Source organism: Calonectris borealis, chromosome 2 (assembly GCF_964195595.1).
Source record: "Calonectris borealis chromosome 2, bCalBor7.hap1.2, whole genome shotgun sequence".
In the NCBI taxonomy this organism is placed as follows: domain Eukaryota; kingdom Metazoa; phylum Chordata; class Aves; order Procellariiformes; family Procellariidae; genus Calonectris; species Calonectris borealis.
The window spans coordinates 13,702,995-13,818,870 of NC_134313.1; the positions used below are offsets into that span (position 1 = coordinate 13,702,995).

General features: G+C 42.6%; 4 protein-coding genes across 18 annotated transcripts; 3 read left to right on the plus strand and 1 right to left on the minus strand.

Annotated features, from left to right (window-relative positions):
* Nucleotides 1–6,179: 6,179 nt before the first annotated feature.
* NTAQ1 (N-terminal glutamine amidase 1) lies at nucleotides 6,180–26,897 on the minus strand. 4 transcript variants are annotated; one of them, XM_075141216.1, is made up of 7 exons: nucleotides 26,724–26,897; nucleotides 26,325–26,424; nucleotides 25,748–25,798; nucleotides 23,569–23,717; nucleotides 23,108–23,232; nucleotides 13,762–13,930; nucleotides 6,180–8,446 (listed from the first exon to the last, which is right to left on the minus strand). In XM_075141216.1, exons 1-6 carry the CDS (start codon nucleotides 26,795–26,797, stop codon nucleotides 13,797–13,799), a joined length of 633 nt encoding a protein of 210 aa, XP_074997317.1. In that variant the 5' UTR covers nucleotides 26,798–26,897; the 3' UTR covers nucleotides 6,180–8,446; nucleotides 13,762–13,796. The 4 variants fall into 4 exon arrangements, with proteins under 4 accessions (XP_074997317.1, XP_074997316.1, XP_074997315.1 ...); XM_075141215.1 differs by having other exon boundaries at nucleotides 13,758–13,930; XM_075141217.1 differs by lacking the exon at nucleotides 6,180–8,446 and adding an exon at nucleotides 22,610–22,745 and having other exon boundaries at nucleotides 13,845–13,930.
* Nucleotides 26,898–27,148: 251 nt separating this feature from the next.
* ATAD2 (ATPase family AAA domain containing 2) lies at nucleotides 27,149–65,632 on the plus strand. 3 transcript variants are annotated; one of them, XM_075141201.1, is made up of 28 exons: nucleotides 27,149–27,677; nucleotides 33,123–33,265; nucleotides 33,793–33,842; nucleotides 35,135–35,288; nucleotides 36,692–36,788; nucleotides 37,783–37,867; nucleotides 40,819–40,929; nucleotides 41,399–41,507; nucleotides 42,507–42,623; nucleotides 43,547–43,655; nucleotides 43,870–43,985; nucleotides 45,251–45,425; nucleotides 46,054–46,142; nucleotides 46,487–46,646; nucleotides 48,227–48,317; nucleotides 48,744–49,058; nucleotides 50,382–50,508; nucleotides 51,890–52,073; nucleotides 53,638–53,823; nucleotides 55,087–55,219; nucleotides 55,357–55,553; nucleotides 56,788–56,947; nucleotides 57,304–57,426; nucleotides 57,523–57,672; nucleotides 58,842–59,246; nucleotides 59,945–60,069; nucleotides 62,470–62,598; nucleotides 64,352–65,632. In XM_075141201.1, the coding sequence occupies exons 1-28, from the start codon at nucleotides 27,456–27,458 to the stop codon at nucleotides 64,391–64,393; spliced, it is 4,104 nt and encodes a 1,367-aa protein (XP_074997302.1). In that variant the 5' UTR covers nucleotides 27,149–27,455; the 3' UTR covers nucleotides 64,394–65,632. The 3 variants fall into 3 exon arrangements, with proteins under 3 accessions (XP_074997302.1, XP_074997304.1, XP_074997303.1); XM_075141202.1 differs by lacking the exon at nucleotides 27,149–27,677 and adding an exon at nucleotides 27,804–27,945; XM_075141203.1 differs by lacking the exons at nucleotides 58,842–59,246; nucleotides 59,945–60,069; nucleotides 62,470–62,598; nucleotides 64,352–65,632 and adding an exon at nucleotides 58,174–58,278.
* A 1,234-nt stretch (nucleotides 65,633–66,866) lies between these two features.
* On the plus strand, nucleotides 66,867–94,560 carry ZHX1 (zinc fingers and homeoboxes 1). 6 transcript variants are annotated; one of them, XR_012672265.1, is made up of 4 exons: nucleotides 66,867–67,155; nucleotides 68,087–68,197; nucleotides 83,998–90,800; nucleotides 93,682–94,560. XR_012672265.1 is itself a non-coding variant. In XM_075141204.1 (3 exons), the coding sequence occupies exon 3, from the start codon at nucleotides 84,215–84,217 to the stop codon at nucleotides 86,837–86,839; it is 2,625 nt and encodes an 874-aa protein (XP_074997305.1). In that variant the 5' UTR covers nucleotides 66,867–67,155; nucleotides 68,087–68,197; nucleotides 83,998–84,214; the 3' UTR covers nucleotides 86,840–94,560. The 6 variants fall into 6 exon arrangements, 3 of the variants coding, with proteins under 3 accessions (XP_074997305.1, XP_074997307.1, XP_074997306.1); XR_012672267.1 differs by having other exon boundaries at nucleotides 83,998–87,400; XR_012672266.1 differs by having other exon boundaries at nucleotides 83,998–87,371.
* Nucleotides 94,561–102,261: 7,701 nt separating this feature from the next.
* On the plus strand, nucleotides 102,262–115,217 carry C2H8orf76 (chromosome 2 C8orf76 homolog). Of its 5 annotated transcripts, XM_075141210.1 has the most exons (7): nucleotides 102,264–102,402; nucleotides 102,512–102,607; nucleotides 104,945–105,088; nucleotides 105,872–106,389; nucleotides 108,673–108,805; nucleotides 112,772–112,884; nucleotides 114,860–115,217. In XM_075141210.1, exons 1-6 carry the CDS (start codon nucleotides 102,289–102,291, stop codon nucleotides 112,865–112,867), a joined length of 1,101 nt encoding a protein of 366 aa, XP_074997311.1. In that variant the 5' UTR covers nucleotides 102,264–102,288; the 3' UTR covers nucleotides 112,868–112,884; nucleotides 114,860–115,217. The 5 variants fall into 5 exon arrangements, with proteins under 5 accessions (XP_074997309.1, XP_074997311.1, XP_074997310.1 ...); XM_075141208.1 differs by having other exon boundaries at nucleotides 102,262–102,402; nucleotides 109,962–115,217; XM_075141209.1 differs by having other exon boundaries at nucleotides 112,772–115,217.
* Nucleotides 115,218–115,876: the final 659 nt, after the last annotated feature.

The following is a 115,876-nucleotide window of genomic DNA, read 5'->3' on the forward strand; positions in this document are numbered from 1 at the left end:
TCATGAAAGCTATGCCAGATATGAAAATAAGCACAAAATGCAGATGCTTTGTTTTTTTTCATTGGCACTATGTCAAGTAAGGTATGTTTAAGTTGTTTCATAAGTCCTTTTGTAGTTGTGCTGTGCTTCAGGAGTATGGTTAGAGGGCTGCACCCCCAGATGCAAGTCTCTGGAAACATGGGACTGTCTACAAGATCACTAGAGCCTTTTTGACAAGAGGATAAGCAAGCTGCTGTCAAGATACATTTCGTACTTAAACTTTCTTGAAAGTACTCAGTTCTACTTACTGTAATAGACTAAATCCTTTAAGGGGAGTACTTGATCTCTTTGGGAGTGTGTTGGGTGAGGTCTGTCTATAATCCTCCCCATTTTTATGTTACTGCTACTAACACCTCCACCCTTCTAGGAGCACTCGGGGATGGATGGTGAGGCAGCCTGCAGCATGGATGAGATCCTGCCTTGATCAATGATAAGTCACCCTCTGTAATTCCTTGAAGTGCCCTCACTGTCTGTCTTAGAACCTAATAAAGAAGTTGAGTTTAGGAAAAAAGCATTTTGAAAACTACTTGCACAATAAAAACTAAGGTTATGATTCAGCTTTGCCCCAACTTTCCCTAATCCTCAGTTCTGCTTCTCTGCTTTACAAGGGATGGGGGGTGAACCCCAGTCAATCATGCAGGGGGTTGCTTTATTTGTGACAAAACCTCAGCTGCTCCTGTCATCAAAATTGCAGAAATGGGAGAGTGCTGTTTTCTAAAAGGCTCTATAAATAACTCATGTGGGTTCAAAGGCCTTCCCTAAGCTGGAAAGACACCAGTTCACCCCTTGCCATTCTTGATGCGTAGTATACTGTGCTTTTTAGTAGAAAACAAACAAACTAATGTCTTTTTAATATGTTTTCCTTGGATTGTTTTGGTCCCGGCCTGAACAGGCCCTGAGCGCGGGAGGCAGCACCCGCAGGGTTTGCGGCCGAGGCGGCAGGTCCGGCCCGGCCCCCCCGCGGGTGCTGCTGCTTTCATGGGACTGCTGAAAGCGGGTGCGGGACAGGAAAGACGCCCACTCCCAGCTTCACAGGATAAACAAACAAACAACCCTGCGGGGTTTGCATTTATAGATGGAGAAACGCAGTCAGTGCAGGAAACGCGAGTTCCTCCTCTTCACAGCACACCATGAATTTTGACTTATTTGAACAGGGCTTTTGAGCACCGAGTTAAAAATATATGCCTACAAGAATAAGCTTATTCGTGAAGTACATAAAAAATGACGTCTCTATAGGTAATCTTTGACGGGAACGGTGTGTGTGACAAACTGTCAGCGAGGGCCTAGATGCCTCCTCGCTCCCTGCTTGTGCCTAGCGCTGAGCCGGGGCGGGCTGCAGTTTTGTTTTCTCCTTGCCTTTCCTCCACAGGCAAAACTCGCACTTTTGTGAGGGGTTTAGCTCATGCTATGGGCCAGAAATCTCTTCCTCTCCTTCCTCCCGCTCCGGTGCGGCAGCCCAGGCTGCGGGAAGAGCGTCAGCAGAGGCGATGCACCCACGAGGACACTGCCAGGCTTAACCTACACCAACGTCCAGCCCAACCGTGATCCAGCTGAGGAGAGTCCTGTCAGGTCTGGTCAGGACTGAACAATGGTTGGGACCCAATGCACTGTGGCTTTGCCATCCCATCATGAGGTGCCTCTTGGTACCACAGCGATCGCTTTTCCCCTTGGGGTTTGGGGCACCCTCCTCAGCTGGGCCTGGGGGACATTTTGTCCATGGGTCTCCCACCAGAACCTGACCATGGTTTTCAACATGGGTTATCTCTTAAATGACTTTTTCCTGGTCTTTTTATAGCTCACTCGCTGAAGTGGAATTTATTCTTTCTTTTTTGGATATAGCTGGAGGTGTAAATCCAGACAAATATAACTCCTGAAGGGGGATCAACCTGTCTGTACCACGGCTCAGCAGCGCCTGTGTTGCTGCTGGTGTATATAAAGCAACCAGGCTGCTTTTTAAACCTCTGAAACTGAAGTAATTTTATTTGGTTTTTTTCTTGCTTATAGACAATTAAATGGTTCTCCTTTAAAAGAGCTGGCTCCTGGCAGTAGGTAGAAACCTACAATCTTTCTCTTACCACACACTTTTATATTTAAAGCCTCTATTTTTAACCCAATGGTGGGATTCAAGGTTAATGCTCGTTAGATCTGTGTCTAGACAGTTGTGAAAAACAGGAAATGAATTACATTATAGTATGAAAGGAGAATTTAACCTTTTCTCTTCTTGTGGTTTAACCCCAGCCGGCAACTCAGCCCCACACAGCCGCTCGCTCACTCCCCCAGTGGGATGGGGGAGAGAATCAGAAAAAACTCGTGGGCTGAGATAAAGACAGTTTAATAGGGAAAGCGAAAGCTGCGCATGCAAGCAAAGCAAAACAAGGAATTCCTTCACTCCTTCCCATCGGCAGGCAGGTGTTCAGCCATCTCCACGAAAGCAGGGCTCCATCACGAGTAACGGTGACTTGGGAAGACAAACGCCATCACTCTGAACGTGTCCCCCCCCTTCCTTCTTCTTCCCCCAGCTTTATGTGCCGAGCATGACGTCATATGGTATGGAATACCCCTTTGGTCAGTTGGGGTCAGGTGTCCCAGCTGTGTCCCCTCCCAGCTTCTTGTGCACCCCCAGCCTCCTCGCTGGTGGGGTGGGGTGAGAGGCAGAAAAGGCCTTGGCTCTGTGTAAGCCCTGCTCAGCAGTAACGGAAACATCCCTGTGTTATCAACGCTGTTTTCAGCACAAATCCAAAACATAGCCCCATACTAGCTACTGTGAAGAAAATTAACTCTGTCCCAGCCAAAACCAGCACTCTCTTCTTGCTAACACATGTGACTGGGGAAAATATGTTACAGCAGAGTATTTTGAAAAGTTTAAAAAACTAGAAAAATGAGAAGAAGAAGGAGGAGGAAAAAAAAAAAAAAAGCTGTGTTTCTACAAGGTCTTGTGGGAATTATTTCACAGAAAATAATGAGCCAGACTCTGCCCTCAGCTACACCCAGGCAGTAATTCGTTTCCTTTGGTCTCTGTGGAAAACTTGCATTTTATTATTCCCTGCTTCTTCTGAATGTTCAGAAGCAAACAAAAAAGCCAAGTTAACCGGCTTCACACACATGCACATGCACGTGCGATAGCTGCAAGAGGGAAGCCACCACACGCCAGCCGCTCTCCAGCACATGGAGCCAGGCAGAACAGGTTTGTAACACCCCGGGGTGTAACAGCACCTTACACTCCTTTTCCTCAGGCTGCCTAAGGCCTCAAGGTCTTTATTCAATATTTACAAAGGTATTTATTCTTTATTTGAATTAGAGACTGCAAAAATGCAAAATTCCCTCACTTGGCCCTTTAAGAAAGTAAGAGCCCAAAGGCTTGCTTACCACAGGCAGCACAGCAACACCGCTCTGTCCGCCGACATACAGAGTAAGAGCCGAGTTTCAAACGCCTGTCGCAATGAACCCAGCGCGCAAATTAAGCCTGAACCAGCGCGAACAGCTGGTCTGCTCAGAAAGAGATGGAAAGTGGAGGCCTGGGTGCTCTTTACCCACTTATCCACCCCGGCCCCCTGCAAAATGGCTGCTGTTTGGATGCAAAACACACCACGATCAAAAGCGGTACTGCAAGCGTCTCCAGTACTGCTTCTGAGCTCTTTCCTAGGACCCCTAACATACCCCAGTGGTGTATTTTCAAGCCTTTCTCAACCACCCCAGGGCTCCGGGATGAGCCAGCAGCTGGGAGCCCCAGCAGAGGCACCAGGCGAGCATCCTGCCCCGCCGTAAAACCACTGTCCTCCCACCGACGGCTGCATCTCCGTCTGCCTGTGTCCGCCTCTCCCTGAGGGTGCTGCGGGCCCTCGCATCCAATCCCGCTCGCATCCGCAGCCCTGTGCTGGAAACAGCCCTCGCCCAGCTGGGCGCTATCGCAAGGACCCTGTTTATCTCGTGCACAACTTGCCTCCCTCGTCTGCGACTCTTTGCTGGAGCCAAATGTTTATGCTCGCCACACATGCTGTCAGCTGGCCAGAAACGTTAATATCCCCATGGCAGAGCAACAAAGCCTTCCCAAGGATCCTCTGCGCCACCCAGCCCGGGCTCTGCCGCTCCTGCCCTCCCGGGACCCCCGCTGGCTTCGGTGGCTGCTGGGAGCACGGAGGAAAGGGATTAGGTCCTCCTCAGGACTGTTTATTTGCTTCATTTTATCATGATCGCTTTTAATTTTGAAGGCGCATGAATATGAAGTGTACAAATCACTGGAATAATACTGTAGCTAATTTTATGGCGCCTTTAGCACCATCCAAAAAGAAAAAAAACAGCCAACAAACAACTGACTCCCCCCACAATGGAGCAGTCTAAATAAAGTTTTTTAAGCAATACAATATTTGCCTGTATAGTTGTCAGTGTTTCCACTGCCAGTTTGTCTTCCTAAAGGAATCAAGCTTTGGCACGGCTCAGATCAGAAAAAAATAACATCTTTAAATGTTTGCAAGGGGGTATGGGATGGGGCGGGGTGATGGGAGTTAAAATCACTAGGAGTGCTGTAAAATGTTGGCCTAAGAGCCTCGGAAGGGAAAGGGCCTCCATTTATCCGGATTTACTTGCCCGTGCCGTTGCCAGCGAGGGAGGGAGTGGAGCAGCAGCCCTTGCAGCCCTTACACCCGGCCAGGCAGCCAAGGTGTGGGTCCTCCTCAGGAAGAGCCAACTGCCACGGGAGCGGAGAGGATATAATTTAACACCGCTCATTGTTAATGCTGAGATGAGCTTAGCAAGCATGGGAGCCGATACTCACTGCAAAACACGCTGCCGTGAAAGAAGTCGTCTGTATACGTATGCCTAGAGAGGCACACAGACACACGTGTGCAGACATACAGACACACAATTAATAAAAGCTGTCTTTCAGAAGCCAGGCTTTGTAGTCTAAGGAAGGTCAATAATTTTCTTGTCAGCAGCAGCTTTGCTTGAAGGAGACGCTTTAGGACATGGCTCATCCTGTGGTGGGGAAGGAATGTGTCTGCTTTAATCACGAACCTCTTTTTTTTTTTCCCCGTGAATATATTCTGCCTGATGTAAGTATAGCCTGCTTGACAGTCTTAACGCAGCCAGAAATGGTGTTTGATTTATGGAGGAGGTGGAAATCCGAATAGAAAAGGATACAGATATTCCAAGGGTCCTCATTTTGGTCCCTCTCCATGAGCACACGTGTTAACCCTGAAGGCTCTTGGTGTTGGAAACTGATGGAGGAACCCCAAAGCTCCTCTTGCTGGCCAGTGTGTTTGGCTGTAATATCCTCTCAGGTACCTCAGGAAGCCAATTTACCTCCAGCCCATCCTCAGGTTACCAGATGGCGGATCTTGCATTCCACTTAATATTTAACCAACCTCTGCCCTCATTTTCTTAAGTTGGCGGTGAAACCCTAGCTAGCCTGTGTGCCACAGCACAGTGGGATTTTATTACAGAAAGCTTGAAACAAAGCTTCCACTTGCTAATCCAGCTGTGCTAATGGCCGTACCGCTGCAGCTCCGTGGATCATTCTCCAGATGGCATTAAGCAGCAGTGAGAAGTAGTTATAACGTTATTTGGGAGCAGGCTCTACTGCACTATGCAGGCAGGGCAGAGGACCTTACTGCGAGATGAAACGATGCCATCTCAGACAAGACCAAGTGACGATGAAGATGGCAACGCCTCTTTTGGAGTCCACATGTGTGCTTCTGTCATGTGTAGGGCCTCAGATGTCCTCAAGGCTGGCCAAGCTCCACATGTGGGTTTTTGTCATGGACTCCACTTGCTAAGCCAGGGCATTTGCTCATTGAATGTGCACAAATAATCCCCATTTCTGAGGATCTCTGTAAACCCAGCAAGCACCCCGAGTGGGGTGGTAATGTCCTGCCAGTTCCACCCCTTACATTGCTTCTGCACGGAGCCAGCGACAGGGACACGGCAAGGGCTGGGGACCTGCGCCGCGCGGCCAGGGCTGGGCTGAGCCGTTGCACAGCCGCGGGATTCCGCAGCGGTTCAAAGCAGCGAGGCCGCAGAGCGTCGGCAGGAAGGTTTCACTCGGCTCTGCAGCTGTTGGGGAGGGCGACTGCTTCGCCCCTGCTCGTGCGGCCTTCGGCAGCGGCTCGGGGGAGGCTGGGGCTTTGCCTCCGTGCGCGGATCCGACCTCCGTGCACGGTGTGAGCTTGGAGAGGCTGGCGAGCAGCGGCTGCTGGGACTGCGTGTGGCTCTCCTCTGCTGGGAACCAAGTCCCTCACTTGGCCTTTCAGATATCAAAAATACCCAACCTGGGTTTTTTTATTTAATAATTACCAAATAAGTTAAATGAGAACGAGGATTAAGGAAACAATCTTCCCGGTAAAACACCTCTGACAAATACAGCAGGTAGGGCACTGCAAATCCCCTCCAAGTCCCTTCTTCCCAACCTACTGCTGGGAACAAGGCGGGGGGAGCGCCGTGCCAGTGCCCCCCAGCCAGGAGAGAGGCTGGACCCCCGAAGCCCTTCCCAGCACTGGTTATTTTGCATCTCAGGCCTTGGCTGGTCCAGCACCGCTTACTTTGTAGCAACTCCATGGAACCATGCATTTGAAAACAACTTCTGGCCACACACATACCTTAGAATATTAAAAGGTATTTTTAGTACCTCTGGCAGAGCGGATCAAACTCTGCTTTCAGCTGTACTAAGACAACTCTATGGACTTTGCTGGCAGTGCCGCCTATTCATACCGAGGTAGCAGCTGGTAGAAGCTACCTGACTAAATAGTCGCATTTACTCCACGCAAGACAAAAACACAAGCGCAGATAAAAGCCGGTGGGATTCCTGACTTACAGCGGGCTGTATTTTCTTCCCAGGAGCGTGATTTTGCCTGATAAAAGTCTGAATTGTCGAAGAAACAGCATCACGTAGCAAGGAAAAAATACTCTGAATGTCGCCTCCTCAATTTGTGATGGCTTTGTTTTTGCAGTGGTATAAATATAACTGTGACCATTTCATACAGCAAAGTGCTCTGTGATGAGTACAGTATAAATAGCCAAACTGATTACACTGGCTATAAACAAGGACTGGAAACCCTTGCTTCACCCCAGCAGTTAGAAACGGTGGCAGCGGAGGGAGCTTTACAGCTAAATGGTTAAAAGCCGCAGCAGAACATTTTCTCGGGATGGCTCCAAGCGTGGAGCTGGTGCGCTGCCATTTCAGCAGCCAAGCTGAGACGGTGGGAAGCACGCCGCCACAATTGCATACTAAAAAGAAGGGCAGGCTGAGATAACTACCATCTTCTTACTGTGTAGGTCGTTTAAAAAAAATAACATATAATGATTCCTGTCTTATTGCAGTGTTTGGGTTCCAGATATAGCCTTGCCTGGGAAGGCCGGTATAACACTGAAGGCCAAATGAGCATTTCCCACTTTTAAGTAATATAATGTCAGGAATCCAGCTCGTCGGAAACACCCTGCTCATCTCCCTCTACACCAGCGCCAGACACTCGAAATGAGCTTCAGGTGAATAATGCCGCTTCATTCAGACTTTGTGAGTGACAGTTCACAGCTCAGGTCCTTTGAATGCTTATTTTTATTGCTATAAAACGAAGCTTGGTATGCCTCATGCCTAGGAAGTGGCTTAGCTCACTCAGAAACTCTGGGACTTGCCAGAGGCCTTAGATAACTAAGTAAGATTTGTTTTAGCTGCCCTCAGTATCCAAGGTATTTCCTACTGTAAGTATAAGGAAACATTGAGGATACTTAAGCAACCATATTTGTTTATCTTAGGTCAAACTGGAGACATTTTCCAGAACCACTACTGCAGCTGCCCTTAACTTGTTGAAAAGCTGCATTTGTATAGAGTGCTTCGCTTCTGACTCCATGATGACAAACGAAAACCTTCACTGAGAGCCGAGCTCCACAGGGAAGGGTGCAAGCAGCTGCTGAGCAAACCTGAGCAGATGTCTCCAGACACTCACTCTCTGGGTGTGCTTCATTAACCTTGGCCTCAACTGGGCCAACTCCTGCATAAGGAGGAAGCCAGAAGGGAGAAGGCAATCACCAGCATTCTCTCCCTCAAATTTCTGAGTAGGTAATTACTTGAAGAGAGACAGACGTCCAGATAGGTTTCACCTCGAGAGGAGATGATATTCTCCACGCTTGCGAATCCAAAGTGTTGTAGGAGGGTAACCCCACCAAACCTGGAGCCATCTGCTCAGCTGGGTGATGCGTGAAGTGATGCTCTGCAGGTCCTCCCCTCTGGCAGCGTGGCTTGTGCCAGTCGCAGGGGACAGCCACCACCTGGGTCATGGACGGTGTCTTGGTAATGGTTCTGCAAGGCACCCGGTAGGCGGTAACTGCGACTAGTGCAAGGACACGGTGGGATTTTCACGCCTCCTTCCTATTTCCTGGTACAGCGTTCTCAGGTCATTCAGTCCACAACCCGTGTTTGCTGAAAAGGCAGGGGAAAAAACTAAGAAAAATGAGAAAATTTGGACCAAAGTCATTCTAACAAAAGAAAGCGGACCCCAGAGACGGCCATTTTACAGTAGATGTTTGGAGAGCAACAGTGCTTCAGAGCACGCACAAAGCTCTGGCTGGATGATGAGGGGGTGAGGAGAGGAGGCCACATAGGTCAAAATGTCCCAACCGGGGCTCTTGTCCTGGAATCTGATTCATACAAATGCACCCTGGTGCCTCCCTGCCTCCTTAATAGAGCAGATCAGATTGCAGCATCCCAGGTACCTAAATTTAGCCTCTGAAGTCCATAAATTGATAGCGAAGCAATTAGTCCGATAATCTAAGGTGTCACACACCCATTTTGGTAGAGATTGTGAATGCTGAACAGATCCCCAAAAATTGATAGGTGGTTTGACGATGCTGGCATATAGCCCTTGATGCACAGGAAGGATTTGCACTGACATTAGAGATTCAGGCAGTCAAGGGCAATACATAACCCATTAGCTGCAATCTTGCAAGATACAGATCACCTCTGCACTGCCGTCAGAATTATGTTTTTTTAACTGTAACAGCTACTGGCAGGGCCGAGTGTGCAGGAGAGTGCCTCTGGCCAAGCGTCCCAACTCGCACGTCCACCGAATGCTGACTGCTCTCTCTGCTGGCCAACTGAGAAATGGTATTTTCTCAAGACAGACCTGGTCATGTATAAGTTTGCAAAACTGCGCTGACCAAGCAAATGCGTGCCAGAAAAAACAGCATTTTTTTTCGAAAGTCCTAAACAGGCAAGTAAAAGAAGTTAGTTATCAAATAAACTATATTCTTAACTAAAAAGCAGCAGCGAAGAAGAGAAAAAGGCAAGAGAGACGTGGGTGTCCTATCTCATGCTGCAGCTTACTGCATCAATAGCCTACGGAGTGAGAGGAACTACCCGTGAGATAGGATGTCCCCCCATTATGAGTATAGGGCTATCAGGGTCTTGCCCTACAATGTCTAGAAGTAAAAGTGTTGGAGAATTTCCAGTGACCAACAGAATACAGAAGCTGGGAGAGCGTGGGATTGTGAGTAACTGTCCTGAGGGCAGGGGGGTTTCTCCTCGCTTTGTTCAGTGCCTGACTCAAGGGTGACCTAGTCCAAAAAGCCACCACCTAAGAGCTCTCAGCACATAAATACTGTAATAACTGGACAACAGAAAAACTTCACTGTGGGAAAGGACAAGGTAAAGAAGGCTGAAAGGGAATGGAAAGCTAAGCTGCACTAAGAAATCATTGTCGTGAAAGTGAATAAGCAGCACATTTTTGTGCTGGACGCATCGGGACATCCTCTGGACGCAGGGAAGATTAAAAGTCTCAAGGGCTATTGACAGGACGGAGTACAGGTGAGCACATGCTGATCCTGCTGTGCCAGTGCACCCCAGCAAATCAGCCCTACAGTAATGTCAAAGCTCTCATATGATTTCATATCTCACAGTAGCACGAGCCCAGCTTCCCTGCATCAAGCAGTGAGGCTCTCCCTAGAGCACCGCTTTGGTTGGGTGGCTCTACTGGCAGCTTGGAGCTGCACCTGAGGACCACGGAGTCGTGCTCTGCCGTATGGTGTACCCCATATGTATGTATGCCTGTGATATAAAGTCACTTGAGTCTTAGGTGTTTAAATACATCGGTGATCACAGAGCTGATAATTAGCGGTCTGGCAGTGAAGTTGCCTCCCCGCCATCAGCTTTACAGTGGCAGTTCTTTGCTTGTACTACTGACATGCGCAGCTTCTGCAGGCACTCGGCAAAGTAGCTCTCACCAAACTTTGCTTTTCTGTCTGCAGCTTACTGTGGTGCTCCGTTAGTAAAAAGGTGGCTGGTGGGGCCACCTCACGCATCAGCCTCAGGTGGCAGCAGAAAGGTTACACACAGCAAGTTCCCCAAAACAGTCAAGACGAGGGTTAATTGGAGAGAGAAAGGAGCAAAGAGGGGAGGGAATTCACTTAGTCCTTCTGATGGGACACCAGGGCTAATCAGCACTAGAAAAAGAGCTGGTCTCTGCTAATTATGGTGAAGCAAGTAGCTCCTTTTTGTATTTGGGGCCCTAAATGAGCAATCAGCGTATTGCTGAATTCTGTCTTTCTGATAGCACACCTTCTGAAATGGTGACGAAATGCCACCAGGCTTGAAGGACTACAGAGACAGCACCACAATATCAACATCCTCAGCACTGAATGAAATAATTCTCTGACTTTTACCTATGCCGCTGGAATGACAACTTTTTACAAGAGCTACAAAAAGATTGTTAATTATAGAAAAGCTATCATCACACACACCCAGCCTGCTACATGTAAAATTAAGCATCTGTTCAGAATGATTAGAGAGAAAAAGGACCCTCTTTTCACATTGATTTGTTTTTTAAATTTGTATATTCTGAATAATGGTTGTGACTGTTCTTAACAGCTTCGATCCTGAAACTGGATTAAACCAGGCAAATTCTTGTGTCTCAGCCTCACTAAAGCGAGTGTGTCACGGATTTCAGGCACCAGAAACCAGCTGAGGATGACAGCTCAGTATTTAAATCAAATGACATACTCGAGTAGGGAGGGGTGAGAACCTAATGTTCTACAACAACTTAAAGGGTCTGTTGAGCAATGCACAGGAACTCTGTGTATATGAGATTCACTTACTTGAAGGATAAAAAGTGCTTAACACACACAACCTGTTCATCTATAACGTGGATCTTTAAATTCTCCGTTTTGCTAGTGTCTAACCTGGGCAGCCCTGGGCACTGGGTTAGCATCTACATAGAGCTGAGCAGGCAAATTTCTGCTGCTGTGCACATTCACAACCAGTCTTGACATCACTCAAAAAGAGTAAGTAACAATGTCTTCACTCACTCAAAGCATGCCTGCCACATCAGCATCATGCAGAAAGGGCTGCCATTTCATCCAAACGCTGATAAAAATCAGATCTTTTACACAGGTGTATCTGGTTAAATCCAGAGCTGCCCCCTCTCGGGAAAGCTCTGAGCACCAGTTTATCAGGAATCCCGAGTTCCATCACCTCAATCTCTTCTGGTGAAGCTGGTTCACAGAGACAGAAACTACAGACCAACTCTCCCACCCCGCAGACGAGTGCCCCGACAACTGGCCTCCTATCCGTAGGCACTCAAGGAATCCGTATGGTAGCAGCCCACCTGCATAGCCAACCAGCTGTGCTGCATCTGGCAACAGAAAGTGTAAGTTTCTACATTCAGCCAGCCCTTACGACACAGAAAAAGAGATGTCTGGATGAAATGAATCAATCCCACAGTTGTTCAACGGTCTGTCTCTGCTGTTAACAAGCTGAGTAAATTCTCTGGAACTGATGGAAGATACAGTAATAGAATATGTACATAACAATACACCTAGATAACAGTAATATACATATAAGTATCTCTGAAGTTTTTATATTTTTCTGTACTTAAAAATAAAATGATCCCTTAATACCTAAAACCATTACTGTGCTTTTCCTCACCAAGACTGAAGTCCATCATAAATGTTTACTGTAGTCTCAATCCCAGTAGGTTTCCAAGGGCAGACTGGATGAAGTGCCGAGCAGCCCGGTCTGACCTGATTTGAACAGGAGACTGGACTAGAGACCACCTGACACTTCTAACCTGAATCATTCTACCAGTCTGTGATTCTATGATGTGCTAGTATGTAAAGTAGAACAGGTCCAAAACCAGAGAATTAAATACCCCATCTTAGCCTATTTCTGTAATCCCTGCATCAGAACTAGTGTGGCCAGCAGGAGCAGGGAGGTGATCGTGCCCCTGTACTCGGCACTGGTGAGGCCGCACCTCGAATCCTGTATTCAGTTTTGGGCCCCTCACTACAAGAAGGACATGGAGGTGCTGGAGCGTGTCCAGAGAAGGGCAACGAAGCTGGTGAAGGGCCTGGAGCACAAGCCTTATGAGGAGCGGCTGAGGGAACTGGGACTGTTTATCCTGGAGAAGAGGAGGCTGAGGGGAGACCTCATCGCGCTCTACAACTACCTGAAAGGAGGTTGTAGCGAGGTGGGTGTTGGTCTCTTCTGCCAAGTAACAAGTGATAGGACAAGAGGAAATGGCCTCAAGTTGCGCCAAGGGAGGTTTAGATTGGACATTAGGAAAAATTTCTCTACTGAAAGAGTGGTCAGGCCTTGGAACAGGCTGCCCAGGGAAGTGGTTGAGTCCCCATCCCTGGAAGTATTTAAAAGACGTGTAGATGAGGCGCTTAAGGACATGGTGTAGTGGGCATGGTGTGTTGGGTTGATGGTTGGACTTGATGATCTGAGAGGTCTTTTCCAACCTTAATGATTCTATGATTCTATGTTTAGGCCACTCTTCTAAGACATGGGAGACTTTGCTCCAACCCCCCCGATCAACATGATGGCTTTCCTGGGCTCCCCTGCAAGGATGCAGCTTGATATCACCTTTAAGGAAATTCAGCAGCAAGCGACCCTGTGTGGGGGAGGCTTTCTCATCCCCTTCCACCCAACCATATGTTCTTGCTGATTTCCTTATACCAGCAAGAGCAGCTGTCTGACCTCATGGCAAGCCAGTTCAAGGAGCTAAGAGGCAGGGAAAAACCCACTTTGCTTCTTTCTGTCGGTTTAGCTTCCTACCCTGGATTACCATGGGGCCAGACAAACGCCAAGTGCAAGCACACGGCGGCAGGTGAGAACGCGCAGCCACCGTAAGAAGGAAAAGCAACTGCATCTTCCAGCAACCGTCAGCACTAGAACAGTTTAACTGAAATGGCAGGCATTTAATTCTCCCCTCGTACAGCACAGAAACCTAGATACTTACCTGGTTTTACATAGTGCTTGGGAGTTCAAGACTGTACTACTAAATCTGTGTTCCCTTTGTGGGTCTGGCCTTTAGGCTTCTGCTAAATAAGCCTAATTGATAAAGTTAGTGACAAAACTGAGATGCACTGCCTATTTAGATAAGTGATAGAAATCATAACATAAAGAAAATATACTGTATCTCACTTCTAAAATGTGGTGACATTTAACAATTTGGGCTACATTGTTCAGTATTTTGTATGTTTCCAAAAGCTTTTCTTACAGCATGTAAATGCTCTTTTCAATTTGGGCACAGGAGATGGAAAAGTAATATGCTTACGGTGGGATGTCTGCCTTTGATTTGACATATTAAAAACCAAGTTCATTCTTACATAATCAAAATAAAAGTTTTTATTCAGTTCATTATATTTGATTGGGTATTCTATTTGCCCAAATACTTATTCCATGTAAAGAAATGTAAACCATAAATACAATATAAGAGCAGCAAAACAAAACACACCCACTCAAAACAGAAGCAGGGAGAACTTCTTTGTTCACTTCACTGTCCTTCCAAGGAATAGCTGTAATCAGTCTGTCTGCCAAATCGATGCACAAAGTCCGGAAGAGGGAACACTGAGCCCCATCCCACTTTGGGATTCATACTGATGAAATCATCCAAGTTCATCTTGGAGTCTAAAAAAGGACCAGAAAAGGGAAATATTTAAGTTCCTGATGCAGCTTCTGTAGCACAGGTATACATCTATCAAGAAAATGTCCCCAAACCCCTCTTTGATAGTTCAGTTCAAAATAGCGAAGAGTTCATAGCACACTTGCTGAGCAGCAGTCCGGCAAGATTCTGCAAATTGTACGGTGCTACGAAAACATCTCTTTCCAGTCTCTGAAATGTTGCTTTTGCCCCGATCCCTCTCTCTGCTTATGGCAATAATCACATTACTGGATCAGGAAGCATCCTTAGTCATTAGAAACTAGTATGCATAGGAAAGAATAAGATTTTTCCCTGCAACAGCAGCCTAGAAGGGTCGAGTAGTGTCAGAGAACTGGAGTGCAAATAACAACCAACACAGGGAACTGCAATGCAACAGGTGCCTGTAGTCTTCCTGCGTTCACACAAATCTGATTCCTCAAAAGCAGGGGAGATATTATTCCCCCATTAAGTTCTGAACCAAAGTCAACTGAGTCAGCTTTTGCACTGACTGCAGAGGAACTGGATCAGAGCAGCAGTCAGAATTGGAAGTCGCTTAGGGTCTCTCAGAAGCGATTAGCCCCTTGGCAAACCTACAATGTGTTACTCCCCAGGCTACACTGTTTGCTCTGTATTTGCTTTCCCTCCAGCCCTGAACTTTGTCCTTGCTGTACACCGGCCCACTGCAAGGCCAGAATATGCAGACCAGGGGAAATGTCTGACGTAACCCAGCCCGTAGCCTAGAGGGATGCTCAGGCAAAGAAGGGCACAAACCTAGGCTGGGGACAAACACTTTTTTTTTTGAATCCTGAACCACTGAATGAAGTCAGAGGGGGACAAGGTTAACCGCCATAGTTTCAAGAGAAAAGTAACCATGACTGCTCTTTGCCAGGAGTTCAATCTGTTCTGAGCCCTGCAGGAGAGGTAGAAACCATTCTGTCCCATTCGTGGATCCCAGAGAGCTCAATGGAAAGCGCTGGTGTGCAGTTTTGGGTTTAGATGCCTTATACATCCTTTTTCTGGAGCTGGCCTGGTACAAGCTTTGCTGACTCAGAACCACGCTGATCAACAGTTTCCGATTCCTCAGCCTATTCAGCTCCGACTACAAACATCCGTGGGCTTGTTGTTTTATGTTCTCACTGACAATCTGCGCAAATAATCTTTTTAAATGCCCATTAAAAGAAAACTGGAAGAGAATGAGTTTAAAGAACAGCGTGGGAGAGCCATTGGATTTACTGTTATAGCTTTCCCGCTGTATTTAAGTATTTATTTTAACATGGATGATTCATGTGCGCATTTAAGGATTAAGAACCAAACAAGAGTAGGCTCTAATGATGGATTACAAAATCCATAGGAGGAATTTGCTTCAGCTGCAAAAGCTTGTGTAATTAGGCTTACCATTATGGACAGCGTAAGCGAGGAAGGGAAGACGATGTTCGGGAATCCCAGACCCAGGAGTCCCAGCCATAATCCGGCCCCCGAAGCCCTCTATTTGCACCACATCTACACGATGGCACAGCTTTCTGGTTTGCCTAATCCCAGCTCTCACCAATTCTGAAGTCTGGCCCCTAACTCTTTTCTTGTTAACCTGTTTGGGCTCTGCACATGGAAAATCCTTATGTCCAGCCAAGCATGGTCCTACTGCTGAAGTGAGTCTGGCAGAACAGGGCCAATTTCTGCCTGCCTATGTGGGAATTTAAAATAGCACAAGCCCAGCAATTTGCTGTTGTAGCTCAAGAACAATTAGTAGTGGATAGCAGGTATTGCTTGCTGGTAAACTGGTAAGCCTGTTTTCCAATTCCCAACTTGTCTTTTCCTCCCAGATGCTTTTGTTTTAAAATTAATGTGATTCTTCATACAGTTTAAGATTTGAAAGATTAAAAATTCCTTGCTTTATGTGCACTGAGCATAGTAGAATAATAATTTCATAAAACTGTTCTATGAATTCTAAAGAAGCCCAAAGGAGGTTGTTCCAGTAGAGTTAAAAACACAGCTGCTGTTGTTAGCAACTTGGAAGTTGCTGTCACAATGTCTGTAGGAAGTGAAATATTCTCTTAAATTCAGAAGGATTGTGGCAGAGCATAACACAGTCCATCAGAGAAGTTTAATGAAAGGAAAAATTGTTTTAACAAAGCAAGCAAGAACAGGCCTGTGAAGAGCGGATGGTCTAAGAACCGGTCAGTAGATGGCACTGAAGCAGTATGAGAGCTATCCACAGGAAAAAACAGTGAGGCCTCTCCCGTTTTATTCAGCTGATAACCGTCTCTCTGTGCTGCTCTTCTTACTCCTGTGCTGTACCTGAATGTCATGCATGTTATGTTAGACCTTACAGCTTTAGGAAACAGCTCGACAAAAATGCACGAGACCACCACAAAGTCCTCTTCCTGAAGCAGACGAACAGTGACAAACAGCAGAATTTACAAAAGAGACATCTGGATGCTACAGTTGACAAACCAAGAGGATTTCTCCACAAAAGCAAGGAGGAGCATGCTTTATATAACATTTATACAAGGTCAAGAACAGCAGAATTAATTTTTTTTTAAGATTTACATTATGCTTGCAGTCCTCCTCAGGTGCTGTGGCTATTATACTAGCTGCATTTGTCACGCACACACACTGTCAATGAGACCTGGCGCGTTCTGGGTTTCTTGCATAATTTTATTTTTTTAATCAAGTCTGACACTTTTGCCCTGAGCAAATAAAAGGCATATCAGATGCATTATATCATGAAGGCACATCAGATGGCATTGTTAGCCATGATACTTGTGGCTTCTGCCAGCAGTAGTTAGAAAGCTATGTTTCAGCCAAGTCTCAGCTTGGCTCACAGACCTTGGACTAACTCTGCATAATGACGGCTGCCGAAGGGCTGCTGGAGGTGAGCAAAGCCTCCAAGATCAGCTCTGCTGCTGCTGCTGAACCTTGGGGGCACCTAAAATACTTAGAAAGTTGGGCTCTTCACAGACTTGCATAGGTGTCTACAGTTCTCTTCAGATCCCCCTCCCTTGCCTGAGCTGGGAGAGAAGTGTTTTTGCAGGCAGAGTCGGAACGGCTGTTATGACACTCAGCTGGAGGGTGCTGTCCCCACAGCTGAGACATAACCAACTGTGCAAACCACCTTGGTCCATCTCGGTGTAAAACAAAGCTGGTCACCTTAAATTATCTTTCACAGAAAGTGGTGTAATTTCAATAAGCCACTCACAGAATTTAAATACTTCTATCCTGAGTTGTACCTTTATTGCCTCTATCCCGACTTGATTCTTTACTTCCACAAAAGCTCATGAAGTAAGGACCTAGCTTGACAGACTGGAGTTTTATTCTCAAACAAGAGGAGCGGAAGGTTCCCATGAAGTGTATATGAGCTATTTCTATCCGTATCAGTGCTTCTTTTTTGCTTTCACTAGGATCCTACCACCACCTCAGAGAGGAGATATAGAAAGAAACTGCAGACGTCTGCCTGGCCTCTGTCTAGCAGCTTGCCTGTTACATAGATGTGTCACACACAGCGCCTCCAGAATTTCTCAGCTGTCCTACTCACACTCTTCAAAACAAAACAAAAAAAAAAGTAAAACTCCATCATTTATGACTACCAGGGATTTTAATAATAATAAAAAGAACAAAAAGCCTTTACAAATCAATCCTGCCAGTATGCTACCAAACACGTAGGGAGAACTGAAACTCAAACCAATGCTTTTCAGTGTTAGAGCTGATGCTACCAGTTGTATATAAGCAGTAAGACCATCTGTTCTGAGTAATTTTGAAATGCACTGTGCAAGCTGTATTTTTACACAGGCTTGCAGTAAGGAGGGCTGATCTCATCAGGATTCATAAACTAAGCAGAATCAGACCTCATTAATTTGTGAGAGAAGTCTTAAAAGAAAACCCCAGGCTGGGCTCACCAGCCCTAGAATGATGAATGTGTGCACCAAATCACATCTTCTTAATTTTTATTATTTGAACAAAATACCAGACTCACTCCTGTTTTCTTTCAACTGGCAATCAGGTGGGACCAGGGGAATCTGCTGCAGCTCAGGTATGCTTATTCCAGCAGAGCTGCCTCGAGGATAGGCCTGGGTGAGAAAGCCCCGTGCACCCAGTCAGGTTAGCCAGCTTCTCCTGGCACGCACAGCCGCAGAGCAGAACCGAGGCCAGAGCAACGCCAATAAGAAACATAGAGGCCTAGCTCTGGGAAAGGGCTAGACCAGAGCCAGCTGCAAAAGGATAATGCTTAGCATGTGAGTTCTGATGAGATATTGAGGAGTTTCAGGGTTTTTTGTTCAGTTGGTTTGGTTTGGGGTTGGTTGCTGTTTTGTGGTTTTTTTTTGGTTTGTTTTTTTTTTTTTTTTAATAGTGCTAAGGTTCTTTAAAAAAAAAAGTTCCAAGTTCAATTTTTTTTTTTAAGTATGGACTGGAATTTATGACTCAAGTTTATTTTGGGAGGTTTATGTTGCAGCCCCATGAGCAGAACAAATACAGTTTAAGAATTATTCCTTTTGAATTCATATCAAGAAAAAAAAATGCTGAACTGGTTACTGATGGAGATTCCTTGATTCCATTCCAAAAGGCATTTCATGGTCATTAAACATTTCCTGGTATATTTCATAAAAAAGTATCACTGGTCCCAGTATCCTGTCCCAGCTCCACACTGGGAAATTACATTATCCTACCTACAGTCCTATTTAACCTATGTTTGACTTTGATACTATAGAATTTCCTTTTCCAAAGCGCTATATTCAGGCTTAACAGCTGCCCTGCTCTGGAACAGGCAACACTTTAGTATCAAGACCAAACATTCTTGTCTTTTTACATTTATTAAAAGCTTTAAAACCCTGTGGGATAAGAGCAATGTATATAAATATAACTAATATACTTTAACACATAGCAAATTGTAGCAACACAATAGTACCAGAGCACTGATTACCTTTAAATACCAAGAGCTCATGGGCACATGAGGGCACAATGCTAATACTTTGAAAAAGAGTGATACATTTTTGTTGTACTTTTTCAGTCTTCAAGCATTTGTTTAACATCAAAGACGACATATAGCTCACAGAAGTAATATAGAAGTAATAAGAACCTTGTATGCTTTTGTATTGGGTTTGCATGGCAAGGTTTTGGTAGCGGGGGGGCTACAGGGGTGGCTTCTGTGAGAAGCTGCTAGAAGCTTCCCCCATGTCCAATACAGCCAACGCCAGCTCGCTCCAAGACGGATCTGCCGCTGGCCAAGGCCGAGCGCATCAGTGACGGTGGTAGCGCCTCTGGGATAACGTATTTAAGAAGGGGAAAAAGTTGCTGCACAACTGCAGCTGAAGAGAGGAGTGAGAATATGTGAGAGAAACAGCCCTGCAGACACCAAGGTCAGTGAAGAAGGAGGGGAGGAGGTGCTCCAGGCACCGGAGCAGAGATTCCACTGCAGCCCATGGGGAAGACCATGGTGAGGCAGTCTGTCCCCCTGCAGCCCATGGAGGTTAAAGGTGGAGCAGATATCCACCTGCAGCCTGTGGAGGTTAACGATGGAGCAGATATCCACCTGCAGCCCCTGAGGGACCCCACACCAGAGCAGGTGGATGCCCAACGGAGGCTGGGACCCTGTGGGAAGCCTGCACTGGAGCAGGCTCCGGGCAGGACCCGTGGAGAGAGGAGCCCAGGCTGGAGCAGGTTTGCTGGCAGGACTTGTGACCCTGTGGGGGACCCACGCTGGAGCAGTCTGCTCCTGAAGGACTGCACCCCGTGGAAGGGACCCGCGCTGGAGCAGTTCGTGAAGAACTGCAGCCCGTGGGAAGGACCCATGTTGGAGAAATTTGTGGAGGACTGTCTCCTGTGGGAAGGACCCCATGCTGGAGCAGGGGAAGAGTGTGAGGAGTCCTAAGGAGTGGCAGAGACAACGTGTGATGAACTGACCACAACCCCCATTCCCCATCCCCCTGCGCTGCTCGGGGGGAGGAGGTAGAGAAAATCGGGAGTGAAGTTAAGCCCCAGAAGAAGGGAAGGGTGGGGGGGACGGTGTTTTAAGATTTAGTTTTTATTTCTCATTATCCTACTCTGATTTGATTGGTAATAAATTAAATTAATTTTCCGCAAGTTGAGTCGTTTTTGCCCGTGACAGTAATTGCTGAGGGATCTCCCTGTCCTTATCTCAACACATGAGCCTTTTGTTATATTTTTCTCTCCCCTGTCCTGCCAAGGAGGGGAGTGACAGAGCAGCTTTGGTGGGCACTTGGCATCCAGCCAGGGTCAACCCACCACAGCTTTTGTAATTATCTTTTCAAGAGCTTAGGAATTTGCCTACTCTAAACAACAGCAAAATAATAATAATATAAATGAATATAATGCTACGATCTAAATATGCCTCACAAATAAATTGATAGTAAAAAAATATGTGGTCAATTCTGTCAGCCATTAAATTGCAGTCACCTCTAACATGAATATGTAAGCAATTTAATCTTGTGCAAACACAAATTAACATAGAAAGGAGAGTACTCTATCTAAGTGAAACAACAGGGAGAAAACAGTTATCTGCAATGGAATTTGGCATGGACATGAACATTAATACCCCAGGCTCTTTTATGATAACAAAAGGTCTGCCACCCAGTTTTCCATCAAGTTTAAAATAAGGTGCTTTTATGCCTGATAAAACTGTGCTGAGACATTACTTTACCAGTCTCTAAAAGAAGAGAATTACCAGTTCCACTTGGTGACAGCAATGTTTTCTAAACCTGTATGTTGGCCTGCAGGACACGTGCTCATCTATGGAGCTGCATCACTGAAGCACAGGACTTAGATTCAGCTAGAAGTTAAAGCACATGCTTGTTCCACAACAGTTAAAGCCAGACTCCTCTCTGACTTACAGCATGGTGCACATCGAAGCACACGTCATTATAAGATATCTCAAGTGAATACAGGGAAGACAAAAAACAAAGCTGGAGAAACTGGTACCGAATGAAAGACAACTTGAACTAAACATCCTAGATCTGATACAATCTATTCCTGTTCTGACCCAGATCTTGAAGCTACCTAGCGAATGACCATCCACCTTCAGTGGGTGCAGGGTAACCAGTTTCCTTCATCCGTGACGTTCAGCCAACTGACCAGGAGACCAGAGCGCATCAGCACAGAGCTGGAATACTGTGTCCAGTTTAGGGTTCCTCAGTACAACAAAAAAACCCACAACATTGACATGCTGGAGTGAGCCCAGAAGAGGAACATCAAGTTGTGTGGGGCAGGACAACATGATATTCAAGGAGAGGCTGAGAGAACTGCGCCTGTTCAGTCTTAAACAGAGAAGATGAAGAGGAGACCTTTCTGCTGTCTACATCTACCTGATCAGAGGACACAGAGAAGATAGGGCCAGAGCCTTCTTGGAGGAGCCTGGCAATAGGACAAGAAGCAAAGACCAGAAGGTGGAACATGGGAAATTCTGATTATATATGAGGAATTTTTTTTTTTTTTTACCATGACAGTGGTCAAATATTGGAATAGATTGCCCAGAGAGATGGTTAATCTCCATCCCTGGAAGTGTTCAAGGCGAAACTGGACAGAGCCCTAAGGAACCCATTTTGAGCAGGGGTTGGACTGGATGACCTATGGATGTTCCTTTCAGCATGGCAAGGTACAGAGCAAAGAAATAAAGCATGGGAGAAACTGAAGATCTATGTCTCTCTCACTATCTATTAACATCACAGAGACAATCTGGAGGTTGGCTGAGACAATGCGGCTGCTGCGCGTCAGTGAGGTAAAGCTCAGTCAAGCAAGACAGATAAGGGGAAAGTTACCGAGTGTGCAGCTAGGGAGTCATTCACTACAGCTGGAGGTACACGTACACATCTGCGACTGTTTGAGTCATTCTGTAACTCACTATCCGCAAGTAATGTTTTCTACTATTTTGATTTGAGTAGAACTTTTCACCTTACTGGTCTGGCCTGATCTATATTCCTCACACTTTCATTAGCTCTCAACTATCACAAGAATAAGGTTTCCACAGGCAAAAAGTCCTCAGCACCTAGGAGGCTCCAGCTAACAGTGAACCGTCCACTGCAGTCCAGGGATTCTCCACTTGCTACACTACCTCTGTATAAACCTTTACGGGAGATAAGGACCAAGACATGGAATTTAAGGTGCTTCATAACCTGGATTGTCTAGAAAACACCTAAAGCTTCACAATGAAGACTACATCTGTGCTCCTGCCCACATTCATAGTTCATTTCTACTCTACTGTGAAACACCAAGCTTCCTTAGAAGCCAAAGCAAAGATTGAGAATTAATTTCCCAGCTACTTAAAATCACGATAAACTTGGACCTAAACACAAAACACGTTTCTTTGACCCTGCCTTCTCTAACATAAATACATAGCAGCACGGCATTATTAAAAAAGCAACAAAACCAAACATGCAGAGCAATAACATGAAAACTCTTTCAAAGCAAAACTTCACCACACTTTTCTCCATCTGGAAGAAAATGGGAGAACAAACAAACACATGGCGAATGTTAGCCAGCTTGCCAAACACAGCTTGATTAGAATAAGCTGAAATGCTGTGCGATAAGAATGGTTTAAGCAGCTCTATAGAATAGAGCGATGGCAAGTCTTTACTTCTCTCTCTGCTTGGCCCAGAGGCTATTAGCTAGATTATCACTTAAAAGAGGCTTAATGCTTGGGGAAAAATTTGCTGACTTGCCAGTTTGCCTTAAAGTGTCCTCAGGTCCATTCACCTGGTAGAGAAACCTCAAACGTGTTCTGCAGGCAAACGTAGCACGCTGAGCGGAGCTGAAAACTTCCTACTGTCAAAATAACCTCCTCTGGCAGGATGGGACCTGCCAGTTAAAGTGTGCTATAACCAGTGTGTTAAAAATTCACTTTGTGACCCCTAAGCAAGTTATTTGGCCTCTTTGCTTCAGTTCCCTGCTGTAACGAGAGAACAGTATTATTTGCCTCTCATTCTCTGCTCAGTTTATGAAGATCAGTAATTAATGTTTAATAATGGTAAATGCCAGGAGACATGTAAACTTTCCATGTTCAGAAAAGGAAGTGCCAAATGCTTCATAGCCCTATTTTTTTCCATATGAAATAATAAGCTAGCTGGACACATGTCATGGAAGCATATTTATTTCTTGTGTACATCTTGGACTATGTCATTCAACACTGTAAGCAGGAAAAAGGAGCTCTGGCCGCTTACCTGCAGTTTCGATGCAAGGGTATGAAGGAGGAGGTTTCTGCCATCTCCCATTTGCATCTTTCATATGAGATCTGTCTGAAGCAAATGTCTTCAAGTACAAATCTGCTCGAATCATTCTGATTTTCCTAAATAATAATGCAAAATTCTATCAAAAGATGAATGTATACAACACTGCATTAGTCACTCAGAACAAGAGCCCTTTCCTTCCATCAAGGAGCATTAATTTCATTAAATGCATAAATTAGCAATATTGTGCCAAGCAGTTAACTAGTTAACAAGAAACTACAGTAGGAAAGAAAAGGGCTTTTGAGGATTAAGGTAAAGAGCTTTAGAAAAATAACACAGCGCATTTATTTTACTGGACTATAGCAAAAAGCCTCTGTCACTATGTATCCACAAAGAGAACTTCAACTTTGATTTCATGAAAGAACATTCATGGTCTTTATATTTTATGTCATCACCTGTGAAATTCTGGATGAAGGCTGTCATCCAACTTAAAGGCCTCCACACTGTACAGGTCAAAAGGACACGGAAACGGCAACACTGTGTCAAGATCATAAATGAAGTTCTGCTCCCCGCTGGGAACATGAAGTAGAATAACGTGGTAGTCCTGGGAAGAAGGGTAATTGCCATTAGTTAAACAGCTGTTAACGAGAAACTGGCAAAGGGAGTGAAAAAAAAAAATGCTTCCTAAAAGCAGAAGCTACAGATCCTTTTTTTAAATCCTGCTTTCTGCCCTTGAAGTATTAAGTCTGTAACATTTCTGGCACCAGGAGAGAGATTTCCTAATGCCTGTCTCGCCCATCGTGCCTTTCAAGAAACCTTGGTATTCCCCCCATTCCTTTGCAGCCTTCTTTGATTTAAGCCTGGACAGCTAAACTAAAGTCTACGCTACTCCTAAGAAAATAGCAAATCTCTTTCGTGGCCCGCACCAAAACACAAAAATTGAGTGGGATAAGCATTTTTGTCTTAGACCCAGTCCTAAATAAAAAGCTCACAATGATATATGATGATAGCTTAACATTAAAATTATCTAGTGATCTCTTCTAATAAGAGATGTTGTACCTGTTGCAGTAACACAGTCTGTGAATTTGAGTGCCGAGTGTTTAGCTGCCAGAAGCAGCTGAAAAAACAGCAAAGGGCTCAGATCAAGAGGAACGTAGGAGTAAGACGAATTTGTCTAGTAGCTCTTGAAGCTGGGAAAAAACACCTATGGGTACTATACCACACTTTTTCAAGGTAACTATTTTGTCTTGATACTTGGGTTCTGAGGTGCAGTTTTATTTCTTAACTTGTAAGAAACATAGGTGTGGTGGAGGTTTGGAGAAATTGGAGTTACTTATGTTAGGTGTCAGGTGCGTACACTGTTGTTTTCCAAAATTAAATTGAAGGTAGCTGTTAACAGCTTACTAAAGCTTACACTAAATCCACTCACAAAAAGAGTTTGAGGCACTGTCTTCTGACACTTTCAATATTAAACAATCCTAACCACAAAGGGATTGGAATGAAAAAGATCTTAGGCAAGCTATTTTGCCAGACCAATATACACATACAACTGTATGCAACAATATTTAGAAGAATCCATTACAGAGTGTAAGAAAAATTAAGCTTTATGTATCCTACGATCCACTGAAACATCAAAGTTAAAACACCTTTTGATCCAGAAGTTTTTATCAGAAATCCACATTCTGCGGTGGCCTTTCCCGACTCTCCTATTCCTTCTTAGATCATCTTCATAACACTTGGATCTCTTCTTAAACTAAACCTTTTTTGTACTATAAATATACTGACATTTTGGGAGAGAATGAATGATTCAGAAATCACAGAACTTCAGAAGTTTGCAGATTATTTTGCAGAATTTCAGAAACAGAAATTGCCACAAGAAATAAGAGTTTTTTCCATGCCAAATAACTGAAAGAATTCTGTAATGATACATATTTGAAAGGAATTCTGTAGTGGCAATTACTGAATTACATTCATTGATCAAATGACACTCCAAAGCCACCATTTATGGATCAGTTTAATTGCTGACACCTGAATACACATAATGCTTATATTTTTCTATCCTCTGTACGGCCTACATGGGTATTTTCACACATCTACTTCTTACAAGACATCTGCTTAAAATTCAACAAAGCTTGTAGACTCAACAATATCCAGACAATAATTTTCACAAATCTGTTATGTACTCTTACCAATGTTAAGGTTTGTCATGTGTAGATTTTAGTGGCTGTCTCGCTGTTAATTTACTACAAATAGTAAAAAGGACCACCAGATTTAGGCTCTTTATAAATCTGTTGTAAAAGAATAATAAATATTAATACAAAACTACAGAATGGTTGAGGTTGCAGGGGACCTCTGGAGGTCATTTGGTCCAGCCCCTCTGCTCAAGCAGGGAGCCAGCTGACGGGGACCATGTCCAGACAGCTTCTAAGTATCTCCAAGGATGGAGACACCACAATCTCGCTGGGCACCTGCTCCAGTGCACCATCTCCCTCACAGCAAAAAAGTGTTTCCTGATGTTCAGATGGAACAGTTTGCTACAATAACGATGGCTGACACTGCCCATGTCTGATTCTGCAGATAACAACTACAGAAGCACGCACTTGAAATTATGAGAGCGAGAACAGAATGCCTTACCCAGACAACAGGCTCATCGCCATGTCCTGATTTCTGCTTCCAGAGTGGAATCTGAAAGTTATAAGTGAATAAATCTGAAGTTAATAAAACCTTTCAGATTAACACAGATTAATTTCGGGTTAATTTGTTAGTTCTTTGCTAACCTATCCACTTCATCAGCTTACAACTGTGCTGCAGTCAAAAAATTTTCTCTAGTTTCTATCTTTCAGGAGCATGAAGTTGGAGATACTATTCTGGACCACATAATATAATCATTCTCCTAAACTGACAGATTACAGGGAACAATTCCCCCACAGCCCACAGGGACATCGTGCCTCTTCCCATGGTCCTGAATGCATCAGATAACTAAAAGATCTTCCATGGTATGGTTTGCACGTCTCTGAGCCAAAATGAGCTACAAGAGGGTTTTAGACCACATCTCACTTATAGGTTGGGCTGCGGTCTAAAGGTCTGGGCCCACGTCTCGCCTACCCTGGGCTGTGGTTAAAATGCCCGGGCTGTCTCACCTACGCTGGGCTGCGGTCTGAAGGCCTGAATCTCTCCATAGCTGCATTCAGACCACATCTCATCGACTCACCATCCTCCTATCATTGGATATGAAAACAGCATAAAATTCTTCTAACGGGTATTGATCCTGACTCCTGATGTAGTCACAGAGCTTCCAAACGTTTTCTTCACTGTAAAAAAAAAAAAAAAAAAAAAAAAAAAAGATAATTTTTTTCCCCCAACTTGACTTCTAGCGAGCAGAAGCGAGCCGAGGGGCGATGCCTGCTGGGAGGCCCCCCGGTGCGGACTCCCTTTGTGGCCAGAGGCCCTCCGGGGCACGCCCCCGTGTAAGACAAGCCTCCCACCCGAGGCACAGGCGGACACCGTGCGCGGATTATCGCCCGCGACCCTCGCCGCCCCAGCGCCTCGCAGGGAGGGCTCCCGCCTGCCCCGCGCACCGCCCGCGGCCCCGGACACCGGCGGCCCTTACCAGTAGCAGCTGGTGTAGGCGCAGGCGGGGCGGGGCGGCACCGCCGCCTCGTAGGCGGCCGCCGGCCGCGCCATGGCCGGCCTCGGCGGGGGGGCGAGGGCGGCGCAGGAAGTGCTGGGCGCGGCGGGGCCGCCGGCTGCGCCTTCCCCGAGGAAACGCCGCCGCGCGGCGGGCCCGTCGCCCCGGCTGGCCTCAGGCGCTTCCCCCGCCCCCGGGCACCGCCGGAGTAGCGGCCAGGGGTGCGGGAAGAGCGGTTCCTCTCACCCGGGGGTCCCTCAGGCGGGGTGCGGAGGGACGAAGAGCCGCCACCGCCGCCGCGTGGGAGAGCGGCCCCTTTAAGCGGCGGCCCCGCCCCCCGCCGGCGGGAAGCGGCGGGAGGGGCGGGCACAGCGCGCGCCGCCGAGCCAATCCCGCGCCGGCAGAACAACCTGCTCCAACTTTTACGCGCCAAAAATATCGAAGAGCCGTATCGCGGAACGTGTCCTTCCGCCGCCCGGGCCGGGACTAGCTGCCGGAGGGAAAAGCGGCCGCGGGGAGAGCGGGGCGGAGCACGCGCCGCCGGCCTCCGCGAGGGCGGGTGGCGGCGGCGGCGGCGGGGGAGAGGGGGCGGCGGCCCCCGGAGCAGGCGGAAGGAAGGCAGGAAGGCGGCGAGGCGGAAGGATCCGGGAGGAGGGCGGTGACCAAGCGGCGCGCGGGCCGTGGTGGCAGGATCGCCCCCGCCATCGCTCCGCCATGGTGGTCCTGCGGAGCAGCGCCGCCCGCCCGCCCGGCCCGGCGGCCCGCGACAGCCGCCGCCGCCGCCGCCCCCCCTTCGACCTCATGGACTCCAGCTCCGAGTTCATCTCCTTGGAGCCCCCCTCGCTCAGCAGCCGCCGCATCTGGACGCGCTCCGGGGCCGCCTCAGCAGCCGCCAGGGCCGCGGGATCCAGGGGGACCGGGAGAGCCGACGAGGCCGTGAGTACCGGGCGGGGGTGGGGGGGAGCGCCGGCTCCTCCCAGCTCTGCCCCGGCCCCGCGGGGAGACGGGCCGAGGCCCGGCGGGCCAGGCGCTGGGCTGTGGGCCCGGGGAGGCGCCCGGTGGCTGCGCGGCGGGGGAGCCGTCGCCGGCGGGTGCCGGTGCCGGCCGGGAGCCTTGGGGAGCTGGGAAAGCCGGGTCCCCGCGCAAAAGCACCGTCCATCGGTGTCAGGTGGAGGCAAAAACGGAGGAAAAATGAGTGTTTAGGGTAAGCGCCTATAACTGCGGTCGGTTGCGTTGCCGCATGTGAAGAAGTAGCCGGAGTTGGCCTCCGCAGCCGGCCGGGTCCCCCCTGCCGCGCCACCCGTCTCCGGTCACCCTGCAGCCAAAGGGGGCTCGGCAGGACCTCTGGCCCGGGGCAGCGGTGACAGCCTGCTGAGAGACAGTCACTGGGGGCCTGCAGAACTTTCGCATCGCCTTCTGCTTTGGTGTGTTATCTGTATTTCCCCTTCCCCGTTTATTTTGATTAAATTTGTTATCTGAAAAGTTACCTTAAAAAGATCTTAGAGACCGCTTTTCTTTAATTGTGGTAACGCTCATAGAGAGAGCGCTCGCTGTTCTGATGATAAAAATGCATCAAAAACAGCGCTCGACACAAAACATATGTGACCTATAACTGCATTCTAGCTGGCCTGAAGTGCCTGTGCCTATATACACTCCTTAGTCAAGTGTATATAGGTACTACTTTGGAAGCTTTAAAAACAAAACTCTGTTTAGAAATCAGGACTAGTTTGTACTTAATTAAAGCACTTATGTGTGTAAATGGTGAAAATTTTACTTAAGCTTGTTATAATTTTAACCTACCCTAGTAGAAAAGAGACTGCTTACATGATTATAAAGGATGTTAAGTAGTCCATGCTGTCTGCATCTCAGCGTTGCTACTTTAATAACTGAACCATTTCACTTGGAGAAGTTCATTGTTTTTAATGTAGCCTTTAAAAGCTAAAACCCTTCTCTGCGTTTTCCAAGTCAGGCGTTTCTCCGCAGGGTGTCCTGGATTTCCATGACAAATCAAGGCAGACCAGATCCAACTCAGAAGTGGTCTGCTCTTCAGGGGAGCCCTGCCTTGGAGTGAAGCTTGTAGTGGACTCTCTTTCCTTCCAGCAGAACTCTTTCAGGATTTTCAGTTATATGGATTAATATTTTTTTTCATTATTTTCAAGATTACTGAACTAAGAAGGGAGAAATCCTTGGGGTATTTTTTTTTTTCTTTGCAAACAGTCATGGAATCTGCTTAAAGATCACTGCTTTGCTTTTGCAATCTACACTAGAAATGGTCAGAGGCTACGGGGAATTCAGCTGCCTGTTGCACACGGGGCAAGGCTGTGCAAAGTTAGGCAGATAAAGCACCTGGCACATGTTTTCAGTGTGGAGAACAGGAATGAGGAAGCTAAATGTAAACTTTTCACTGAAACCAAAGCAGAATCGTCATTATGAAACTGGCTGTAAGGTTGTTCTTTGTTTTGGTTTCTTTATTTTTTTTCTTTTTTTTCCTTTTTCCAGACCTTTCCCATGCTTTGAGGCATGGAGTCATTCTTATTTCATTTGTAGGATGGCCGGGCTTTGCTGGAGCTTTCTAACTGCAGAGACAATGCAGAAGTACCTGAGATGACAAAGATGATGATGCTGGCGCTAGCTGCATGTTCAAGTCCTAATGCCTCTTTCCTATCTTGTTGGTGTGCAAGGACTTGGTGGTGGCAGCTTTTGCAGTTTTTCTGATATCAGCACGCGATTTATATCTAGTTATTTAGCTTATTTCATCCATAGAGAGTAAGGAGCATATGGCAGAAGGCCTGAGGTAAACCGCCATCTGATGGGTTTCTCCTCGTCCAAGTTTCCAGTCCCAAGGAGTCCCATGGCAGATCCAAAGTGGTTACTGTCCCTTTGGAAGCTGTGTATCTGCAGGTCTGTAACTCTGGTATAGTTCCCCAGACTGAACAAGATTGTTGTCCTGTGACCTGTATTTGAGGGCAGCGTGCTCCAGAGTTCCCCTTTTGTCTGGGCACAGTGGAAACCGGCACTTTTCCAGGCTAAGGCCTTCACATTTGTCTGTATAGGGACCTCAGCGTCAGAGCTCACAGCCTTGTTGCCTAAGCACGTTTATCTGTTCTGATAGTACTTCAACATAGAGTTACTTCCTCAGAGATACCAGATAGCTAAACACAGTTTTTGTAAAAAGACTTTTTAGAAACAATTGCTAATCACTTCCTATAGCATAAGAAAAGTAACAAAATATAAAATGCTTTCAAAATTTGAAATATTTTACAAAATTCTTTCATCCAGTTGCCTTATCTTTCCAGTTTAACCATTTGCTTCTACTCAATTTCACTTCTTAAGTGTGATTTTTCAGCCTGATACGGTTGATAAGAGTTAGTTACTCTTGCTCTGCTGGCAGCTTGCTGGAGTTAACCTAAAGGTTCTTGGTGTCTGCTATCTCGCCAAACTGGGATGTCCTCCTATGAATGGAGGACGGTAAGAGTTAGCAATATACATTGTTACTGCTTTGCCTGTGTCCTAATTTGAGCCAAGATTACGGTAAAAAGATAGTACAGAGGATAACAAATATCACGAGTATTGTATTGTGAACATTGCATTAAAAATACATTTTAAAAAAGCAAACAACTGCATAAGTATACATAGAAAGATTTCCCAGGGCACTATACCTTTTTTTCTAACATCTGTGCTGACATTCTCTAAGTGTTTGTTTTTCTTTCCGTCTGGGATTTGGCCCAGAGGTTTGTGAAGTGTATTATTGCAGTCATCTTTTAACTGATATGGCAGACCTTTAAGATTTCTCCCAAGGAATATTTACTTCTAGATCAATGAAGTAGAAATATCCAAAGCGGCAGTTATAACTCATCTATCTTAAAGTTTAAGCAAGCTAAATCTTCCAAAGTTGCTCCCAACTTTGGAGTCTAATTTTACAAGTGATCATATATTAGAAATAGTGCCTCTTACTTAAAATGTTGTCCTTATTTGAAAGTGCTGTATGTTCAGAGTAGCTGAATCTGGTAGCCCGATGAAGAGTACAAATGGCCTGATCCTTCTTCCCTCTCTGGCTGATCAGGATGAAAACCTATTAGTGGGAAAATACACACAGAGATGCATGTATGTAATATGGATCCCTGTATTATTTGGTCTTGGGCACCCAGTCTGTCTGTAGCTGCCCCCCGGTGCCTGGGTCTCCCTGGGGGCTGGGGGCTGGCAGATGGGTGCGTAAGCCCCAGAGCTGCACAGCCCCCTTCCAGCTGCTGGTATTTAGACCCCTGTGTGCGCTCACACACGCACACATGTACTATGTATATCCCTCTGTAACTGCCGTTAGACACTCAGTCAAACCAGTAACTGGCCCGGGGTGGCCTGGTCTCCCATACACAGACGGGTCCCCGGCCCAGACCTATGGCCTCTCCAGTACCTGCCCCCCAGCCCAGCGCTTGGCTCACATCCCCCCGGTCTGGGTATCTGGCCCAGACTTGTGGCCTTTCCCGTACCTGGTTCCCAAAACTCTAACCCCAGCTACGCTGGCCTCGTGCCTGTTAGCGATGGCGCAGGCCATGAGGAGGTGTGGCCCCTTCTCCCGCCGCTGGCACTCAGACCTCTGTGCCCCGGGACACAGATAGAAACGCCCTTAAATAAATAAATAAGAAGCCAGGACAGTCTGGTGATCAGCGACCACAAGGAGTCGTCCTCTAGGCAGAGGCCCTCAGGCTGTCTGTTAGGTGACCCCGAGGCCTCTCCCGCCCGCACCCCCGGGGGGTCCCTCAGCCTGGAGCCAGGCCTTGGCCGGACCGATGGCCTCGCGAGGAGCGGGGCCGGGCTGCTCCCCCAGCGCTGCGTTGCCAGCGTGCCTCTGCCCGCCAGTGCTTCTCCGTGGCTTTTTGTTGATGCACATTAGCCTTTAATCACGTAACCTACCATTATAGGTAGCTCCCAGGCATGCCTATAGATTTTATAGGATGATATATAAGCCATAGCCATACCAGCTGTAGGAATACTATTGAGTACATTTGCAGGTGAGAGAACATAATTATTTCTTGGTCTAGGTTTTTTTTTTCTAGTTCTCTCAGTGATGAATGCTGAAAGTATTGATTTAAATCTTTATATACTCCTATGTGTGAGTGTGCACAAAAACCTGCCTTCTTCAAATAAACCTAGGGCTCCGTAAAATTAAAAATTAGTTGAAAGACTTCCTGTTACGATTTCTTTCTTAAACCTTTGAGGGGAAAAATGTTAAAGGTGACTGACAGATCAGACTGCCTCTCATTAAGCTTTAGGTCTTGTTATATCCATCTGTGCTGGATCCAAGAAGCAGAAAATGTCTTTAGGGGTTTCATTTCAGATGCCCAAATTCAAAAGCCAGCTATGGGAGGCATCTTGTGAGGCCTCGCTCCACCAGCCCGGAGGACTGCAGGAAGGGAGGTGCTCTTTAAAACGAGTGGCAAAGGAAAGGTGATCGAAATCCTCCTCATGCAAAAGGTCTGTCTTATTGTGAGAAGTTGTCAGGTGAACGTTCAGGACGGCTTGTTCAAGGTTGACTGAAGAGAAGACCGTCAGACAGTTACAGGATTGCCCAGCTCTGTGGCTCAGGGCTGACTCCTCAGCAGCGGGTGACTGCAGCTCCCATAGTGTGGCCCTGCAAGCGCCTTGTGCGTGCATCGCTGCCCTCCCGTAGTGACCTTCTTCATGCTTCTGTCATCATCTCCATCAACTACTAATGGAAGTACCTCTTGGTAAAGTTAGTGTCAAGAAGTAGAAGAATCTGGTCTGGTTTCTGCCCTATTCAGTGTGAGATTTAGTTTGGCTTTCCTCACGTAGTAAAAGTGATAGTACTTATCCTCCTTGCAGAAATACTAATGTGAACAAGATCAACAGCCATAAAAAAAGTGTATCTTGAGTTCTCTTTGGTTTCCCGTGGATAAATGCCATCCTCCTAAAGCAAATCTTTTAATGTCCCTCCAAATGCAGTCATAAATGGAACAAAGATAGAAAAACTCTCCTAACTAGATCTTAATCCCAGGACATGCAAGGTCAAGCTTGACTGTTCCTCTGAACCAATTTTGAAATAAAAGTTGTTTTTTTTTTTTTTTCATGAAACGCAAAGTTTATATGAAAGGCTTTGCCACAATAATTTTTTCAAAGGATATTAAGCTCAAGTTGTCCACAAGAAAAGCGTGGCGGAGGGGAGCTTTAGCTTTGGAAGCTGGGTTTTTTTTTCTGAGAGCTACTTCTTGGTCCAGAAGTGGTTCAAGGCTTACCTGCTGTTAGTTGCACCACTATCAGGTCAGGAGAGTAACAGAATAAACTTGCCTAAATGAGGGAGACTTTCCTTCTTAGCTCAATGTACATGGTTCAGATAAATACGTTCTTATTTCCTTCTTTCCCTAGGAATTTTCCTCTGGCAAAATTGAATGCTTCAATGGACACTGTTTAAGATCAATGAGAAAAAACATGCCGCCCTGTTCAGACTCTAGCTTTGACAAAAGCATGGAAATATTAAGTGAAAATGTCAATCGAAGACACTTCACGAGGTATTGTATTTCTAGATGTCCAATCTCCGTTCAATTCATAGAATTAAAAGGAAAAGTGAAAGCATGCACAATGAGTCACGTCATAATAAATCTACAGCTAAAAATCTGTGGGGGAGTACAATTACGTTCATGTCAGTGCCAGTATCTTAGAACTAGAATCGCTCTTCTTAGTAAAAGTCTTCTGCTTGTGCAAAAACCAGGCATCTTTTCCCAACTCCTTTGAGATCTCTCCTCCGCTTTGATTACTGAGATGTTATTTGCACTATTGAGACTTCAAGATTAGCAGGTTAGGAAATTTATGTCCTTATAGAACTGTCTGCATATGGTATGCAGCAGACTTGGGATCTGAATCCTCCATGTGGTCCACAGGCTTTTCTTTGCATGATGTGGAACACTGGGTTATAAACTTGGTCAGGTTCCCTAGTCTTGATGGGGAACAATACAATACGATACAATACTTCTATGCAATAATTCTAATATAGTAATTCTTTTCTCCCTTCTCTCCTCTGTCCTCTTTCTTAATGTAGGCAGTTGGCAAAGCCAAAATCAGACCAAAAAAAAGAAGAATATAAAGAAGGTAAGTAGTTGTAACTCCCTAGAATTCCTTTTTAGCCTGGTTTCCGAGAAGGATTGCGTTTGGTCACTCCGTCTATTTAACTTGGCCCCAAAAACTTCTGAACTCGTCAACCAAAATCAGCTGAAGTTGTGAGAATAGATATCTCAAAAGATAGTGAATTTCCTATGAGTTTTATGAAAAGAGGTAGGTGCAAATAGGAGGATACGCTATTAATTCCTTTCAGGCTTGGGGAGAACGCAGCGTGAATTCCAGCCTGCTCTTAGGCACTAGAGAATCTGTTCCTTAGCTCGGGTTTCTTTATGACGTGGATTTTCTGGAGTCTGCAGGACACAAATTAATTGAAAATCGATCTTGCAAATAGGAGGGAATATTGCAGTATTATAATATATGCGAGTTCAAAAGTAATTCAGTCATGAGATGCACAAACCCACTGACGTGGGGAAGGTGTCACTGAAGTTCAGCGATTTGCCGTGGAACCGAATTGCTGTGCTGAATACACAAAGCAGCCTTGGTGCCGTGAGGCCGCTTGCTGGCAGCTGGGAAAATCCGTTATTTCCAGGCAGTGTCCTGCCAGCCACAGGCTGAACGCGGGAAGGGGCCTGAAATGCACTTTGTGTGTAGTAATTCAAGTTCTAATTGTGCACTACTTTCTCACTGCCCTTTCTTAACTGTTTTAATGATAGTGCAAGTAACGAACCCGTGGCAAAGGATGCTGTGTGGTAAATACTGGGCAGATCTTTTTTTAAAGCAGGCAAGCGTTTGACTTCTTTGGTATTTGGGAGTTTATCTTGAGACATTTCTTATCTTCTAGAGCTTTTGTGTCATGGTGCAGAAAATGAAAGTGATGCATGCTTAAACAGTGTACTAAAAAACATGCATCTTAAGAAGAGACGTCCCACATAAAAAATTTTTTTGAAAAACTATTAGATACAATTTTACATGAATGGAGTAAAAACACCTTAGAGAGAGGTATTTGTTGTTTTCACTTTTCCATAAAGAAGTAACTGGAATAAACTTGCCTCCTGCATGGAACAAAAGTTGCTTTTTTGTTTTCATCAGATTGCCTTTCCAGACTATTAAAAAGCTGCTGTACAAGTCATGCTTTTAAGTAGGTAGTTTAAACATAAGTAATTTAAGTTGAATGCTGTGGTCATGACAATAACTTCTAATTCAGTATTTAAAGAAAAAATCAATCCACTGCAGATTTTTTTACATTTTACTAGAGCAATGGTGAAATAAAGGGAATAACGTATTTTCTGTCTCAAAATATTTTATATATTAATGCATTTTAGTCACTAGAACACTGAAGACCAGAGCTAATGCAAAAGCTGCAGAAAAAGTCCACGAAGAAAATGGAGATTTGGAGGTCCGCCAAAGCTGCAGACTTCGACAAAGTCGTTACAGCACTACAAATCAATCTGTTTTGTTTGACAAACTTATAACAAAGTAAGTGGGTTTTTTTTTTTATCATCTTTCAAAGCTACTAAAATGAGCCTTATTAGCAAGCCTTTGCGCTATGGCGTAATATTGGCTAGGGACTTTCTCCTTTTGACAACAGAAAAAGATATTGTTATTCCTGGCAGCAAGAGCTAAATGTATTCAGTGGTTAGGCTGAGTCTTCCCTGCATGTACCTACATATATGATACGTCCTTGTGATAACTGCTGGGCTGCAGGTGCCCTCCATAGTAGAGTCCCACCAGGGTCACACAGCTTGGAACTTGCAGGATGTTACCAACTTCTGCTAACATTCCATTGCAGTTGATCAGGTAGGGTCTTCTCCTCTTCCTCTGCCTGCGCCGGTATGTCCTGTAATTATTAGTGTATTGATTTATGTAAGGTGTGGGCCTTTGTACTTCGCAGCCAACCTGTTTAACCTGAGTTTTTTGGAAATAGGTGCTTGTGGCTGTTTAAGACTTCCAGGTCTGAGAGTGTGTGCGGGAGGATGTATTTGGAAGGTGCTTCATGTGTAAAGAATTTGGGCGCAGACAATGTTTAAATTGGCCACTGATGTCTTCGTTTTGGGATTGCCAGTTGCAGAGAGATATTCATACTAGAGCATCTTTTATGTATGGGCTGGGTGGGTTTATGTGTCTTGTGAACCAAAACTATCACTTTATATTGTGACTTTCGGTAGATTTAACTTGCCCTCTAAATCAATTTTCTTAGCATCAGAAGCGCCTTCATTTTTAATTAACTTTTCTTCCACGCTTATATAACGCTCAGTTAAGATACTGAGGAAAATTGGATACAGCCAAAGTGAAGTAGTCCTAGTGTTTCTGCCTGTCTGTCCATGGCTTAAGTCTCTTTGTGAAGCCCAAACTGACATTGTTTTCTGAAAGGTTTGTGAAATGCAACAACAGTGGGATGTTTTTTCCAGCGTATGTAGTCATGGAAAACCAACACGAAACTTAAATTACAGTTAAGGGAAGAATAAGCAACCTGTTGTCTGAGGAAGGCTGTGAACTAAAAGTGACTTAATGCTATCATGCAGAGCAACTGAAGTGCTATTAAAAACTGCCATAATTTCTTTCTGTTATCTTACTACGATCTTCAGAATTCTTTTTTTCCTACTAAAACAAGGGCTTTTTGCTGTGTTCAGCGAGAGGGGAAAATAAACCTGAAAACAGTGTATGTTTGCAAATCCTCAAATGCTTGTTCTTAAATCTCTCTATAAAAAAAGTAAACATTTGATCTAATTTTTAAGTAGTGTTTAAAAACTTGGCTGTGTCAGTGACTCTTGCTTTGTGCCACCTGTATTAAAATGTCATACAGATCATGTGTACTGTTTTAAATGAGTTTTTTTTGTACTTCCCTATCTTTGCTCTTACATGGCAACTTTTTATCTTAGTACTGCAGAAGCAGTCTTGCAAAAAATGGATGACATGGAGAAGATGCGTAGACGGCGAATAATGGAAGACCTTGGGGTGTTCCACGATGCAGAAGAAGTAGATACTAATTTATTTTACTATTTTTGTATAAGTAGTGTATTTCACATAAGGAAATTTTTTAGTTGTAATTTTAATTTAGCTGAAATGACTTCTTCCAAAGAATAGTGTAGTCTAAAATAACATCTGTTTTTGCTCTCTAATTATAATTTCACATCTTACTGTTATGGTCATGCTACAGATACGCTCTAAGGGTGGAGGAAATATCTTCTTCAGAAGACAGGAAATAGCAGTGATATGTTGAAATACATGTCTTATACTATGCTTTCTGAATTGCTGTACGATTTTTGAATGGACACTTTACAAACAGCTGTTTTGGGGCTTAGGTTTTCACTTCAAATCTTACTAAACGCTGAATTCATTGATATCTGCTTTATCTGTGTTTGTTCTTGTGCCAGCCTTGCCTGTGAGCTTAAGTAGTGCTCTGTCCCTGGAGGAACTTATGTTAAAACTATATACAGCAATCATATTTCCTCTGTCTTAGTTTTTCTCTATTAAATTAAGTTCTTCTATTGTCCTTTTGAATGACAGGCACTTCATTTTTTTAAACATCTTCATAGCCTGCTTTCATAGCTTTTTGTTTAGATCTGAATTCCTTTTTTTTTTTTTTTTTTAAATGAAACCGGAATCATCCATAGTACTTTGTATATCATCTCTCAAATGCCCATATAAATTTTTTTTTTGTCTGCTCGGAATTGCTTTTTCCTGGGTTCTGCCACACTTTTGGATTATTAACCTGTGATTAATTGATACACTTGGTTTTGTATCTGGATAGGTATTTAACTATCACACATACTAAAACCTATTTTAAAGCAGAAATTCTTGTTACTAATCATGTGTGCCAGAATGATGTTCCCATTCTCTCCTCCTGTATCTTAATTTAATCTTTTGTGTATATGGAGTGCCCTGATAATGTTACTATATAGGCACCAAATATGCCCATGTCAGGTTTTCTGCATATTTGTGACTGATCTTTCTTGTTTCTTTTAATTAGGAAAACCTTGATATGCACTCCCGAGGAAAGAAAGAAATCCAAAGAGCTGACAAAGAAATAGCTGATAATCAAGGTGGCATTGTAGGTTAGTTCTGTTTTAAATTTTCTTTACTATGCTCTAGACAAAGACAAAAGCTTTGTCTTAAACAATTGAGACGAGCTGAACTACTGGGTATTTTTCATCTACTAAAAAAAATCTGTGTTGCTATTGACATGACAAGCCATAGTCACGGACTCTAGGGCTGTACTGTCGTGAGCTCAGAACAGGTATTCAGAGAAAAAAAAAAATCGGTGCCTTTCCAAAATGCTTACAAGATAAAAGGCAACAGATGGCTGTGGACAGGTGGGAATACAAAGAAATGGATGGTATTACTCAGAAATGAGAAAGAGTGATCTTGCTACAGCAGGAGCATGACAGTTTTCACGGCTTTGAGCAGCACAGCAAGAGTTTTCAGGAAGTAAAGGAAGCTGCCAGATGTGTATGGAAAGCTCCTCCCGAGCGTGAAGATCAGCAGGGGAGAAGATAGTGGTGTTCGTTTTTGTTTTTAGCAGGTAGTCAGTGGAAGCTGCTGTCTGGGCCTGTAATTAGGAGCTGTCATCCCTTTACTCAGTGGAAAATAACATGAGGAATAAGGTTAAATTGTAAAAGGCCATATTAACTTTATGTTTGAAGTGAGGGGGAAAAGCTTTAAGGTTTTAAGGAGAATGATAGTTGTGATTAAGGCAGTCAGTCCAACGATCCTTGTAGGCGCTTTCTGGATGGAACAGAATGGGGCAAGACTGTACTTGAGGACAGAAGAGGATGCGGCGATAGTTGAGCCGATCAGTGGTAGGTTTTGTGATAGACCTCCTCTCCACAATGGAGCTCAGAGAGACAGTGGCAGGAGGGGGAGCCCAAATAATACCCTGCCGGGCTACTCCCAGGCCCATCCCGGGGCCATCAGCCCATCAAAGTCCTATCTGCCCAAGCCCAGAGGAACACAGGGGTGCACAATGGCAGGCAGGGACCCAAATCAAGGACTCAAATCAAGCTGCCTTGTCTGGGCCCCTCCCAGAGCTGTCCCAGCAGAGCCATCAGCCCCAGTGTCCAGGCGTGAAACCCATCTGGAGAATCATGGGAGCAGCTCTCCAAATCACCTTTTGGACTAGGGGGTTACTGCCTAGGGGTGGGACACTGTGGGATGCAGGGGAAAAGCCGTTCACACAGGACTTATTATGGGATCTTTAGGGCAGGAACCAAAGGCGGGACAAGGGAGAGGTTTAGCTGATTTTGGGAGGAAGAGAAGTGGGAAAATAGAGGGGCAAGGGGATAAAAAGGGCCAGTCACGTGTAAGTATTTTGCTGGTCAGTACGCTTATCTGACTGTGCCCTGTGGCTGATCACCTGTCTGGCCATCAGACCATCAGAACTTGAATGAGAGATGATTTATGCAATACCCAGTGAGGGCAGTATCTTGTACATGTTACACAGACTGTGGAAGACTTGACCACTGGCACTGGAGACCTACAAAAAGGTTCAAGCTAGATGTCCAGGTGTTAATAAGCACTGGGGTGATCTTGTTGCTAATCATGAACAGGCCAGAGAAGAGTCCATGGCCTGTTTTTAGGCCTGTTATTAGTTCAGACCTAGCCTGTGGCTCCTGCTGTGCACCTCGGTGATCAGACCTCCTTGTAGAGCAGCAAGAGAACACTTGGAGCCACAGGAGGAGTCCAGCGAGAGGCTGACCTAAGGAAACGAAGGTAGGGCAAGGCATTAACAAAAATAAACATGATCGAGTGTGCCAAGGCCATTTGACTGGTAAGGGAGGACAGCTAACTCATCATTTGGAGATCTAGTTAGGAGAATACCAACTCAAGGCCTTAATAAAAGCAGCTTTAATACAAGGCATTGGCAGTCTAGAGGGAGAAACTATATGGCTTGGTTCAAGTGTGTGGATCTCAGGGTGTTGGGTGGCAGAGACTTGTAGAAAATAATTATAAATAGTATGTTGAATGGGAAATAAGAGTATGGGGCAATTCATTTGTGATCAAAGTGAAAACTCTGAAATTTTAAATTAGGAAAAAACTAAAATATACTTTTATAATGAAAAGCATGCCAGGAAGAAGTGGGGAAAGTGTGTTAGTGTTGGTGTAAAGAAGATGAGTGGAGCAAGAGGAAGGACTAGAGGAGCAGAAAAACAGAGAAATTCATGCCTTTGTGAGGGGAGTGTTGGAGTACCAAGGACTGGGGATGGTAGTGATGCCAAAATCATTTTCCAGTTTTCCATGTGCTTGTGTAACTTACCTTGCATTCAGAAAGCAGTGTGACCTTTTGGGGGGCAGAAGAAAAAGAGTAGTGTTTTCCACGGAATAAAATTTACTTAATTTTAGTGAGCAGATAGGTGAACAGAGCATGTACATTCCTTACCTGGTGTCCAGTTATTAATGTGAGAGGGTATTATTAAGAACCTGCTAGATAATTATACTCCATGTTTTTTGCATTCTTACCACATTTCATTAAAATCTTCAAGTTACTTTACAGAAGCTAGTGGCATAACCTGTATGCATTTGACATTATTTTCTGATTGGGGAAGTTCAAACCTGTGACTTGCCCATTATTGCTCATGTAATCTGTGGCAGAGCTAGGACTTGGAGCTAGATTAGCATGCTTAGTCTTACCACTATAGAGTATTAAAAATATTTCCTTGAAACACTTTCTCAAAATTACAAGAAATGACTTTCTGAAATAGTGGTTTTCATAGGAGCTGCATCTTAGCTAAGCAAGATGACAGAATTGTTGTTACTAAGACTGATGAGAAGTCACTCAGCAATCTCAGCAAGGACAGAACAATATCTGTATGTATGCTCCTCTGTGTTTTGTAATTTCTGGAATGTGTCTTGCATAAATTGGTCTTAAGGTTTTGCAGGTTTTCAGATATATTGTGTCATTAACATGAAGGTAATAGTAAAACCTATAGGCATTTGTGTGGTGCATTTTGAATTTAATATAATTTGCAACAGTCCTTAAACAGTTTAATGTTATGTCGATGTACACTAGTTTCATCAGAAGAAAGTGAAGAGAAAGAAGATGATGATGGTGAAGATACTCGAAAGCGTTATGACTTTCGACAGAGGAAAACTGTTGAGCGCTATCAAGCTCCATTGGAAAGTAGGTTATATGCACAGTTTCTCTTAAGAGCTGATTTCTTGAATATAAGTGAGAGGTTTTTTTTTTTTAAATGAAAATATATACACACTCAACTTCTATTTGTATTTCTTACCTTCATTCTGCAAGTAAATTTTATTAAATGCATGTATCCTGTGCACATTATATTTCTTTGCTATTTGGCATATTGTTGTTTTTCAGTAAAAAAATGACCTATGTATCCCTGAAAGAATGGTAATTAAACAGACTTGATAATCCTACTCTTGTGGTTTTCAGTTCTCTCTAAAAAGCAGGTGTGTGTTTTTTCACTTGTACTGTGTACTGATTTAAAAAAAAAACACAACCCAAATCACTTGAAACTTCCCCTGAAATTAGAGATGGGTGAAACACATCACATTTTCTGCCTCTTTCACTGTCCTGCTTTCTCTTAAACTTGTTTATAATGTTATTCTGAATTCTTTGCTTTCAATAGAACCAAGACAACGTAAGATATATTTTTCGGGACGGTCTTCACCTGTCAGACAGAGGTACTCATTTAGAAGTGCTCAGTCACAAGGCTCTTGCTGCAAAAGAACGAACAGGTTGGTGTATGGTTAGTGATAGTTCTTATTTATTAATAGTGCTATCAGTCACATTACTGAATAATGCTTTCAATTATTTTTTGGATTGCTGGTAATTACAGATTAATAGTATGATTATTGCTGCGGTAGTCTGAGGGTATTAAAAAAACAAATATTGCCGGGGGGAGACTATACTTTTTAGTAGCCATTAGATTTTTTAAAAATGCAGTATTTGTGGTCACTGATAAGGTGATTATGGAGGTCATAGCTGAGATTGTGTAACTGAAATTCTTTTGTTCTGGAATTGAAGCCAGAATCTCCCTCTGAAAATCTTAGACTATTTAATCTTGAAGGATACAAATTATTTTCTTAAAACTGAAGAAAATTTGATTAGAGGGAGAGCCTGTATGGAAGTTTTAGTGGATTTTTTTTTTAATCACTCAAATACTGATTCTGGTTTCTCTTTGGAATCAGTTAATGTTTCTGAATGAAACTATCCTTAAGCAAGAAAAATGCTAAATGAAATTATATATTATAAATTGCAGTAGTAATGACAAAGGAGTTTTGGATCCTGTAAGCTGTTAGAGCATGGAGAATGCCATCTCTTGCTAGATATGAGCACTTTGTTTAGCATCCTTGAAAGCAGACAGTTATGGAAGGAAGGGGTTTTGAAGCCGAATATTTAAATAAGTTTAAAAGGTTTATGTTTCACGGAGTGGATACATAATGCTAAGTGAAACTCGATTTGTGTGTGTGTGAGACAGAGATTGGACAAAATGAGTAATTTGTTTATGAAATTTCTTTGCAAAATAGTTAAACATTTTACCTTCCTAAGAAAAATTAAATTTTGCTGTCACAAGGAAAATCATGTAATATACTTTGAAATCACATTCATAAGGAGTACAATGATCTGGAAACTTAATAGATCTCAAAGTAAATTCTGAGATAGAATTCACTTAAATTTTGATATTACTTAGTGTGTACTTTAGTTTTTGTACTTGTTTGTTTAAATGTTTGCAGACGGAGACACGCAGTCCACAACAGTGATTCCACTTCCTCTTCCTCATCATCCTCATCTGATGACGAAGAGCATTTTGAGAGGCGTAGGAAGCACAGCCGTAACAGAGATTTAAGAAGGTTAATGTAATTGGAGAATAGGGGAGGGAGGAATCTACTTGGGAGGAGTTTGCATCTGCCTAACCGTGAAGCGCTATCCTCTTCATCTTGTACAGTTTCTAAATTGGGGCAATATTTAATCCTATCTGTTGGTACTGACAACTGTAACTGGACTCTCTAAAATTGGATTTTTAGAATTGATTTTTAATAAGCATTTGATGGGAATAGATGGGAATAGGGGGAGGAACACTTCTATGTAATTTTTTAATGTAAAATTCTACTGCTCCTGTGCTTTGCAGTAGTTTATTCAGGAAGAAAACCACCATAACAGAAAATGTTATAAATAGAGGAAATGGCGGCAGTTTTGTTACGTAGCAAATGCTACTATTTTAATAACAATCTAACAAATAAGTTTTCAGCCAAATGTCTTTCAGACATGTGTGTCTTCTGGCACACACATCCCAAAGTCCTTGGGAAGGACAAACAGTGGTGGGCAGCCTTTATAATATTAATCCACACTGAAGTAAGTATCCCCGTGGGCTGTAACTTTTGAATGTAGAAGCAAAAAATCTTTGAAAGATGTCAGTGTGTTTTGGGGGGTTCTTCCATCCCACAAATCAAGGTCAGTTCACAGTCTCCACGTACGGAATAACTTGTTCTAAGCTTGCATTCATATATGTGCTCTGTTGACTGGCATGGATATTCATAAGTGCTAAGAGTTGTTAAAATAATTAACTCAGTTTAATGTCTGGAGCGACCATTTTCCTTTATTTACTCATGGACATCAAATGTAAACCAATTTGAACAAGTATTTAACTATTTGGGAAGTGTATGGTCATGTATAAGGTCTCCTGCGTTCACTTGCCATCATTATAAAAGCAAAAATCTTCTAGCTGCATCTTAAGTTAGAAAGCGCTTTTCTCTTTCTCCTTAATTCAAATCAGGTGTCTTCCACTAAACTTTCGGCAAGATGAGTTAAAGGGAATTCACAAGGATCGAATGAAAATTGGAGCAAGTCTGGCTGACGTTGATCCAATGCAAATAGATTGCTCGGTAAGTATTTTTAGTTCATTGTGTCAGTGAGGTGTTTCCAGTTTATGAAAGCTTTCAATAACGTGCTGTCGACAACTACCTTGGTTTACAGTTTTCTCTCAAGCGATTTGAAAATGGCCCAGAACATTTCCTTTGTGCTGACATATAATTTCTGATGGAACCTTATCAAGGTTGCAGCTTTCTTTAACGTGTGTTCTGTTGAATTTATCTTTAGGTACGATTCGATGGTGTGGGTGGTCTTTCTGACCACATTTCAGCTTTAAAAGAGATGGTTGTTTTTCCATTGCTTTACCCAGAAGTCTTTGAGAGATTCAAAATTCAACCTCCAAGGTAACAGACATTGTTTAAAACTATAAATTCTAATTCACCCATTTTCAGGAGAATATTCAACTGAGGTATCAATATGTTTCCATGCTTCAAAATTTTTAGCAGTGTTGATGGGGTTTTTTAGCAGTAGTAAAAAGTAAATTCTTATATGCTGGATTCTATCCATTTTTATGTAGGTTCAAAGATTTACTGTGTGGTGAGAATATACTTTAAAAGTGTCTTGCCTTTAAAAGGTGCGTTTGGGGTGGTTTTGTTTTCAGTTCTATGTACAAGTCAACTTGATTAGTTTATAAGCAGGAAGGAATTATCTACTGGTAGTCAACTGTAATTTGTTTCTTGGAAGTCCAGTTGTCTCTCCCACTGACTTTTTTTTTCCCAAGTGCTTAAGTATCAGTTTTACAATTGATAGGACTTACAAATAGAAGCTTGCAGTGTTTTTTGTGCTTGGGCTAAAATAAGAATCTTTCCACACAGCTAAATTAGTTCTGTATTATGAAATGAAATTATTAGAGATTTAATTGTTAGCTTTATATATTCTTGGTCAGCAAAACTCAATCATGGTATATTGAAATATGATTTCAAATTCTTTGCTTTCAGTAACTTTAAATGTATTAGAAATAATGAAAAGAAAATCTTTCAGTGTTTTGCTTCTTTATTCATTGAAATTATTTTTGAAACAGCAGTGTATTGGCTTTTCTAGTTGATGGCTATATTTATCTGGAAATGCAGAATACCCTCCCAGCTTTAGACTTTCTCCTCGTTTATCATCAGCAATGGATGGTCTGGGAAACCAAATCCGGTAACTTAAAGCTTTTCAAGGGAGAATGAAATGCTTTACTATCAAATCTTGCCTTTTGTGAAAACAAGAATGAATATGCAGTGTATAATTGAAGAATGAACTGGTGACTCATAAGCTAGCCCAGTCTCAGATTCTGTGCTGAAGTGTTTGGCTCCATTGTGCTGTAACCACCCCTGTTAGTTTGTCAGGAGTTTCAGAAATGTCCTGGGACACATACAAAACCTTGAGAAAAGATTGTAATCTGCATTGTCCTCTTTATTAATTTTGTTTACTGCCTTGTTGAATTGTGTAGGAACACAAAACTTCCATCTGTTTTGACTTTTTTCACACTTCAGCTGTTACTGCTATCTTACACATGAAGTGTTTTGGTTAGAAGAGAAGAGTTGTGCATTTTAGGGATGGGGGTTGTAACCGATACTTTTCCATGATGTTTTTTTCTTATGTGAATTTTTTTTTTTTTTAATTGCAGAGGCTGTCTATTCTATGGTCCACCGGGGACTGGAAAGACACTGGTTGCTCGTGCGCTTGCTAATGAATGTAGCCAAGGTGACAGGAGAATAGCCTTTTTTATGAGAAAAGGTGCTGACTGCCTGAGTAAGTGGGTGGGGGAATCTGAACGACAGCTTCGTTTGTTATTTGATCAGGTAAGGTTGAAATGTGCCGTGTGTTCTGTCTGAACTGTAATTTTCTGTGGTCAATATTTTTAAGAAGAACTCACTCCTTTTCATGTTCTGTCGGTTCCTTCCACTGAAGTGGTCTGTCAGTGTTTCCTTTTTCAGTGGGTTTTTTAGCTGAGATGTATTGGGAAAGATTAATAAAACAAACGAGAAAACCTCACGAAGCAGCCCCCCTTTCCCCCCCCCAAAAAAAAACCCCAGCCACAAAAAAGGTTGCAAGAGGCAAGAGATGGTGGCTTTAGATCAGAGGAAAACAGATGCAGGCTGAAAGCATGGTCATTTAAATTCATAACGGAAGCTTGCTTCCAGGACCTGTAATTGAATTAAGTCCCAGCTCTGCTCTCGGTGGTTGCCAAATAGCTGTAAAAACTACTGGTATGATTTGTTTCCTGTCACCCAGTCTCAGTGGGTTGACATAGGCTGCTGCCTTCTGTTACTCGTGCCACTTACTCCATTAGCTCAATTAGTAGAGATCCCTGATGCTAGTCTGAAAAATCTGGTTCCAGTGACTTTCCAACCATAACGTTTTTCATGCATTTTCTATTTAAAATAGTGCTGTTTGACTTATGTCAATATTCCTGCATTTTCATTCTAGGCCTACCAGATGCGACCTTCAATTATTTTCTTTGATGAGATAGATGGTCTTGCTCCTGTGCGGTCCAGTAAACAAGACCAAATTCATAGGTAGTACATTTTTTTGTATGTACATAGAAGCAACTTGACCTTTGTGAAAAGACCACAACGTATTTAACTTTATGTGACACGTTCATTTGTCCTGAAAACTCGTAATTCAATGCTACTAAATTTCAGATGATTTTTAAACAGTAATTGAAAACAATTCACTAAGCTTGATATCAGCACAAGGCCTGTGTTACCTTATCTATTTCTTTATGTCTTAAAACGAGTCTTTCACTAATTAGCATCTCATCAATAAAAGCTTGTCCTTTTTGAGTCATCCTTGGAGAAGGTTATGTAGAACATAACAAAATTTACTAAACCAGTGAATGAAAATTATATTTTTCTGTTAGCTCTATTGTATCAACACTTCTGGCACTTATGGATGGCTTAGACAGCAGAGGAGAGATTGTGGTAATCGGAGCCACCAACAGACTGGATTCTATAGATCCTGCTTTACGAAGACCCGGACGCTTTGATCGAGAGTTCCTCTTCAGCTTGCCAAATAAAGAGGTCAGAACTTAAACTCAACCTTAATGCTAACGTGGCAACGTCTATCTTTGTAACAAAACCACGTAACAAGGCAGTATCATGGAGCAGTTAAAGTCGAAATCAATATTGTACAACTTGGACGAGAGAGGGATATTGGAGAGACTGCGTTGTACTGTGGAGGGCAGATCTGGTACTGAATATATATGATTAAGATGATTTCAACAAATAGTTCTACAATTAGTTTTGATTTCACTGTAACCAGCCAAGAAAATGGGATGTTGCTAGTCACTGAAATGTTTAAGTAAGAATGAATGTCTGAATTAGCTATAAATTACTGCTATCTCATCTTGAAAATGAAAGAAATGGTGTCCACACAAAAATTCCTTTTTGCTAACAAAAACCTTTATCCAGGCTGGTGCTCGAGTGAATTAAAATTTTTCATTCCCAAAGTGGTTCATGTTTGCTTATTTATTTAATCCACTTAGGCACTTTCACCCTGAAGTGCTCTTGCTCTCAGTTCTTAGTTTATGAATGGTTAGTGTTGGATTGTTCCCAGGCTGGGTATCCTGGGAAATACCTATAAGTATTTTGGGATCTGACATTCTTAGTGGTATTTATTAACAGGGAATTGGACAAAGATGTGAAGTACACTGCACAGGTGTAGGGCTTGGGAAGCTTCTAGTTCAATGGCAATAGCTAAGCAATGAAAAAATAGGTATATAGCAACCAAAAAATATTGGGGGGGAAGATAGTGTGCAAAACTGGAACCCTGTTTTTGTGGTTTGTCTCTGGCTATCACTGATACTTCTTTTTCTTTTATAAGCACTTCTTGGAAAAAGGATAAAATACTTACTGGATTGAAGGCTAGTAAAAGTGCACTGAACGGTGTATTTAACACAAACATTTGCCTCCAGTTTTTATCTGCTTTCAGGAACAGGAGAGGAGGTGCCATGAAACAGATATAATACATGATTCCCCACTGTGGAAGAATTCTAGAAATCTGCCATAATTAATCTGTGTACCAGGAAATACTTAAATGAAAGTCTTGCTAAGATCAGAGATGAAGATAGGCAATGTTTGACATTTTCTGGATTGGTGACAGTAGTTTGAGTCATAATTACTGTTCTTCTTTGTAGTAATTGTAGCAATTTGAAATGTAGTGCTAGGACTGTTTTCCTTGAATGAACTGGCAGAAAAATAAATTTGATGAACTAATGAGACTGTCACCATGAAATTTTGCTAAATTTGTGAGAATATTCTTTGATGAAAAATTTCTGTTTGCAGATAAGTTTCTTACTACAATTTTTTCCTCAGGATCATTAGGTCTTATACTTGTGGAAACTTACTTTTTATGGAAGCTATAAATGCCTTTTTTTTTTCACTGCAGGTTCCCAGAAAGAGTTTAATGTAACAAATTGAGAACTATTATATTTCCTGCTTGAAAAAGCAGAGAGCGTATTAACTGAACTTTAAAATACTTAGAAGTTTAGCAGATAAGAAAAGTATTTGTATTAATGTGAGGGGTTTTTGGGTTTTGTGTTGTTCTGGGTTTTTTAAGAGAAAAATTAGGACAAACTAAAATGCAACCATTTTGTTTCCAGGCTAGAAAAGAGATTTTCAAGATTCACACCCGAGACTGGACCCCTAAGCCATTGGATGTGTTTCTTGAAGAGCTAGCTGAAAAATGTGTTGGTAAGTTTGAAAACGAAGTGAGTTACTGCATGTGACTGAGTCCTAAGAAATGTGAGCTTGTACCAGGCAGTACCCGGGCTCTTGTGCCTTGCTGCAGAGCAAGGCAGTGAGGCAGCTGGCATGTCTTGGGAGCAAACGAAGTTAGATGCTTCTTTTAATTTTCTTTCCGTCTCTCAGAACATTGAATGGGTTTGGGGCATCTTCCTCAGGAGCAAAGTTTTGATTAGGCAGCTGCTTCATAAATGCCAGATATCAGGCTGCAAGCCACGTAACAAAACTTCTCTGTAGTGCAGTAACTCTTTAAATTCTCTCTTAACCTGTTAATTTTTGGCTGAAGTCTTTCAGTGTTGTACTTTGGAAACCTTGGCCTTGACTTCTGTGTTGCCCGAGACTGACGTAACATTTGATTCTTGTTTTGCTTATTAGGATACTGTGGTGCTGATATTAAATCCTTATGTGCTGAAGCTGCCCTCTGTGCTTTGCGCCGCCGCTATCCTCAGATATACAAAAGTAGTGAGAAACTGCAGTTAGATATCGCTTCTATTAAAATAACAGCAAAGGATTTCGTCATGGCCATGCAGAAGACTGTTCCAGCTTCACAGAGGGCTGTGGCTTCACCTGGGCGAGCACTATCACCTATTTCAAAACCACTGCTTGAAAACACGCTAGCAAGAATTTTACAAGCCTTGCAGAGAGTGTTTCCCCACGCAGTGCTTGCACTAAAGAAGGACCAGCAGCAAGGTATAACAATAACATCCACTACTTTAAAATTCTGCCAAAGCAAGAACTTCTGATTTGTGCAATCAACATACACAAGCCTCTCAGCCATAATAACAATAGAATTTTATAATATGCATGTGCATGCCTTTATTTCAGGAATATCGTGCATAGTTTTTATTCTGGATTCTAAACTGAAGTGCTGGATGGGAGCTGTGAATGACTCGCAATACGCAGTAGAGAACTATGTGTTCACTACTAAAGCAGCCTGTTTCTGGCAGTAGCTAACATATTTGTCATTTGTAAAGATGGATTTAAGGTTTAATGTATGAGGCACCTCTTTCAAAATAAATACTTAAATGGAGGGGGGAAGGGCATTTTTACATGAATACTTCTAATTCCCGTCTGAAGAATGTTAGGACCACAATACAAGTATAAGTGGTTTAAGCCTAAATACTGTTTTAGTTATCATGATTTTTAACCATAGTCTCTCAGTTTAAATATTTGTGGATCACATTGTACACTTGCACGTGAGATCAGAACGTTTTAGTAGTGTATATTTTAGGGCTTGGCTTGCACAGCGTATGTGAGCTCACGCTCCTGACTGCATCAGCCTTGGTCGGGTTTAGTCTGTCAGCTGGTGAGAGCAAATAAATTGATAAACTCATTCCAATCCTGATTAATGAAGATCCATGAATAGTTAGTTATTATGTGAATCTCTTGAGACTATCCTACCAGTATTACTCCCAGTAGAGCTGGGAGATAGGTTTGCATTGGTAAAATAGAGGCAGAAATTCACTAACAAAATAAAAGCAGAGAGGCTACGGGATTGGTAGTTGCATCCCCTTTCTGTTGTCTGCCTTCCATTATCTCCTCCTTTGGTGATCTTTGAGGAGCCTTATTTAGAAGATGTGTTGGTGTGTATATTCTGACTCACCAGTCCTAGACAAATGGAACTCTGCAGCCATCACGTTCACTTAATTCCCCCACTTCCAGTGGGGAGAACCTGCTCCAGAAAGAAGTGGCCTTGTTGGGTTTTTCAGGAGTGCAGGAACTACAGAAGTTGTTCCTAATCATCTTTATTCTAAGGAAAAAACCTCCCAAGTTTTCACCAACAGAGAGACATACCTTATGCAAATCATGGGATGTAGGGCAGCTTTGTAGAGATTTGTGCGATCTCCTTAGATCTGTAGTAAGATGAACTCTTCAGAAAGTAGCATTCAGCGTGTGCCCTCAAATGAAGAAATACAAGATTAGGGGTTTCCAGCACTGATTTAGAAGCTGTATTAATGCAAGAGCGAGATATGGATTATTCAGGAAAGTTAACAAACCTCTCTTGTCTTTCAGACAGTTTAAGTCATATTTTAAGAAATAATGCAGTTGACAGTGATGAGGAATCACCATCAATCTTTGAAGATAAGCCAACACATAAAATGCCTGGTAGACAAAAGGAAAAATTTCTCAATTTTAGCAGGTAAATGTTTGTCCTCTTTATGTTTACATTTTTAAGATGGCTGGGTGTGTGAACAGTTTTGGCGTGAGGGGTGGTACATGAAGGAGTAAAATGTGTGCGTGGGGGGGGTGATCAAGAAGTAAGTGTGAAGATCCAGCTGGGTACTAATGTTCTAATGGAGTACACTACCATAACCCATCAAACTCAACAGCCCAGCCCTCTTTTCCTAAGTCAAAGTAGTCCACAGACTATTAGAATGTGTTGATTGAATCCATGGTATTCCTTGAAAGATTAAAGATCAAAGAAATGTGCTGTCTGTCCTTTTAATGAAAAAACCTGTATGGATTTGTGGAGCCATCTTTTGCCTTCTACCTTCCAAAATTGTTTAACCAGTAGCAAATTATGTAGCAGAAACAAAATTTAGAAATGGTTTGTTAAAACACTTTGAGAAAAACTTAAACAATGTCTGCATTTTGTACCTTTAACCTACTAAGTTTAAATTAATCTTTTGACATTTTAATGTGGAAGTCGTATAAGCCAACAGTTGAAAAAATAGATTGTTGTCGTCACTGTTGGGTCAGTTATTTTTCTCAATTTCTATTGCTGTGCTGTCCAGAAAATCTTCTGACCTGCTGAGCTTGGTTAGGTCTCTAGGATCTTTGACTTCAGCCAGCAAAGGTACAACAGTATTGTGGTGGAAAAAACAAATGCTCTTCACAAATGTGTTTCATGCTAGTAAAGCAAGATTACTAGGAAATTAATACACAATTCAAAGATGGAAACAATTAAAATGACTGAATAAATTAAATATAAATCTTATACATATTTAGTATACTGCTCTAATTTAACCAGTCCAATTGTGTACTTCTTCAGATACAGCTAATGTATTTCAGTGCCCACGTTAATTTTTTTTCTAGAAACGTTGTTCTGCTCCTTCCTTCGCACCACCTCCAGTAACTATGGCCAAATTTCAGCTAAACTTGAGTGATGTAGAGATCTCACAGTTACTTAAACTCAAGACCTACTGAAAATTCGTGTGTACGGGCAGCGAAGAGATCCAGATTGGTGTGTGCTGAGAGAGAGAGGGTTGTTATTTTCCCCCATACCAGCTTACTGACCAGTTGCCGTGTGTGTATTTAGCTGGACAGTCCCCCTGCTGTTACTTAACCCAGCCAAACAAATAGCAGACGTGCTGGGGATTGGCAGGATTTCTTAGGGGAGTTATGGTACAAGTTTGTAAGAAAATGGGCTTTGATAGTCTTCCTGATCACAGGCCAGCTTATTATTTGCGGGAATATGAAGAGTATTTACAAAAAAAAAAAAAGTAAAGGAAAAAACCTTTAACATCTGTGTGCCTATTTATCACTTCATTTTTAAACTGATTTTCTTTTTATTGTTCTAGAAATGCTTATTACCAGCCAACATCTTGCAGGCCACGGTTCTTATTAGTTGGAGAGCCAGGATATGGGCAAGCTTCTCATTTGGCACCTGCAGTAATACATGCCCTGGAAAAGTTTCCAGTTTATACACTAGACCTATCTGTTTTGTTTGTTAGCATCACATCACCGGAAGAAACATGTGCACAGGTATCTTCTTTTCTCTTCAATCTCATAGGATTCATGAACTGTATATAGACTAGTAAAGTAACCAAAATTCATTGTTAATGGAGGTGGCCTGGTTTGAATGTGCTGTTATATTTTCTTCTGTCTGAAAATCCACTTCTAGATCGAATGATACCGAATAAGGATGTTGTACATGGCCATATTTTCCATTCCAAATTAAACAGTGAGGATGTTGCTAGCAGCTCGGGAAGCTGGGAGGTGCTCCTAATAAATTCCTCTTTATGGCAAGAAATCCTGCCCATCTCGGTGGGATCCAGAAAGTTGTTTTCATTGCTTTTTAAGACTCTGTGCTTCCAGTAGATGGCTCTGCATCAGCCTGACTGCGTGTCATGCATTTTTTGTAGCCTTCTTTTTTTATAATATCTGTAAGGCAATCAGGGTTTTGAGGGGGAAAAAACGTGTTTCTTTTTTTACATATACAGCTTCTACTGCTGCAGTATATGCAGTAAAAGCATTAAAATTCATGGAACACTTACATTTGTACACTGGTCTGTTTTTCTTAACTAGGAAAATTAAATATGAGCAGACTTGGTGCTGTTTTCCTTTTTACTTTTAGGCAGGAAATCCATTTAATTGTTTGGCATCACTGTATTAAAGTATTTTGACCTTTTGTAGCAGCATTTGAGAGCCCTACAAGTAAGAACAGACACGTTACATGACTGGATACTCATTTGTCACATAAGAGGAACAATTCCTTTTTTGTTATGTGATGGTTGCATCTGCAGTCATATAACTACCATGTCTAGTCGCTGCCCGGATACGCCACGTGCGCTTCCCATCTTGTGACAGGAACTCCCTGAATATTGATAATCTGAAAGGGTGCACGGAGAAATTTGTCATGTGAAAGGACTGTTGCCACTTCCCTCATGCAGTAGATGCATGTCCTCTTCTATGATTGAGGTACCATCTGTAGGCAATGGCTTGTGGTCTTCCAAAGCACGTAATCTGGTCTGATGGATCCTTTGGTAATGAGAGGCTCATTGTGAGTGATTTAGCTATTCAGGCAGGCTGAAGATTGGTCACCTCTTATAAAATGTACTTGAAATTATGAATTGTAACCAGGCTGCTTCTGCAGTGTCAGCTCTCATCTTTTCACACAGGTCTGTCTTTGTTCAGACTGTGCCTCCACACTGACTTGGATATGTGCCCGCTTTGAATTGAAAATGGTGTAGTCGCAGTCGTGTAGCGATTTACCCAGACTAATACATCTTGCTGAAGGGTTAGTCTTGTTTTTTCAGGCACACCACCACACCAGCTGAGTTGTAAGGCTCTTTAGGAGTTATCTTACACCTAAGTAGTTTTGAAATCAGGCAGAGATTCAGGTCTGTTTCTGTCTGTGTTGCAATACCTGTATTTGAGTCAAAGTGAAAATTTTACCTTATTGTTAAGGAGTTGTTCTTTTGTTGGTTTATTTTGATGTTTTGGCTTCATTTACTCCTATTTCGTAAGATAGTTTGACTGATACGTAGTTATTTATTTGCCTATTCTACATGGTTTAGTTTTCTTATCCAAACTTCCATTTTACCAGTTGATGCGAGAAGCTCAAAGAACAGCACCGAGTATAATTTATATCCCACATATCCATTTGTGGTGGGAGGCTGTTGGAGCTACATTGAAAGCTACTTTTACAACACTACTGCAGAACATTCCAACATTTGCTCCAGTTTTGCTGCTTGCAACATCTGATGTGTGTCATGCAGATCTCCCAAAAGAGGTATTTCTGTTGATACTTTTCTGACTCGTTTTTTCAATTTCTTGTTAATTTATAAATCCTCTAAGCATTGGAGTACTGTGCACTCTTAAGCAAATTCATACTGTTATTACTCAGGCACCCTAACCAGGTCTCTTAAAATTTGCTTAGAGAAAACAATGCTGAAAGTATTTGTCTAAAGTGTTTTCCGAGTAAAGAGATTGACTTTGACCCAACTTTTTCCCCTTTCTCACCCACGCATGCTTATTAGACAGATGTATAAATTTACTTCAGACAATAATTTCAGTGACTTCAAGATAGTTAGGTATGTACTTAGTCAAGAATATATGGTGCTTGAAAGGTATATGGGAAAAAGATATTTTTACTGAGAAGTGAAAGATATTTTTACTGAAAAAGTACAGTGGTCATACTGTTAATGATGGAAGGTAATTTCAAATTTAAATTCTTTAATAAAAATTTCAATTTCTTTCTTCATATAGGTGAAAGCTTTACAAATTAGAAAGCCAAGTTCCAACTTCCGTTTAAGTAACTTGGAAATCAATTTTTAGTTGTATTCCTTAACAAAATTCAGTAAGAGTACATGCTTAGCTTTCTAGACATCTGAGAGTGTGCATTAAAGGAAGGTGTTCAAAATGTGAATATGCTGCTGTTTATGTTGTCTCAGTTACTGGGGGGGACTGTTACCTAGATGTGTTTATCATCAAATGCTTTGAAAGGGCTTAATTTTCTACAGAAGTTTTTATACTGTTAATAAATTCCTTCTAAAACAAGTATGGAAATTTCTTCCATACCTTTTGGTAGTAGAGACTGAAAAATGAAGTAAAACTTGGAAGTATGCAACTTCAGATTCCTCATTTAAATTAATTTAAAAAAAAAAAAACCCACACCTTACCAAAAAGCGCGCACGTGTCTCCTGAACCCTGCCTGTTCCCTCTATAGCTGCCATAAAGATTCAAACTAAAGGACAAAAGGCAGGTAAATACAAAATAAGCAGTCTTGGAGGTGGTGAATGTCACCACTTTATCAGTGTATCATATGGTCCCTTCATTGGACTTTAACTCTAGAGGTGTGCCTTAGAGAAGATAGTTTAATTTGCCATGCTAACCTATGAAAATCTAGCCTTTTAAGGCCAAAAAGATAACTTTTCACAGTTTGTTTTATCCAGATGATTATTCAGTTTAATTTAGAAAGGTACTCATCTTTTTGGAATAGAATATGAATTTGTGTGGCCTTATATCTGAAATATCTTTTCTCCTCATGCCTTAGGTAAAAGAATTGTTTATTAATGATTATGAAGAAGTTTTCAAAATCCAGTTGCCTAATAAGGAAGAAAGAAGAACGTTTTTTGAGGACTTAGTTTTAAATCAAGCTGCTAAACCTCCTGCATCAAACACCACAGGTGAGGATATTCTACTTTGCTAACTGTAAGTTAATAGCTATACAGTATTTGCTTTGGTGGTAATTTTATATCAATAATTTTTCATACGCTTGTATTTGAGTTCCATAAATTGACTAAAAGTTTCTGATTAATTTAAGCTTGGCAGACGTTGGAAGTACTGCCTGTAGCACCGCCGCCTAAACCTCGACAGCTGACAGAGGAAGAAATAAGACAGCTGGAGGAGCAGGAGGAGGATACGTTGCGTGAACTTAGGATTTTCTTAAGGGATGTGACTCATAGACTTGCCGTTGACAGACGTTTCAGAGCATTTACAAAGCCTGTTGACCCAGAAGAGGTAAATTAGTGTTGATCTGTAATACCATTTTATCTGTATGTATTCATAATTTCTCTGTGTTTGTATTTCTCAGTGTTTGTGTACTCTTTATAGGAAGGTTTATCTTTGTTTTTAGGACTGTACTATTCCGATTTTTCAAGAAGCAGGAAGTGAATTTTGCTTTTACTTTTGCTGACTCCTTGAGGCTCACTGAAAGCCCCAGGTTCCTTCTAAAACATCTTTAGAACTTTAGAATATTTCAGTTGGAAGGGACCTACAACGATCATCTAGTCCAACTGCCAGTTAGACCAAATGCCAACATACTGAAAGGCTTTAATATGTAGGCATGTTACAGCACCGAAAAGCAGAAAGATCTCTTTCTTTATAATTATAAACAGTATCTATATGACTGTTTTAATAAAGCCTAAAGCTCTTTAACTGACTGTCAATAGTTTCTGTGAGAACAGGAGTAGAAGCAGCACTTTTTAAAATAAATTCTAAGATTCTATTCTCTGTTTCATCTGGGGCTTCTTGGTATAAGATCAACCATAAGGGCTGTGTGGTTTCTTCTTCCTCTCATACACTTGTTATGTCTCTTTTTCTCATTTAATTTATTGAATAAGTCTAAGCCAGGGGCATATACTTCAAAGTCAGCTGTAGTTTTAATATAGCTTTGCATTTCAGCAAAGTCTGTTTCCCTAAGCATCCACTGAGTTGTCTTTCCCTTTACTTCTAGTTTCTGAGATGTGAATAATCTAAACAAACATAGATGTCCTCATCTAAACTAGTCGTTAGGCTCCTTTTATGGTCTGAGTAAAGAAATCGGCACCTCTGGGTCCAGTTATCTCATTCTAAAGTAGATGCCTAGGACAGATACTTCAAAGGTGCAATTTCTGCAGCCTTTTCTTGCTGCCAACAACAAAGAGAATCTCGGGTGACTTTACCAAGAAACATTTCTTTGCTGTGATTTTCTAAAGCGAAGTGAAATGAATCCCACTCTGGGTGTCTGATTCCTTCTCTGCCCCACACATGCTTCTGACCCCCCTGCTTCTTTTTTTCCCTCTTCTGGTCTGTGTCTTCAGAGCCAGTTGAAATAGCCCTTCTATTTTTAAGAAACTAGCTGGTTAATTTCCGCATCTTTGGATGTGTCATAAATATTGGAGGGTTTTAGGAAGTCCTTTATTTGACTTTATTAAAATAATTAATTTTGATAGATACTATATTAAATCCCTGAGCACGTCTATTTCATTTATAGGTACCTGATTATGACGCAGTTATTAAACAGCCCATGGACCTGTCGGCAGTTCTCTCTAAAATTGACTTGCACCAGTACCTAACTGCAGGAGATTTTCTAAAAGACATCGATCTAATCTGTAGCAATGCTTTAGAGTACAACCCAGATAAAGACCCTGGAGGTGAGGATGTGTTTTTATCCCTGATTTGGAAAAATTTAAAATGTATAAATTGATAAATGTTGTCTGTGGACAGTAGACTTGGGATTAGATAATTTTAAAGATCCACAGAGAGCATTTCTTGCCAGGTTGTAAATGTTGTAGCATTAAACTACTTGGGCATGAAATTGTGATAGAAGTGTTGATCAGTAACTAGTGCTTTTGCTTTAATAATTAACTCTTATGTTGTTATGCTGAAAATATTCACTGAGATAACCTTTCAGAACCTACTTATGAAAAGAGGAAAATCTTTCTAGGTAATCAAAAAAAGGATTTCATTGTCTGGTAGAAAGTACTCAGTTCTGACTGTAAAATTTCAGATCGCCTCATTAGGCACAGAGCTTGTACTTTGAGAGATACTGCATATGCCATAGTGAGGGAAGAAATGGATGAAGATTTTGAACAACGCTGTGAAGAAATTCAAGAATCTCGTAAGAAAAGAGGTGTGTTTTTTGACACTAAGGATTTTAAGACTTGTCTCAGTATTTGTAACCAACAATGCAAGACACAATTCTTTGCTATCTGTTCTTTATTGCAAGGTTGTAGCTCTTCAAAGTATGCTCCATCTTACTACCGTGTAATGCCAAAGCAGAACTCTGTTCCTGGGTGTAAGAAAACAGACCCAAAGTGTAATGAAAAAACGAAGATGCCAGCACCGCCTGTAGATTGCAGTACACCCCGCCCTAACGGCAAGTTGCATTTTATTCAGACTTTCTTGGAGAAGGTCTAAAGTCACTGATACATTCTCTGTTCTTGTGACATAACAGGTTTCTGTGATGCCTGCTGGTTCTTCATGCCAGAAGCATTACATTTTTTTAATTTGCTTCAAAATGTGAGATAAATCCAGAGGTCATTCATTCAATATGGTTACGAAGCTCACAAACAGTGGTGATTTACATTATAAGATACTGGCCTTGATGGCCTAAATTGCTACCTCTTGAAGTCAAAAATGTTGTACGTGGCAGTTGCTGAATATTCAACTAGTTTTTAGTTATATGAAACAGTATTTTTCCCTTCCCTGCTCAAATGCTAAAATCTATGCCACCTCTTACTGTGATTTCCAATTGAAGGGGGAAAGGGGAAAAAAATAGGGGAGCAATAATAATAGATATGTAAAGGAAAGATCATAATTTCCTCACTTTTCCTATGAAAAGGACATGAAAGAACAAAGGGACTTTGGTCTCTTTCAGTTAAAACGCATGACGTGGTGTGAAGTTTTCTGGTCTCACTGGCATGACTGGGAGTTTTGCCACTGACTTCAGCCATATGCTTTGTGCAGTACTCCATGAATACAAAGAATGGTGGGTTTTTCTGCAAGGCAAAAATGCGGTTTGTTTTAAACAAGGTTATCTGAATCAGAAAGCATACGAGGTGTAAGTCTTTACGGACAATTTTCTCTCCAGCAAATACTCCCTTAAAATTGTTTCTAACTCTGCCCAACGTGTGTTTAGCTTTTGGAGTTCACAGCTTTATAACAGATTTGAAGAAGGGCTCATCTCCAAGTGCTTTTCTGTTGTTCATTTATATTAGTTCATGTAATAAGACAGTAAGCAACTTCACCTAATAACCTTGCTTTGTAGTAACACTTCCTATCTAAAGTAAGAATTTTCTGCTCATAAAATCTTGAAGCGGATGGGTTTGTGAATGAAATTCTGTAGCTAGCTTTTTAAAATCTAATAGCACATTGACCTCATTAACTTGCAGCTCTTTCTCTAGACATATGTAGGGAGACAGACAATGGTACTTGAGCTCCTTTGATCATTTTCCTTGTAAGTCAAGTAAGATGAGGATGCTGGATTTTGAAGGAAGAACTGTTTTGGTAATGTTTTGGATTACTTTTTCTGATATCTCTTTGTAGATATGTCAAAAAGAAAACGCAGAAAGAACAAAGGGTCTTCAGGTGTCGCAACAAAGAGGAGGAATTTTCAGTTCAACAAAGAGAATAAAGTTCCGGAAGACCAAAATGAAGTAGAGAGTGATGAAGAGTCTCCAGAAAAACATGTTTCTAACATGGATCGCACTGAAGTTGAGTCCACACAGGATTCTTCTATGGAAGAAAATGAAAACGTACTTCAAGAACGACAGAAAAATGGGAATGAAAATAAATCTGGGACAGAAAAAGAAAGAGAGAGTGTTCTCCTTGTGGCTAAATCTGCTTCTGAAAAGAAGAGTGTCATGCTTCCTGAACATTCAGACCTAAGAAAGGAGAGTGAAATGCCAGACTGCAAAATAGCAGAAAGTTCTGAAGACGGAGATTCAAATGGTAAGTGAAAGGTCAAACAGGTCATTTATCTCCTTTTTCTTCCTGAGGAGGATTACACTATTTATTAGGTGTTAGTCGTCTTTAATTCCATTCTGTTATTTCTGTTGTATCTCTCTAAAATCAGCACACAGTGTTTCTTGCATAATGATGCCGCCCTTCTAGTTATGCTAGCCAAACTCATGTTTTTCTGCAGCTGCTGGTTTTTTGATTCTGAAGTTTGTTTTTCAAATGGTACCTAATTGAAAAACAATCGTTGACTTTCTTTTATTGTATGAGTATCTTCCCAGTAATAAGCAGCGTAAGTTAAAAAGCTGTACTTCAAGCAGTGTGGACCCAGAGTCACATGTGGAATAGAAGACTTATGTCCTAATGTTTGCAATGTAAGATCTGTTTCCTAACCTGAATTACTTCGGAGTTTTACCATGCAATGCTGTAATGGCAACGTGACTATATTGTTTTCCTGGTTTTACCCTGCCTTTTTCTCTAGTGCTTTTTTTTGTGTGTGAGCTTCTAATTTTTATGGAGCAGTGACTTTTACCAGAAAGAAAGTAGAAGTCCAGTATTTCTCAGTGAAAAACCGGTAACAGGTCTGTCTCTGTCATTGCAGAGAGAGACTCTATTCCAGGTACATGATACTTCACTGATACTGTATTCCAGATAAACAAAAATCCTGACTGAAGAAATTTGTGTCATTCCAGATTCATGGGTACACCATGTGACTCATGCAAGACGTTCTCGGGTAGAAGAGCAACAGGTGATAGGTGTCGAGAGAGCAATGGAAATTCTCACACAGCCAGTGATTGTGGATTACTATGAGCTCAAAGTAAGTTTAATTTCAATTTTGTTAATACTGAAGTAGGACATTTTCTTGCTACATGTGCAGTTGTAAATTGTCAGTTGTTAACCAGTGCCAATTAAAACAATGTATGGGAAGGATATACAGCTTGTGAAATAATTCAGCCTGTAATGGATTATGACTGTTGTGTTTCCACACCTGGTGTAGACTACTGTTCTTGCTTTTGGTGAACTAAATTTTAGGAGACTGGGTTCTCTTCCCAATTTTCATTTAAAAGGGCTTGTTGATTTTAAAATAGCCCACTGACAACCTGCTAGTACTGTTGGTTATTAATGTCTTAACAGTTTTTATGATAGATTTGGGGGTTTTGTTTTGGTTTTTGCATGTTGTCATTTATTAGGAACCTGAAAAGGACCTTTATTTCTAGCAGTGATGACTTTAAACCTGAAGTTAGCAGGTTGACATAAAGCTTATCGTGGATAAAATACTAATACCTGCTTTTCTGAAATTCTTTCAAAATCCAGTGTTAGAATTTTGCATTCATACAGTTACAGTTTAAGGTTACCGTTAAAAGGTTTTTCCAGTCCCTCGTAGGAGAGAAGTTGCTCTCCTAGGCTGCAGTTGGGGAAAGGGATAAAAATGGGCCTAGCTGCTGGGAGTAAAAGAGGTTCCTTTGCATGAATTGGAGAGTGTAGAACAAGGACCTGATCTTCAGGGTATATTGCAGTGAGGAAAATGAGAAAAATTGCTAGGTTGGAGTCCTGGAAGTTGGCCAATGCAGAGGAGGGCTGCTGTTTACCTGCCATGATGAGAAAGGGAGTATTACATGGATGTTTCCCCTGTGTGGGGAGAATGTGACCAATCCCCTTTGGTGAAGGGGCTTGTCAACACAATTTCTGTTACATTTTTAAGCTGTGACCTAATTTGTAGAGGTGAAACTAACTTTTTAAAGCTGGCTTCCTAAGAAAGCAGATTTCAGGGGGTTTTGTTGTTCATGTCTGCCTGTGTATATAGAGAAGCCACATAGGTTTTGCATAGAGTCAGGGTGCTAACAGCATGTGCTCCAGAGTTATTGCCCACTGGAGAAATGGTACGGTAGAGCTCTTATATATGTTTCAGCTGTGAGGAGAGCTACAGTTGTGAAACGCATGTTTTAGAAAACTTGTTTCATTAACATGGGTGCCATTGGAACTAGCTGCTCATACCAGAGAGCCTCTTTTGAACTCATCTGCAGTGAATAAGCTAGGTGAACCTCCAAAATGTAGCTGCTTGGTTTTGCTTGGGAAGGTTTTGCTTGGGATGGTTTTGTTCATTTATTTGCTTGGTAATAGGCCTAGAACTTTATGAACATATAGAAGAGCATGCAGTCATCTATGTGGCAGCAATTAGAAATAGTTTCACACAGGATGTTGACCATACACCTCTGTCACATCCTATCTTTTCTGTTTGCAGCAGCTGAAAGCACGCTGCGTGGTTTTTGTGCGTCTTATCTGTATGTTGTATAGAATGAAATTGAGGGGAATACTCAAATTTTGTGCTAGCTGATCTGAGGGAGACAGAGTTTGATGACGGGCAATTGTGAGGCAGTAATATTTTCATTTGGTGTGACTGCTCTCTTAAGCTGCATCTTCACAGCCTCACACAACACACAGATACTGAACAGCTGCAGCAGTGGGAGAAGGTGCTCTAGGTGCCCCTAGCTTGTTACGGTTGCTCTCCCAGAGATTATCACCTTCACATCTTTGGTAACAGAAATGGCTGTGTGAGGGATTGGTAATCTGCTACAGGCAGAGTCACTCTGCTAGTTTATCCACTCTTCAGTTTAAAGGTAGCAGCTAACTGATCCGACTTTGCTTCCTGATCTGCTTCAGACACTTGAGCAGTGTGTTCTGCCAGCAGAGCTGTAGGCACGGTACACGTTCAGCTGATGGGTAAAGGTGAGCACCTCAGGGTGCTTCCGTTTCCAGCTGGCACAGCTCTATCGAGAAGATCTGTAGCCTGGCTTCCAAAGATCCGTTTTACGGTGCCCTGCATTGCAGCAACAGTTTCTCTAATGAAATGCAACAGTGGCTTTGCTGTGGCAGCAACTCTACGACAAAGTGGATTGTGTCATTCCCTGCTGTTCTGGAAGCAGTTGATTTGCAGTTATGATCATTGATGTGCTAGATTGATCAGTAATAAAATATTGTCTGAAATTTAAGCCTTCCTTTTCTCTGAAGTATGAAAAATTAACTCATTTTCTCCAGTTAAATCTTGTGAGGTGTATAATCTGTTCTCTGAAGTGTCACTCATATTTTATTTAACAATATAAGAAAGTAGCATGTCACTTGTGTTGTATTGTTATTGTTTAGCTTCTGAAAACATAAAGAGCCTATTCAAAGGATCTTGCGCTATTCTAAACTTGTCGTTTCCATTTTTTTTCTTCAGCAACTGTTGCATTTTGTCACTGTGATAACTAAGAACTTCAATATATTTCACTTGGAAAAAGTATATGCTGTTCTTAGTCAGTGCATTTACCAACATCGGGAAGATTACGACAAAACCGAATTAGTGAAGGTAAATTTTTTTGTCTCATAGCACTTTCTATCACTGTTATGCATGTATGTGTTATGCATATGTATGTGTGCACTCTGGACATCACGCTTATTTAGCATTACTCTTTAGTGCTTAGTTGCCTGTGTTACAAGACTTTTTCATTTCAGTCTGGAAGACATTTATCCATATTGCAAAACCATTGTTGTATTTGGCATAATTGTTGGCAGTTTCAGCAGGAAAAGGCTTGAACTTGAAGACAATGGGTCCACCCACACAGCCCTCTCCAAGCAGTTAACCTCAGCCTGTCAATAGTCCTTCTCCAGAACCTTTTTAGGGGTGGGGCGGCTATGAAAGGAGGGTGCTTTTCTCAGTCTGTCTCCTCCTCTTTCTTCCCTTACAGGCAGTCAGACATGGTAATACTTCGTGTAGTAGTCATTTCGTTCTTGAAAAGAAATTAAGTGTGAAACATAACAAGAGGTTGAGACTTCCTCTAGTCTCACCATAATCTCTTTTTAACTAGCATGGCTGAAGCATCTTGAATTTGACATATGGGGAGATTTCTGTCTATGCCGGTATAATCATAGAATCATACAGGTTGGAAAAGACCTCTAAGATCATCGTGTCCAACCGTCAACCCAACACACCATGCCCACTACACCATGTCCCTAAGGGCCTCATCTACACATCTTTTAAATACCTCCAGGGATGGTGACTCCACCACTTCCCTGGGCAGCCTGTTCCAAGGCCTGACCACTCTTTCAGTAAAGAAATTTCTCCTAATGTTCAATCTAAACCTCCCTTGGTGCAACTTGAGGCCATTTCCTCTTGTCCTAATGCTAGTAAGTCAAATTCTCTGATCTCTTCCTGTAAGACAGGATTTCTGAGTTGTCAGAACTCAGCAGAAATCTTCCAGAGGCACCCATGGTCCCAGTCACACATTCCCAGTATTGAATCGATTTAGATAGGTTGGATATTCAGTCTTCAGATTCAAGATCCTTGAATCCATATGTCTTTGAGATGCTTGTGCCTGAGAATAGATAAAATTCTTTATGCCTCTCAGTCTGCCTTAAAAAAGGCCCTGGTCATTTCGATCTCTTCTTCCACATCTGATAAACAGTTAGAACGGACGCTCCGTTCTGATTGTGCAACAGTGAGGATTATTTGGATTCAGGGAGGCCATTCCTGAAAAACGTGCCCTTCTCTCATCTAGTATAATGACGTGTTTTAGCACGAGAAGGGATTTATTTATGTTATCTCAGGGCTGGTGAGCTTTTGTGACTTAACTTTTAATGCTTAAATTAAAAGGGACTTGATTTCTTTGTTTTCTATTTCTACCTTTAGCTTTAACAAAAAAAAGTCTCCTATTCAGAGTGACTCTGCAAGTCGGTCAGGAGCAAGCTCTACTGTATGAAGAGAGAGACTTTAACAAGTAATTATTCAGAGTGCAGAAAATAACATTTCCAGCTTTTAGTTGTGGCTTTTCATGAAGTATCTCCTCTTTCTAATTGTTGAGACCACTGCTGATACAAAACCGTGGTCTCTCGATGCAGATCCATACCGTCTCTCTAGCCTACTCTCTATTTTGGATGCATAAGGATGCGTTTGAGGCTAGTGGGTGTAGAAAGACGTTGTGATGGTGGTAGCACATGTATTTGCTAAATATTACTAACAATTGTATGTATGTACAGATTCTTTATTCTTCTTATGGAGAAATAAACAGGGTTCTTAAGCTTTTATTCATGCTGACTGCTAGTTTATCTTTTTTTCTTATTAGGAAATGAAGAAAGAAATTGCAGCCTTCAGTTATGCTCAGTGATAACTTGATTTCAACGTACTTGACTTCTACTCTGTAATGTTTTCTTTTCATTGCATGCTGTTATCTGTGCATAATTCAATAAAGATTACTTCTACATATATATTTATACATATATTAAACAAATATATCGTAAAATTTATTAAGAAAGCTCAAATAAAGTCCTTTAACTGCTTTTATTTGATATTTTCGTCCTCTATATATATGTATTTTTATGTGACATACTGCTGTGATTGCCTTTGGAACGCTGCAGATCTGAACATCTCCAAGATAATTTCAGTACCTCTCTTTAAAAGAAAACGATTGAAAACTTGATAAACTTTTATCATCGTTTTCCAGCTTGGGGGAATACATTTTTCTGAAGTAGTCTGTGGTGCTGTATAGTGCATTGCATTATTACATAAAGGTTTTAAACCAAATCTCATTTTGGTATATGAAAAGTAAATCCTTTAGAAACCTCTTAATGCAGTTCCAAGGTAATTTTTTTTAATTACCTGATAGCACCTCAAGTGGCTTTCATAGAATTAACAACCTAAGGAAAGTATGTGGGAGAAACACTCTTTCCACAAACATAAGAACTTCTGCTATGGCATATTTTTGCCTGTCAAAAAAACCTAACTTGAAACAAAGCAAGATTTACTACTGTAACTTTCTAAAGTAAAGTTTAGTCTTGCTTGTAATAATGACAATCTTCTTGATACTGGAAAATTGCATTTTAATATAAATCGTTAGTTGCAGGTCAGGTGGCTTGTAGTTGAATTAAATTGTAAATAGTTTTCTAGTTACCTGGAGAGAATTGTATCTGTTTATTACATAAAAGTGAATGTATTGTTGGTGATAAATATATTTAAGTAAAAGCAAAGCAATACCCCGTTTTGAAGATGTATGCCTCTTCAAGCCAGCAGAGAAAATTTCTTTGTTAATTTGACAGATTTATTTTTAAAAAACTGAGAATAACACAGGCAAAGTTTAAATTTATGAGAATAAAGTTTTGTATCAGTTGCGATAAGATATGTGGCACGATACATTGCTGTTGTGTTATGTTACCTCACATACACAATGTCTGGAGATACTGAATGCCTAACTGTGCAATCCTTCTGTATGTGTTTGGTTTCTTATGTATGTTTTAGTTTCTTTTTTTGTTTTTTTTTCTAGTGTGTTTGTCCAAACATTTGTGTACTATGCAGATTTTTTTCTTTTATCTGTATTGTTTTGATGGGTATTAATAAAAAATGAATCATCCTTTTGGGGGGTTTTGTCTGCTCTATTTTAATCACAGAATAATTTTGATCATTAACAACCTTATACTTAAAAATCACACTTTAAAATAAGAACTATATGTGAGCAGCTTACCCTACTCTTGGTGTATTGGTTATAAAGCAAAGGCAAGTACAGGAGGAAAAAAAATGTATTGAAAATTCACATTTTAATGTATATGACATTGGAAATGTCTCTTAATGTCATTTTTCTTTAACTTGATCTCCACCTTGGCTGCTGTCACTGATTTTCGATGGGTCTGTGGGGGCGGTTTGCTGACCGCATTCCCCAAGATGACTGCTTGAAAAACTGAACCAGAGTGAGAGTGTGGAAATGAGGAACCAGAAACATTCCTGGGATCAAAACTTTTGCTCTTCAAAGCTGTGATCAAACTCCTTCCCGACACGGTCTCGACAGGATACTGTACCTACAGTTTTTTTAAAAAATTATGTTTGTAATTGTGTAAATCTTGGGTCTTCCATGACCAACTGTTAACTCTTAATAGTTCCCACAAGCCACATCTTTATTTTTCTTTCTCGGGGAAAAAATCTCATTTTAGTGTCTCAACCAAAATGGCAGTGATGAAAAAAATAGTATGTAGAAACGCCAACATTTCTGGAAAGTATGCATCAGAGGTTAAAACTAAATGTTGACTAAAATACCTAGGTATGTACTAAAGGAAGAGGTACCCTTTCTCCAAGTTCTGTAACTAAACAAAAAGAAGAGGTTTGTGCGGTTTTTTCCCTCAGAGCCGTCACTTCTGTGCTCACTCGCCGCTGGTTTGGGGCTCTGGACCCTGCGGCAATGTCCTCCCTCAGCAACAGCTCAGGGCGCCTAAGGGAAACTCGGGGCTGGCGTCGGAGAAAAAGCCCTCACGGGGCTAGAGACGACGCTCTCCTTAAAACCTGTCTGGGTGCGTGGCGGGAGGGTCTAGCGCGGAGCCCAAGTTTGTCGGCGGAGGAGCGAGCTGCGAGGGCGCCGCTGCCACCCCGTAACTCCCGGCCTCTCGCCCCCGTTTCTCCCTGCCGCAGCCGCTGCGCGCGGCACCTCGCCCGGCCGAAGGGCGACGCGACGCTGCCGGCCCCCTGCCTGCAGCGCCGGGGCAGCCCCCCGCGGCCAGCCGCTGCCTCGGCGCGGCCGGGCCGCCCTCCGCCTGGTGTCCGCCGCCTGAGACGGGCGGGGCGGCGGCGGAGCGGCTCCGCCCCCGCTCCCTGCCAGGGAGGCTGAGGCACCGGCCGCCGCTGCCCGGCCTCCCCGCGCACCCGCCCCGGGGCAGCGAGGCGCCGGGAGGATGCGAGTGGGCGCTGCGGGCGGCGGCGAGGCGAGGGCCCGGGCGGCCGGCGGCGTTGGGAGTTCCCGGCTCACCCGCCGCCCCCCCGCCCCAAAAGAAGTGCAGTAGTTTGTGAAACGCAAGATGGCGGCGCGGCCGTGAGCGAAGGCGGCAGGCGGGCAGGCAGGCGGGCGGCGCGGGCGCGGGCTGAGGGGGCGAGGCGGAGCGGCGCCGTCAGGTAGGGGCTCGCGTCTCCCGCCGCCTCGGGCGCGGGCGGAGAGGGGGCTCTCGGCGCCGGGAGGCGGGAGGGAGACCCCCCCCCCGGGGGAGGCGTGCCCCCCGCACGCCCCCGCTTCCCCCCGGGGAGCGGGCCAGACGCTCTCCCGGCAGGGACGGGGCAGCGCCAGCGCGCCCGCCACCCCGCGCCTCCCCGGTGCAAGGGCGGCTCCTGGCCGGTGGGGGCGGGCGGGCCGAGCCGGGCCCGGCGGGGGTGGCCGCCCCGCTGCCGCCCGCGGGGTGGGCGCGGTGGGCCGGCCGCGCCCCGCCCGCCTCCCTATTGTCTGGCGGCGGCGGGCGAGAGGCCGGCGCTGTCCCCGCGGCCGGGGGCATCGCCTGCCGGGGGCGGCGGGCTCCGAGCAGCCTGGGGGAGCCAGGGCAGGGGGAGAGCCAGGGCGTAACTTCGAAGCGGACGGCTGCGTGCCGCCCCCGGCCCGGCCCGTAGGGGGGTTAAACCCCTTCGAGTCCGAGGACGATCTCCTCTTGCCGTTCTTCCCTCCTCCGCCCTCTGCCAGCTGTGAAGCCGGGAGCCTGTGCGTGGCTTTGCTCGCCACAGGGCGGAGGAAGATTCGCCTGACTCGTCATTCGGAAAGGAGAGTCAAGAAGTTCAGTCCTGGTGCGCCCGGAGGAGCTGGCAAGTTCCCGCCGGTGTCACCGGGCTGCCCGCGCTGGCGCTCGGGCTGATGACGGACTGACTGACAGGCTGACGGCAGCCAACGAGCCATGAAGTTCTGGCTCCAGAGTTGTCTCGCATCCCGTGGCGTTGCAGAGCGGGGGCGAGCGTGGAGGAACAGTACCGTGTATGTGCAGGCAAAGTTGGGGAAGATGTCTGGTTTACGCTTCTGGGGGTGTCTGGGTTTTGGGGTGCGTTCTGATGCTTGGCTTTCCCCTAGATCAGGATGTGCAGCACTGGAGGTCAACACCGACTTCAATAATCCACGTAATGGAGGCAGTTCTGGATCTCTGAAAGGGCTCAGAGTATCTGCAATAGTGAACACTATCTGGTAGGTGCTTGTGCTTTATTTCTGAGCTGCTTGGACTTTCTGGTAGGTTAAATAGTTAACGGAAGGATGGAGAAGTTTACTTTGCACAAAGTGTCATGTAAAACAGCAAAGGCTGAGATGTCTGTTGATCTGCAAGCTGGAGTAGGTGCTGCTTATTTTTAAAATAGAAATGTACTGAGAGCATATTGGGGATGTCAAAGTGCATATAAACATTGTATAAATAAAAAGTGGATTTTGTTATGAAACTTGTTACGTGACAACAAATATTCCATTAAATGTAGGAATGAGCGAGGAATTTTAAAAGCTATGCTGTTGGTTTTTGTTTGGTTTTGCTTAGAAGGATTTCACGCAAAAAAAGAAAGCTTGTGAGTACTTACAGTAACCCTGTTTAAAACAACCTGCATGATGGAAACTATAGGACTGCCTTGAATTACAACCTCTGAGCGAGAACGCGTCATTTAGAAAACCCTTTTGTAACTGTCTTTGAACATTGCCAGCAAGGCAGTCTATTTCACTTGTGGTGTTAAATGAATTCCCCTGAGCCAATTAGAAGTAGATGCCATTTTTTATAACTGAAATTATTTGCTTTTAACTTCAGGCTAGTGGTTCTTGTATCTTTGCTAGACTGAAAAGCTCTCTGCTATCACATTTGGGTAATGTGTGTGTATACTACGATTGTCCCCTAACTTGTCTTTGTAAAACATAGCAGTTTGAGATAGAGCTTTTCTTTGTGAGGCATACTTTTCTACTCTCTTAATGTTTCTTACGACTCTCTTCTGGATTATTTCCTCTCTTGCAACACCCTTGATGACCTGTGCATGCTTTAGCTGGATCCAGTGTCCTGGTGTCTAGCCTTAATTGCTGTCATTTATCACTGTTGGTTGTTATTGGAATAGACAATATTTATCACTGCGTACCAATATATCGTTGGAGACTGTTAGAGCTGTGTATTGAACAGTTCTGCCTTTTGTAGATTTCTCAGTACTGAAGAATTTCTATCAAATAATGGACTTGGTACTATTGTTAGGATTTGTTTTGTTCATAATGTACAGAAAAGACTTTCTTGTGTCTTTTGCTTCCCTGAGCAGTCTGTAGCATTTCACTTTATTGCTATCCTTGAGCTTTCCTCCTGTTTTTTCCCCCATTTGTTTATATGTAGTCTGAGGAAAAGGATTAAATTTTGGTTAACGTTTTCATCTACTTATGTTTAACATTGGTGACCCTTCTGTTTGGATGTGACTTTAGAAGAGTCTTATTTAAAAAATTGTTATATATCTTTGAAGTCAGATACTTTCCTCAAGTTTGAGTTCAGGATTTTTTCCAGCTTTGTGAAACTGGAACTCTTAAAGCACCAGGTACATAAAAACAGGGTTTAATTCTGTTGCACATAATAAATATAACCAAGGCACAATCACTCGTAGCTAAGCTATGGCTAATCTTTATTTTCGTGATCAGTTTCTCTTTACCTGTCAAGCTGAGGTCTAGTCAAGAATCCCACCATGTCAAATTCAGTATTTTTATGTTTTCTAATTTTTAGAAATCCTGAACCTGTTGCAAAATTTACAGAATGATCTTTTCAGTGTCTGTTTATTAAATTAAAGTCCTGTGTAATAACAGTTTTGGGGTCATGGCGTGGGGGAAGGTTCTGAACATTTTTAGCTGAGTGCGTGGACGTACTGTTCTCTTCTGTGTATTAATGGTCAATATTCCCTCTCCTTGCGCTTTAGATGCGGGGTCATTGATCCATAAATGTCCAAGATGGTTTGCCTCCAAGTTGTCATGACTTGTAAACAAGTGATGCAATTTTCAATATAGTACCATTTCCCCTTTTTTCTTTTGTTTACTTGCTATTTCCTAAATAGGCAGCAGTATTGATCTTAGTGTCCCACTCATGTATCTCCCCACTATGTGTCAGTAGCATCACCTTTGTTGAATATATACCTATAAGAATACAATTTTCTGTTGTTATTATTTAAGTTTCTAATATTGTCAAATTAGGCATTAAAGCAGCTTCTTTCTTCAGGCTATCAAAGGGATGTGATTACTTACGTTTTCAGCATTATTATTATTAATTCCAATTTATTGTCTTTATTCCTATTCATCTTCTCTCCTTTTTGTCTTTTTTTTTTTATTTTTTTTTTTTTGTGTGGCTAGTTCAGGACCTTCCCAAATATTCAAACCACTTTGCTGCATAGGCAGTTGTTTCTTTTTCTGTGGAGGTGGAAGCCACCAAAAATGATACGTTTCCTTATCCTGTACCAGCCAGATGGCATTTCATAATTCTGTGCCTTGCATCACTTTAACTGATGGTTCATTTCCAGTTCTGTTGTCTTTCTGTCAAGGAACTGGAAGGAACTTCAGAAGGTCCACTCAAGTCTTTTTCATATCCTTCAGAGTTCAGTGAACTGTAACGTATTTCATAGAACAGCGTCTCTACTACCAGTGGATTCTTTCTAACCGGCTTCAGAAATCAGCCCAAATTGAGCAGAAGTCTGCTATTGTCACCTGTGGGAAGATGTGTACCCCTCTTTTATCCTTAAGAGCTTTGAGATCATAGTAAATGTTAAAGTTCAATAGAATTCAGTGAAAAAGAGTATGATCTAAAGGGGCAAGGACTGGAATGTAGAGTACATTTATGATATTGTTAAAAATATAAAAAGGGCAGTATCGTGCTGAAGCACAGAAACTAGGAAAATTGCTGACGACTGAAAGAGGAATGGATGTGGCTAGATGGGAGAACCTTTAGGAAAAATGGTAAAGAACTTGGTATATGCTACTTTTTGCACTCCTTAAATGATGTCAAAAATGGCAAGGAACTTAATGTTGCAAACATGCTTTAGCAGCGTGACCTCTGCTTGTGCCTAACAGGTCTAAAGGAGCTCAATATATTTTACTTGCAAAGAACAGGCTTCAAATTATGTTTGGAGCTATTTAAGAAAGTGAGTTTGGTATTTTAGGTTCACTCCGTGCAACTTGGCCTTCCCCAGTGGCATTTTACAGTCTGCTGCTCACCTTCCTTATCCATTGGTCTCACTAGGAGTTGAAGGAATTTAACATGCTGCCAGGGGACCCACAATTTGAAGTCGTTGCTCAAGCAAGCCTTGAAGGCTGGCAGTTCTGTTTAAACAGTGGGCAGACAGAACTGTGTAATGAGGCGTGCATAACGCCAGCCCTCGCTCTTTGGCAAAGCCAGCATCGTTCTGTGAGTGCTGTGAGCGCCAAATTCACCCCATCAGACAGAAGGACAGAAATGAGCTTTTGAACTTTCTAATGGTTATGGTACAAGTCCCACATGTTCAGTGCTCTGAATCTTCAAAGCATCTTATAAATAATGTATTTTGGATAGGAAATAGCTGTTAGCTTATAACGAATACTGTGAATTTGGCAATAATTTTGTATAGGTTTTAAGACTTGAATCCTTGTTTATAGGTTAGGAGTGTGATTATTTTAACATTGGTTTACCTTATAAAGGTGCTAAGAACTTCATAGATGGAAATGCACGTTTGTATAGTCCGAGGCAGTCTTGGTAGAGGACTCCAAGTTCGGCTTTCTTAAAAATTGCGGTATATTAGCCTAAATAAAAGATGGTATTAATGTGATTGCCTTCCTCCCTGTGTTGTAATGGAAAGACACGCTTCCTATGTCAAAATGCTGTTGATTTTAAAACTCTTCTACTGGCTCGGTGCGTGCGTGTAAGGCTCTGTTTTGGTAACTAGGTTAAAATGAGATCTAGGAATGTTGTATGTCCTGAAAAGAGTAAAGCGGACAATGGGGAAGGAGTCAGGAAAGAACGATTATTACTACCTGGGCTGTAAAGGACTGGTAGTTAAACCTTAGTTACAGCTGTGTGCTTCTTCAAAAAGTCCAGATTCCTAGTTAATCTTTAGAATACTTTCTAAGTAGAAAAATAATGCCTTTTTATATACGGGTCAGGTGCCTTCAGCAACATCAGTTGGAGTTGAGGGCACTCTGCAAATCAGAGCTGTATTGGGACTAGTTAGGCACTTGGCAGCAGTTGCCAAGTGAGCTAGATGGAGCAACCGTGAAAACTCAGGGGTTTCTGATTCTCAGTAGGACTCTCAGCAAGATGAAACACATATGTAGCTTCGGTGGAATTCTTGGAGCATTCAGCACTGCACAATGTCCAGCCTTGTTTGCAGTGTTGAATACTTATGGCTCTCTGTCCTCCAAACTTCTCAGTGGGGATCTGGACTGACAAAAGGTTCACCATACCTGAAGCATCACGTGAGTTCAGTATTTTTTGCGCGTGGATGAGTTGGAGGAATTGGTGCCTGTACAAGATCCCTGCTGGCATTGTAGGTATCTGTTTAAATATAATGCAAACCCACAGAACTATACTCCTTGTATCTTATGAGTGTTTTTCAAATTTGACTTATTAATACATTTTACTTAAATTTGTTGGAGAAGTTTGTGGATGAGTAGAGAACTATTTTTTTTTATTTCATTAAAAGAAATAATTTAAGATGGAAGGAAAATTTTTTTTTTTGTGAAATGATTACAGCTTTGGGTGTTTTATCTTACAGTCCACAAACATTCATTTAAAATCTGATTCTTGACAAGTAGCTTTTTTTTGCTTTTTTTTTTAATTCTCTAGTTCTTTGGTTCCTCCAAGGGAAAAATAAGGCCTTGTTAATATCAGGTGTGTTTGTTTCTTTTGGGGGAAGAAGGGAAGAGGTGAGAAAAAAAGAGTAATATTGAAATAAAGTAAGTTGACTCTTTCCACACATAGTAAAGAAATAGTCACATGCGCACATTCTTAGAAATAATTGTATATAGTGTTCCGAGAGAGAGAGAGAAGTTTTACGTTACTAAATACACTGAAATTTTACTTCAGAATCCTTTGCTTTGAAAGCTTTCCAGTATATTAATATTAGTGTGGATGATGATAGTGCAAACACCGTACCCTGTGGTCTCACATGCTTACTGACAAAGGGTGAGCAATACTTTTACTGCAGTTTCGGCCAGATGCGTATGGGCACGAGCTAGTTCTAAGGGCAGAATTTGCAGATATATGCTCCTTTATATGAGTGAACATCCTATTTCTGGATGTAATCCTCATGAAGTTACTATCTGTGAACTGCTGAACAGGAGCCCTCATCCTTACCAGGCAACATTTAAGTCTGCATGCTGCAGACAGCTGATTCGGGAGAGACGGGCTGAGGGTGAGAGCTTGCTGGAGGGTTGGGGCTGAAGATTGCTTTGCACCAGAGCAGCTTCTCTGCACTGCTTTGTGTGGAAAGATTCAGTCATTTCGACCCAAAGCAATGAAATAAAAAGCTCAGTCAGCCATTTCATCTTGAGATACCCCGCCCTCCGAAACAAATACTAAAAAGAAAATGTAGATTTTGGCCCATGCATATCCCAGCAATTTCCACTGATTAAGTTTATGCTTGTAATTGGGATCTAGACAGGCCATGTTTTGCAAAATGTAAGTATCTTTTTTTAATTTCAGTAGAGGAAGTTACAAGATTTATATAGTCCCTTTGATATTTTATTTAACCCAGTAACTACTTGGGAAGGAAAGAGTCTGTTTAATTTACCTTTGTCCTAGATTCAGTTTTAATATCTAATGTTTAAATGAAGGGGGGTTGATCTTTATTTTTAATGATTCATGCTGCCTCAAAGCACAGTGGTTTCTAGTTGTGTGCTGCCTTTCCCACTGGGGGATGCAAACAAAAGAACAATAATTTCAGACTCCTCCTTCAGTTTCCAAGAGAACCTTAGCTGCTCAGGGATAGCTTTGAATTTTAAAAGCATTTTTCTTCCAAATTATGTATTGATTGCACACAAAATAGCAGTGCTGTAATATGCAATTTAAAACAAATGCATGATGGTGCTCATTTGCTTTTAATGCTGCTTTTTCCAGCAGAAAAACAAAAAGTGGATTCTGTTCCCATAAACCAGCCTTGCAAAATCCTTACAAACATTTATTAGTCTAGACACAAAATATTCTCACCCGGCCTCAGCTTGATGATGGCAAAAAAAAAAAAAAAAAGCAAGCTAATATTGTACTTGGCTGTCAAAAAAGGGAAAGAAAAAAAAAAGCTTGCCCCAGGCTAGTGAACCAGTAACATTTTGCTGGGGCTGCCTACAACAACAGATGCATCTTATTCCCATGGGGTTTCCAGGCCTGCCTATTCTCTTATGCTAAACTTGGATAGTCTCATAAACATTCTCTTTGAGTACCACACCCCAGTCGTATCCTGGGCTCTTTTAATTTGGTTGGTTTAATAATGATACTAGACATGTTCATCTTGCCTCTCCTTCCCAGTCTTTGTATTCTCCTCTCTCTCCCCAGATATCATTTAACTAATGCATTAATTCAAAAACAATCCTAATATATGGGAACTGGAATAATTGATAGAAATCAAAATGCTTTAAAATAGCTGATTTAATCACAGTTTAAATCTGCATGTAGGGAACTTTGATTTAAATGATTTCTTCTAATCTTGATTTGCATTTGTGCTTTTGACAACTTTCCTAAATGGCAAATGATTCTCATTGTTTGATATCGTGGCAGTTTGCGAATTTTGTTTTGTAAAGGGATAAATTATATCGGTGAATGTTTATTTTATCAGTCCTTTACCTCAACATATACTCACTCAGAGTATTAATTTTTACTTTTTGTCATTTTCTTAGAAAATAGTGAATTATGCATATCTTGTTTTTCAGATAATGATTAGTTCCTGTTATTCCCAATTTATGTCAAACTGCATTTGGTTGGAAATTAAAATTTAATTAAAAATTCCCCTAAACAGCACAACACGTCTGTATTATTAATTAAAATACTGTAAATATGTAGAATATCTAAGAATACATTTATTCAAGCATGGCTGTATTTTTTTAAAAACCTAAAGGTTTATGAGACAAAATATGATACTTTTTTATACTTACTAGATTAAATTTATTGTTTCTGTGATGACGTATCCATGTCTGTTAAGATTTTAGCCATGGCAGAGCTCATGCTCAAACCTGAATTGGAGATCTTACATAGAAAACCACCTGTCCTGCTTTTTCAACTTTGAGGCAGGACTCTTTTGTAATTCAGAAAATAATTCGTATCTTCACTCAGTGCAAATGTCTACAGAGTGAATGTCTGTCTAGAAGGTTAGTCATTGACTGCCATTAATTCAGTGTTTTCACTAAGAATTTCCAACTTAGTTAACTAAGACAACTTGCTTCTAAAAAAGAATTATTTATATGAACAAAAACTGTCTGTTTTAATACTGATTTTTTTTCTCAGTGCTTTTATCCCATTAAGAAAAACATACCTGTTTACAGTTAGAACAGTACTTTACGCAGTCATCGGTGCTCTCAGTGAGGATGACTGGTTTAATGTTGGTAAATTAGATAGGTGTTACTCATATGAGGGAATGTGTTCAGTGTGTTCTTGAAACATTAATGTAAATTAACAGTGTTTCTGACTAAAACTGATTTTGGTTTTCCTACTCTAAATAATAGGAGGTTTAAACATAATACTGATTCTTCTTCTCCTTCCACCCCAGCTCTGATGCTATCCTGGTTTGTTCTGTGTAAATTTTTTAGGCTTTTCTATTGCTTCTTAAATGTGTTTTTATCAACACGTACAGTATTTTTTAATAAAATTCTACTGCCCATTCTAATTTAAATCAGAGAGTATGATTTTGACCCTAGAATATTTATGCAGCTTTAAACTACCTATATATTTTAAAACAGAACTAATCTGATTTTTTGGTGGTGTTTAAATCTAATGCAAAAAAGAAGAAAGCAACCCCACAGCTATTCATTTTAAGCACAGTGTTTTAGTTAACTACAGACTTTCTACTTACATTCTGTTGTGCTAATTTTCCACCATTACACTAGTACATGAGAGACAAAAAGTGAAACCAGGTAGTCAGTTTTAGTTTTAAGCTGAAACATCCCAAAATCCTGCAGAGAAAAATTAGAGTAGAAGGGACTTCTGGAGATCATCTAGTCCAGACTCCTGCTCAAAGCAAAATTAACTGTGAAGATAGATAGGATTGTTTGGGGTCTTACGAAGTTTTGAAAACTCCCAAGGATGGAAATTCCTTAAAAGTTCCCAGCAGATCTCCACAACCTCTCCAGACAACTGGTTACAGTTCCTCGCCAGCACTGAGGTGCTGTTACTCTACCATCACCATGCCCCTGAAGTGATGTTCATCTGATCAAGACCAAGAGTATGTTGGTGTTGCAGTGAGAGGCAGGTAAACCTGAGCTAGCTTACCAGTCTCGTGCTGGTCCTGGCAGTAATTTACTGCTGCACTGGGAATATTTGCACTTAATGGCAGTGACCAAGTACCCTGAATATGGGGAGGGAAACTTAAGTGTTGTATTTGTGTTGTGAAAGTGCTGCTGCATAACCAGCGTTGGTTGGATCAGGTCAGAGGATAACATCCTGAAGAACTGTAAGATCAGCTGCGCTTGCAAGCACGAACACAAAATTTTTCTGCATCTCTCTGGTATGGAGGAGTCTGTCAGTAGGGACGAGGCGAATTCTTGATTTTGTCTGTCCTTAATTTATTTGATTCAGTTTACAATTGTAAAGCTGTTACATGACACTGGAACATTCTGGAGCCACATAAAAAAAAAAACTTCTGAAATATCAGCTCTGAAGTCACATTTTTTACTTCCTAAGTGGAGAAGCAAATCATGTGGCAAAGAAAATAAAGGACTTTTTATGCACTCTGCGCTCCTTGACCTTCTCACAAAGTGGTAGCAGACCTAAGAGGCTGGAGGAGGCTTTAAGGAGGGCATGGGATGGGAAGCAGGTGGGTCCGGGGCGTGCAGGATAGGTACTGAGGAAGCACGTGTGAGCAAAAGCCCATGGTGGCCTAAGTGGTGGACAAAGCTCTAAAGAGTAGTTGCAGCCTTGATAATGTGCCTTAAAGTCTTCACCTTGACATGGGCTAACCTAGGTCCATGCAATAGGATGTAATTTTTTTTTTGCTTTTCAAGTGACACTCCAAGTCCTTGCTTTTTCCTCATTCATAGAACACTGGCTCATACAAACACTGCATTTATACATTTATTTCAAGTTTTTTGGGATCCTTTGCAAGTTACTTAAATTATGGGTCTGTATCCTGGTTTATGTGTGCGTGTACATGTGGAGCATGTAGCAGTGTGTATTAGTGTCACCTGGTGAGTCCATTGTAAGTCCTTGTTTTCAGTTTCTTGTGGTCATTGAAATGAGAATTTCTCACGCGTTGTTTCTGTTTGGAGGATGATTTTGTTCTCAGTTCATTCAGTTTTGAGGAAACATTCAGCTGGTTCAAGACCAAAATTAACAGCGAGGAGGGAAGCAAGGAGAGGAAAAGAGGCAATCTCAATGTAAAAGCCGTATTATCTTTCTTTTTTCTGAACAGCTCTGTGCCTCAGGGATTTGACATAGGAACTTGAAATTTGGCAAGGATCTAGCCCTGAGGTCTGAGAAATGCGTTCCGCTGTTTTAAAAAAAAAATTGGCAGAATTATGAGTCATAATCTATCACCACCTTTTTGTATCCAAGGTAGAATTTGCAGGAATGTTTTGTAACCTGCTCTTGATCATGCTTTTATGCCTGTCATGCACACTTGCAGGCTGTTTTAAACCACCTGTATTAAATGGATTCTCCTCCTCCGTCTGTCTAGGTTATTGTATTGGCATGCATCAATGTAGTCCTTAAGCTGCTGCTGCTTCTTGTGTTTCTGCCAGTGGCCTAGCAGGAGGTATAAAAGCGTTGGGAGCTGGTAAGCCCTGAGACCTAGTCCCCCTTGTTTCAGGGTAGAGAGCTCCCAAGACCGTTAATTGCTGTTGAGAAGATATCATTTGGCTATGATGACAAGCAAATATTAAGGAAAACAGATAGCAGCCGATGTGAAATCTGGTTTACAATGCGATGAGGGCGCATACAGTTAGTTGCCATCAGTGGAGGAGAGGGAGAGGAGAGGGAGACAATCTGTGCTGCGCTGTGTCACCTTTAAAAGCGCGGGGGTTCCTGTATAGCATGAGAGATGATTAGAGAATGAGTCGGACTCTCTAGCAAAGGAGACCATCTGTAGGACTGCTGCTTTGGTCTCTGAAGAAGCTGAAAGGTGTCTGGGGACACAAACTCCGGGAAGTGAAAGGAAGGTCTTGTACTTCCAGCACTAGACTAGGGCCTGGGAAAACGAAGGTCTCCAGAAATTTTCGCCTAGGGAAAAAAAATGCAGATTTAAGTCGGAAGGAACATTTTGTGAAATCATGTCTGTGCCAGATTGTTTCATTTTAAAGAAGGAAATCCCGGGAGAATAAAGCCTTTTGTTTTGATGTTTTAAGGAGAAACTTTTTTGATAAACAATTTTTAAAATTAATAATTTTTTACTGTTCTATTTTTTTAAAAGCCAATATGAAGCATTTTGAGGGTTGGATTAAATGTTTATTCAACCCAAAACACATTCAAAAATCTTTTCAGGTCAATAATTTACTTCTTTCTCCTTTCCTTTTTCTATGTAACAGCACAGCAAGCAAAACAAAACAGAGCTGTAACTATGCAAAAAAAGTGTCCCTAACTCTGCTACCATTTTATTGGGTATGATAAGCATTTACATAAGTCTGATACTCACTTTCAAGAATAATCATGCAGAGATGTCTGATATTAAAAGTACTGAGTGCTCACAATTTGAATTGAACACTTTAGAGGTCAAAAAAAAAAAAAAAAGACGTGCCTCTGTGAGGTTTAGCTGCCAAGGTGACTGGATCAGGTAGAAAATACATGCATGTGTTGCTGAGGAGCAGAGACAGGCATTATATATGTTAAAGATACTTCTTCATCATTGCACCCATGATTGTTAAGTACTTGTCACGTTTGATCAGTATCTTCTATGTGATCAGACATAAAAACTGGTTATGGCTTCATGTGTCAAAAGCAGTGGCACAAGTTACTGTGCTCACTGTAGAGGTACCTGGGAGATGTTTTGTAATAGAAGAATATAAAGTAAGTCATTTAGTGGTCACTTCTGGCCTGAAATTCTGAAGTTTACTTTGATAGAACCTGCTCGTAACCCATTAAAACCAGTGGGGATAGGAGGTAACTGAGAAGGTCTAGTTGCATGTCCTGTGGCGGGCTCCTTTCAGACTCTGCTGGGCTTCGTGTCAGCTTCCTAGTGCTCCAGCACAGGTCTGGCTGTGGCATACCCCAAAGCTGTGTGTGGGCAGGCAGTACAGTAGCTTTTGGTACGTGCCTCCCTCATTCCAAATTGTAATGCGGCAAGGACCCTAAGCATGCCCTCATCTTTGTAGAACACGTGAAGTCCTGCTGAAATCAGTTTGACGAGTTTTGCTCCCATGTTGAATTAGAACCAGATCTCATTTTAAAACGGGAATCAAATGTGAATATTGCAGGGTTTAGAGAGTGAAGAAATAGCACTATAAAACAAAGTTCTTCACCCTCCTCGCTGATAGGCAACACAGATCAGAGCAGATTACCCTATACTGAGCTCTGTGCAGAATAGTTTTTGACATAGATACATCTACTCTGAATAAATGGTAATAGTTAGAAAGAAGCTAAACAAAGGATCAACAATTGCATGTTGTCATGGATTAATCAGAAGCTCTAAGGAGAAGACAAAACAACGTTTTCTGTGTTGAGAGAGATCGTAGGCAATTTGTAATCTATGTGATTTTAAAAGTTAGAAGCAGTTGCTATTGCTTCATCTTCTCCTGAGCCACCCTGTTTGTGCATATTCTTAAAATCATATTATTTGGGTTTGGATTTTTTGTTGGCACGTTATTTCTGCACACTGGATGGAAGTGTCATACAGCAAGCAGGGAGAAATGCTTTTTCATAAAGCATACAACCTGAACACATAGTAAACACTTTCTGTAATCTCATTTATTTTCTTGCTGCATCAGCTACTCCTGTTTGGGGGAGGGATGGAAGAGGTGGGTAAAAAATCTGTGGTAGAAAGAGGTTCTTCTACGTGTGTCTTCTGCTGTCAACACTTTGTCTTTTCCTTCTCAAACTATAATCAAAGGGGCAGAAAGTTTCTGCCTGCATTCAGAAAATATTTACATAAATTTTTATCCAAAACTGCTATAGAGACAACTTTAAATGTTGAATTCCATGCAGGAATATATCTGTCTTAATACAATTATTAATGAATTGGTATTATTAACTCTTTATGGTCTGTTTCTGAAGAGGAGTGTCCTGAGCAATTGCCTGCTTAAAGATAAAATATAAGATCCCGGACCTTCAAAAAAAGTATGCCTGCACTTACTTTTTTATGTTCCTGGAAAAATGTCTGGTTTGTGGGCTGGTTTTGCTAGGAATGTCAATTGTATGAAAATCTGAAGTAAAACTACAGAAGGGGATTGCAGTGATGAACATCTTGAGGGATTAAGAGTGCAACTAATTGAAAGTTTTTCTCCAGATTCTTTCATTGCTTTTGATGTAAACACTTGGAATATTTAATTACAAACTGAATTGCACATATAATTTCAATATTAACAGCAAGGGATAAAAATACAGTCCAGATAAAAATAAAAAATCTTAAATCACGTATTTGACCCTAAAGCATGTAAGGGACAAGCCAAAGCAGTCTCTGAACCATTAGTGATCATCTTCAGGAATTCATGGAGGATAGGGGGAGGTCTCAGCAGACTTGAGACAGGCAAACGTAGTACCTAGTCTTAAATGAGGGAGAGGCATGAGCAGAGAAGAAGAACACGTAGGGAATCACGGATCGATTAACAGGATCTTCATTCCCAGGATGATACAGGAAGAATTTACTAAAAATCAGTCTGTAAGAACCAAGAGAATTGTAACAAGGTTCTTCATAAGGTGGATTTGTCAAAACCAGTCTATGTCAAGCCAATCTGATTTCATTTTTTGCTGGAGTAATTGGCCTACTGGAACGGGATGTTACAAATCTTACAGAAGTCAAGATACATGGCAAGGTCCCACATGGCATTCCTGTAAGCAGTACAGGACTACTTGAGTGTGAATTTTCATAATCCCCTGGTAAACTGAGAGAACATGTCAAGCAGGGTGCTACAGATAGAATAATCCCGTTAGCACCAAGGAGAAGGGAACGGAGGTTTCTGTAAAGTCTGTAGAGGAAAGAAGGCTGGGAAGGGTGGCAGGCATCTCGCTTTGTTGAGATTTTAGTGAATGCTGTCATAGCTCTTCATAGCCCTGAATTAAACAGGGTTTTGAAATGACAACATCCTTAAAAAAAAAAAAAAAATCTTGCATAGTGTAGTCAGAAGAGTGTAGATGCAGCTTTCTTTTTCTGACACCTGCTTGCATCAAAGAAACGTGTTGCTCAGTTGGTAAACAGTGGAGGGATAGGATAATCTGCCTGCGCACCGTGAGCAAAACTGAACCACAGCAAACAGAGATATGATACAGAGATTTAGCTAAAAGGCGGCAGGTGATGCAATTGCCCGTGGACCTGTAGGCTTACAGGCTCCGTAAGCGCTATTGGGTAAATGAGGTGACTGGAGACAAACACACACTGATTTGTTGAGACAGGTTTCCCATTTTATTCATTATCTCCAGCCTTATCTCGAGCATGATTCAACACTGCATGTCAGGTCAAACGTTGCTTTCACTTGCGCTCTGTGCCATCCCAGAACGGGACCCCCAGCAAGCCCTTAAGCTCACTCAGGCTGCCCTGCGTATAGATCCTATGTGTTGTGCTAGAGATGAGGGACTGCAGAGTACCGCAGTTGCTTTTCAAACTGCAACTTCAGTCAGCAAAACTAGCTGTTAAGTAGCTTTTGAAAATGGGCATTTCTGGCATTTCTGAAATTTTACTCAAGATCGCAGAAAGATTAAGTAATACCACCCAGTTCTTCCCCAAGAGCATTGCTCAACATTGAGTCTTGGCAGTTGTCTGTCTTTTGTCAAGAGCCCTCTAGCCCCACAGAGAAGCAGTACAGTTAATAATGCTCTACCTCTCATCTCTCAGGACACCGAGACAAATGGATCCAGTTAGCTTTGCTTCGTGGTTCTCTCACTGCAAAGATAAATGAGATGGCCTGCAATACATACTTTGTATATAGATTAAAATAAGTATCTTTTACACTTCTGTGCAGTTTTACAGACTGCCAGCATTAACTTGTGGAAGAAGGGTATCTTTCAACTCCAGTACTATTAAATAATTGTCATCCTGGAATGATGATCACCCAAGATATATTGAGCATTGTCAGTGTCCTTAATGCCGTCTAACCATATCCTTGGCATAAAAAGCCTGTCATGTCATGTCACTTTGGATGTAGGCACAGAAGTACAGAGGTGACTGTTAAAAACATTTGGGGAGGATTTTTATGAAGAAGTGAGGTAAAGCAAACAGTTTCAAAAACAGCTTATGGAGCAGCACTGGGTGGCAGCTATGGATGAACACTTTTGTCTTTTGCCTGAAGAAAAAATGTGATGCTAAGAATTATTTATCTTCCTTCCTATCCACAGCCTCTGCCTCCCATAATCAAAAAGGAAGAATCACGTTACTGTACGGTGAAAAATAGTATTTCTTTTCCCCTTCTCATTTCTTGTAACTGTCTTTTTTCCTTTTACACTGTTCTTTTTCCTTTAGACTTTGTTGTGAACAAAGCTGGCCTTCTGTTTTTAACCTGTTACATGCTGTTCCCTTTCTAAACCTTCTGAAACAGCTACTGAGTATTCCCCTTGAACTTGAGCACGCTCTCACTTTGGGAAGTAGATGATGTTCCACTGTCTAAAAATTCATGTCCCTATGGGATTTCTGGTATGAGAAATCAGGGTCTGATTTTATTTCAAGAAGAAAACTATTACAGAGTTTATAACCCTCTACAGAAGTTTGTGCATCATTTCCAGCAGACTAGTTGTGGTCCCTGTGGGATAAATCTCACTGCAGTTGATGCTATTTAAGATGATATTTATTCTCTGAATTTCTATAGGCCTCATATTTATTTGGTGGTACTTCAGTTTTTCTTAGAAATGGACAAGGAATTCTGAAGAGAAAATACATAATTTTGTTTGGCTTCTGCTTGCTATATCAGTCTTTAATGCTTTTTCTCTCTGGTACAGTTCACACAATCAATCATGTCCCTGTTAATGCATAGAGGCATGAAAACAGATTTTAGTTAATTGCCATGTGCTAGCAATCAACTTTTATTGGTTTGGGATTGGTCTTCAGTTGGAGAATGACATTTGGGGAGCTAGGAAGAAAGGATAGTCATCTTTTGTCTGTCAAAGTGTCTTAAAAAGGCATTGTTTTGCCTGTTTTCAGACTGGGGAGAAGGGCCCTGCACATGCTCATGCTCACATATATAATGCAATAGAAAAACACTTTAAACCCCTTCACAACTTCTGACATGAAAGACATGACAGCGTCAGTAGTGGAGGTGTCATACTGGGGTCGAGTTTGTGATAGGAGGGACTTGAGCTCACAAGGCAGTCTAGAGAAGTTGTCATAGCATAGGCAAAGCAGTCTAAAGGCACGACTGCAAAAACTATGTAGGACAAGTGACCTCAGCATTGTGCCAAGAAAAAGACTTCTGAAGAAAGGGAAACAGTCAGAAAGTTACCTGTTTTACACCATCCTGCCTTTCACTGCATTGACATGAACTAAAACAAATTTCAGCCTGTAATAAGCGGATTGGATTTTGCCTTTCTTAGCTTAGCTTCGAGCATCTCTTTTTGGAATGGGTCTGCTGGTTTCAGGGGATGAACAGTGGCAGATTGAACCCCAAAGGACTGAATTACCTTAAGCCAAAATATGTAGCAGAATAGAAGTTACTCGTTAAATTGAACTAATTCCACTGTCTCTTCTTTGCTACAGGTGGTGGATGTGGACTTTAGAACAGTGTGTCTCAACATTTCATCCTCAACTATCTCTTTTTAATCTGATTGCACTACAAAAGAAAAGCTGCTAATGGGATAAATGTTGAGACTTTACAAGAACTGACTTGAAGTACCGAAAGCCATTATTATTAATCAAGAAGAGCTTGAAGCTAAGTCTGTAGCTGACCAGTCAGTATCACTTTCACATAACAGGCATGGCAAGTAAAAGAAAATCAACAACACCGTGCATGGTCTTAGCCAATGAGCAGGATCCGGATCTAGAAATGGTATCAGACTTGGAGGAAGGACCACCTGTACTTGCAGCAGCAGATAACCCTACAGCAGAGAGCGTAACGAGTGATGAGGATGTTCATGAGTATGTGGATTCAGACAATCAGAAAAATACAAATAAAGTAGAAGGTGGTTACGAGTGTAAATACTGTACTTTTCAAACTCCAGATCTCAATATGTTTACTTTTCACGTGGATTCAGAACATCCCAACGTAGTATTAAATTCATCCTATGTTTGTGTAGAATGCAATTTCCTTACCAAAAGATACGATGCTCTCTCAGAACATAATTTGAAGTACCACCCTGGAGAGGAGAATTTTAAATTGACCATGGTGAAACGTAATAATCAGACAATCTTTGAACAAACAGTAAACGATCTTACTTTTGATGGGAGTTTTGTTAGAGAAGAAAACGCTGAACAGGCTGACTCTTCTGAGATACCCTCATCGGGGATCTCAATTAGCAAAACTCCTATTATGAAAATGATGAAAAACAAAACGGAGACTAAACGTATCGCTGTTTTCCACAATGTGGTTGATGACATTCCTGGTGAAGAAAAGGGAACTGAAAATGAGCCAAACTCTGAAGAAGTAGTAGAAAACCCACCACCGGCAGTTTCAGAGTCAAAAGCGAGCCATTCAGTTGTTTGCAGTGCAGCAGATGTGGCTAGTGCGGTAGTGACTCCAGCACCAGTGCTTCAGCCTGGGGTGGCACAGGTTATAACAGCTGTTACAGCTCCACAGAACTCAAACCTGATTCCAAAAGTCCTAATACCTGTAAATAGCATTCCAGCCTATAATACTGCTTTGGATAACAATCAGCTTTTGCTTAACACCTACAACAAATTCCCGTATCCAACCATGTCGGAAATCACTGTTCTTTCCACTCAAGCCAAGTACACAGAGGAACAGATTAAAATATGGTTTTCTGCCCAGCGTCTGAAACATGGTGTGAGCTGGACACCAGAGGAAGTGGAGGAAGCAAGGAGGAAACAATTTAATGGCACAGTGCATACTGTGCCGCAGACAATTACCGTTATTCCAGCACACATTTCCGCCGCTAGCAATGGTTTACCTTCAATTTTACAGACATGCCAAATAGTTGGTCAGCCAGGACTTGTTCTCACTCAAGTTGCAGGTGCAAATACGTTACCAGTAACAGCCCCCATAGCTTTGACTGTGGCAGGAGTCCCAAACCAAACACAGTTACAGAAGAGTCAGATTCACACTGCTCAGCCTATTGCAGAAACCAAACAAGTAGCTGCTGTTCCAGCGCCTCAGCCTATCAAAAATGAATCCGCGCTGATGAATCCTGACTCCTTCGGGATCCGAGCAAAAAAAACTAAGGAACAACTGGCAGAATTGAAAGTCAGCTACCTTAAAAATCAGTTTCCTCAAGATTCAGAAATTGTTAGACTTATGAAAATAACGGGCCTCACTAAAGGAGAGATCAAAAAGTGGTTCAGTGATACACGCTACAATCAGAGAAACTCAAAGAATAATCATGGGATTCATCTCAACAGTGATTCATGTGCCACCATTGTTATTGATTCAAGTGATGAAATGAATGAGTCCCCAACGGGAGTCACTCCACAGAGCAAGTCATCGTGGAGCGCTTTTCCTGATTTCACCCCACAGAAATTCAAAGAGAAGACTGCTGAACAGCTGCAAATCCTCCAGGCAAGTTTTCTTAATAACCCTGTCCTTACTGACGAAGAGATGAATAGGTTAAGAGCCCAAACCAAACTGACCAGGAGAGAGATTGATGCCTGGTTTACAGAAAGAAGGAAATCAAATGTCTTAAAGGAAGAGGGAGCTGACTTAAACGAGAGCAATGCTGGCAGCTCAAAAGAAGAGGCTGGAGAAACATCTGTGGGAGATGGAGCAGCAGGAGCAAAATCAGGGTGTTCCACTTCAAGCAAAATAGGCAAAAAATCACCAGAGCAGTTGCACATGCTTAAAAGTTCCTTTGTCCGTACTCAGTGGCCATCTCCACAAGAATACAACAAGCTGGCAGAAGAAACTGGGCTCCCAAGATCAGAAATTGTGAGCTGGTTTGGAGATACTCGCTATGCTTGGAAAAATGGTGGATTGAAATGGTATTATTATTACCAGAGCGCCAGTGCAAACAGTCTGAATGGCCAAGGCTTTGCAAGGAAGAGAGGGAGAGGAAGACCAAAAGGGAGGGGGAGAGGAAGACCTCGGGGGAGGCCTCGAGGAAGCAAGAGGTTAAATTGCTGGGACAGAGGTGTGTCTGTCATAAAATTCAAAACTGGAACAGCAATCCTGAAGGACTACTATATGAAGCACAAATTCCTTAATGAGCAAGACCTCGATGAACTGGTAGCCAAATCTCACATGGGATATGAGCAGGTCAGAGAGTGGTTTGCAGAAAGGCAGAGAAGGTTAGAACTTGGAATAGAGCTGTTTGATGAGAATGAGGAGGAAGACGAAATGCTGGAAGATCAGGAAGATGAGGAAGAAACGGATGATAGTGATACTTGGGAACCCCCCCGACACGTTAAGCGTAAACTTTCAAAATCAGATTGACGTGCAATTTGGGATTTGGGGGCCAAAAACCTATGAATTAGGTTTGATGTTATGGTGAAGAGCCAAATGATTTTTCATGGCCTTCAGTTTAGCAAGCACCTGCTTAGCATCTTCCATCCACTAAAAGAACATGGGCAAGATGCTACCTGTGCAGGCAACTGTTTGCTTCCTTGCTACAAGAGATGGACATCCTCAGGCCTAGCCTAGGACATGGGGTTATAAATCAGATCCAGTTCAGCTCCTCCTCTTCCACACTACCGATGGGAAGGTTCATGTTCATCGTTCATGTGACTGCTTCTCAATATTTAATTGCCTTATATTGTTTAATTCCAAAAAAACACAGACACATTTTTTCATTGTTGTAGGAGAACATTGCCTGTTCATGAAGGAGGAAAATACAAAGACCTAAGATGTCTTTTTGCAAACGTCGCTTCACCTGAAAGGTTTCAAGGTCTGGGTTTATTTCTTAAGGAAAGAGTGCAAAACAAAAGAGAAGGGGAAAAGTGTGACAAAGGAATCAATGAACCTAGGGGTGAGGATTGCTTGGTTTAAGAAAATGAGGTGATATTGGCATCTTTTGCATATCTTCAGAGTGTTTTCGGTTTACAGAATTTGTGCTGAAATGTTCCTTGTTGATAATTATGAGCTAACTGAATGAGTCCAATGCTAGAAGATGCTTTTCGTTACATATAATCACTGTATCCTACATCAGTTTAATTTAAATGCCTGACAGACTTGATGCTGTTGATAGTAACATTCATTTTTAGCTTGTGCATTCTTTCCTTTGTTGGAATGGTAAGAAAAGTATGTATATTTCTAGCTAAAAAGAATAATTTCTTGAAATCTTACACTGAATTTTAAGGTAAACGTGAGGCGGAAACTGCCTAAAAGTTGTTCAGAGTTGCTTAGGGGTTTGTCAGAATACACAGATACAGAGGCGAAAAGCGTCTTCGGGTGCTAGTAAGAAAGGTTTTCAAGTAAGTTGTGGCAATGACATGATGTTTAATTCTCAAACAGAATGAAGTTATATGGCCTTTAGATGCTTAGGGATGATAAACATGTTAGTGTTTAATTGTTCTTCAGCAATAGCCCAGTTGAATGATTTGCCTGCAAGTTTAACTTAAATTCATCCTAATGGATTGAGCTTGCCACTATGCTGATTGTACTTGGGGCTGCTGGGTGAACACACTTACTTTTAGAGGTGGCTTGATCTACCTGAACTGAACTCCAGAAATAATTAATCTGATACAAAACATCTACATCTTGAATAAGTGTCTTTAAAACAGGAAAAGAAAAAAGCCATTTAAGACATTGAAATCATAGTAGAGTTTGAATTACCAACTTAAAAACAATGGGCCAAATTCATGGAGGTTAGTTTAGGCAGATGTCTGGCATCCTAGAGAACTAGTACTCCGAGGAAGAGTAGTTTGTGTTCTTGCTACTGTCGGTCTGCATTTTTTAGGGATAAGCTACTTTATATTTAGATGTCAAAAGATGATGATGAATTGGTGCTGTTGTCACCAACATTGTCTGCTTTTACATTGGCACTAACGGAAAGGATATGAGCAATCTCCTTTTGCACATCTGGCAGCATCTTCGCTGTAGGCTTCTGCATCTAATGACCAATGAGAGACAGATTAGTGTAGAGAAAATGCGTCCTAATATTTCCACATTTCCAAGAACCTAATCTGGGATTACTCTTTCTTCCTCCCTGTGATAACTGTCAAAAGACCAAGAAAGTCCTTTTGGTCATGATTTTCTGAAGCAGAGGAGACCATGTTAGATCTGTTTTTCCTACCTGATAGTGGGTGAAACCCAGGTCAAAGCAAGAAAGGGAGTAACGTCTGACAAAACATTGTTAACTCACCTTCCTCTCTGGGCACTTGGAAGCTGCCCTTCTGCTCCCAGGTTGAACAGGCTACCTGAGTTGCAGGAGGATGTTCTGTGTGAAAGCCATTTACCAGGGTGAGCTCTTCTGACTATTTGAGATTGCTGGAAAGAAAAAGGCAGTGGCTTTTGGTGTGTGACATGAATTTAATGACGAAACTATTTCCTGGCTTCCAAGACTCAAATTGGTGAGGCACGAAGTGGCTAGCGGTGCTAAAGAGGACTAGTCAAGAATCCCTCAGTTTAACTTTGGAGTGGGGGAGAAGCAAAGCCATGTTGTCAGCATATTTCATTGCAGTACTTATGCCTCTGGATGTGAGGTGGTGTAAGAGAGATCAGGATCTGGCCTTTTCAGCATTGACTGCTATATGTGGTTAGGAGGTATTCTTGTTTGGCTGGTAATGGTATGGATGAGGCTGTTGCAGACACCAGCAGATATAAGAAAGATTTGTGTTAGCTTCAAGCTCCGCTGGGAATACAGGGTCAAAAATCACTGCTTGCTCAGTGGGAAAGGACAAACTAGTAGGGAAAGATATGCTATTTTTAAGTTTCCAAAAATATTGAAGCAAATTCTTAAAATCCTTGGGAATATGCCTTTAGCAAGCAAAATCTGGAGTTGCCTTAATTTTTAAGGTTGATCCTTAAAGAATTAATTTTCTTTTTTTAAAAAAAAAACCAAAAGCCACTCAAGCAACCTGTCCGAATAAACATCTCCATTTTTTGCAGAGACAGCATTTAGGTTAGCATTAAATCTGACCACCTTTAAAAGATGGGAAAAAATAAAGATCCAAGTTAACTATATGATTAAATGGGGAAATTTTCCATTTTGGTAGTGTTCTGTTAAATAACACTCAGCTACAGTGGTAGGCCTTAGCACATCTGGTCTGAAAAACACAGGAAGAGGAAATACATTGTTTATCAGACTAAATATAGTTGGATTGGACATCTTCTTTCAGTAAAATGGTCAGAGATGGTGGCTGATGTATACTGCGCCAGATTTTCATTTGCTGTAAATATTACAGTTCCATGTATTCCAGTGGTTATAATAGTATTTACAGCCCATTGAGGAATATCATCTCTTTGCTGAATGTAAAATTTAAATTAAACCATGTGCTGTGGGTCGGCTAATGAGAGATGCAAAGTACCCACATTTCCTTTGGGCTACATGCGCATTGTAAGCCTTTCAGTTGTGCCAAGGATGAGAAAAATCTGGGTGGGTTCAGCCTGAAGACAGCAGTTGTATGCATTCATTATTGCTTATAATCTGTCTGTTATTTCTGTTTGAACAAACAGAGTCCATTAATTACCAGTTTATTTCATGTTTACAGCATGTGTATATTTGCACTGCATACTGGGAGAGAGGGAAACTCCTTCTGGAGGCCTCCCGCATCAGGACTGACGGGAGAAGCATTGGAAAGAGCTGTCAGCATGCTGGTCTGTTTTATCTGTGAATTGTGGTTGTGGCTGGTGGGAACTCAAAGCTACTGGTAACAACGGTTTAGCCTAGATTCATTTCATCTAATCTTAGGCTGCTGTGCTCCTTACCTGGGTGCCCAAGGCACACTAGTCACCTGCGAGGTGTTTTGGAAGCCACTTGGACTGAGCTACATTGACAGTGGGGAGGGAAGGGGCAAGAAAGTATGTCTGCGTGGGGAGAGTGTCCGTGTGGGGTTTTGTTGATTTCCCTGCTCGGTGAAGAACTGTGTGTAGATGAGCCTGTGGTGTGTTTTCTGTATTTCTGTGGAGCTTCACCTCTTAGGTTTGAGCTAGTTACGAGCCAGGCTTCAGTGATTGTCATTGACAGGGAGATGAAGAAACTCTTGGATCTTGCTCAGACCTTACCTCTAGGTAGCTGGTTTGTTCTTAGTCTTCGTTGGGAGCACTGTTTCAGAATTCAGCTGTGAGCATCAGTTCCTTTAGAGCTAAGGTAGATTTCCTCTTCATCTGCTGCCAGGAGTACCTGATCTGATGATGCTAGTTACTGCTGTCTCTGGAATTCAGCTAAAGAGAGAATAAAGATAATCCTGTGCCAGAGTGGAGAAGGATGAGGGCTAAAAGAAAGCCTCACAACCAGGTGAGGCATCCAGCGTCACTGTATCGTGCTGCTTCATGGCATGTTTTGCTCTTGCTTCTGAGTACAATGAAAGAGCATGGTTCCATCTTAAACAGTGCTGTCTTCCCAGTATGAATCTCTTAATGATCCCAAGGTTAGTGTTTTTTGTAAAAAGAAAGTTAGACCTATTCCTTCCTGGAGGTTTGAATGAACTAACAGTGCTGGTTTGTAAGAAGTGGAAAGAAGGGAAAATGCAGAAGCTTGAAGCCTCTTGACTTTTGCTTGCCCTGCAGAATTCACTTACCTAGAAGTTCTTAAGCAAAAAAGTTTTACTCTTGCTGTTCTGACAGAACGAGTATTGCAATCACTCATTTTTAGCACATAGAAATCTCTGCTTTTTTCTGAAAGCAGAGGAGAGGAAAGATATCTAGTACCTCATGATTAGAATTTAGTGGATTATCTCTAATACACTATAGTAAATGAGGCCATTCCCTTTATAACCTTGTCCAGTACCGTTTTAAAAACTGCATTTTCATGACATTATATGCAATATGGTGTCTGGCTGTAACTTTGATTATTGGGAAGGAAACTCTTGCAATGTCTGCACAAGACGTGATATAATTTTTCTAATGCATGATTTGCTGACTTTGGGCAAAAGCCTATTTTCTTCCTGCTTGCCAAGGAACTCTTGAGGCAGGCAAATGCACTCCCTTCTCCTCTACAGAGCAGAGAAAGCATTTCTGGAGCCCATACAAAGTGATTCATGGCCTTATGCAGTCCCCATAGGCCAGAAAGCCCAAAGATGCAGACACTCTCTTCCTCCTCCGTTTTCCTCTGAAACGAGAGCACAGCAGTAACTCTGACAACTAGTCTCTGGCTGCTGAGTAACCAAGCTGTAGTTTAAGGTGGGGAGCATTCTCCCTTTTGCACTTAACGGAGTACTGTGTATTCAGGCTGGATGTCAGTATTTGCTTCTGTAAATATGATAGTATTGATTTGCGTCCTCCACCTGAGTCCTGTATCTGTCTATATTCATATCTCCCAAGGAGAGAAGATAATCTTTAAGCTTCTGTAATATTAAATATCCCTGCCCTAACCTGAATGCACAAAAATAGAGTGCAATGAAATATAGCTACTTTGTTTGATTTAATTTATTTTTTCTTGGAAAATAATTTCGCCTACATTCAGTAGTAATGAAGAGATAGTATGAGTGATCAGAGAGCAGTAAAACTGTCAAGAGTTGTTCATAATGCCTGGGATGATTACGTAAATTAGAGATGGGAAGGGCTAATGGAGGGCTCAGTTCCCTGCACTAAACAGTGCTGGGTTACACCTGTATTCTCCATCAAGCTTGTGATATCCTCGGATAAGTTGATTTACCAGGTAGCATGACACAAACTTATTGGGTCAAGTTACTTGAAGTTTGGTGATGTATTAAAATTCTATAGGAAAAGATTTTAAAATGAAAGTTGAAACAGAAAGTGAAAAATCCCCTCAATAGCTATTATACACACTCAATAGCTCAAATTTCTGTGTTGTTTTCACACTTTTAAAAAGGGAGATTTTGAAGCACAGGTGGGTTACAACCAGTATTTTCGAGTTCAACGGTCTGAGCTTTTGGGGGTTTTTCTCCTTCTGCGGTGAAGAGCATCTGCACTTTTTCAGTGGATAGTCATTGCAAAACCAACTTACACAACATTGTAAAATGTAGAGTGGTAGCTGAGGATCCCGTGGCACTGTTCATGAATTAAGGTGGGATTCGTCTGATTGCATGTTGATGTCTGCATTTGAGCAGGACACTGTAGCTAGTCAGTATACCTAATGAATGCAAGCCTGCTCGTCCTGCGTGCCTGGAGTTGGTCAGACGAACTGCAGCCTGAACTCCAGTGACTGTTACACATGGCTTGCAGGGAGACACTGACACTACAGACACCTGAAATTAGGCAAGATGGATCTTCGCCTGGGAGTGCGCTGGATTGCAGCACTGATCTTTGTGTTGTGGTTAGCAATGGTACTTACCTCTGCTTCCAACTTGACGCTCGTTGGGAAGTGTGAGGCCTTTTTTTTCTGGTTTTTTGCTTTTTTTTCTTTTATTCTAGAGCAGGTAGCACTACAGCGGTGGATAGAGTAACTGGTCCTTAGTTACAGTACTGTGGCGTAGGAATGATTTGGGATTTCTCAAGTATTTTAGAGATAAGGTTACTATATGAACATTGGACTGTGCATAACTTAGAACTATGTTAAGACACATAATATTTGTGTCCCAGTTGATGAAAGTATTTCCTTATGCTTATTCAATATTAGATACATCTCATGAAACTTTCCCTAAAGAATCTGCTAGAATGACAGAAGATTCCAGTCTTCATCTGTGATACGAAACGATCAACCACAAGAGTTCCATTATGATTTCGAAATGTTCCCCCCGCTTCCAGTTCCAGCTTACAAAAGTGTTTCCAATTTTGCATAGTTGGCTATCTGCATGTATGCTTACAGTCTGTACAGAAATGCACTACAATGAGTTGCCCTACCTGGGAAGGCTTTATATTGTATAGAAAATGTGGCACTAGGTACTGCTCTTCATGTGCACAGGAGAGTTAACAGGTGTCGATCTCGTTTACAGAAATGATGGCGCTTTGCAATTTTCTATAATATATTGCAATATATTTAAATGTCCTGTTTGACATGTGAAATGAAATTAAGTTAATGCATTGTTATGTATTTGAAGTATGAGGAAGATGATTCACTAACGACCAGCAAGGTTTTTAGAAGGTGTCCAGTATGTAGCTGTCTGTGTGATCTGTCTGGTGTATGTGATGTTAAAGGAAGTAACAATACTGTCACCGTTTAGAATGAAGAGTTTCTTTTGAATGATGCAATAGCTTACAGTGTCTTTCCTTTGTAGCTGCCCAATGTGGTGAAGGGGAAGCAATTCTTGAAAAAGTTCAAGATAACTGGTTAACTGTGAATGGGCCTAATCTTTCGTGAAACCAAGAAAATTTTTGGACACACACAGGACTTGAATACTCAAAAGGATTGGAACTTAGTGTTGTGCCAAAGTTAAACTACTGCAGTTGGCAGAAGTTCTGCACTGTAAATAGAAGACTGATTAAAAGACAGCTTGTAAAAAAAAAAAAAAAAAAAAAAAAAATTCAAATTTTAATACAGTACGTTTTTATTCTGATACATGATGGAAACATTCTGTTTTAGACCTTTTTTGAAGAGGCTTCAGTGACCACTAGATTTTGTCCTCTTATATTTTGTTTGGCCTAATACTATATGTTCTAGTAAGATGGGCTTTATTGCCTGTGTTCTTTGATATGTGATTAAGCTTATAGCTTTGAGTGACCAAACATTTTACAGAGTAAAAGTTCTTAGAAACAGTATAACGTAACTGATATTTCTGTGTCTTATTTATCAGGCTCTGCACAAACTTGGAAAGTTGTGCTGGACTTGTACAACTCATATATGGGAACGCAGCATACTTCTGGATATTACAAACCTAAGCCTTTGTGGCAGTATGGATCTTGTCTTTGGATTTATTTTTGTTATTTTTTTGAGGCAAAGAGACGAATGGATGCTGCTGTAAAATATTTGTAATATTGCCATTATTGCTTTCTGTAGCAATTACTGCTTTTGCTTCAACAGATAAAGAAAATAAATCAGAGATAGAAAAATCCTAAAAGACGCTGGTAGAAGAAAGGATCATGTGGGAACTTCTGAAAATAAACTTTGTACCAAAATTTTGAAAACAGAAATAATGGAATAAATGTCTCCTTACTGAGTGCGTGTGGTTTTAAGAGGTGGTGTGGAAACCAGGAACCATGTCTGTATGAAAATATCACAAACCAGATCTTCTCAGATGTCTTTTTTTCCTGTTACACAAAACTGAATTTCACCAATTCCTCAGATGCTTTGAATTCAGAGAACTGGCTTGGCTGAACAGCCAGCGTGAGGTCAGCTTCACATGTGAGTCAGAACAGCTGCTTGTTGCTGAACTGTTCTGCTGTGTCAGCAGGCCAGGGACGTTCACGTGACTTTTCTCGTTAAGGCAGATGCACTTTTATTACCACATTTGAAATATTTGGGGTGGGAAGACTAGGGGCAAGTAGGAACCGCCTCCCCACTGAAGTACCTGTCAGTTGTACATCACAGTTTATGGCTGCTTTTAACATGTGCCTTTTCCTCAGGGAAGAAGGGTCTGGTACGAGCACTTTCTGTGGAGCTCTGCATCTCTCCGGTGAGCCTGACTTGCCGTCACTCACAGAAGCTCCCTGCCAGAGGCAGTGCCGCCGTCTTGCATCGGCATGACTCATCATACCCATCTACTTCAGCTGTTGCGCTGCAGTCAGAGGGTCTTGAGACCCGGTCTTCCCTGCAGCACCCGGCATCGTGCCTACAGACCTATCCCCACCTGAGAAAAAGATGTTTAAGGCAACAGAATCGTTCCTGTGCTGTAGCTTATGTCAGTCCCAAAAAATTACATCCGTAGCTGAAGTAGTGACCTATGCACAGGCCTGGAGATGAGCACTAGTAGTCAGTACAGCTTGGTGTTTGGCCAAATAGTTTTACTCAGTTTGGTGAAAAAAAAGGGGGAAAAAAAAAAGAAAGAATGCTTATTCAAGAATCCGTCAGCTAATGAGGGCGTTATGAAAAGCCCTGGATTGTGCACGCAGTCACCTTTTTTTAAACGGTTACCTTTTTTGTTTACAGTGTTATCAGCAATTCCAAAATGCTGCAATTCAGTCGATGTTTTCACAAGACACCAGCTGGCCTTGTGGGTTGTTTCCCCTCTCCCAGCCTCCTCTTCCCAGCCCCTTCCATCTTCCATTTGTTTTCATAACAATACTGTCAACTACTACTTTTAAGAATTTAAAATACCGAGCCACTTTGTGCACTGACTTATTTTTCTTTTTATGCCAGAAAGTCCCCTCTAGAACGATGTTAAGTTCCTCCCTGTGGGCTTGGCGTTGCTTTGAAACACTGCTGGTGGTGGTCTTCAGTCTGTCGAGTGGTGGTTTCTAACATTTTGGTTGTTAAATGACTTGTTGCACTTTGAATACTATAAAATGAAACCTTTGAATATATTTATATGTTTCTACTGTTATAATGTTGAACTATTAGCATTGTGACTAATTCCTCTCCCATGTGTGTTTCTTTACAGGCTCAGTGCTGAGCTGATGTTCATTACCTTAAAATATTTATTTGGTAGAAGAAAGAAAAGACGGAAAAAGGGAATGAAAATGTGTGTCGCACCTAGTTGATTTGTGTCTTTGGGTGAAAATAAAGGTCAGTGTTGGCAGTAATTCTCCTCTTACTGATTTTCAGTTTCCCTAAATGAAAGGGACTAACATGGAAGAAGGCCCACAAAATAGCCTCTAATAATGACGTATTCTGAATGGAAGGAGATGGTGCAAATAATACTGCAATTGTGACTGCTCTCAATCATGCAGTTTCTTTCCAGCAGCTGGCCAGGGCCTCCAGGTAAAGTCCAGCTGCAAGGATTTCTGTGTAAGCATCGCACTCGGCACCCACAAAGTGCAGAAATAGAGGCCCATGGAAGCCCTGTGATGGAAGTGGCTCACCATTTTTCTTAGTGACACCACAAAGTTAAAAACTGCATCGCTGATGTTATGTTTCCTGCTGTTCTTTGCTCTAAATTCATTTCACTTGCAATGATTTGGGGAAGGGCGCAATTGTGGCCAAAGTCCATTCTTGATTTCTGCATTTTGTTTGCATTTGTTCATTGAGCAGTGCTTTCCCTCTGCTTTGCCTCACACTTTCTGCGGGCACTGATAATTTTACAAGGCAAATACGAAGCCATAGAAGCTAAATTTAATAGCAGTTTCCACTGGTCCTTTCCAGCAGTGCAAAAGCTGCATGGGAAACGAGGCAGTGGAGAATCAACAAACAGTTTGGTTGTTTCCCTTGTGGAGGCAGCCTCCTCTGACAGCCTCCATGTGGAAAAGGAGAGCAGGGCTGGAAAAGCCCACGAGTGCTGAGGGTCGCTCAAGGGCAGTCCTGAAGCCCTGGGTATATTTCCTCAACATAGCATATTTTTTTCTAATTCTTTAGATTTGTTTCTCTTTGTTCCTGCAAGACAGCAATATTGTAGGAAGTCAGCTCAGTTTAATGTTATTACAATAGATGGTCTACAGCACCCAAGGCTGCTCCTAGAGGAGTTGCCACCGCTGTTACTTAGTCCTGCCCAGTCCTGAAAACTTTGCAGTAGTAAAGTTTTAACCTAGAGAGGTAACAAATCTGCTGTGGTCTCCACAGCCTGGTTTCATCATGAGTAGCAATTAAGCAACAGGTGTAACTGTGGCCAGGGGAAGTTAATGAGTTTTCAGAGACAAACTGATAAAACTGAAAAAAGGACGTAGAAGGAGGCATACAAACTTCACCGTGCCCGACAGCAAGTCTGTTGGGTTTTTTCCCAGTTAGAGCAGTAGATCTGAGATACCACCCTTTACGATGACTTCTGCATCGAGCTTGTATCCACAGACCATCAGGCTACAGCCTCGGTGCTTGTATTACCTGGCTGAGTGAAGTGGCTCAGACATGTGATTCGCATCAGTGCTGGAAATGTGCAGGCTTGCACAGGAAGATCACTGCTTTAGGATTCTCCCCGGCACCTGATCACCTTTCCAGAAAGCTTTTTTCCTCTTCTCTTTTCAACAGCATTCTGGTCAAACCCAGGGGTGTACTCATTCTGTTCATCATTTATCTTACTAGACAGAAAATAGTTGCAAAACCCATTAATAGCTGAACACATCTGTGCGTAGTGCACCCTTTTGGCAATAATGACTTTATTGGGTTTTGTGAGGCCTGAGGGGGAAGGATTATGGCCTAGTTAATATGGCTTGCCAGGGGTTTGAAAGGTTGTGCTGTCTTAAGGTAGATCAGGCAAATGAACCATCTTTTGGGAGATGTGTCCTCTCCTGTCTGTCCTAAGGACCCCTAAAAAGCTTTTGGCTTCTGTTAACAACAAACAATTCTTACTCTTTGATTTCTATGATGCACGACCCCTCACCTCCCCGCTCCTGTTTGTTGTGTCTTACTAGAACTGTGGGGTGGTTTGATAATTTACAAAGGAGGTGGATTCCATGGTTTTGCTCTTCTGAGAGATGAGAAAGCAAAAGGAGATTCCCTGCCTGCTGGACTCAGCGGCTGGTTGGAGCAGTGCTGCTGCTCTGGCTGTCTTTACCTCCCCAGTCACTTCTTCCTGCCTGGTTTCTTGCCTGATGCTGTTCCTCTGCTCAGACGCTGGCCTGTGCACTCTGGTGTTAATACTGCCTGGCTTCAATTCACTCTTCTCCTTCTGTAGTGTGCGAGGGTGCCGGAGCACTTTTCCCCTTTAGGAGTAAGGAGCTGTTTTAGTTCCTGCATTTGCCTTTGCTCAGTCCTGGTTTTACCTGCCTCAAGGACAGATCTGGATTTAGCAAATGCAGCTTCCTCTTGGTCACAATTGGCTGAACTGGTTTCTCAGCTGGCTTGAGATAGATGGAGGTTCATCTCAATTCTACCACCACTTCTTTAAAGACATACTGAGTTTGAGACAAGTATTCTTTTCCTAAAATTTGGGTCAGTGGCTTCTGGGAGCTTTGGCTTAGGGGGTCAGTCTTTTGCCAGCCTCAGTGTGACAACTTGCTATTCAAGGAGGATTGCTCTTGAGCTCTGCAGTTGCATCTCAGACCATCATAGTAATGTTTGCTAGAGCTCATCTGAGCTCGTCAGAGCTTTAACTGCAGTTTTGTTTGCAGTTTGTAGTAGTGATAACCTCTCTATGCCTCTAGCCATGAAATGTTGTTATTTGTATTACCCTCCAGCCTTAGTCACGGACAATATCCCCTTACGTGTGTCACCGTGCAAAAAGGATGAAAGATGGTCTCTGCTGTAAAGAACTTGCAATCTAAATAAAAGGCAAGAGGCAAGGACACAGCAAGACAATGTCAGCAAATAAAGAGCTGCTCCTCTTCTCTTTTCATGAACATGTTTAGTGAAGAGCCTATGTTATGACTGTCAAAAAAAAACCCTAATCTTCCCTCAAGGTATGAATATTTCACAGTGTCTGGAAGAATCCACTTAACGATTCAGGAGCCACCCATCCTTTGAGGAATGCTGCCTGTGGGCCTTACTGCCCTCTTCACTGCAGGCAGCGCTCTTGCTTTGAGGAGGGAACTAGTCTTTCTTTTGCTTTCTTCCAAGGGCAGCTCCTTTCCAGCATATTTTAATAAAGCTATAAACCATGTGAGAGCTGCATTATTCCTTAGCCGATGCGTGTGGGTAGCGCCTACCAAGATAGGGCCCTAGTTGCTGACCGAGGTTTCTTGTTTCTACTGTGTGTGCTTGATGGTTTCTGAAACCTTTGTGGTGTGCATTCTCCTGGCACAAGAGTGGCTGGGCTGTGGCGAGGACCCATGGAGGCTATCACAATACAAATAATAACTTCAGTAATTAAAGAAACACTGGGGGAGAATTCTTCTGAATTAATTTTGCCTCAGAGTAGACTGGGAAGCAGGGAGAAGAAGGGCTGTCAGGATCTAGACAAGGTCCGTCTGCCACGCTGTATTTTCTTTTCCTGGCCAACAGGATCAGGGAATAGGATAGCGTGACAAATTCCTGTCTATCGCTTGGGTTGTCTTCACCGCCCAGGCTTTCTCTGGGCTCACCCTGACTGCAAGATGAAGCACGCTAGGCTGCCCCCCGTTCACCGAGGTTGAAGCTGGGTCACAGCACCTCACCGCCGGCGTAACGAGGCATGCTCATGTGAACAGCTACAATAGCTTTGCTGATGCGCAGGAAGTTGCTCGGCGACCGCAACTGAGTGGAGCCCATTTGTTTTATTGGTCCGATGTTCCTATGCTGAGCCGGTGGTTTAGGCTGGCAGTGCAGTGAGACCTCGGCTGGCTTCAGGAAGAGATTCATCTATGGCTGCTTTTTATCCCCGAAGCTGGCTACACAGAGCAGCTGCAGCAGTGCAGGCTTTTGTAGGGCTCGTGTATCTCTGAGCCCCCTCAAAGCTGCCTCTTCCAGAGATGTTGTTTTCTCCTGCGTGAAGCCAAGGCTAACAGCACCACGGCAAATCATGCCATGCAAGCTCAGGCAAACAGCTTTACTGAAGTACAGTGGGAATTTGTATTCTGGCAGCTACACTGATGACTCGGGTCATAGGGGAGAAATTGAGCAAATCTCCAGTGCTGACAAGGCACAGGAATTTCCTAAAGTTGCATTTTTTTATTTCTGTAACTAATACACAAGGAGCCTCTTGAATGTCTGAGGGGAGGCGGGGAAAGGGAAGAGCCAGGCAAGAGGCAATATTATGTCCATGACTTATGACTGAAACCACGCAGTCAGCTGCTAGGCCCCCTGTGTGGTGCTCAGGAATCGCTGCTCTCCTATCACTCATTTACCAGACAAAGGCATTCTCTGCATTGCAACACAGAGCCTTTGCAGACCACGTTGGTATCCTCAGAGGCAATGATGGCTGAAACCCCCAACCCTGGAGGACTCCGCAATCCAAGCTGGCAGCCAGCTGGCTGCTCTGGGATTTGCCCCTGGGAGTGCCTTGCTCTTTGTGTGTTTTACTTTGAGCTGGAGCCACATTTCACTTTGATTACTCATGTTGCTTTTTTGGTTTTTCTTCTTTTTGATTTGCTCTTAGTTGTCATGCTGGATTTTCGTGCTTTGCTCATTAGACTGGTGTGTTGCAGCATGACCGTCAGTCCTGGAGGAGTGGGAAAGGAACACGTACGTCCAGTGTTTGTGAGGAGAAGTGCAGACGCTATAACTGTTTAGACACTAATGCTAACCTCTGCAGCCTGACTTCAGTGCGTTCTGCCTCTGTCCTGCAGGCACATCATCACACGAGTCTGTGGGCAGGAGGAAGCCAGATGGTTTTGGTGTGCACATACAAGCAGCTCTGACTCTGCTTGCCTGCCTTGACGCTTGTAACAGGACTGACGCATGTCGAGCAAACTCCTGATTCTCTCCAGACTTACTTGCTAAGCAGTTTTCAGGACTACTGTTGTTTGCCAAACAGCAAGTTTAAAAGCAAAAGAAACCTCAATCCCTTTTATTTTCTGATCAAATCTACCTGCCAAAGTTGAGTTTCTACCTAGGGATTTATGCCAGCTGATGCTACATCCAGTCATAACTATGCTGGTATGGAAGGATATTTTGAGCATGTATCCACTTAGAACAAAAGAAAACAAACCCAGAACCTGTATTTTACATGTCTACTAGAAGGAAACCCTTAAAATTATCCATACGAGCAGTGCTTTGGCCTCAAAAGATGTTCTGGTATAGACAGGTTCATTAGTCCATTTTTCAGGTTAAGGAAGTACAAGGATGACTTTAAAGCTCACCTTCTCCAGACCTGCATGGTGATTAGATGGGACAAAATGGACCTTCCTGGATGAACGGACAGGCAAGGCAGAGAGAGGAAACAGCATTTGCAGTACACTTACAACTCATTCTGTGTACAGTAATATCATGAGGCAGGGTGTACAGCTGGGGTAGCTATTTCACCTAGGTGCTCTTAATGAGCAATGATGTGCCTGAGAATCTTTACGCCTTGAAGAAACTCTAGGGTCAGTCTTCACTTTGTCATGTCCCCATTTCCTATAGCACAGTGTAGAACGCTTTGGGAAATCCTGTTTCGGAAAGCCTGAGATTTCACAAGTTTCCCCTTCTGCTTTGGGGCAGAACTGAGATCAAATGGAAAAGTTACTGAAACACACTCCCACCCACCCCCACACAGGCACTGGGCCAAGATACAAACAGAACAACTCTACAATTATGCAATTAATTTAACAAAGCACGGGACACTTTGGTTCAACTATTTGTTACGAGATCTTACAACATTTCTATTAGAGTGACTTGTGACCAAACTCCTCGCCAGAGCCGGGGAGGTGCGACAGCCCGTGGGGCAGCACAAGCCACACCCGTTTACCACCCACCTCCTAAAACCAACGGGCAAACGCCAGAAACGAAGTCACAAGCTGCCCTGAGGCAGGGCCTTCCTCCGCTCTCGCCTCGCTCGGCGGGCTGGCCCTTGACAAGGCCAGCAGCGCCCGGGCTGCCACCGCCCCATTTCCAGTCAGCGCCCCGGCCTCGCGGCGCTCCCCGGCTGGCGGGGACGGTTTGGCGCAAGGACTGCCCTACCGCAGCCGGCTCTCATCTCCCAGCCCGTGTGGCGGAGGAGTCGGGGCCTTCTGGGGGCGCCCGCCTCAGGCACCCAGCGGGCAGGGCCGGAGGGGGCCGGATCCGAGGCGCGGCAGTCGGGACTATAGCTCCCGGCGGGCCGCGCGCCGCAGCCCCCCTCACACCGCCCTGCCTAAGATGGCCGCTGCCCGCCGCGTCCCCTCTAGCCCGCGTCGTCCCTAACTCGGTGACCCCCGGAGGCTCTCCCCCGCCGAGCCGCTGCCCTCGGTGGACCTCCCGGAGCGGCGGACCGGTAGGGGGCGCGCTGCCGCCGCGCGGCGGGGGCCGCTCCGGGCGGAGCGGCGGCATGGAGCCGCTGGTGGGCTGGCAGTTCGAGGACTCCCTCTTCGCCCCCAGCCGGGAGCGGGGCCCAGGCGGCGGGGCCGGACCGCCCTGCGGCGCGAAGCACTGCGAGCCCCGCGTGAGGAGCCGGGGGCGGCGGGCGGGCCCGGCGGGAGCGGCCGAAGGGGCGGCCTGGGTACGGCGGGGGCGGCCTCAGCCCCCCTGACGGGTTTGTGCTGTGCCCGCAGTGGTTTCGCAGCGAGGCGGACGGCGGGGAAGGCGCCGGCGGGCTAACGGCCAGCAAGTTCCGGGCGGACTGGGCCTACCGGCAGCGGGAGTTTGAGGTATTTCCAGGGCTCTCGCACGGCCTGGGGCCTGGGCCGAGCCTGGGTCCCGGTCGGTGAAAGTTTTGGGGATATAAACTGGGGTGATCCCACAGTCCCCGGTGTGCTCTGCGAATGTGGGTGTGTATTTATAGAAAAGCCTCCCGGCTGAGCCACGGCCTGGAGGTGCTGGAGTCTGTGGCGCGGTTATGTCCAGCGTGATGGCTCCTCGTTCGTGCTGAAAGCACGACAGCCCCACGGGCAGTCACGGTGACCTGGTGAAGAGCTGTCCTGCTGGCTGAGCTGCGGTCAGGCCACGATGGGCAACTGTGTCCTGGCAAGCTCCCCCAGCCAGATGTCATCTTTCCAGGAGTCAGCGTGAAGTCGGTGTAAACTGGCCAGAAATGCTGCTCTGCACCCGGGGCTGATCCAGATCAGGCTTGCACATCCGAGTGTTTCAGTAGTGAGCAGAGCTGGTGTTTGCGGCCATGGAAGACATGGTCAGCCAGAGTTAAGCATGTGGATTTATCTGCTCCTGGGGATAATACCGGGTCCCACAAAGGCTGTCAAATCGCTGGCAACCACCTGGCTGCTGCTCACCTATCTGAGAGCTCCCCCCGCTGTCAGGTGAAAGCTGACTGTAGTTGTCAGGCTCCTGACATTGGCTTATGAGCCTCATCATTAATTGTCCCACCTCTCTGCTGCCTCCCCTCGCTCTGGATGGCTGGTTGTGCCTTTGGGGTGCATTTATGTTCCCCGTTTCTGTTCCTGCCTGCTGTAGTCCTAGACCCTGTCCTCACAGCCTACTTCCTGAGCCACATTCCTGATTATCCAGAGTCTCTTCTGCCTCTATAGTCCTAGTTGCAGGATCCAGTCTTTTGTTTCTTTGTTTCCTGGTTGAAATCGGCTGCTTCTGTCCTTGTTTCAACTGTAATAGCATTTTGTTCCAGGCTATGGTTTGCATTACAGGCTCCCTGATTTCAAAGCCCTCAGGCCGACTTCTGACTCCACTCCTTTCGCCTTGCCCATTGGATTTGTGGATTTTTTTGTACCTCAGTTGGCACTGACTTCTGCTTTTTAATGTTATTCCAGCGCTACTGTTGCTTTGTCTCTACGCGACAGATGCTTTCCAGTCTCAGCTGAGACACCCTGAAGGGATTCGTAAAAGTGTGCTGAGAAGAGAGATGCCTCAGGCTGCGGTCAGACATGGCTGCTGACCCTGAGGAAAAGCAGATTGCTCCTTGCTGTGGTGCCCCCTCAAGAGAGAATGACACCCCATCACATCTGCTAGTAGAACAGACCATTGCTTCCTAACCCTTTTCTATTGCAGTGATCCATGTTAAAAATGTCTAGTCTTCAGTCTTACTGCTAACCTGGATCACTGTGACAGAACCAGAACCAGACTGCACATAAAATTACCAGAACCAGACTGCACACAAAATTACGTTTTCACCAATGGCTAATGCACTTACTGGGCAGAGGGGAGCTCTATCTTTTGCTTGAGAAGGAATTCGAACTTCACACCAGGGAAGAAAAATATTTCAGGCATTTTGCTAGGAAGTATTTAGGGTATGTCACCTGGACGCTCTTTCTGTTAGGACCATTCAAGTTTGCAAGGAATAATTAAATATTAGTTTTGAGAGATGGGAGAAGGGGCACTGCTCTTTAGTCTTCTGGTCTGAGCACTCACATGGAGGGGGAGGAACCAAGATTCCAGTCTTAGCTTCACTGAATACTTAATTTAATGTATTTAAATGTTAATTAGAGTCCTGGTGAATGCCCTGAGCATTAAGCTACAGAAGTATTGCTCATTCTTGTCTTTTTCCTTAGTCCAATTAATATTTAATAATTTCATGCAAATTAGAACCACCCTACAGGAACGATGGAGATTCACCTTCTCTGTGGTATTCTCTGACTTGCTGGTTATTCATGTGAAGTGAGGTACTTGCAGGTTCAAACCTTCCCGTGGAGAATGTCATGGATTTGAAACAAGGTCCCCCAAATTTAAGATGAGTGCTCTGATCGTTGAGTTGGTAGCTGGGGGAAAGATGTCACATATTGCCCTGGTCAGTAGATGATCCCATCTGGATCAGGCCTGACGGGGGAGAGGTGGACAGATGTGTGGTGAATCCTGCCAAGGCTTAAACACGAGCTAGGAGTGACTTGGCTGTGTAGTACCGGGGCCCTCATGTGTTGCTGGCATAGATGGTAGCTGAGTCCAGAGAAATGAAGATGTGGACTTCAGCTCCTCAATTCCCTTTGTGACTGTAGTCATAAACAAAACATCCTGTCAGGCTTACCTTTAAATGAAAATCTCTTACTGTTTTGTTTGGCTTTTCTTTTTGTCGACACTACTAGAAAGCCCTGTGTGAATACTCAAACTGCTTACTACTCTTACCTCCCAGTAACATTGCAATGAGACGAGATGTCCAAGAGGGCCAGGCTCGGTGTTTATCTCGCCTAGGAAGGCACGAGGAGGCTCTCGATATTGCAGAAAAAATGGTAAATAACGCAATCTTTCTTTTAGGCTTTGAACATGGAAGTATTGCCAGTAGTTCTTTTTTATGGACCATTTTCTGGAAAAATAATGTTCAAGTGTATAATCCTTCAGGATGTTCAGTGCTCAGAGTATTTGGTAAACAGAGGGTAACTGTCACTGCAGATATAGTCACTCTTTAGAAATCGGAACACCCTGTACCACAATGAGCTCCCTGTGCAGGGAGGCTCGTAGTCCTGGAAGGGACTAAATATCATGCTCTGCCAGGCAGAATTAATGTAATATAATAGGAATTATAAGAAAGGGGATAAATGAGTGCTTAAATCTTTCCACTATGAAAGTGATGGTTCAAAACTCCCTTTTATTTCCATATACTTGCTGCCAAACTGCCACCAAAAAGAGCGTCTAACCACAAATTTAGTTTTTCCCATAAAGGAAAAAGTCCAGAGGCTCTGAAGTCTATTACAATTTTACTGCTGCTGTTTGTTGTATATAAAAGGTGTTTATACTACAAACAAGGGCAGCTGTATAAAACTCTGAAGGCAAATAAACAAATGACAACACGTGGTGCTTTCTTGCCTAGGACAAGGCAGCTAGAGGGAATGCTGTCAGCTTGCTCGTGCATGACGTGTGTCGCGTATCATTTAAAATCAAGAGCACAGTTTTGTACAATTTAAAAATTTCCTTTAGTGATACTTGTGTGTTATTATTCAGGGAGACATTTTCTTAGGCTCTGAAGGATGATTCTGTTCTACTCCTGGTTTTAATCTATTATCTTTTGTTTCTAGAGAAACGGTGCTACTAACACAGATCACTTAACGACGGTTCTCAACCTGCAGTTCGCCATTCACCAGGGTCTGGAAAATGTAGAAAAAAAGATCACGTGTCTGCAGCAACTGATCTGCTTACATCCTTTCAATCCTTGGTACTGGAAGTTACTTGCTGAAGCTTATATGAGCCTTTTACAGAGTTTGTCTCCGTTAGTCATTCCAGAAACAATTCTAAATCAGTCTGAAGAGGTTAGTGTAAGTGATAGTGGTTTCAAAACATCAACTGGAAGAGAGATTCATTTGCAGCCTCACAGATCAGATGGCCAGAAGGAAGGCCCTTGGTCCAGCCTTGCTACAGAAACAAATAGGGAGAATGCAGTGACTTGTAGGAGCAGCCAAGCTGTAAAAGAATTCCTCTGCACTTTGGAAGAACCGGAAAGGACACATGAAGGGAAACGTGCAGCCTCCAAGTCCTGGGAGCAGAACATGTCAAAGAAAATTGGGATAAAGGCATGTGCCTCGTTTATTAGAGCAAGGTAACTAAACGTATTCTTAGAATAATGTTAACTTCTCCCGATTGAAAACAATTTAAAGCATATTTTTCCCAGCCTTAACATTTTCAGTTTACATTTTCAATTTAAATGTTTGTTTCAGCATTGGCAACACTAACTTAGAAGCACCCTGCTATTGCTTCATATCTATCTTCATATCTGAAAAGCAAAATCCACTAGTGTGGTAGCTGTGAACAACCTAAATCTGAGTGGAAAGTTGCACTGTTGGGAAGTAAAGCATTTTTTAATGACCTTATTATATGAATCTTTTCAAGTAATTATATAGAACAGCCTGTTAGAGCATGGCTGTTTCCTGGTTTGGTGTTAAAGATGCAGCAGCAGAAGTGCCCCAAAGGGAAGGCCAGTCTTCCTTCTGCAGGTGCCACCTGTCTTATTTGCTTGAAGCCTCATGCTTGTGTGAAAATGTATTTTATAATAATACCCCAATCTGCATAATGGATGAGGTTGAAAAATGAACTCTGTGACAGCTGATTGACAGGGCTGCATTATAATGCTCTTTCCTTTTCTTCCCTCTCTTCCTAAAACTCTTGCATACAACAAAAATCCTCAAAACTTAATCTTTCACAGAGATAATTAGGAACTGTTTTTGTTAAAATAGTCTTGGATTTTTTTCCTCCTCTTGCCTTTCAGTAATGTATTAGTCACCGAACATATTTAAAGCCATTTTATCAACTTCCAAAAATGTTTACAGAGAACACTTTATAACTGCTCTGTTAGGGCAAGATTTAAGAATGTAAAAAAAAGATATAGTAGCTTTTAACCGTACTCAGACTAAGAGACGGTGACTTTAATTGCTACTTGGGAGAAGTTCATAGATTTAGTATGGATATTGAATATTAAAGCTACATTCATATTAGCATAATTTGTGTTGCTTGTTTTGGTGTGTATGGTTCAGCATTAAGACAATTATAAACTGTGGGATTTCCTTGCTTGACTGCACAGTTTCACAAAGTGTAGTTGCGGTTTATATTTGCAGACACACTTGTCCAGGGTAAGCTTTTCCCCTGGCCAGGGCTTATGCATTAAATAGCTTTTCTAGTATTTTCAGGTCTGTTGGATTTTAAGTGAGATGTGGATGTTGCATAAGCATATGTTCAGGGTAAATTGCACCTAGAAAAAGGGATGTTATTATTGCTTTTTGTAGGAAATCAGGTTCTGTGTTAAAGCATGAATAATTGACTCTTCTAGTTTTGTCAAGAAAAAAAAATTGGAGAAATGGTTTTCTTTAATTTTCATTCTTTCTTACATTATGTTGATGCAAATTTTGAAACAAAAACGCTTTACAAGTTAAAAATACTTTCCATTTTTACTTTGAATTTTCCAGTTAAAACTTTACTGAATTTACAAATGGTTTGTTGGCTCAGTCTTGTAAATTTTGATGTTTATAATGGTCAAATGAAAACTTTCATCTAAGATCTTAAGTATTCTCTTAATAAAAATATACACTTCTATTATAACACATGCTTCATTTAACTTTGGTAAACGGTAAAAAAATTTGTTGTTCTTTATGCATAAAGCTTGAATTGAATATAGTTTCAGTAGCAATACTACTAAGTCCCAGTGGTCCCTTGGTTGAATATACTTAGATGTTTCCTCTGCTGACATGTTTTACAGTCCTTGTGTGAGGAGGACTCTGGAAACTGCCACTGCTCTCTCGGGTCGAGCAGTTGATGATGGGGTCCCTCCGTGATGTGAAGTCACGTTGTGAACACAACATCTAACTTTCACTGAGTCATGGTGGTGACTTCTGGGACACTGCCTTGAACATAAAACTGTGATGAAAGATTTTAGAAAATATCCAGGGTTGGCTTGTGTGGAGAGGATGTTTGACATCTGTCTAAAACCCCCAAATTTCTAGCTTTTCAGGTTACAGAGATAATCACTGCCGTAGGCAAAAAACCACTGCTGGCTTGTTAGGCCTTAATAAGGATGTGGGAGATCTGATGTACTGCAGTTAATGCTAGCAGATCTGAATTTTGTGACGAATACACAGGGAGAAGAATGTTTGCACAGAGCAACCAGAGATGCTTGGCATGTTGTTTTTCAAAAGTACTTCTCAGTACTTCTGTCATAGCACGGATATACCATACCCATAGTAGACTGATACGGATGTATTAATTTCTTTGCAGTTGGCAAAAGTCAGGGAGAAGAGCTGGTTTTAAAGTATTATATTTTGTTTGGGTTTAGGTTTGCTGACTTACTCTTTTGCCAGCTGTGCCTTTTTTTTAACTGCCTTTTTCATTTCAGGCTTTTACTTCAGCTTACCCAGTCGCAACAATCGTCCTTTGTGCTAGAGAATAACATAAAAGGTCAAAAAGAAATTGATGACGAAGTGGCACGACTTGGTTTCAATGAAAACTCTGTGCTGTTGATGACCAAGGTAAGGGAATGTTTTATTGTGTGCAAGTTCTCAGCTATACATAGGCTGGTTGAGGTACTCGAGCCAGTTCAGGCACAAAGTCCTGTAAGTGTGACACTCCCTTGAGCTAATTAACTGTGCCAGGAAGCAAGGTAAATTAGCTGGGGCGGGTTGCCCTGGTAGCGTGTTATCTGGAACTGACAGTGATACCTGTATAGTGCTGGCTTATGTCACGCGGGTGTATCTCTGTTCTGCTGAGATTCTCCTTTCGGGAATGTTCAGGGTTGTTAAGTTTCTCATTGGACTTGTATTTGCGGATGCATCATCGCTGTGTGTTTCCTGGGATGCAGATTTTATCTCAGGAATTTTAGATGCCACAAAATGAATCACAAGTATGAAATGGAAGTGGAGTTTACTTTGATGGCCACAGCAGTATTAAACACTTTCAGAAAAAGTATTAAACATTTTCAGAAAAAGCCAGAGACATCCTTTTACACGATTTCTGTGTTCTGTTTGATGTACTGGATTCTAGTTTTAAAGAAATACAAACAAGAAGAGTAACATTGCATTACTTTATTCATAGAAATTAAACATTTTTAGTGTTTAGCTATTTATAGAGTTTCTGACTTTTATCTTAAGGAACAAAAGGAAGCCAGCGAGATTCTAACTTTGTTGTCAGTATTACAGCTTTAAGTTAGTGAAAGCCAAGCCATTGCCGGGTTGACAGGCAGTCTTGTGGGATTTCATCCATGAGAGGGCAGTAGCATGCAGACAATCTCAGGTTTTGAAAAGGTTGGGAAAAGAAACTTCTCTCCTTGCTTCCCTTGGTCCGACACCCCTCAGGAAGAGATCAGAGTGTTGGTGCTCTTGCAAGGTGAGCATTGAATGTGGAGTTGACGTTGAGATTTCCGCTGCTACTCAGAGAGTAAAAATCCCCCCGTCCAAGTGTACCCAGAAGCTGGGCGGGGTTGCGCAGCTGTGAAGCTTGGGCTCTCATCCGTCTTCATTGCAGAATGCAACAGGCAGACAACTTGATCGTGACTTGGAAGCTTCTCCTGGACGGCATGTGGTTCATGTGTCAAGGGCTTTTCTTGTAAAGATCTGTTATTAATGTCATATTTGCTGTTTTCTCTGCAAGTTATTTTCTTGTTTCCCATCTTTCTTACTCTGTTCGCAGGTCATGGGGCAGGATCTTATACCAGAAAAACTAAAAGAGGAATTTCAGGGTGAGGTAAAATGCATAGGCCCTTCAGCGCTGTCATCATTGGTAACTGCATCAACCACAGAATTTGAAATCAAATGGTTCGGTAATCTCCAAGATGATTTATGTCACTTTGACAGACAATTCTATTCAGATATATATCTCCCACCTTTGGTAACTTAAAGGTTTTGTTGTATTTATTCTCATATCGCCAAATGATTATGGAGTGATATACACAATAAAGTTCATATTACATTTTTTAAGAATTCTTATGTATATCTTTTAAAAATATATATAAATCTCTCATTTAAGCTCTTAATATCTCATCATTTTCTGTGTTCACTGATTTGTTTGTATTTAAAAGAATAAGGAATCCAGTATAAAATCGAGCTTTCTGTTCAGCTTTCAGAGTTAGCTTTCCATCATAAACCTCACTGTGTTGTGCTTGAAGCACCTGTGATTTTGGGGCTTGCAATGCCAGTGGGATGGAAGGCTTCCTTTATGATGTCCAGTTTGAAAGTTTCTTGTTGCTGCATTTAGAGCCATGGAATTAACCATTTTCCTAATGTGTTTTTTTAATATTTCTTGATTAATTGACATTATAGTGATTTCCTGTTCAGGGCTGGATAGCTAGAAATCTTAAATATATTTATGCTGAGAAACTGTCAATAAGAATAATTCCATATGTTTTAGAAAAAAAGTCTAAATGGTAAATATTTTAACACAGAACTGGAAGGAGATTTTCTTTCTTCAAAGCTAAGTGGTTTTTGCAGGCATAGAAGTAGCTATAGTCTTGACTTCAGTGTGCTTAGACAAGGGAGGAGAAAAACTGTCAACGTTGTTTATATGTACCGAAGAGTGTTTAGTCAGATCATATCCTTTGTAAAACCCTGCAAGGAAGGAGACCTTTGCTGTGAAAACTGGCAGTGTTGTTTCTGCATCACACAGCTCCTTACGTTATGCCTTCAGTTGAAAATGACACCACTTCACTTTACTTTCTCAAGCACCGATGCTATGTGCTTTGGGCTCCCACAGAAAAAGGCTGAGATTATCCTGTAGTTTCTTTTGCCTGAAATAAAGCAAACAAAGGGTGCTCTTCCCCCATCTTCTTTTAAACTGCGAGACTTAAATTCTTTGTAGCTTGTCATAGAAGTGTTCTTTAATGGATATAGTTTAAAACCAGAAATCTCTTAGACATAATTTGCTGTGACTTTTCCTCATGTTTTCCTGTGTTTTCTTTCTGAAGTACTGAAGAGAGCTGAAACTTTAAATAACTCACAACTGAATGGTAATTCACCATATGTGAATGCACTTTGTATCTGCTACTTTTAGGTGAATTTTAAAGCTTTAAGATACTTCTAGGGAACTTGTCACTAACCCTTGGTATGGTATAGCCCTCTGCTAAGTTGACTGTGAAACCTCTCCGGAAAAATGGAATATTGCCTTCAGCCATGTCAAATTATCTTTGATAGTTGGGTGACTTAATGCGATTAAACCCCATCCTGGTCAGCTTGTTACGAAAGATGATGACTTGGCAAGTGTACTTGGGTAAGCATTAATGCACTCATAAGGTATTACAGAATATTTGGTTTAGTCATGCGTGTGCTTTGCTAGGTGGAAATTTTTGTGTGTGTGTGTAGAGCACTATATTCGGTTGGCAGTGAAGCCCGCCTGAAGGGCTGGGGAAGCTTTTAAGACTGACTGGTGTCATAAGTTTTCAGTAGAGACTGTCCATAACGTGCTGTAAATTAATTACGATGTTGGCATCAACAGAGGATGTCTTACAGCAAAGACATAGCAAACATGGAAAGCTTAATGCCAAATATGTCAGCAAAAAAAAGGGAACAGGGACTTCTCCCTCTTTCTTCTTAAACTTAAGGTCACGAGTAGCCACATAAAAAGGCTATAATTTGTTTTGCCACAGCTCTCGAGTAGGTTCAGTAGTTAGAACATGGGAACACAGCTTTTGTGGAACGAGGTCTGCATAGATATTTAATGGGATCTCGCCAAATGATTTGGCTCCACAGTTTAGAAAGTGGAAATCACTTTGGAGCTGTTTTAGCAGCAAATTAAATACTTGCCAAATGTTGTCATTTTGTGACTGAGATGTCCAAAATACACAGCGGCTAGGCCGAGGTGATTTGGAAACTTCTTGGTGTGCATGCAGATTGTTTGACTTGAGGTTGTCTCTTAGCCTGGCAGCACAACAATTAACTCCCCACTGGCTCCGGGAGTGGAAGGCAAGTGGCAGTTCTTAAAAACAGGCAGTATTTTCTCAAACATAACAATAAAGCAAAAATAATGTTTTTAACTACTGCAAAGAAAACAACATGAATGTTGTTCTGAATGTGTCACATAGTTATTGTTCCAAATAACCAGTGTTTATTGCACTGGGGCTATGAAATACTCCTTTGTCTCACTTGTGCCTGGCTCTCTCTCATCTCAGCTACTTCAATTCCTCCTTTTTTGGCCTGCTCTTTGCTTTTTTGGCATGCCACTTCTCACTCCGGTTTTCTGTTTCTGCTCATATCTCATGAGGGGCTTTGCGCTTCCATCTTGCATTTGAATGCCTCATCGTTGCTTCTACTTTCTGCATAATTCTACATCTGCCTGTAATAGATTTCTTCATGTTTTGGCTCTTAGGATATTATTACTGGTATTAGTACATGCACCAGTACTCCCCACTGAGTTCAACAGCAAATTTTAGTATTGCAAATTGCAAGTGAGAGTCCGTTAACAGTTACTGAGGTTTGATTTTGTTATTTTAACACTTGCTTATGTTACAGATGCTTTGGGAAGGACTCTCTGACCCTGGTTCTGATGCTTCTGAAGTGATTGCTGTGTACAAACACAATCTAATTGTGTGTCTTGCTATTGAGTGAATACTGCTGGCTTTGAGGTGAGGGAACATGTTAGTGCTGTAACTAGCAACATTAACACAGTTTTCTCCATCACAGAATCATAGAATGGTTTGGGCTGGAAGGGACCTTCAAAGATAATCTAGTCTAACCCCCCTGCCATGGGCAGGGACATCTTGTACTAGGTCAGGTTGCTCAAAGCCCTGTCCAACCTGACCTTGAATACTGCCAATGATGGGGCATCCACTGCTTTTCTGGGCAACCTGTTCCACCGTCATTGTAAAAAATTTCTTCCTTATGTCCAATCTACATCTACCCTCTTTCAATTTAAAACCATTGCCCCTTGTCCTGTCACTGTGTGGTGGGTTGACCTTGGCTGGCTGCCAGGTACACACCCAGCCGCTCTATCACTCCCCCTCCTCAGCATGACAGGGAAAGAGAAAATAAGATGAAAGAAAAGAACTTGTGGTTCTTAAGACTGTTTATAAGGAATCAAGAGTTGTAACATGGGGTCCTACTCATGCTCCCAGCTGAGAACCACCTTTATTGCTGGCAATAAAAGAGTGGTTTCAGGTAGTGCCTACTTTTCCTGCTTTCTTTCTGGTACCTGGCACCTTTCTGGTACACAAACTAGAAGAAAAGAAAAATGCAAGCAAATCCATTTTGGTAATAATTTGGTGACCCGGGTGGGACTCCACGGGTTCCCCACGTTTTGAGCGTGGCGATGGCATACGACACAGCCGGTACTGGGCGAGTTCACCCAATTGTCCTTGCAGGATCTGCATTCCCTGGGAAGGTACTAAAACCGGGGGCAGCACAAGTCATGGGGGGTTCGATCAGTAAGGTAAAATGGGGTTTGCCGCTGGTGGAAATTCTGGGAAACAGGAAGAAAATTGATGGTACTTCAGGTCTCAGTAAAGCTTGAACTGTAGCTCTGTCGGGACAAGTGGCCAGCTGGAACTCGGGAGGGGACAGCCTCCGAGCAGTGGCCCCTGGGAGGTTCATTTGATAGGGGTAAGCTGACCTTCCTGCCTCGTGTGTGATACGATATAAGGCAGAAGTGCCTCATATGGTAAATCCCTGCTGGCTACTCCCCATCACCTTCTTGTCCTGCACAGGACAAGTTGGCAGTTGTTTCCAGGATCTGTTGCTCCATCACCTCCCCAGGGCTGGAGGTGCAGCTGGCAGGCCTAGCGAGGGTCATGGACGGGGGCCGCACAGGAGTATGGTGTGCGATGGTCCAGGAGGGAGGAACCTCGACCTACTGCCGGAAGAAATAAGGTCCCCATAGTGCACATAGGGAAGTGGCTGGGGAAGGCGGAGTGGATTGCTCCTCGCTTGGGAAAAGGCAAACCCATCTGTGGGATTGTCTTCGCTCAAGGACCTGGGTGACCTTGGTGGGTAATGCAGAAGGATGGGGAGACCTGGTGTGTACCTCAAGGAGATTTAACCTTGGGGGAAAAATAATCTGTGATGTGAGTCATATGTTGTAGGAAGTAACGTAGCAGGAACGACCTGACCCAACGAAGAGTGAGCTTCACAAAGAACCAGGCGAGTGCAGCAGTGATCCAAACCAAGCGGGTGTTGGCTCCCAACACTTGAACATACTGCTTCTCCTGTCCTGAGCACCCATCTTGACAGATGGGCCCCAAGTCATAGCCTGTTCTTATGAACGTTTGGAGGAGTGGAGGAAGTCCATGGAATAGGAGAATAATATCTATCTGTTAAGAGACCGGGGATAGATGGTAGTTAATGAGGATGTGTAAATCTGTTAAGTTGGGTATAAAGATGGTTTAAGTATGTGGTATAACTTGTGTTGGTAAGAAGGGATTTCAGTAATGAGAATTACATACAAAGGGATGGTTGGAAGATGTATAAATGTATTAAATTACTTGGGACCTGAGCACAATGCAAATGTATGGAATAAGGGGTGGAGATTGTCTTGGGTCTGGCTGGGATGGAGTTAACTTTTGTCATAGCAGCTCTCATAGTGCTGTGCTTTGTATTTGTAACTAGGAAGGTGTTGAGAACACACCAGTGTTTTGGCTACTGCTGAGCAGTGCTCCCACAGCATCAAGGTTGTCTCTCCAACATCCCCTCCCCCCAAAAGGCCAGTACGCTGGGAGTGGGCAAGAAGTTGGGAGGGGACATAGACAGGACAGCTGACCCAAGGTGACCAAAGAGAGATTCCATACCATATGACGTTGTGCTCAGCAATAAAAGCTAAGAGAAAGGAGGAGGGGAGAGGGCATTCATGATTAAAGCGTTTGTCTTCCGGAGCAATTGCTACATGTACTGAGGCCCTATATGCCAGGCAGTGGCTGGACATCGCCCGCTGATGGGAAGTAGAGAATAAATGTTTTTTCTTGTTGTCCTTTGCTTGTGCATGTGGCCTTTGCTTTTCTTTATTAAACTGCCTTTATCTCAACCCACGAGTTCTTTTTCATCTTACTTTCTTCCCCCCTGTCTTGCTGAGGAGGGGAGTGATAGAGCAGCTGGGTGGGCACCATGCAGCCAGCCAAGGTCAACCCAACGCAAAGGCCATACTGCCCCCCCCTCCACTGAGTGCTCGCAGCCAGGGCACACATAAAAGGCCACACTCGCCCACCCCCGGCCCATGGCAGATGCTGCCTCTGCTCCTGCACGGTGCAGGGAGGCAGCGGCTGACGGGGTCAGGGGGCTGCCGCCCCTCGCAGACCCTGGGAACGCGACCAGTGGTGACTGTAGGCAGCAGCGTTCAGTGGCCGACGGCCCGCTCCCCCAGCCTTCAGCCATGAGGTGCGAGGGTGCGGGCTGGGGGCCTGTGGCGCGCAGCTGCCCCTCGCCCCGCCGGGGCCCGGCGCAGGCCCCTGGCCGCCCTGCGCAGAAGGAGCAGCGCCGGCGGGAGCTGGCCAGCCCCTGGATCGAGCTTCGGGCTGGGGTGGATGCTCTGCTCCAGGTGCCAGAGCCTGCGGGGGAAGACTTGGTGCTTCCTGGCAGCACCTGCACCGGCTGCTGGGGCAGAACGCCCGCCTGCAGCGTGCCCTGGAAGAC

Excerpts from the sequence above, each read along its gene's own strand:
- ATAD2 (XM_075141201.1), top strand. The coding sequence starts at position 27,456 with ATGGTGGTCCTGCGGAGCAGCGCCGCCCGCCCGCCCGGCCCGGCGGCC. Across the intron at positions 41,508-42,506 it reads TGCTGCAAAAGAACGAACAG|ACGGAGACACGCAGTCCACA; the intron begins GTTGGTGTATGG and ends AAATGTTTGCAG. Across the intron at positions 55,220-55,356 it reads TCCTGCATCAAACACCACAG|CTTGGCAGACGTTGGAAGTA; the intron begins GTGAGGATATTC and ends GATTAATTTAAG.
- ZHX1 (XM_075141204.1), top strand. The coding sequence starts at position 84,215 with ATGGCAAGTAAAAGAAAATCAACAACACCGTGCATGGTCTTAGCCAAT.
- NTAQ1 (XM_075141216.1), bottom strand. The coding sequence starts at position 26,797 with ATGGCGCGGCCGGCGGCCGCCTACGAGGCGGCGGTGCCGCCCCGCCCC. Across the intron at positions 26,425-26,723 it reads GCCTACACCAGCTGCTACTG|TGAAGAAAACGTTTGGAAGC; the intron begins GTAAGGGCCGCC and ends TTTTTTTTACAG. Across the intron at positions 23,718-25,747 it reads GCGATGAGCCTGTTGTCTGG|GACTACCACGTTATTCTACT; the intron begins GTAAGGCATTCT and ends CCTTCTTCCCAG.
- C2H8orf76 (XM_075141208.1), top strand. The coding sequence starts at position 102,289 with ATGGAGCCGCTGGTGGGCTGGCAGTTCGAGGACTCCCTCTTCGCCCCC. Across the intron at positions 106,390-108,672 it reads GCCTCGTTTATTAGAGCAAG|GCTTTTACTTCAGCTTACCC; the intron begins GTAACTAAACGT and ends TTTTCATTTCAG. Across the intron at positions 108,806-109,961 it reads CTGTGCTGTTGATGACCAAG|GTCATGGGGCAGGATCTTAT; the intron begins GTAAGGGAATGT and ends CTCTGTTCGCAG.